The sequence below is a fragment of the Vigna angularis genome, chromosome 1, assembly GCF_016808095.1.
Source record: "Vigna angularis cultivar LongXiaoDou No.4 chromosome 1, ASM1680809v1, whole genome shotgun sequence".
NCBI classification, from domain to species: Eukaryota; Viridiplantae; Streptophyta; class Magnoliopsida; order Fabales; family Fabaceae; genus Vigna; species Vigna angularis.
Window position 1 is genome coordinate 13945771 of NC_068970.1, and position 140936 is coordinate 14086706.

At 32.0% G+C, this 140936-nt stretch overlaps 16 protein-coding genes and 1 non-coding gene across 21 annotated transcripts; 9 read left to right on the forward strand and 8 right to left on the reverse strand.

The window, feature by feature from the left end:
* The first annotated feature begins 905 nt into the window (after positions 1-905).
* LOC108332200 (argininosuccinate synthase, chloroplastic) lies at positions 906-3333 on the forward strand. The gene is made up of 8 exons (XM_017567388.2): positions 906-1016; positions 1095-1179; positions 1469-1517; positions 1695-1877; positions 2050-2124; positions 2203-2388; positions 2462-2550; positions 2643-3333. The coding sequence occupies exons 1-8, from the start codon at positions 974-976 to the stop codon at positions 3193-3195; spliced, it is 1263 nt and encodes a 420-aa protein (XP_017422877.1). The 5' UTR covers positions 906-973; the 3' UTR covers positions 3196-3333.
* A 316-nt stretch (positions 3334-3649) lies between these two features.
* LOC108342160 (FBD-associated F-box protein At5g60610) lies at positions 3650-5570 on the reverse strand. The gene is made up of 4 exons (XM_017579882.2): positions 5502-5570; positions 4271-5189; positions 4046-4186; positions 3650-3952 (listed from the first exon to the last, which is right to left on the reverse strand). The coding sequence occupies exons 2-4, from the start codon at positions 5174-5176 to the stop codon at positions 3650-3652; spliced, it is 1350 nt and encodes a 449-aa protein (XP_017435371.1). The 5' UTR covers positions 5177-5189; positions 5502-5570.
* Positions 5571-9615: 4045 nt separating this feature from the next.
* LOC108339527 (probable calcium-binding protein CML31) lies at positions 9616-10460 on the forward strand. The gene has a single exon (XM_017576662.2). The coding sequence runs from the start codon at positions 9788-9790 to the stop codon at positions 10211-10213; it is 426 nt and encodes a 141-aa protein (XP_017432151.1). The 5' UTR covers positions 9616-9787; the 3' UTR covers positions 10214-10460.
* Positions 10461-11870: 1410 nt separating this feature from the next.
* Positions 11871-17300, forward strand: LOC108332379 (uridine/cytidine kinase UKL1, chloroplastic). Of its 3 annotated transcripts, XM_017567618.2 has the most exons (14): positions 11871-12106; positions 12475-12566; positions 12771-12840; positions 12923-13041; positions 13423-13519; positions 14232-14311; positions 14966-15160; positions 15276-15359; positions 15440-15500; positions 15660-15720; positions 16115-16205; positions 16303-16375; positions 16716-16798; positions 16873-17300. In XM_017567618.2, exons 1-14 carry the CDS (start codon positions 11980-11982, stop codon positions 17020-17022), a joined length of 1383 nt encoding a protein of 460 aa, XP_017423107.1. In that variant the 5' UTR covers positions 11871-11979; the 3' UTR covers positions 17023-17300. The 3 variants fall into 3 exon arrangements, with proteins under 3 accessions (XP_017423107.1, XP_052726809.1, XP_017423117.1); XM_052870849.1 differs by lacking the exon at positions 16303-16375 and having other exon boundaries at positions 16873-17012; XM_017567628.2 differs by lacking the exon at positions 11871-12106 and having other exon boundaries at positions 12511-12566; positions 12771-12820.
* A 911-nt stretch (positions 17301-18211) lies between these two features.
* LOC108342863 (conserved oligomeric Golgi complex subunit 2) lies at positions 18212-24195 on the reverse strand. The gene is made up of 12 exons (XM_017580739.2): positions 23620-24195; positions 22774-22980; positions 21121-21457; positions 20675-20836; positions 20379-20478; positions 20078-20293; positions 19885-19993; positions 19374-19574; positions 19150-19254; positions 18880-19005; positions 18651-18785; positions 18212-18480 (listed from the first exon to the last, which is right to left on the reverse strand). Exons 1-12 carry the CDS (start codon positions 24073-24075, stop codon positions 18367-18369), a joined length of 2268 nt encoding a protein of 755 aa, XP_017436228.1. The 5' UTR covers positions 24076-24195; the 3' UTR covers positions 18212-18366.
* Positions 24196-28185: 3990 nt separating this feature from the next.
* On the reverse strand, positions 28186-39447 carry LOC108342849 (uncharacterized). 2 transcript variants are annotated; one of them, XM_017580726.2, is made up of 28 exons: positions 39249-39447; positions 38875-39085; positions 38659-38750; positions 38391-38507; positions 37968-38114; positions 37464-37826; positions 37210-37364; positions 36690-36811; positions 36515-36606; positions 36180-36423; positions 35645-35702; positions 35276-35424; positions 35099-35169; positions 34832-35002; positions 32561-32632; positions 32292-32393; positions 32124-32213; positions 31274-31349; positions 31104-31197; positions 30949-31018; positions 30651-30830; positions 30020-30142; positions 29835-29918; positions 29579-29763; positions 29343-29481; positions 29091-29150; positions 28690-28794; positions 28186-28599 (listed from the first exon to the last, which is right to left on the reverse strand). In XM_017580726.2, the coding sequence occupies exons 1-28, from the start codon at positions 39342-39344 to the stop codon at positions 28486-28488; spliced, it is 3582 nt and encodes a 1193-aa protein (XP_017436215.1). In that variant the 5' UTR covers positions 39345-39447; the 3' UTR covers positions 28186-28485. The 2 variants fall into 2 exon arrangements, with proteins under 2 accessions (XP_017436215.1, XP_017436198.1); XM_017580709.2 differs by having other exon boundaries at positions 37210-37826.
* Positions 39448-51057: 11610 nt separating this feature from the next.
* Positions 51058-55108, forward strand: LOC108329026 (uncharacterized). The gene is made up of 6 exons (XM_017563043.2): positions 51058-51293; positions 52223-52268; positions 52833-52944; positions 53145-53212; positions 54476-54579; positions 54780-55108. Exons 1-6 carry the CDS (start codon positions 51189-51191, stop codon positions 54816-54818), a joined length of 474 nt encoding a protein of 157 aa, XP_017418532.1. The 5' UTR covers positions 51058-51188; the 3' UTR covers positions 54819-55108.
* Positions 55109-57142: 2034 nt separating this feature from the next.
* On the reverse strand, positions 57143-62459 carry LOC108321318 (SWI/SNF complex component SNF12 homolog). Of its 2 annotated transcripts, XM_017553043.2 has the most exons (3): positions 62297-62459; positions 60729-62205; positions 57143-58092 (listed from the first exon to the last, which is right to left on the reverse strand). In XM_017553043.2, the coding sequence occupies exons 2-3, from the start codon at positions 62192-62194 to the stop codon at positions 58023-58025; spliced, it is 1536 nt and encodes a 511-aa protein (XP_017408532.1). In that variant the 5' UTR covers positions 62195-62205; positions 62297-62459; the 3' UTR covers positions 57143-58022. The 2 variants fall into 2 exon arrangements, with proteins under 2 accessions (XP_017408532.1, XP_017408528.1); XM_017553039.2 differs by having other exon boundaries at positions 60729-62459.
* A 7755-nt stretch (positions 62460-70214) lies between these two features.
* On the forward strand, positions 70215-73383 carry LOC108334422 (SNF1-related protein kinase regulatory subunit gamma-1). Its single transcript, XM_017570300.2, has 6 exons — positions 70215-70451; positions 70734-70906; positions 71538-71717; positions 71840-72115; positions 72553-72716; positions 72832-73383. Exons 1-6 carry the CDS (start codon positions 70280-70282, stop codon positions 73127-73129), a joined length of 1263 nt encoding a protein of 420 aa, XP_017425789.1. The 5' UTR covers positions 70215-70279; the 3' UTR covers positions 73130-73383.
* A 1478-nt stretch (positions 73384-74861) lies between these two features.
* On the reverse strand, positions 74862-77363 carry LOC108320200 (exocyst complex component EXO70B1). Its single transcript, XM_017551563.2, has one exon. The coding sequence runs from the start codon at positions 77155-77157 to the stop codon at positions 75169-75171; it is 1989 nt and encodes a 662-aa protein (XP_017407052.1). The 5' UTR covers positions 77158-77363; the 3' UTR covers positions 74862-75168.
* A 15102-nt stretch (positions 77364-92465) lies between these two features.
* On the reverse strand, positions 92466-98184 carry LOC108331802 (probable inactive purple acid phosphatase 27). The gene is made up of 12 exons (XM_017566742.2): positions 97765-98184; positions 97340-97431; positions 97083-97152; positions 96863-96985; positions 96661-96753; positions 96252-96381; positions 95366-95447; positions 95141-95273; positions 94154-94359; positions 93935-94060; positions 93206-93515; positions 92466-92992 (listed from the first exon to the last, which is right to left on the reverse strand). The coding sequence occupies exons 1-12, from the start codon at positions 97966-97968 to the stop codon at positions 92687-92689; spliced, it is 1875 nt and encodes a 624-aa protein (XP_017422231.1). The 5' UTR covers positions 97969-98184; the 3' UTR covers positions 92466-92686.
* A 5200-nt stretch (positions 98185-103384) lies between these two features.
* Positions 103385-107077, forward strand: LOC108338535 (subtilisin-like protease SBT5.4). Its single transcript, XM_017575466.1, has 11 exons — positions 103385-103465; positions 103623-103732; positions 103818-103915; positions 104012-104173; positions 104603-104705; positions 104776-105304; positions 105424-105524; positions 105611-105856; positions 105949-106063; positions 106151-106358; positions 106460-107077. Exons 1-11 carry the CDS (start codon positions 103385-103387, stop codon positions 107008-107010), a joined length of 2304 nt encoding a protein of 767 aa, XP_017430955.1. The 3' UTR covers positions 107011-107077.
* A 5335-nt stretch (positions 107078-112412) lies between these two features.
* On the forward strand, positions 112413-113416 carry LOC108334693 (ATP synthase delta chain, chloroplastic). Its single transcript, XM_017570610.2, has one exon. The coding sequence runs from the start codon at positions 112515-112517 to the stop codon at positions 113256-113258; it is 744 nt and encodes a 247-aa protein (XP_017426099.1). The 5' UTR covers positions 112413-112514; the 3' UTR covers positions 113259-113416.
* A 302-nt stretch (positions 113417-113718) lies between these two features.
* On the reverse strand, positions 113719-116034 carry LOC108329263 (subtilisin-like protease SBT5.4). The gene is made up of 6 exons (XM_052870886.1): positions 115614-116034; positions 115328-115425; positions 115009-115245; positions 114810-114924; positions 114525-114738; positions 113719-114424 (listed from the first exon to the last, which is right to left on the reverse strand). Exons 1-6 carry the CDS (start codon positions 115884-115886, stop codon positions 113868-113870), a joined length of 1494 nt encoding a protein of 497 aa, XP_052726846.1. The 5' UTR covers positions 115887-116034; the 3' UTR covers positions 113719-113867.
* Positions 116035-124052: 8018 nt separating this feature from the next.
* LOC108323847 (ubiquitin-like modifier-activating enzyme 5) lies at positions 124053-129989 on the forward strand. The gene is made up of 14 exons (XM_017556630.2): positions 124053-124417; positions 124559-124627; positions 124738-124851; positions 125676-125804; positions 126089-126157; positions 126305-126457; positions 126556-126592; positions 126993-127075; positions 127358-127432; positions 127647-127721; positions 127930-128016; positions 128138-128253; positions 128457-128503; positions 129729-129989. The coding sequence occupies exons 1-14, from the start codon at positions 124328-124330 to the stop codon at positions 129863-129865; spliced, it is 1281 nt and encodes a 426-aa protein (XP_017412119.1). The 5' UTR covers positions 124053-124327; the 3' UTR covers positions 129866-129989.
* A 653-nt stretch (positions 129990-130642) lies between these two features.
* LOC108337917 (uncharacterized) lies at positions 130643-134348 on the reverse strand. The gene is made up of 9 exons (XM_017574507.2): positions 134060-134348; positions 133908-133983; positions 133762-133801; positions 133624-133682; positions 133504-133541; positions 133297-133360; positions 132833-132886; positions 131228-131329; positions 130643-131030 (listed from the first exon to the last, which is right to left on the reverse strand). Exons 1-9 carry the CDS (start codon positions 134224-134226, stop codon positions 130974-130976), a joined length of 657 nt encoding a protein of 218 aa, XP_017429996.1. The 5' UTR covers positions 134227-134348; the 3' UTR covers positions 130643-130973.
* A 4450-nt stretch (positions 134349-138798) lies between these two features.
* TRNAL-AAG (transfer RNA leucine (anticodon AAG)) lies at positions 138799-138879 on the forward strand. Its single transcript has one exon. It is a non-coding gene; the product is annotated as a tRNA-Leu (tRNA).
* The last annotated feature ends 2057 nt before the right edge of the window (positions 138880-140936 follow it).

The window sequence follows — 140936 nt, forward strand, 5'->3', positions numbered from 1 at the left end:
ATTGGGTTTGATTACCTAAAATAATATATTGCACTAATGGTTAATCAATGGACGTGGCTATCACAAGCCTTATAAATACACACTACAATTATTTTTTACTATCCCAATAAAATATAAACCTATTTGTGAAACATATCTCACTTTAGCGTCGAAGTGTCTTATAAAAAAAGAGCTGAACAAGGAAGACAACCGACCTTCAGACCAATTTAACCGAAATATTACACATAATTATTTTTTTATTACTTATCTTTGATTCGTACATGTGTAAATTCTAAAACTAAAAATACTATTATTTATTACACTTAATATTCATATTTTTCTTTTTTTTGGCTTTTGAAAAGTTGATCATTCTGACAAAAAGTCAGTTGGTAATAAATGATATTTTTTGGTTCTTAGTGCACTCATATCTTGGCATATAATTATTAGTTTTGATTAGGAATTTATAGTACAATTATGAACTTACATCACCTACACTACAGGCCAAAGGGTTCAACCCTTCTTGGTAGGTTTATTTGTCCATGGTCCCACTGTTTTCTAACTTTTGTTCTTTCTTGTCTTTTGATGCATCAAGAAATTAATTTTTGCCATTTATTTTTTTGCTGTTCTCTCTTTTAGTTTATTTTGATGTTTAAGAAAAATAATTAATTTACGTAAATTAAAAAAGTTCGTTAATAAGCACGGAATTTTGTTTACAGTAATTTTTATCAAAACTATTATATGATAAAAAATATAAAAGAGAATTAATGAAAACAAAACTTTGATTAAAGAGATGTATTTCAAGAATAGTCTAATTAAATAAAATAAAGTAAATTTAAATTCATCGAAATTTAAAACTGTAAATGTTTTATTTATATTCAAAATCAAAGTATTGAGATATATAGGACAAAGGGCTCTGCTCTTTCTGTTACATACATTGTTTTACACTATCAGGAGTTGTCCTTGTGAAGTGCTGTGTTTTGTAACAAAGGCTGAGATGAATGCAACTTCTGTTACTGCTCCTTCCCTTCACACCAAAGGTCCTAATTTTCGTGAATTTCTTTCTTTTCCCAATTTCAAAATTGTTACTTGACATGCAGCATTTGAAGCAACTGCAGGTGGTGGCCTGCGTGGAAAATTGAATAAGGTGGTGCTGGCTTACAGTGGTGGATTAGATACATCAGTCATTGTTCCATGGCTCAGGTATATATAATTGTTTCTCTTTTTTCTTTCCCCATTTTTCTATTACAATCACTGATTTCAAATAAAAACAAAAAGTTGGTTTTTTTTATTAGAATGTCTAAATGGAGATCAAAGACCATTTGAGAATGTGCAGATGATCTTTTGGGTTTTTAACTAAGCTTCAGTTTTGTAGTAAAGCAGGGGACTGAAATTAATTATTCGTCTCCATGCCAATTTACCTTTTAGTTTGTATCTTATTATTATTATTATCATTATAATTACATCTTTTTTATTGATCTTGTTGTTGCAGAGAAAATTATGGTTGTGAAGTCGTTTGCTTCACTGCTGATGTTGGCCAAGTATGTTGTGACTTGTGAGATTTTGTATTCATATTTTGTAATCATGATTGTTGCTGTGTAAAACTGTTATTGTAAAGGGTGTTTTTTAAGATTTTACACTTTTGATTTGGGGAGTTTCTTTACCCAATTTGTTGTTTAATTGCTGCATGCATGTCTTACAAAAGCTAAGTTTCATAGGGTATAAAAGAATTGGAAGGTTTAGAAGAGAAAGCCAAAGCCAGTGGGGCTTGTCAATTAGTGGTAAAAGACTTGCAGGAGGAATTTGTAAAAGATTATGTATTTCCTTGCCTACGTGCTGGTGCAGTTTACGAGAGGAAGTATTTGCTAGGGACCTCAATGGCACGACCTGTAATTGCAAAGGTATTTCTGCTTGAATTATGTTCATATTCGTTGGGAAAGGCACGTCCTTCTGTTAGCTTTCTGTGCAGTGTTCATTTGTACTGAAGAAGAATCATAATGATGATAGTGGAATGAACTTATCTTTCTTTTGCTTTATATGAACATATATTGATTGATACCTTCTGACTGATAGGCCATGGTTGATGTTGCCAAAGAAGTTGGAGCTGATGCCGTTTCGCATGGGTGTACAGGAAAAGGAAATGATCAGGCAAGTCTTAATATTTGGCTCACAACACTGATTCATGTCAGTTGCTTTATTCTAATACATTTCTATATAAACTTTTAGGTTCGATTTGAGCTCACTTTCTTTGCTCTGAACCCCAAGCTAAATGTCGTGGCTCCATGGAGGGAGTGGGATATTACAGGGAGAGAAGATGCTATTGAGTATGCTAAAAAGCATAATATACCTGTTCCTGTGACAAAGAAATCCATATATAGCAGGGATAGGAATCTCTGGCACCTTAGCCACGAGGTATGCTAAAAAACTACTCGGAAATGAAATGTCATGTTGCTGTTTCTGATATATGATATATGTGACACTGAAGGGAGATATTTTGGAAGACCCAGCTAATGAACCCAAGAAGGACATGTACATGATGTCTGTAGACCCTGAAGATGCTCCTGATCAAGCACAGTAAGCTTGTTTCTAGTGTTTTCATTTTATATCTAGCCTCAAAGTTACTTTTATACTGTAGTTTTTGAAAGAGCACATTACTTGTTTTACAGATATGTTGAGATTGGTATAGAATCAGGGCTTCCTGTTTCAGTCAATGGGAAGAGGCTTTCACCAGCATCATTACTTGCTGAGCTCAATGAGATTGGTGGAAGGCATGGAATTGGCCGGATTGACATGGTTGAGAATCGGCTTGTGGGTATGAAGAGCTGTGGAGTTTATGAAACTCCTGGAGGTACCATTCTGTTTGCAGCTGCGCGAGAGTTGGAGTTTTTGACACTTGATCGAGAAACAATCCAAGTTAAAGATTCATTAGCCCTTAAATATGCAGAGTTAGTGTATGCTGGCAGATGGTTTGATCCTCTTAGGGAGTCCATGGATGCCTTTATGCAGAAGATCACAGAGACCACAACAGGTTCTGTGACTTTGAAATTGTACAAAGGTTCTGTTACTGCAACCAGTCGTACAAGTCCCTTTAGCCTCTATAGGCAAGACATCTCATCGTTTGAAAGTGGCCAGATATATGATCAAGCTGATGCTGCTGGCTTCATCCGGCTTTATGGTCTTCCAATGAGGGTTCGAGCAATGCTTGAGCAGGGCATCTAAGTGTTAATTTAATTTCAACATGTTCTTGATTTCATTGTCCAGTATGTTTTTCATTATCGAAGCTAGAATACTATGGATTGTTAGTAAGATCCAAACCATAATAAATTCGAAGTCAGATTTTTGTTTTCCAAAACTACAGTAAGAGTAATAGTACAGAAGATTCCAAAATAAATAAATAAATATTATTATATAAGAAAAAAAAATACTTCTATTTGTTTAGTCCAATCCTACAAACTTAAGATTGGATGGATCTCTTTTGCAATTTAGCACAGCAAATTATAGGAAGTCAATTAACACTTGAATAGTTCTTTTCTTTTGACATAAAATTTTCAGATCACTTTTTAGTGTTTTAAATGATGATAATCTACGTATCTATATATGATGGTTAGCCACCTTTACAAGTATATTTTTTTTCAATACCAATACTGATGATGTTTTAGCTTGTAATACCTCTTCAAATACAAACAAATTCAATCCAAGGTGGCACTTTTTCTTGCAGTGCCTTAGCACGGTTTCTGTTTTCCTCACGATCCCAAGCTTTGAAGTGCTCCCCCGGCTGTCTAAGTTTCGGTCTAGTTGGTAATCTTGTGTCAATGGTTATCTTCTGGAGTTCAACTGCATTCTTAAGTATGTAGATAGCTAATTCAACCTCACATGATGCTCCACAAAACCCAACCAATTCCAACTCCTTGAGATCGTGTTGACATTTCATTGTAATTTTTTGTTGTATTCTTAAAGGGGGTTTGGTATGTAGCATCTGGAGCATGAAAAAAAGTCAGATTAAAATATATAAGGATTCTAGCTTTTTAGCACTTGCTTGATGCACAACACAGAGTCAAAGGATATTCACCTTTAATGTGAACTTCCACAGTGAAGGTGATCCCCTTAATAACAAAGCACAAGCACCAAGTGTGATTCCATCATCACCACAGGCAACCAACTCCAAATGCTTGATATTTTTTAACTTGGGAATTTGACCTAGCGAGCAAATCTGAAAATAAGACAGCAAAATGATACAACTCTGTGAACAAGGAATGCAACCTGAAGAAAGGAATGATTAGTTAATAAAGGCTACCACTTCAGGTATGTTTTGTGTAATATCCAATGTAAGTACTTCCAACTGTGGTAAAAAGCTTTCTCTAGTGAACTCCACATAGGAGCCTCCAAATGTTGCTTCCAGAAGACTAGGAACACTCTTAAATTCTGTATCCAAATGGGGTCCGTAGTATTTGAATGACACCAAATTCTCAGCAAAAATTTCAAGTCTTAGCAGCTCCCAACATCTCATCAATTCTAGACTTTTCAGCTTGAGTGATGGACCCGAAACCCTCATAGTTTCTGGAACTACTGAGTCAACCAAGTTCAACGTTTCAAGTGATGGACAACAGCGCAGTAGATATTCTAGCATCTCCTCGGTCACAGTAATGCATTTCAGACGCAAAACATGCAAGGAATTAAAACTTTCCAGTTTAAACAAGTGCAACGGAAGAACATATTCAAATGTATTCCCAAAATAAATCTCAAGCTTTTGAACCTTCTTTTGAATGGCAAAGTGGACCCACTTATCAGTATCACACTCAGGACCCACATGAAACCAAAATTTTAATCCTTGTAGAACTGAACCATTAAGTGAACTCAACAATTTATTGATCCATCTGGTATATGTTTGGCTTTCAGCATCATACATGATCTCCATTGCCATCTGCAAATGCCTTTTTTCTTCAGCCTTCTTAATGTCTTTTTTCATGTCTTTCATGATAGGTGAACCATCAAATTCCAAGGGTCCAGAAAAATATGTCCATAGATATCTCCATTTTCTTGAGAGAATGCTGGTCCTAGCAGCATCTGTTATTGGCAATTTAGATAAAATGGATACAGGGATTCCATCTGGTAATTGGTTGATAAGATCTCCTTCGTAACTTTCCTCACTGTTATCTTTTGTTCTTCGCTGTTTATAATCTCTGCTAACTGCATCTTGCATGATAGCTCCTGAACTAAATTACAAATTCATGGATCATCAATATAAGGAATAAAGAAATTGAATAATCAACATTGCAAAAGACTATTCGTTAAAAAGTAAAAGCCAGGGAAGTAAAATCGGGGAGCAAATTCACAAATGTATCAATCTCCAAGGAAAGAAAATATAATGAATTTTGATAAACTATATAGGAACAAATCCTATGTAAAAACACAAATGATGTAAATTTAATATTGTAACAATTCTTTTGAACATTTGCTTTGAAAACTAAATGTATCCGATCATGGCTACCAACTTCACTGAAGAAACAAGAAATGAGAATAGATACCTCTTTACCACGTTCTCTTCTAATTTTTGAATGAGACATATATTATATCATATTATGATTGGTTTTTCATGTTAATTTTAACAAACTGATCTTAGTAAGTTGGAACCCGTTTCATGTTCTTGCTTTATGATCACATGATTCTATTATTGGCATAAGAAGGAAGAGGCTATACATCGCTCATTGTTCAACACTACTTTTTTCTTGGTGAAAAATCTGATGCCACATCTTTCTCTTATACATGTTGACGTTTTCTAATTTAATTAAAAAACGACACGTCTCCTTTTTACAAGAATAGTAGTTGTCGCTCCTAAATTCTACTTCTTATTCATCAAACTCAAATGCTCTTACATTTTAGTTTCTAGTCTCTACTTTCTTATATTCTAGCTTTAAAAAGAATCTTACAGTGTGCTATAGAATTAATTAATTACTAATATCAAGACTTCTTTTAGGACCTAAAACAATATACGATTGTATTTCAGCTATAAACACAAATTGTATTTCACTTATAGTTATTAATTTATTATATTGTTTTCAATTCGTTTATTGTTTCAACATATTTTGTACAGAAAAATATATACGGAAGACAAAATAGTTATCTTTTACTGTTTCTTAAGGTGATAACTATATATACAACCAGTGTCTTCATATATTAAGACAGGGATTGTTAAAAAATTTAAAGTTATTTATACAATGATCCTATCATATATTATTATATATACGGATGAAGCTCTGATTTTGAATTACAACATCCATCATATACAGTTGTTTATTGAGGTCTTTAAGTTCTTGTTCACTTGAATGAATTTGGGGAAGAGTGATTGAATGAATTTGAGAGGATTTGAAAGTAAATTTTTTGTTATTTATTTGAGTGGACTTTGGAGGTAAGTGAGAGTAGATTTGGAAGTAAAATTTTTTAATCTGTCACATCAATCAAATTCTACACTAATTCTGAGAAACTTTACTTCCAAACCCACCTTCACTTACCTCCAAAATCTATTCAAATAAACAACAAAAAATTTACCTTCAAATCCATTCAATCACTCTCCCTCAAATTCATTCAAGTGAAACATGGACTAAATGATTTTCGGCGAGTCTTATCTTCTACTTTCTACTTGAGAACTTCTATTAATTTTCTCTAATATAAAACATGAAATGAGTTGTTTAAATGGGTCTGAAAATATATATTTTATCATTTAAAATATGTAAAACATTGTTAATATAAGCAACACCATGTATAAAAACATATCCTATATTTCAATAATAATAACCAATGTTTCTTAAAGTTAAACAACTATGTTTGAAGAAAAAAAAGGTGAATTAGTAAAACAAAACTAGTTACATAACATATGCACAAGAATATTATTGAAACTAATTAAGGATTCAGAGTTAAAATATTACGTTAAAAGTTATAAAATATAATAAATATATTATATAGTGTGAGTGTAAAAATCATTGTGTTAAATAATATTTATTACCGCATTTATATTTTATTAAATAATTGTGCGTTGATTTAAACCTATTTAATTAACCAAAAGAAACTATTTAATTAATAAATATTTAATTAACTTTTATGATATAAGTTAAATTTTCGCTTGTTGCCTTCTATTTGGTACTTGTAGTTGAAATTGACGGTTAAGTCAACAATGCAAAATTTTCGAGTTCAAAGTAACCGCAGATAAAGTAAAGTCCGCGTTATAAGATGTTTTGATTAGGATAATGATACTTTGATAACATTTTTTTACAATATTTTAACATTATTTATGTGTCATTATGTGATTGGTCCAAAATTACTTCACAATTAATAATAATAATCATAAACACCAACATGAACCAATCACAAAATGACACGATGTTAAAAGATTGTCAAAGTGTTATCAAAGTATCATTAATAATTTTAAAATTAATATATTATTTAATAGATACTATCGTATTAAAATTTCAAATTTGTATTATTATAAAAAGGTTTAGGTTAAAGGTTCAATTTATTGAATACTATAAATAATGTATTAAAATCAAGTTCTTGTTGAAAATAGGTTACTTGATTAAAAAAAATCTAGAAATTTATAGGCTCTCTTATATATTTCTTCATAAAATCTTCATTGATAATGTTTTCAATCCATCCATGTTCCTGTGAGAAAATGAATTTAAAGAAGAGTAAATAAATAAATTTGAAAGTAAAATTTATGTTGTTTCTTTAAAAAAAAATTAGAAAAAAGTTTATAAAAAAATTGTAAGTAATTTAATTAATTTAATAAATTAAAATATAAAATTATTATTCTACCTTTGTAATAAAAATTAATATATTATTACTACTATAATTATTTATTATTATTATTATTATTATATATATATATATATATATATATATATATATATATATATATATATATCATTGCTAACACACTCACACATTATGGTTCTATAATTAATTCTCTCACACTAACATGGATAATATTGTAAAAAATCAATTATCACCCACAATTTCTCTTATTTTAATGAGATGGGATGAAAAAGTTATTCGCAAATTCACTCTCATGAAAATCAGTAAAATCGATTACATTTGATACTCACAAATCTACACCTACAAATTCCTCAACATAGTCTATCATTTTAAAGAAACACACCCTAAACCATTTTTAAAAAAACACACCCAAAACCACTTATATTATTTTCAATCAATAAAATAATCTTTAATTATATAGAGATTCATGTAATACTTTTCAATATTTTATTGTATAACGTCCACATATACAATTTATTTAAGTATAATGATACTTTGACAACATTTTAACATCAATGTCATTCTGTGATTAGTCCAAAATTACTCCATAATCAATAATAATAATCATAAACATCAACATACACCTATAACAGAATGATACATCGATAATATTAAAATATTGTTAAAAAATATTAAAATATTATCAAAAAATGTTATCACAAATATCATTATCCTTCATTTAACACAAAAATTCATATTTGATTTTCACTTTGTTCAAAACCTCGTCAGACTAAATGACAGTCCTCCTAATAAAGAAAAGATACCACACTTTAATAGTATTTAAAATTATTAAATTTTAAATATTAAAATTATTATCATGAACTAATATAATTTTAATTTTAGTATAACAACTTATTTTATTAAAGTTATTTAAATTAATCATAAAAATAAATTAACCTCTAGAACTTTTCATTCAAACACAATTGAACTCTAATTTAATATTAGTATTTGGTGAAAGAAAGCACTATTGATAAAAATGTTTTCTGTTATTAAAAAACCGTTCAAATTAAAAAAAAAATAATTGTACCAATAACTTCATAAAATAATATTACATAATTAAACAATAACATCTTTTACTAACTCTATTATGATAAATTAAGTTCCAATTATAATCTATTTCTACTTGCATAATAGTGTCCTGTATAATCCTGAAAACGTTTTCTATCTGCTGACTTCAGAATGATTCCATCCACACGTTTAAATGCCTCATCTTTAATTCCTTATGTCTATTCTTACATGTGCCAAAAAATAAACGTGACAAATTTTGGCAGCCAAATTTTGTTTGTCCTATGTATTTCTTTTTATGACGTTGACCCAATTTAAACATAAATCATACGTACAACATACTAATATAACATTTCAGAAATCACAAATACTATCATTAATACAATATGTACACGATCCAATTGAAATATGAACACAATTTAAACTTGGGAATTGAAAACGAACAATTGAGATATAAAAAAATACATTTTATAAAAATAGCCGAAATGAATATTTTGAAAAGGGCTAGAAGGTTTGAAGATGTAATAGACATTTTTATATTGGGTAAGTTGGGTGTATAAAATAAAAATACAAAGAGGGAAAGGATAAGGTTGAAAAAAGGCAGCGTAGCCATCGTGTTATTAGGTTAGCACCAAGCCACCCACACGCGTCTTGCTCATTCGTGATCTCACAACCCAATTGGCAACATGCAATTCCAATTTTAAAACACGAAAAACATTTTCCAAACATAAAATAAAAATTCACTATTCCTTTGACCGTAACATTAATATTGTTCTCGAACTGTTTGACCTTTGAAGTCTCCTCTTATCTCTCTTTGGCTCCGCGTAAATCAGTAACTGCATATGTAACTGCTGTGTTTTTCTTTTTCTTTTTCTTATTCTTCTTCCGACAGTATAGACAGAGAATAAACGCGCCATTTACACAACGCGAAGCTTATATATAAATCTCCCAGCAGAACAAACATTTCAAGACAACAACTTTGATAATTGTTTGTTGAGGAATGATGATTAAGGGTGGTGAATACGAGCGGGTGCTGAGGTACTTGGACGAGGACGGTGATGGAAAGATTTCAGCTTGTGAGTTGAGGAACAGAATAGGGATGCTGGGTGGGGAGGTTGGGTTGAGAGAGGCGGAGATGGTGATTGCGGCGATGGATTCTGACGGTGATGGGTTTCTTTGTTTGGAGGATTTGGTGAAGATGATGGAGGGAGTGGAAGAGGAAGAGAAGGTGAAGGATTTGAGGGAAGCTTTTGATTTGTACGACAGGGAACGGTGTGGCTTCATCACCCCCAAAGCCTTGAAGAGGATGCTCAAGAAGTTGGGTGAATCCAAGTCCATGGATCAGTGCAGAGCCATGATTGCTCGCTTTGATTTGAATGGAGATGGCATGCTTAGCTTTGAAGAGTTCAGAGTTATGATGAAGTAATCAATGATGATCGGTCTACATTCATCGGAATACCTCATTGATTTCTTTGTACATTGTGTCTAATCCTAATTCATTCCATTTTGTTTCTTCATTCATTGATACACACACTGGATTTGTAAATCGCTTTATGTGGATTAAGATATTGGTTGAGAGAAAAGTACAGGCTACAAAATGTAATTCAATGAATTTTCTTCTTTGTTGTGTTAAATTTGATTCTTGTAATTCAATTATAAGTTACATTGGTATAGGTCGTTCTCTCTCTTTTTTATCTAAGTCATGTGAAAGATTCTCTAATGGTAACTTTGTTAAATAAATATTTATAACGAGCTTACCATAAACTATTAGTTACCAATTACTTTCACTAATTTTATTAATTTTCAATTAATAACTATTATTCTTCTATAAATAACTATTATTGTTTAGATTAATAATATTAATAACTGATCTAGATCGGTGACCAATCTTTAACGGATCGGACGATCATATTGTACACGAATATATGTTATTTTTTGTTTGTAATTTGATAAAAGTATATTTAGTCCTTATGTTTTAATACATGATCACCTATTAAAAAGAACTTATGAAGAATATTATTACTTTGCAAACTTATTGGCATGAAGGGACGAACGAGTTCACAACCAGAAATTACTTTGCTTGGAATTTTGAATGTCAACGAGTTGAAATTTGTGAAGAATGGTTATGGCCGATGTTGGGTCAAATGTAAAGGAAAATTAAAAGTTTAGGATTCTTGTGAGATAAGATGGAAAAAGTCATAGCTGTATATGATCAAAATCATAAGTGTGGTTTTCCAACAAATGGAAGATGTAAATGGGTGGCAAAGGAGACAAACTGATATAAGGGAATTATGTTAAACCAAAGTTGAGGTATAAAAAATAAATATAGTTCAAAGTGACCCATTAAGAAATTTGATGATGACTTTTCTAAGGCCACATACATTGAAGGCTGGAGTAAGAAAACAGACTAATTCAATTTTTTTTAATTAATTTATCAACTTTTTCGATTGATTTAGTTGAAAGTCGGTTTTGTAATTTAAATTATTCACTAGATTTCCGATACAACTCACCTATCTGATAAGATTTTCAAAAATATTTTGTAAGGGTGAAAGATCTCAAGCATATGTTTCAATTTAGGCAATAGAAAAGGAAATAATAGATCAAAATGGTGACAACTGAAAGAGAAGTATAGCCAAATGAATAAAAAGGGTAGAAAATTTAAATAATTTACACATTTGTTATAATTTAAAAAGTTAACCTTTATACGTCTAAAATAATCTTTACTTAAAAAAAACGATCTCACATTTCCATTATCTTAAAATTTACCTTTGTAATTATTTTGTAAGAATTTTTTCCTAAAGTTCAAATTTATAAAAGAAAAGATAGAGGAATTTGGATTGTTTTTCAGTGCTGTTCTTCGGTTTCGGTTGTGTTTTCAAAATGTACTGATGGATACTGTGACGTTTTAACAAATAAGTTTAAATTTTAGATTTAAAACTTTATAGATTCAATAATTTAAGTACGACCAATCAATAAAAAAAAAGAAAATCATCCTTTCAATTTTAAGGTAATTAATTATTATGAAATATATGAGTTGTGCTTTGATGAGAATATGAAAAGAAGAAATATCACCTATAAAAGAGGGACAGAGAGAAAAGCAATAATGGGGTGAAGTTGTTGCGAGCGGTGATAGATGGCGCAAACGCATACGTATATAATAGCGTTAGAAGAGAAAGACGCAGTGGACTCATCATGGAAACCAAACGCATTCCAATGGATATGGTCATAGATGTTGTCTCCGGTGCGCACTTCTCCGGTTGGCAGCCTTCAACGACGTCGTCTTCTTCTCCAACTTCCTCTCATCAGCCCTTCATCATTGGTAACTTTAATATATCTTATTACGTTACACACACACAACACAACCATTCATCTTTTTTCTTCTTACATTCACCGTTTTCTATTTCAATCCGTTTGGTTCACCGGAAAATAAATAAATAGCGTTCACTTTCTTGGAAACCAAACACCATTGCTTTTTTTCTTTTCTTTTTCAATTTTCTTCTATACTCTGATTGAATTAACATCTTGCTTTATCATATAATTGCTTCTCTTTACCGATGGATTAGATCTTACAGTTGAAAACGAAATTCTGAACGTATAATTTTTCTGCATTTTCACGTCGGGGAGGATCTAATGGCACGTGTTGTTTGTGTGTGCTCTGATTCGATTTGCGTTCTCAACGTGGATCAGGTGTCGCTGGAGGCACTGCATCGGGGAAAACCACTGTGTGCGACATTATCATTCAGCAACTGCAAGATCACAGAGTTGTGCTCGTCTGTCAGGTCTCTGCGATTCTCTGTCTGTAATATTGTGTTGCGACGGTCTTATATTTTGATCGTTGTGGAAGCATGAACTGAATCGTTGGGTTTCTTCTTTGTAATGACAACCGTGTCATTCGCATTATGCTAAATCTGAAACAGAGTAAAAAAGGATTCATGGTAATTGCTACAAGTAATAACTTGATCGATGATCTGTTATTGTTGTAGGATTCATTCTATCGCGGTTTGACGAATGACGAGTTGAAACGCGTTCATGAGTATAACTTCGATCATCCTAGTATGGTTGCTTGAATCTTAATTGAGATTGTTGAATAAATCTTTTAGAATTCTAATTCTATAGGTTTGTTATGTTTTGGTAGATGCATTTGACACAGAGCAACTAGTAGAAACCCTCGGTCAGCTCAAATCTGGACAGTCGGTTCAGATTCCAATATATGATTTCAAGCTTCATCAGAGATCTACCGACAAATCTCGACAGGTTCCCTTCTTTCTGTCACGTTAAGATAAAGTGAGGTGTTACATGTTAATTATTGAATCTTTTCTTTTATGCCAATATCGAGATTATCTGCAGTTACTGTGCTCCTTGAGAGCCAACGGTCGAAATCATTCCTTCTTAGGCTTGCCTGTGTATCTGTCTAAGCTAAGCATACCTGAAATTGTATTTGTTTTATTCAGGATAAGAAAGGGTGTAATTTTTTAATTCGTACAATTGCTGAATGATTTTAAAGTTTAATACCCTTTCTTCATGATTGGACCTAAGTTAATAGATGATTTCTGATAATTATGATTGGAGGTGTTGCATTCCAGTAGAATGAAAATTTGGCAGGCTGTTATTATTAATTTTATTATTGGTTGGCAGGTCAATGGATCTGATGTAATCATTATGGAGGGTATATTGGTTTTTCATGAACAACGTGTCCGCAACATGATGAATATGAAGATATTTGTTGATGCAGGTCTATTGCTCTTACATTTTATTTATCATTTTAAGTTCTTTTTCCCATCGATTGCTCTTACATGATGAGTTAAGTTTAAAATATACAAAATTTTGTTTGTCATAAGGAAAAAAAAAAGAGGATGTTTAGAGACAAGGAGAAATTGGTACACACTGTATTTAGTACTTACCTCGATCTAGCATGTATCCATATACTAAGCTTTGTTCAGTCTGAGATACTATGGAATAACTTCGATTTTACAAAATTTCACTATTGCTCGAATTGATCAAACCTGGTCATAAACCACGAACTATAGGTATAGTGGTCCAGCCTTTCAAGTTCTACCATCGCTTACTCAACAAAAAGTATTCTAGACTAGCTTTTGGATAAATTGAGGTAATATAAATTTCTGTATTATAATTTCTTCAACACCATGAATCTCTCTCTGGATCTATGCATCCTGTCGGGGTTATCTGTTTTCATGTGTATAATAAGGGAGTTGTATTAGACAAACCAATAAGCTTGTTTCATTTGTTTTGGAAGAGCACGATAAATAATTATGATTAAGCATTGGAAATCAGAAGATTATCACTGTGAGGAGAGTTTGCTCTATGTTCTGCTTGTCCATCCATAGTTCTTGATCCTCTCTGGTAGTTTTTTTTTTTCTGTTGAAAATGTGGGTGGTTTTATATGGTCTTCTCGTCATACTGATATTGCATTGCATGTCATGCAGATCCAGACGTGAGGCTTGCCCGCAGAATAAAACGTGATACAGTTGAAAGGGGTAGAGATATACAATCGGTACTGGAACAGGCAAGACTTATTATCTTTATTCTTTACAATATATTAACTTCACCCGATTGACAGACGAAGGAACTCGGGAATTAGGATTACCATTTAACAAATGTCAATAGTTTATTTAACCGATATCTTAAAATTGCTGAGGTGATAAAAAAAAGTTATTTTGATTTCAATCGATGATGAATAAATAAGGCTATTAATGCCTATTCTGAAAACTAAATTATGTGGGAATAAATCGTTGTCTTATACAATGATTCAGTCCCATTAATTGTAAAGGACAGGCTTTTGAGTCAAAATCGGAATGATGTAGTAAGTGACCAACGAATGCTACTTGACGTTGTATTTCTTTTTAAAATGATTTTTCTTTTTTATCCAAAAGGCAAAATAATGTTTTGATAGTCTTGTTCTGGGGTCCTATATCTGTACTAAAGCATGAAAAGGGGCTCGAAACAATGTGCCAATGGTAATAACGTGGTTGGAGGGAAGTAACTTTGAAGTTTGAACTTAACAGATTGAATCTCATTGGTGCTTGCTACCGTTGTATCCTGCATGAAAGACTGTTTGATCTTGTACTCTGAATTTGGTTCTGTTTGGTTTTAACTCTAATTTCTGGACCAATATGTGGAATTTGGTGGCTGATGTTGGAAATATTTGTTGCATTTTCAGTATGCAAAATGTGTTAAGCCTGCCTATGAAGATTTTATTCTTCCATCCAAAAAATATGCTGACATCATAATACCTCGAGGGGGAGAGAATCGTGTAGCAATTGATTTGATTGTTCAACATATCCGCACTAAGCTTGGCCAGCATAACCTCTGCAAAATATATCCGAATTTGAATGTTATACAGTCTACTTTCCAGGTGATTTTCATCTTGCTTCTTCGTCCTCTCTAAACTTTAAAGTTGTCTTTTTGCTTCTTTACCCCAAGGAAATGTCTTATGCTAATTTATTTCTAATTTTGAAGTTTTCTTACAGACTAGAGGCATGCACACTCTTATTCGTGACAGGGACATATCAAAGCATGATTTCATTTTTTATTCAGATCGGCTAATTCGATTGGTAGGCAATGACAATGAGCTTTATTATACAGGATTTACAGCCGCTCTTAACAACTAATCTTAATATCACCGACTTCACAGGTAGTGGAACATGGTCTTGGTTACTTGCCGTTTACAGAGAAACAAGTAATCACACCTACAGGTCTGTCTAAAGAAGTAATATCATTATTCATGATAGGATGTGTTATTAAATAACAACTTTGTTTGAATAATGCGGTAAACTGCTTAGCATTGCTACCGTCCTCACCTCAACATTTTCATGCTGATTGTAAATACAAATTGTTATTGTTATTTCTTTCAGGCTCAATTTATACTGGAGTTGATTTTTGTAAGAAATTGTGCGGAGTATCCATTATTCGAAGGTATCTTTCCCTGTTAAAGAGATTTTGTCACTAGTAATTCTTCGTATACTGGTTGTCCATATTGTTCATTTCTAAAACTGGTTGTATTAAAATGTTCTTAATCTTATAGTAAAGTTGGAAAGCAAATTCGTTAAAATTTTCTTTTCTAAGATACCATTGTCCTGTGCTAAATTTTAATTTCAAGTTCAACATAATTTGATCTGATAAAAAGTTTACTCAGTCTGGAAGCCCATCCTGATCTGTGATGATGTAGAGTGCATATCTATGTGATTTCATGCGAATTTGACGCTGGATTGTTTCTATATTTTGTTAATAGTACAGTCATTTATTTAAAAAATAAAAATTTCAGTAATTGTGTAACTCTATAACGTAGATTTCCTTTAAAATGTTTCAGTGGCGAGAGTATGGAAAATGCCTTTCGTGCTTGCTGTAAAGGAATAAAGATTGGAAAAATTCTCATTCATCGCGATGGTGATGAAACCCAGGTATTAACTTTCCTATCTGACTCCAATATGTTAGATTTCTTTTTAAGATGATAGAATCTGCACATCCTAATTGTTGCAATGTTTTCCACTCCATTAGCTTATTTATGAGAAGCTTCCTAAAGATATTTCGGAGAGACATGTTCTTCTCATGGACCCAGTACTCGGTACTGGTGAGTCGTTATCATTTTGCATGCATCCTCTTCGTTCTTCGTTTGTACATAAAACTTTTTAATGCTGAAAATTATTCATTTATTTAAATTTTTCCCTATAAGATTTGTTATCTCTTATTGTGTTGTACAAACAATTGGTCCGGTACATACGGCAAAGATCGTGGAAGATTAGCATCTTCTACCAGATGGCAGAACACAACTTCAGTTTCACAATAGACACCATTAATTTACGAAGCTTCGGCCAACCGAATTCTTCATTCACATATTTTATTTTTCTGTTGATTTATGAATGACACCGCGACTCAGTATGTTGGCAATAAGCACTTGAATGATAATCTAGGTAACACTGCCAGCGAAGCAGTCGAGCTTCTCATAAAGAAGGGAGTTCCAGAGTCCCAGATAATATTCCTTAACCTCATTTCTGTAAGTTAGTCAATTCAGTAGCACTAAGACCCTTCGATGAATACTAGTACAGTGAATTTCAAAAATCATTTCAGGCTCCTGAGGGCATACAATGTATTTGTAAACGTTTTCCGCATCTCAAAATTGTCACATCGGAGATCGAAGAAGGATTAAATGACCAGCTCCAGGTCATACCAGTGCTGGGTGAATTTGGAGACCGTTACTTTGGTACGGACGACTCATAGTATGAAAGCAGATAAAAATTATCACGACAGGAAAAATACAGGACAGATGTCGTAGTTCAGTGACACCCTAAGAGAGAAGAAGTTTGACTTAATTGACCATCTCGAACCAGATTAGGGTCGGGGCAAAGCTTCATGTTTGCGACTGAGCTTCGCTTCGCTTTCATTATCCTTTGTTCACACCAGCTAAAAAGGATCTAGACATAACTGGTTTTGGGTTCTCGTGTCTCATGTATTTTTTGTAATTTCTTTTCAAATTAATCAGCTTGGATCAACTCAGAGTTGATGGTTTTTTTTATATATTTGTACAAATAATTGTGTATAATGTTGATTTGATAATATAATCATGAATAATCACCAACGTATAATGATATTGAAATTACTTAAAATAAAAATAAAAATTAAACCTTTTGTACCTGCGTTCTAAACTACCACAGAGGATGAAAAAAGAAGATACAATAAAATCTACAACGGCCTGAAAAAGAACTTCACTCAAACTTAAAATACCACTTGTCGTCACATGGTTCTATGTTACCCGAAAACTGGCCATTTTTTAATTATTACTGCAGCTTTCTATCTAAATTGATTCCGATGTCCTCACAATTTGTTTGATCTAACATAAAAAATGGATATAAGATGAACCTATTAAAATTATGGTGACACTCAATTTATTCATTCTGGCTTTTTGTATGTTACCTCTCCAACTACATAGAAATGCAAAATTTAACTACATTTTATTAGAAAGGAAATGAACAGATGAAAATATGAAAACAAATGAAAAATATAATAAACAAAGACTGATCACTTTAATAAAAAAAGAAGACAGAAATAGAAAAAAGAAATGCAATGATACATCAATTACTTTCTATATCTTTTTAAACAGTGGATTATTATAATGGAAATCGATTTATGAACAAAACAACAAACTGTTTTTTTGTGAGAAACATTATTACTCTTTGTTTCTGCGAAAATTGTACCCCTACAATTTTCCCTCTTTCAAATATAACCCATTTTCTATTTATCAACCTATTTCTTCTCCTTAATCTCTATGTTAACACAACTTCGCCACAAACAAATGAAGCATATTCAATCAGCCAGACCATCAAAAACCGTTGCCATAAGTTTTGCACAAAAAGCTATTAAAAAGAATGATGATAAGTAAACATGCAACAAAGAAACATCTGAGATGACATTTACGGACAATATACTTTTTTCTTCCATATTAAGAATCGTGATAACCTGTGATTAATGTGTATCTGGATTTCACAAGTAAAATTACAAAAAATAAACTCTTGACCCAAAAAGAAAACAATCTACAAGCCGCATTAACTCCACTGGAGCAAACTCTTATAGATTAATTGTGTTTTGCCTATCTGCAGGAGCCACACATTGCCACAATGACCGGTAGGATGCAATATTGACTGCTTCAACCCCAAGCGCAGAGAGGTTACGGGCATACTCCTGGTGATAATTTGCAAGAGGACACTCAAAAGTTACTAAATGAAATCAGTCAAGAATTAGCTGGACACTCAAAAACTCATTAACAAGCCATGAGAGTTATGAGTTGTATATCTAAGAATGAGAAGATCACACTGGTAAAGATAATAAATAACAAGTATCATGCCACCAACCTGGATATCAAGGAACAACTGCATACAGATTTTATCAGTGTCAGACACATTATTATCTGAGATATCTGAACTTGCTCCAGCTCGTCTTTGTGCACTCTGCCTAATTTTCTGAAGCGAAGACTCTGTCTTTCTTGCCTACTCATGATAACAGTTTTTTAAAAAACAATTTTTAACACAGAATCCAACAGATCCAAAATTTCCAACAGTGAAATTTGGATTGGGCACTTACCACACTAACAAGGTCGGCAGCTAATTCATAATAACGGTCCGTAATCTCCGTTGCAGCATAATGGAGTATTTCACTCCTAGTGTCACTAGCCAAATATCTTGTAGCTCTTTCCCCATCCAAAAAAGCCTGGGATGTATAGGGGCATGCCATCAATATATATTAATGCTTTCAGGTGTAATTCATGCACTCCCATCGAAAATTAAAAAACATTTCTTAAAAATTACTCTCATGAGAAGAAGGAAAGCATGTGAAAATAATACTTAACCATACCTTAAGGGGACGCAATACCCCTGAAACATATGGTGAATGCCTCACAGGTAGAGGTTTATTAGTCATCCTATACGTTGCTGTTATACCCTTCATTTGTCTCAAGTCCTTAATAAATATTTGAACAAGACAAAGAAATGAATAAATTAAATATTATATAGTAATATACACCCTCATATCTGGATAATGCAACCACTTCAAAGAATAAACATCGATTATAAACCTACCTCAACTGACTTTTCCACTAGTGACTCCACCACTGCTTTGATGACTAAAGGTTCTATAGATTTTAATGATTGACCACCCAGTAAAATGCTCTGCTTTATTGATTCCAGAACATCAGGGGAGCATGAAGACAAAAGCTGAAGCACGTGCTGTAGGTAATCACCACGAACCTGCTCCTCCAAATATCTTATATCATGAATAACCTACAAATGATTTAGCATCTGTTACATTTCAGGCAAAGTACAACCAATATCTTCACATAGCATATTGCATATATGGAAACAATCCATGTATCCATAATGTTACTTAATCATAGCCATTGTCAATTTTTTTACCAATTCCTTGTATGGAACTTCAGAAAAAGTCTGGTAGAGGACTTGTGCAAAATTTTGCGGATGTATGGGTATAGAATATTTGAAGCAATGAACCCAGTTTTTACAGTGCATACAGAATGCAGGTTAAATTATTGAACAACGGCTTGACACAAAAATAAAGTGAAGGCACGATACATACAAAAAAGAAGTCATCTATGACAGCTGAAACAGCCCATTCACACCCAGGACTAGTGCTTATGTTGTGGTTTTTCCGTGCAGTCAGTCCAGATGAGAGCCAACTTGAGTACCTGTATGCTCAAAGAGAAGTTGGTTTTAGTTCTTTCAGCACCCAAAAAACAACACAAATTCCTAACATCCCAGATTTAACTGACCTAGAAAGAAGCTGCAAGGATAGCCGAAGGAATCTGTCAGAACAAGAAAGGACAAGAACATCTTCTCTCCAGCATGATCTCAAACTCTCTAACAGAGTAACACTTTGCTTTAATGTTAAACCTTGGTAATTTTTTTCACCAGCATCTGAATTTTGAACAGGGACAAGACTAGATGTTGTAAGCATAGAATCTAGAGACCCTGCTATTTCCTGAAACCTGTGGCAATTGCAGATATGATTTCCATGTTACAGAGAAAAACATGCATTCTTAAGTTATGAACATCTTAAAACAGCATAGGCACCTCAAAGAGAAATATACTCCAATATTCCATTGCTTCATGAATTCAATATATATTGCTTCAGATCGAAATTTGGCAACAGCAGATCTTGATGGACAGTAGCCTTGCATAAAATTAAATGTTATAATCTTAGTGAATGTATACTTCTAAAGCCATGTATGAATAATACAATTTAGCAAATGTACACTATAGATAAAATATTAAATCAACGAGGTTCTTTAAAACTTGAAGTGCATGTTTTCTTTGTTCATTTTTTTTTTCTCAAGGCATAAAAGATATGAGGAAGATATGACAACTACCTTCTAGATAAGCCAAGAAATCTAAGCTTGATTTGTAATTTTTCAAGAACTCTGTCGGTCTTCCAGGAGAAAATGCACCTGGTTTTCCCTTCTGAATCGCAGAGAGAACCTCCTTAAGGATTGAATTAGCTAAGAAATCGAAGACATGCAAACCTGAATTTTCTGCACCAGAGACCAAGCTTCAGATATGTAAAACATAAGCAAAACCACAGCATGATCACACACAGATGATCTACCTAACAATACATATAGATGATTAAAAAGTTCAAGTTTTCAGGATGAAGAAGGACAAATGAATGCCTCAGCAAGGATTGACAAGGTCCAAGAAATTATTCCAGTTATGACGGCGCAAGGCTCATAAGGATAACTGAAGAAATGTAATGACCAAAGAGGTCCAACTTGTTCTTGGAAAGTAAAGTAGCAAGAAAAAAAGTCAAACAACATACCAGCTGAAGAAATGTCCAATAAAAATTTACAGTCTTTATCAATGCATTCCTTAATTAGTTGATAATCATTTTCAAGACCATCCCCAGATGACCCAGCCACCACAGCTGATGATCCATGTGGAATTATCTTTTGTATCAATGGAGCCACAACAGTAATTCGAAAGATTTCTTCTGCATTCTTGGTGTTATCTATAGCAGCATATGCACGTAAGCAATTGTAAATTGCAGTTGCATCCCTGTGCTCCAAACCATTTACAAAGCAATGTCCCAAGCTTGCATCTACTGTTAGGCTTGCATTTTGAATCCTCTTCTCCATATTCTCAATAAAAGGAAGGTTCTGTACTGGCATAATAGAGAAAAAGAGATGAGCACAGAATGTATCAAGGCCTCGAACAAAAGGTTTATTTTACAATGAATCACAAAATTCAGAACACTAGTAAAAGACAGAAAATTAAAATGATTAAATACATAATCATCCATAAACCCTCCACAAAACTTCAAGGGCACAAGTCCATCTATTGTTATAAAATGAACAAAAACATCAATTTTTCTTTCTATCTACCACACATTTGACAAAACTCAAGGCTATTAACTAATGCAAGACCCACTAATGTGATTTTTAAACCAAATTTTATTTTAAAAATATCACTTTACTATTTATCAGACAATTCACGCTTCAAATCTTATGATTCAATACATTTTGGCCATCTACCGATTTATATCTAAAGATAAATTGTAATTGACTTTGTATCTTACTATACATGAATGAATCTATGTAACTCATATCACCGATACAATTTAGTCATTTGTAGGCTTTTACTTTTTCTCCAATTCTTACTTAAAACAAAAATCATGTGAGTTTAAATTTTTAAAATGAAAAGGAATTTGAAAGAACACTTGTGATCTTGTCCTATTTGATTATTCTACCTTTATTTGTCTCTCACACTCAACGTATGTACTCCATTAAACTATTTAATTATTTCATTTTAATTTTCCTAAAATAAAGAACTCAAGCTTAGATGCAACTAATACTTTTGTTTTGTATGACTTCAGCTAAAGTTGTCATGTGTGTGTGTGTCTCTCTCTCTATCTCTCTCTCTCTCTCTCTCTCTCTACACACACACACACTTTAAGCTCTTTAAATTCAACACTATATATCATGTGAAGTAATTTTCATTGTACCTAAATCTTATCTATTTGATACAAGTTTACGATTCATGATTCAAAAAGTCGCTAGGTGATTCAAAATTTGAATCTTGATTCAATAACCTTGCTTTACAAACTTAAACTACCTTGTCTACACAAAATTTAAGCACAAACTATCTCGCAAACCCCGAGACAAATGCTCAAAAACGGATTTTGCATTATTTTCAGTGATGCATCAAATTCTAGAATACTTTATGTTGACAAGAAACAGATTCCCTTTTTGCTCTTTCAGAATGGCAATAGGTAATATGTATAAGTTAACAATGAGAAATAACAACCAGCACACACAAAAATGGTATATTGCAGGCTTCTTACCAAGCCTCTGCATCAAATTCCAATTCCATTCCCAACTAAATTTTACTACAAATGATTCCAATTGCCATTAAAAGTATCAACCCACAAACACACATAACAATCAATAAAAGTGGAAAAAAATTTAAAACAAACCTTTGCATGTGTGACATAGAACTTTAGTCTGTTCATCTCACTGGCAATTCTTTCCAACAGCATGCTTTGAGTCTCTCTGATACTTGTCTCATTCTCAACCTGTTGCACAGAAACTCCATTGCTCAAGTAAGTCCTCTCTGACAAATTTACATCTCCATTTGACCAATCCGTGGGTACACTAGGCAGCTCTTTTATTAGCTTCTCAACCTGCAATCAACAAATTTACCACATACAAATTATACAATATCAAATAATTTTTGTCTCAATCCCAACATTCCAAAAACCAGTATAGAACACAATCAAAACAAACACCACTTATCAAATGCAACGTACGTATGATTAGTGTACCCTTCTCTAGAAACCTCCATAGTGGTGATTAACAACCAATCCAAACCTAACAATGAAATTGACACTAGAGACCCTTGCTCACACTAAAGGGTTAACAAAGAATGGCATAATGATCATCCTACTCAATCAAATATTTACAGTTAGGATTTTTATCTTAAGATAATCCTACAAAATCAACTTGTAAGATGGAATTTGAAGCTCACTCAATATCATATGTTATTGAAGAACCTGCAACACACATCTCTCTCGTCAAACACAAGACATCTCAGGCGTAAACATTTTAGAACTAAACATCTACATATGATCAGATAATACTCAGATAACTAGTGATCCAATAGGTCAATCAAACACCACCTCACCGACATACTCCCTTTTATATCTAATAAATACATCGCAAGAAAACTAAGAGTGAGATCACACTAGGTTCATCCTGAAAAACTTCCATCAAGAGCAGAATAAATGCCTTCAGGAGATCTTGCACCAAAATTACGATGCTACCTTAGAGACGACGTGAAACGTGTCGAGGAGAAGCTCCAACGTCTCTCTAGCGGAGGCCGTCTCCAATCTTTGGTTCAAGCGGTTCTTAATGGAAAGCAGCGAAACCTCAACGGATCCTCTGAACTGCTCGATCTTCTCCCGGAGCTCGACCAGCGGGGCCCGCATTCGCACCACAACTGCGTCAACGTCCACTAACTTGGTGCTGAGATTGACGAAATCAGCGTAGTCACGGTTAATAAGGTCAATTAGTTCGTGGTTGAGGGAAGAGAGGTAGTTGTTGAGCTCGGAGCGGAGCGTGTCGAAGGGGACGAAAGTGCGAAGCTCCGAAATGTAGGATTCGGAATCGAAGTCTGGGGAGAGGAATGACGCCGGTTTGAACCACAGCGGATGGGTGTCCAGGGGATCGGAAAAGAGGTCCGTGGCGGATCTTGGTGGTGCCAGGATCGGATCCGCCATTATGATTCCCTTCCGTTTGATTGTTGTTGTGTGGTTGGCTGAAATTTGGTATCAGCAAACCGCAACTGTGCCTACCAGAGTGTCCCTCTTCTCTTTCTAATCAAGAACTCCTTCGCAATTTTTCCATTTATACATTTTTATATTATTATTACCATCTATTATCTGATATATTTTTTATTACTACTTTTTATTTATTTTGTAATTATAATTTATTGTTTTAAAATAATATACTTTTACTATAAGTATTTATTTATATATATATATATATATATATATATATATATATATATATATATATATATATATATATATATATATATATATATATATATACACACATGGGGTTTGCTAATTTGCCTATGCTTTTTTTTAGTTGTTACATTTTAGTAATGTGTACTGAATTTTAGTAGACAAAAATATCTTTCCTCCTCAACAAAAAAATTAGAAACTCTCAAATTCTTAGTCACCTCCCTCATTCTTCTCCATCTTTTCTCTTTTATCTCTCTCACTTCAATATTTTCTTTGTCATCCCTACTGTAGTCTCAATTGAAAAAATCAGAAATGTTCGTCTAACCCTAATCCACCTTCTTCACTTATCCTATTTGTTTTTCTCTTAACTCACTTCATACTCTCTCCCACACAGCAACCTGCGACACTGCAATTTGTTGCTCTTACTTGGTTCATTTGTTTTTCAATTTAATAACAAAATAATTGATGAGGTTGATGTTAATTTTTAATTGGAGGGTTATTTTTTTTAGCCTTGAGAATAAAAATTATTCAAATACACCTTAAAACTTATAACCCACATAATATATAAGAGTGTTTTTATCTACGAAAACACGATATACATTATTAAAATGTAAGACTGAAGAAGAATATACACAAATTAGCAAACACACACATATATATATATATATATATATATATATATATATTACGTGGACATAAAAAGAAAACGTAAGACACATTTCACACTCTCAACAAGTCAAAAAATAAACCAAAATATAATTTTCCTTTTTACCAATTTGAATAAACATCAAATAATTTGTTCTCATATTTGATTTGTTCGGTGTTTTTTTAAATTTTTTTATGTATTTTATATCTTTTTTTCTCTGGTTTTGCTTTTAGGTTGGTTTCACTCCTCTATTTTGAACTATAGGAGCTTCAATTAATATTTTGATTTATTTTAATAATTTTCAAGATATTCATAGAGTTTACAATAAATCAATTTACAATAAACTATCTAAATTTATGTTTATTAGGATAATATCCACTTACTATTATAGATATTATTTAGGATATGATATTATTATGTTATTATTAATTACATTCTTATTATATGTTAGGTAAATATTATTCTAATACTTTTGAAGCAAGGTTCATCAACCAAAATCTAAAATAATGATTTTGTCATCTCTTGTCTATGTTTCATAAAACATCGCAATTGTTGAAGAAGGACTTTCTTTTTACTTTTCTTAGCTTTGTTCTTACTTTTCCTTTTTTATTAAAAAAAATTCAAATCATCTGTAGAATACAACATTCACATTACAAAAAATATGTTCTCACATTTAAATTAAATATCATTAAATGATAAATGTAATGCAAAAAGAATTAACCAAATTAAATAACCCGTGTCAAAAGTCATGCGTCAAACAATCAACAAACATCAAAATTATTTTCTACAATTTTTTATTTATTTTTCAAATTAAACTGCATCTTTCACTTAATTCCAAATAATATGATTTTACAAAGATTATCTCGAAGGAAGAATGTAATAAAAAAATAATTAGCTCATAGCATATGTCAAAGTTACCACATTTCAATTAAAAAGCATAATTTTCTTGTCAAAATAGAAAATACACAAACATACTAAACAAGAATGCAAAAATATATTTTTTAAATTTATCTCTCGTTTGAGATTTATTTAAGAATTATATATATTTAACAGAAAACAAAATAGAAAAATGAAAATTGAATCTATACGTGCAAAAAATGAAACTTTACAACTATGTCGACGCATTATTTACAAGATATCTACATATATTAGAACTACCAAATGTTACCAAAACTTATTTATCACATTGTTATTTAATTAGGCTATTATTTGAATTAAGTGATAAAAGTAAGGAAATGAGAAAGAGAAAAAAAAATGTGAAAACTAAAATTCTTTATATTAGACGAGAGAGAGTAAAAAGGTAATATTTTATTTTAATAATAATAATAATAATAATAATTTATTCAATTATAATAGTGTCCTTTGTTAAAATTAAAAAGAAAATCTTAATATTATAAGGATTTAGTAAATTTTGTGAAATAGTTAGCCACGCTCAATCAATTAGGAACTATATATGATAATTGGCATAAGTTAAAAGAAAAAAGATAATTATCATGTGCATAATTTATTACATATTCTGTGTATAATTATGCATGTTACAAAAGATAATCCATTATGTAGCTATAAAAAATCAACATATACATATTTTTTGTTAACGAAGAGTCACGGTTAATGAATTGTAATAACTAATATTAATCATCAAATCAAAAGCAAATAAAAATAGTTAAATTAATCCATTTAGTATGAGTATCAACCATCTATATACTAATTATTTAATAAACTAATTATAGGAATTAATAATATACATAAAATATTAATCTTATATTGGTAAGAAAAAAAGTAAAGACAAAACTTCATGCTCAAACAAAATATATTAATAAATATATTTAATTAATAATTTAGTTTTTATATTTAAATATTTGATTAATTTTAATTCTTATATTCATTTAAATTATATTTTGATAGTCTTTGAAAGTATTGCATATTAAAATTTAGATATGTTATATATCAAAGTTTACGTTATTTTTCATCTTGAAATCTTTTTATGTTGACACATGACATCTTTAAAGTAAAAGATGTTCTAAAGATTTTAACTTATCATTTCTCATAGAATTAATGCTAATTCAATAGAAATGCTAATTTAGTTTTGTTTGAAAAATAGAAACAATAAAAAAATATAAAAATAAAAATAAATCAAATATCTCAATATAAGTAATAAATTATTAATTAAGCCTAAAAATTATTATGTTTACTTCAAATATATATTCATAATTAGTAAATATTTAATTAATCCTTTTAAAATTCTCCTGCCGGTCTATAAATATTACTTCATATTTGATTATATTAAGCACAACAACTTTAGTGAAATGAGGGGTGTGTTTCCTTAACCCTCTACAGGTTCAAAATCACTTGCAACGTTTTTGTTTTTCACAAGGACATGTTAATATTTATGGTTTTCCTTGTCATGTTATCACACACCATTAAAATTAACCACATACAATTTTTGAAAGATGCGTGTTTCTTTGAGCATGTTAAAGTGAAGTGTTCCAAAATGCAAGTAATGTGAATACTACAAGGGAGGGGCATGCCATTGCACCTTTTTATTAATTTGAATATTTTGTTTCATGGAACAAAACATGAAAATGCCTTTCTACATAAGTTGTGCATAACTGTTGTCTCAAAGACTCAATATATGAATATAGACATAATGCAATATATATATATATATATATATATATATATGGATTAAATGTTTGTAGTTGCTGAAATTCAACATAACATTGAAATTCATTATCATATTATGATATATTTTTATTTTTAAATTTTAAAAATAAATAAATATAATTTTCTTAATTTAATAAATATTACATATATTTTACGTGTTAAACAGTATTCTAAAATATTAAAACATGCGTAAACAATTTAACTGTCAACTTGAAACGCCACTTCCATTAAAAAATATATATAATATAGTTGGAAGTAAAATAAATGGTTTGATTCAACTCGAAAGTAAAATAAATAAACAAAAAAAATAAAAATTAATGTAATTAGCCTGAAATGACTGATTTTGGTGAGGATTGTATTAAAAAGTCGTATGCCGAACACTGTAAACATTTGATGATTGCAGAATCCAAATAAAATTGTTGAATAGCTAGGATCCCGCAGGAATCAATTAAAGAGGGCTCTAACACGTCCGTTATGTACATAAAAGTAATAAAACAGATAGATAGAGAGACCGGATCTAAATACTTATTATGCACATGACACCCTGGCTATTTCATCTAGTAGAACTTTTATAACTTGAAAAAATAAAAATAAAAACATGTTCCCTTGGGATGAGGAACAAAACAAAAGTAGCGGAACAGACCAAAATTCTGGAAGGCTTCCCTACTTCCAAAACTCATCATCCCAAATGTACTAAAATTACTTCTTTAATAAAATTCTATATTTCATTTTACAAACGAAATGGCTCAACAGCAAACCTCTGGGAAGCCACAAAAATCGGTAAACTATAAATGTAGGCTTCATGAGATGGAGGCAGCACTGGGGGGAAACTATGCCAGCTAAAGAAAAACTCACATGAAATAGCTGAGTGCTTTCTTTACTCTTGAACCCCCTTCTCCATATAGTTCATTCCATTGTAAAAGCTCAGTCATGTTTACTGATTCAGAAGAAACACTCGCACAAACCTGCGTACAAAGTAACGTATTACTAAAAGTGAAAGGTGGGACAACTCAGTTCGGGAGAGGGCTTTGCATAAATGGAATTTCATTTCATACCTGTTGATGAGCATATTTGAAGTCCTCCATGTTTAATGATCTGATGTCCCCACTGCTACATAACGCTGGAGCTGGTTGACCTTCTGCTAGTGCAGCAACGCGGTCCTGTCATTCATCAAACAAAATAAGCACGACTTCCTTTTTAAACATAAACACATTTTCTAAGGATACTATAACTCCCTTTCATTGAAAGCACTGACAGAGTAACAACTTAATCAGGAATGTATTCAAAATCCAAGATCATCAAGAAATAAAAAATTATCCTGGTCTACTATTGCATTGTCTCAACTAAGGTCATAAATTTATATACCATATATAAATAGCGTGCAGACTTTACGGAATGATTCGTGCATTCAATCCATAGATACCAAGCATAACACCAGCATATAGAAGAGTCGTACCTTTTTTTCTTTTTCTAATATCTCTTTAATAGGCCGGTGTGCTGCCGTAACACATAAATTCTGCAGTACAAGAGCAAGAATTAAATATCGACTAAAAATTGAAACATTAGTGATAGGAATTTGGGTATGGTTGAGTGTCTAAGTCCAACATCAAGTAGGTAGTATGGGATGATGATAGATGTATATTTATGTTTAGGTACTTATCGATTAATTTCTAAAGAATAAGGTAACAAGAAAAATAACACTAGCTACCTTAAGATCACTTCCAGAGTATCCATCGGTCATAGTAGCAACTGCATCCAAATCAACATCAGGAGACAACTCCTCTTTGGCCAGTATGACTTTCAATATTTTTGCTCTATTAGGAGCATCTGGCAAATTTACCATCAATCTGCATTTAAAAGAAAAAACATAATATGCTAGGTCTCGTCTCAAGTTAACAAAACAATGGAAAGGGGAGACGAAGCACAACTAAATAAGGTATTCACCTTCTTGGCATTCTCCTTATAACAGCTTCATCTAGGTCAAAAGGCCTGTTAGTGGCTGCCAGCACAAGAACTCTCTCTGTTTCCTTCGTACGTAAGCCATCCCAATTTACCATGAATTCATTTTTCATCTTTCGCATGGCCTCATGCTCCCCTGGGTTTTCCCTCCGACCCAGCATGCTGTCAACCTGAAACAAGGCTAGAAAAGTTATATTCGATTAATCAATACAAAGTAAGACACTTTAGTTAAAAGACTAACCTCATCAACAAATATAACACTTGGAGAAATTTTACTCGCCAAAGAGAAAACAGCTTTCACATATTTCTCACCCTCACCAAACCACTAAAACAAAAAGAAAGAAAAAAAGCAAGAATGTGAGATGATATGCCCAAAAACTGATAAAGGTGAGATCAAAATACACAAAAGGTGGGTACAAATTTAACCTTAGATGTAATACTTGACATAGAAATGTTAATGAAGTTTGCACCAGCTTCAGTAGCAATTGCTTTTGCGAGCATTGTTTTACCCGTTCCAGGAGGACCAAATAATAGGATACCTTTGCATGGCTGCACAAAAGGTAATTCAAAGCTGAGATAGCAGAATGGATAATATTTTGATAGTCAGTTAGATGATCATCAAAATTATATGTTTTATTTAATTGTTGTAATACCAAAAAGAAATATTTATTGATTATGGAAAAGAAAACTCCAATTTTTTCTCAAAAAAACCTATCACAGTTGCTTTTAGCTTTTCACAATTAATTGAATTTTTCAATGAAGAAATAAGTTGCATATCCTGCAGAATGCAGCGGTCAATATAAGATATTAATGTGACAACCTAGATGTAAAATATGCCAATCAAACATAATTAATACATGGCAACTGATTCCACTTCCCTCGTTTTCCTCACTTTTAGAGTGGGAACAGAGGAAGGACACTAAAAGATTAATGAAAAATAAAACATCACAAAATCAATCAACTAATCAAATCAACATAGATATCAACCAAAGTAAAGAGAAGAAGCACAAAAATCTTTAAACAATAAAATAAATTTCAATCTACAAAGGAAGTGAACCTTGGTTAATTGCCCCTTGCAAAAAAGCTCAGGTCGCTGTAAAGGAAGCATCACCAACTCTTTCAATGTATCCTTGACCTTTTCAAGAGCTCCAATATCATCAAAGGTAACATCAATGTCACTAGGAGGAATAACGTCAGCCAAAAGCCTCTTTTCAAATTCATTTTCTGTTACAACATCCTGTACAATCAACTTGATTTTAGAATACAGTGTTTATGAACCCTACACTTGTAAGTTGTAAACACTAAAAGGCAAAGCTGGAATGACATCTACATCACAAGCAAGCGCAAACAATCACCTTAAGAGATTTCTTCAGGCTCTTGGACTCATTCTGGACGGACTGCAAGATCCCAATTCCATACTGAATGCTGGAGGAATACCATATCAAAATTGTAAAATACAATTAACCAAATATAATATATCAAATCACAATCAGTGTAAACTAGCAATTACCTCTCACATGACAATACAAGCTTCGAATCAGGCTTAGCTTCTGAATTCTGCATGAGGTGGTGACTTAAAGCCCAACCAATTATCTTCTCTGCATCTGCAATGTGACAAACAATGATATAGGAGAGACCCTATAGACAAATCCAAAAAAGCACCGAATGCTTAGAACATACTTTCATTTGTAAGTGTCTGATCCTTAATGCATAACGTCTCAAGTCCTTCACATTCCATTCCACAACGTCCCAAAACCTATAATTAAAATGAGTTAGCCTATGATTACTGAAAATTTAAAACATCAGAACAGCAACTCGGAATTAACATTGAAAGTATGAATTTATGACACCGTTCAACATCTGTGTCATGTAACCCTATTATGCACAAAATAATTTAATGAAGGTACTAGACTTTCAACTAAATCTTAATTCATAAAAAATTAACCTCAAAATTATAGCAGTTATTGGAAAACTTCCACTAAAACAGACTAAATAAATCAGATGTCTAAATTTTCCTATATACATATACAAGTAAGAAATTACAGAATCAAATAAAGGCCATAGAAAATTCCAACTAACTTCTCAGTTTATAAGATTTATACAAAAATGAAAACTCAAAGTGAAATACCAACCACGAATTAAAACTTTAAATGGCCAAACTAGGCCAAGCTAGAGAGTTGACAGAGACAAGGTAAAACCCATAGAAAAAATAAAATTTCAGACCCATCAAGCATCCTTCCACAACTTATACAAGGACTCGTATTCCAAACCTTAAGAAGTGGTGATTGTCATACATGCAAGGGAGACAAACTTCCATGGGCAAATTACTCTTATTGGATGTTCAACTGGTATCCCATCCATTCATATATAAATCATACTTTGAATTGTTTAGTACCACAATGAAATAATAGGATGAAGAATCATTGCCTCCAACTCTATTTTGTAAACAAAAAATGCAGATGTGATGATATGAAAGACTTTCAATTATGCTGAATAAATTAAATTCACAAGCAACACACAAGGCACTCACTGCACGCAAGTGATGTAAATTCCCTTTGATTTTGAGAGTTTCAACGTCTCGATCCAGTTGCTGCTTCCAAGATGCTAGAAGAGCCTCATCCTATATCAGGGAATATATTATGAATATTGTATTGTATAAGGAGAACAAAATCCATGACAAACATTCCACTGTACATACCTGAGGCATGTGAATTATAATTTTATTTGGGAAGAGCTTAGTCAAAGTTCTATTTGGTTTTGGAACCTCCTTCCCTCTGTCATGCAATCGTCCAAAACTATCCTAAAAAAATTGAAGAGGCATAACAATTATTTCCTCAGAAAGCTCAAAGATAGTATTATTAGGTTGCAGGTACGAAGTAATACACAAAAGTACAAACATAGGTCAGCAATTCCTGCTCCCCTCTTTCAAACATAAGTAATAGAAGTGAAAAGGATATTAGTCATTACAGGGAAAGCCAGGTCAAGAAGGGCAGTCTGATTGCTACCAAATTTTGTAAAAAGCAAACCACCAGGATGTGACTGCAGGAGAAAAAAGTTATACATCAATTAAATAATCACTTACGAAGAGATCTAAAGCGGTGAAGTAAGTAAATTCAATAAATCAAATACGTAAACAATCCAGATTGCATCTTATTTCACTTGAGATATTCGCAATTAATACAAAGCAAAGAGAAATAGAAAGCCAACAACTAGGACAAAATGGTTTTTTAGAGACTGATTAATTTATTCTTTCAACAATGCCATAAACCAAATCACATCACAAAAGGATTCCAGGGTACATTGTACTAAACTATTGACCTTCAACACTTCTAATGCTTCATGACTGGAGCCAAAAAACACCTCGCTGGGTACCACCCCCCACCCTTTTTTAGAATCCTTCAAGATTCTTCAATTATTTTCAAATATGTGACGACAGTTTTCTACCTACTGCTGACTTCTGCAGTCTTGTTCTGTTCCTTAGTTTCAAGTCATCTTTTGTGCCCGTAGCCACTTTCCACTGCGTCAAATACTATTTCAAGCCAACAAGTACAGCCTTGATCTGTTCTGTCCCTATATAGTTATTTCCTTTCATCTCTAGGGCTTGCTCAACAGTCATTTTCCATCATGCCCATCACCTTTGTTGATATGATGTGCTTATTAAGCTCAAAATTCCAACTTTAGATCACTAATTACACGTCTCTAATTTTGACCATTTTATTTTAGTTTTCAGTAAGCAAGTACAGATTATGAAATGTGCATCTCAAAACTTCATAATAGTGGTCTTCTAGCCTACCTGCTCTACCATTTTTCAGGTCAGCTGCTCTACATCACTACTTAGAATTGACTACTGTAGACTTTTCATGTTAAAAAAAGGTTACATCATGCAAGTCCCTACATTTTTAAACTTTTACACAGATACCTAGAGCCTCGATGACTTGCACTTATTCCTATAGGAGATCCCATGCATCTTAAAAGTATGACCAATTTATAATATATAAATAGGTATAAATTTCACTTTACAAGTCTATTTTATAAAGTTGAGTTAACTTAAAATTCATTTTATGAGAGTGTCAAAGTCTATCCTAACAATGTTACATTGGGTCTATCATGTCACTCATTATCAAACCATCCACACATATTTAGTCTTATACTTGAGATGTTCAGTCCTCAGCATGAGGAAAGGAATGTTGGGGATCCTACATTATCTAAAAATATGGCTAAATTATATTATATAAATGTAAAAATTCAGTTATTCAACTGGATGTTAGCTAGTTATCTGTTATCAGTTCTCTTTCTGTGAATCTTTTCTCTATTTTCTCTCATCAAAATTCTGATATGGTATCGTGAGCTAGAAATTGTCCCGCTGATGACCATGTTTCTGGAATAATAAATCCATCCTATAAAGAACGGGAAGTGAAAAATCAAATCTAGCGACTTTGCTTCAATTGAAGCTTTAAAAGTCAATATGAATGCTACTTAATGATATTATAAATAAAATCTAACAATATTTTAAACTTTTTGGGTCCCTAATATCCAAAAAGAAAATCGGGATAGGATTCTATTTGGATAAACATCTACAAAGACACTTGTAGAAGAAAATATGAAGGTATAAATTGAACTTCTCACATAAGCTAAAATCAACTTATACACTAATTCACATAAAGCTATTTTCAACTTACTCCAAAGGATAAGGTGAATCTTAGACAAGTTTATCCAAAAAAAGGCAAGGACTCAATTGAAAAGTTGGTGTTAAGAAGTGGACTTTAAGCCTAACTCAACCCCACAAAATCAGTTTGTAAGATAAGGTTTGCACCCACTTATATATTATAACTTGGCCTTATCTCTGGTCGGTGTGGGACTTCCAACACCCCCCCTCCACCGAGGTATAGACATCATCTCGAGCGTGACACTAGACATTAATGCGTGGTCCGATAATGGCTCAATAGCGGGTGGAACAACATGTCCAACAAACAACAAATATCGCTAGGATAGGCTCTAACCATAGCTCTGATTCCATGTTAAGAAATGAACTTTAAGCCTAACTCAACTTCCCAAAATCAGCTTGTAAGGTGAAGTTTGCACTCACTTATATGTTATAAATTAACCTTATCTTAGTCGATGTGAGACTTCCAACAATTGGTACAAAAATATTTACAAATATTAAAAGAAGAGACCTAAATGTAAATTGCGATACAGGTTCCTATTGTGTACAGATTAGTTTAACCAAAAATATAATACCTTTTCCTTACGACTGTCATTTTGAGTGTGAGAACCTATTACGACCACATTGTTTGGAAGACTTTCAAGCTTACTTTTAAATGCATATGAGTCTCCATTTCCTACAATAGACTTCTCAGCATCTTTCATGAACAAAATGAATGGTGCATTTCTACTTTCACTAAAAACAACCTGAAAAGAAAATTGAATAAATATCAATATTTGCAAGATTGAAGCCAAAAATTATTAAAGAAAGTTCTTATACTACAAGGCAGGGTAAATGGCAACCTCAAACAGCGAATGAATAAGTAATTTGTCCAGTTCTTCTACAGCGCTACTTTCCAAGCGAAGGTCAGTGACTGGAAACATAAAGTTAGTAAGATACCACTTTATTTAATATATGGATCAAAATACAATAATATACAATTTCTAAAGATATAAAAGTTGTATGGAGTAGCGCATTACCATTGCAGAAAAAACCTTGACCTCCCTCACAGGCACCACCAAGATCAACTCCATCAGGTATGGGTTTATCAAATCTCACACCAATTTTAGACAAGGGATTATCATCAAATAGTAAGACAACCTTCCCCCGACCTCCATTAGATGGCCCCCTATATATGAAATCATCAATAAAAATTATAATGATGATATATAAAAATGAGCACATCAGTTACACTTTGATTGGACATATAACGGTCCTTTCGTTACACTACTTTGGGCAGTATAAGTATCCATGGTAGCTTGGGCTCAATAGTTCAACTGACATGCAAAATAAAGTCCTAAACACCAATGAAGCAAATAAGTTCAGTTAAGTTTTCTACAAATCCATACCTTGAAGATGTTTGATATACTCCACAAGAAGATGAACAGCTAAATTTCACCCTATCACCTGTGTTGATAATATATAGAAAATACAAATAGTTTAAGATGACAGTACAAAGCGCATGCACTGATATATGACAGTGCATTTATAATTTAAATTCATAACATCATAAATACATATAAGTTTCAATATTGATAATATCTTGATAAATGTCATATGTAAGTATGTACTAAAATGAAATGAAATGAAAAGGTCAGTGCAAATGGATTAATGTATATGACAAAAGCGCACATCTTATTTCCCTTTTATTATTAAAATTTGCTTAAGAGTTAAAAAAACTGACTAAACCACTGTGCGGTATTCATTTATTTACTAAATTCTAAATGGCCACGTCCCAACCACGATGAAGGTGAAAACGAAAAAAAAAATACTAACTTTTTGATTGAGTATACATGTTGTGTGTGTCCAACATATGAATGTCACCAAAAGCTATGCTCCATGTAAAACCAAAGCATAGTAGAAGAAATGTAGAAGAGTACACACCTAATTTGAACAAGCAACTTTTGGCTGTCCCAGAGGTGGATGGCATGTTATCAGTTTCCAACTTAGGTTGAGAGTCAAAGGCCAGTGAAGGTGCATTTGAAGAGCTAGGTGTCTCTGTTTCAGTAGCAGGTGGATCCACGCTCCCAGCCATTTTTGTTGCTGTAGGACTTTGCTTAGTGCTGCTGAGAGTTTTTTCAGCATTTAATCCATCTTTGAGTAGCTCAGCTTCCTTGGAAGATAAACCCTATGATAACACAGCCAATGAAGTTTCTTGTCAGAGTTTTCAGCAAAAAAAATATTCAAAAACCCGGCCCAAAAAGGAAGGCTTATCTTACACCCAAAAGCAAATGACTATCAAATATTAGCAGCTTAGCTCCAAAGTATTTTGCAAGTGCCTTTGCCAACATCTCTTGATATATTTCTGACCCTGTGACCAGCAAAATTTGGCTATTAAGGGAAGAAATACTTACAGAAAAAGATGGAGAAAAGTAATATATAATATTCACACACCTGCAGGTCCTGAGAGGAGAATACGAGGGTTTATGGTTGTAAGATCTGTAGTAAACTTTTCATGTTCTTTATGCCTTAGGTGCATATAGCAAGCAGCCACCAAGACATTTTTTGTGCTCTCACTACAAAAAGGCATGAATGCAAACATAAATACAGTACAAATTAACAATCCATCAAATAAAAGAGTAACAAAAATCATTTCAAGCACCAACACTTGAAAGACTCAATCAAGTTATACAAATTAACCATAGTCTCAATAATAACATCTAAAATTCTATACAAATATCAAATGTACCTCAGCAAATAAATTTAAAATACATGCCAAAAGTTACGTCATTGGCATACTAAATATATAGGTATTATAAGAAAACATAAACATGAAAAATGAAAGCAAATAATAAATATGCCTGAACACATGGGATAAATTCAAATATTTAGAGAAAAGGTTGGCACAAGAAACCTATCTTTAGGAATTCTTATGCAACATAACTATAGCTACCAAACAGAAGAAAAAGTATACCTTAAATAGTAAGGGAAGTTGTCAAAAGAAACATCTATTTCTTTCCCATCCAATATAGCAGCATGAACATCTTCTTTAAACACAGCTGAGCGTACAGATGTACCCAAAGTTGATGCAGCCTGCATGTCCAGCGTCCCATTTTTTTCTTCCAATACCTGTTTACAGATACTTTTGCTCAATTTCAGTTTACAACTAGGTCGAGCTAAGATCCTGAAGAAAGGCCTTAGGAAATCATTAACCCCAGAGAGTTTTACATTGCCTGCCTCTGCACCAGCATCCGGATTGCAATCCATTGTTGAATTCTTCTCATTTGTTTGAGCATCTTCTGCTTTATCAGTATGCACATTTGGAGTTGACTCTGAGGCATCAAGCTCAATTTCTGTACTATCATGAATAGGATGACTAGAGACATCAGTACCCGGGTGAGGTTTACTAGAGGTATGAGTTGGAGATTTCCATCTTGTAAGGTCCTGTTTGATGGAAAGAGAAGCCAAAATAGAGGCCCCGGCCACAGCTGAAGGGTCTCCACTTTTCCTTTCAAGCTGCAGATATTTCCCAACACCACTTGGAACTTCCGCACCCCTTATTGCAACCTCGGTATTAAGTTGCTGGAAAATCTATGTTGAAGATTAATTAAGAAAAATCACCCTTATAAATGTAAGTTAAAAAACTAATGCATCTACAGAAAAAAGAAACAATTAATGATCGATAATTCTATAACTGATACTTCTCATTTACTCAGCAAATGAAGAGGATACATAAGAATGATTTCCAAGAACACCAAAAACAACTTCATCACCCGAGTTAAGCACACAGCTGCTATTCTTCTTGACATGCGTTCCATTTACTAGCACAGATCCTTTGCTACCCGTACTTTCTAACACAGCTACAACACTTCCATCGCGCTGATCATATTCAGAAACAACAGCAATCAATTGCGCTTACATATCCTACCATATTCACTTTAAATAAATAAAAATAATAAAAGAACAGAAAAAAATCAAAGTTCAATAAGTAATTATAGAGATTACTGTATAAGAAAAATTTGCGTAGTAGAAACGGGCACAATGATCCACTAACATGTGCATACTTTTGAGCATAAAAGAGAGCCTAATCATACACACGGTCCAATCAATGATCCAAAGCTTCATGGATTAAACTTATATAGTCTTCAAACGTACCTGCGTGAGCTTGATCTTGCATAAATTTCCACTTATAGTCTGATCCTTTAGTGCAAAGTTGCAACTTCTATTAGAACCAATCGTGAAATTGGGTATGCAAACAGCAACATTAGGATTCTGCAGCAGTAGCACAAATTTCCAGTTAAAAAGTTAAGAACTAAACAAAAACGCCACGTGCTTCACGTGGAGTCAACACCCAAAAGCATGAACAGTGACTACTACATTCGAAACTTTTCTGATTCACTTCACTCGTTTGAACACGAATTACCTGTGCAGACTGAGACAAAAACCTGCACCACGGTCCTCCCTCGATATTCGGAATCTGTTTCTGATACACACTCCACGAAGAGAAGGACGGACCTTAACAGTAAAACGACGGAAAAAATGTAAGAAAATTATTTACTCAATTCACAACACGAGCAGCAATTAAGAAAGTCACAAAAAGTAAAACAAAAAAAAAACTAAAACAACTCAGTACACTAACATGCGGCATCAGCAATCGGTGCCGTGACAGGCACAGCCGGCGTAGCGTCGACCTTGCCGGAGCTCACTCCATCGGCGGAACCGGCTCCGGCGATCTGAACGTCGGCAGAGCCACATTCCCCAGGATCAGGCACGGGCTCCGAAGTACGTAAATCCTTCGAATTCTCCGCCGGTGTCGGCACCGGTTTCTCCGACGAACCACCATTGTCGACCTAAAAAAAATTGGAGCAAATCGCAAAGGCTCAATCGCAGATAGCGACGCTAAGTAACGGCTTCGATGCCGGAAATCTCCGAAACCGAAGCGTCCGGAATAAAGTGAATCGAATATAAGAAGGGAAAGAGAAAAAGAACAAGAACAAGAAGAGGAAGAAGAACCTTCTGACGCTTCGGCGAAGGAGGTTTGCTTTCCGATGAGGAAGATCGTTTGGAGTTGTTGGCAGAGAGAGATCCACTCCGTCTCGTCGAAACCATGCTTCCTTTCTTCTTCTCTCTTCTGCTCCCTTCTTTCTCCTCTTTTTTCAAGAAGAGGGGATATCGATGATTTTAGTGATTTTACGTTTTCTTCTTTTTCATGGGAGTTAAATCTTTTTCTTTCCTTTTTTTATTATTCGCCTTTTTAAATTGCTCCTACCATGCCATACCATGTGCGTAAGTTAGTATTTTGCCTTTGGTGGTTGCGCAATTTAGCCACGTACGTATAGGTGTCCATCATTACAATACGCCTTTTATAAAAATAAAAAGACTACAATAATTTGTACATTCATCAAACTAATATTTTTTGTTTTGTTCTTCAAAATGTCTTAATATTTTGACTAGTTGTGTGTAAGAAGTGGCTGTAACCATATTTTTAAGAAACATTTATTAAATAAAATAAATTACAAGACAATGATTTCAATTAAAAAAATATATATTAAAATATGTTGCTTCTGTCCATTTTCTTAATACAATACTTGTTTGGTAGCTGAGTTATCTTTTCTGAAGTGTATTTTGAGTCCCTGACTCTGACTCTGATTCTGCCTTGTATTCATTGCGTGGAATTTTGGCACGCGTCCCACAGGTGAAGCAAATCAATGCTCAGTTGTATACAGATGCACTGTTTACTTTTTCTTCCTTCCTTTGAGAAGGTGCGTAATCATTTTTATTAACAAATAATTAATTATCTCATTTTATGACACAAAACAATTCACACCAACCAAAATTTTGCGGTGCTACGTCTTCCAACCCTTTCTTATAATTATCAAATATTGTTCAAATAATAATATGATAAAGAGATATTTCATGCGTTTTGAATTAATATTCTAAAATATGTTTAAATAATAATTTATCTAAAAATGTGACTAAAAGTAGTTCATAGGAAAAAAAAATTATATTAAATAAAACATAGATTGTTGTTTTGAATTTAATAATCATAAAATTAAATTATAGCATTCATATTTATAATTTGCTATCTGAAAATCGAAAACTAAATACAATTTTAATTCTACATGTTAATCTAATATTTTAAGGATGAAAATAACAAATTAACTCTTTGTGTAGTTTTCTGTAGTCCCTGACTAATATTGATAATGAATAACAAAATGTTGTTAGTAGTTACTCCTTCTTCCAATAAATACTAATTACTCTCTAGTCAAACTTGTTAATATATGTATAAATAAATACATAAATACAGATACGGTACAATTTTGTATATTCTAATTCTATTTACGGCTACAACAAATGATTAAAGTATTTAACAATTATCATACTATGTACAATACTCTATGGTTATTGTGGAGAAAATATTTTATATATAGAAATGGTTGAAACGTTGACTGCACTGCATCTGTTGACTTTTAGAAATGATTAATAAAAAGAAAACACTTTAATCTCTATCCCTTATAGTATATGGAATCCATTTGATGATTGTAAAAGTGTATTGATAGCGTGGATACAGAATCATGTTTAGTTGACAAATTTGGTTGTCTTTGAAAACTATCTCTGTCATTTATCCAGCACTGGAAAAGATACAGTAACATTGAAATGGTTACTATATCATTATCCCAAATGGTGGCTAAAGTTTGTGATACTTTAGGCAGACATTGCATGTTTTCTGGTTTCACACCGTCATACAATTGCGGATTTCTGTAACCAATCATTCATAACAGTGACGGTGAGAGTTTATCATATAATTAATTAAAGTTAAATTATAATTTTGCTCTGTTTAATTTATCGTTTCTAATTTTTAATTTTGGTTTGTTTTATCTAATTCTTGTTTGTATATATTTTTTACTTATCAAATATTTTTTTTATTTTTGATAGAAAATAAAATGTGTTTTTTCTCCAAACTATAATATATTTTAATGTTTAAACTTTAAAAATAAATTAATATATTTCTTTTAATTTAATTATGTTATTTTTTTTAAAAATTAAACATGCTAACAACATCTAAATATATAATAATCACAATCATATAACTTAGGCATCCACATGAGAACAGTAAAAGTAGAATAGTAGCATCCACACAAAAGGACAGAACTTAAAACTTAAACAGTTTATAGTACTTCAAAATAACACCAACTTAAATTTAGAAATCCTAAAAATACTATACTGCATCATCAGCATCCTCCAACTCTTCCTCCAAGGAACCTCCTCAACAAAATCTGCTTCCATCCAAGTGGATGATCATCGCAAAGGAAACATATACAAGTAAGCTAGATAATCAATCAATATCATCGTGCTTAGCTACATATAAAGAACAATACCACTTTAAACCATGACTCAAACACTCATACGACTCATCCTGGTATAATTGTCGAACTATTGGTCGTCTTTGCAATTACGTAGCTCAGCTGGCACTCCCCAACACTATGCAAGGTAAATGCCCCATCTGTCTATGTCTAAACTCTAAGACTATAGACGAGAACCTCCCTCTACTCTCACCAATTACACTGCTTTCCTCTATTTGAGCATGAACAGTGCTTCGAGTGTAGGGATAGACATACCAGTTCAAAGCTTATACAGAACAACCACAACACCCCACACATCACTTTCAATCATCTCACCCTGAGATGTCTACTTCATACTCAATTACATCATTGTAGTTCACATTCATATACTTTACAACCACTCAAGAACACCATACATACATCCTGGCAATCCAAACAGAAGAAGAAAAATGAGTGAGATTCCCTCCATGCACCAGTTTACGTTCATATAAAATTGTTCTCATAACAATTTATATTAACATATGAAACGTATGATATAAATTGTTCTCATAATATATATATATATATATATATATATATATATATATATATATATATATATATATATATATATACATATCATGGTTCTTATTTGATAAACTACTTGTCTAATTTTTATCATAGTAGAGATCTTACTTTCCTCCAATTGGTCATCAGAGAGGGTTCAGATGTCTGAACGCATCAGACTCACCTTCGGTACTAGCACATATGACTAGTCACAACGTACTGGACTAGGCCAGGGCTGCTCTATGATCAGGGATGTGCCAACTCAGGTTTTTAAGTCCCCTCTATCCTACCAACAAAGAAAGACTTTTAACAAGTTATGATTTAATTATCTAAGTTATTAAAATTGTCCTACACTGTTTTAGACATCAAATACCCAATTATATATATCACCCTTCCCCTCACAGTAACCTTAAACAGTACCTGCCCATATACATGCTATCACAGAGCCCTTACTCCAAACCCTCCAAGCATAACAATTTCAACCAAAACAGATTAATTTCAACAGAGACACTTACAAACATAATTGCCACATGTACCAGTTCAACACCAAAGCATAAATTATTTAAGCACAATTCCACAGTCTCAGTCATAGTTATCCAATAAAAATTAACATAGTAGAACAGCTTCACAAGAACACACCAGTTCAACATTTAACCTGCATATATTTGTAAAATAAATTCATACAAAAATAATTAGCTCCCCTGGAAAACTTCACAGTTTACTTGACAGGATGATCTAAATAGTGTTCCTCACGGCAAAATTCAAAGACACCCTATAAATCACCCAATGGTGATAAAATTAGCTTTTTAGGCTAGAAATTACCACAAATTTGAAGTAGAACACTTCTAGTGGCATGCATTCTGTAAGACCCGTGATTTTAATGGTGGGGGACATAGTGGGGCATGGTGGTCACCCACCTCTTTGACTCTCAGGATGCAATTATTGGAAGGGGAAAGAGGGGAGGCTCTCATTTTTGGGCGTCAGGGGAGATGCATCTCACCCGTGAGCACCTCTTGGACATGAGAGAAGGAATAATGTTGGGAGCCCTCCATTTTTCTGCTGTGTTTGGAAGTTTGCTCCTGGACCGTGAAGGTGGCTTCTCCTTTTGCTGGACCAGCTACGTCTTTAAGCTCTCAAGTTTGCTAGCATAGAAGAGAGCCATGTGAGAGAGCAGCTAGAGGAAGGGAACCCTTTCTCCCGTTTTCCAGCCGTTCAAGGAGCACCCATGGGAAGCTGTTCCAACCTTGGAAGGGGCTTAGAGGAGGATCTGAGTTGGGCATCTGGTGATGATGGAGTTCTTGCACCAAGAGCTGGAAGAGGAAGTGAAGAGCTGCTGAAGTTCCTGGAAGATCTTGATCTGCACGTCTAGGAGGAGATTGATCGCAAAACTTACATGGAAGTCTTCAAGAGGTAAGGGGAGCTTGATTTATTTCATTGATTGTTGAGATATTTTGGCTTAGCTGCAAATATGTGAAAAATCTGGATGAAAAGGGGAGGGTTTTCTGGGTTTCTGGACTCTGGTGCGATTCTGCAGAATTTCTGCAGAATGCGCGTTCGTCCAATTTTGGGGAATCAAAATTGGACGTTTGTCCCAACAGTGCTCGACCAAATAGTGGTCGGCCAATTTCTTAACGTTCGTCCCAACAGTGCTCGACCAAATAGTGGTCGGCCAATTTCTTAACGTTCGTCCAATTCTGGTGAAATTGGACGTTCGTCCAAATTACTGTGCGTTCGGTTTTGAACGAACGTCCGTGTTCGTCCGTCAAGTCTGTATATATGAGACGCTCGTCCAAACAGTGAATTGTGAGCGTTCGTCCGTAACTTAGTATTTTGGTGGAGTATCTTGAACGTTCGGCCTTAGTCTCAAGACGAACGTCCATAGGTTATAAAGAGCGTTCGTTCTTTGAAGATGTCTGATATTATGCGCTCGTCCAAATTGTCCAATGGTTTAGCGTTCGGCCTAAGTGATGGATCTTAGCGTTCGGCTCAGTAATTGAGCGTTCGGCCTTGTGGTAATTATGAGCGTTCGGCTTTTGGGTTTAACGACCGTTCGGTTTTGGAGTATAAGTGAGCGCTCGGTTTTTGGGTATAATTGAACGTTCGGTTTTTGGTATAAGTGAGCGTTCGGGTTTAAGTGTTCGGAGTGGATCTTGGATGTTCGTCCTTGGTTTTGGGAGCGTTCGTCCTTGGCTTGGTGAGCGTTCGTCCTTGGTTTTATGAGCGTTCGTCCTTGGAGCTCGGCAGCGTTCGGTTTTGATGAGGATTGATTTCAGGACGTTCGTTCAGACAGCATCAGAGTTGGAAATAGCGTTCGGTAATAATGCATGAATCCGTGGGAGTATTTTGAAGAAATTATTGAGAATTGTTGGTTATTTTTCTTGATCTAATATTGGTTTAGTTATACATATTATTGAGAATATGTATGACTTCGTGATTGAGCACGTTTATTCTAGTTATACATATTATTGAGAATATGTATGACTTCGTGATTGAGCACGTTTATTCTAGTTTTACATATTATTGAGAATATGTATGACTTCGTGATTGAGCACGTTTATTCGGTTGGAGGTGGTACATACACTATGTTATTTACTTGTAACTTCGTCGGTCTTTTTAGCATTTTTGCTAGTCTCACGCGTGAGACGGAGATTCGAGTGTCACCTTCTTCTGCGCGAGGAGGTGAATGTCTCGCCCACTGACTTCGGCTCGTGTTGAGTATAGTGCATCGTTACGCGTAGTATCGATGTTTTTACTCGTTAGTCCTTGAGGAGTCGGGGAGATAGGTCTGAAGTCGTGATGGATGACGGCTCGGGTCGCCTGTTATTGAGAGCAGGTTATGACGACGAATTACAAGTAAACGACATCAGTTTATGAAAGACTAGTCTGCAGAGTCATGTGAGTCGATTTATCATGGGGATTGTTATAGTATATGTAGTGGGTTTATAATGTGATAATTCTGGTTATTCATCTGCATGTTGTGGCTGTGGTTTCTAACTGTGATAGTCGTACGGATACGGGAGAGATGGTAGTGCAGATAAAGTTGGATTTGGAATACTTCGAGAGAGAGACGGGAAGTAAAACTTGTTGGATCTATAGGTAGTAACGAGCGTTCTTACTAGTGACGTTCGGTCTTGGTGTTATTTATTTTTAGGTAGCGAACGTTATTAGGTAACAGTTGATCTTGATGTTAGTGGATCTGAGGTAGCTAGCGTCCGATTTTAATTTGGTAACCTGAGGTTTAGTTTGATTACGTTCGGTCAGTACTGAGGTGTTCAGCAGAGTACTCTAGGCGTTTAACCCAGACTCAAGCGTTCTTTATTATAGTGTTCTGTCTCGTAGCGATGGTTCTTAGGGAATGATCTTTATTTGTGATGTTGCTCTGAGGTTGTAATCATTTATAGGGAGTGACCAGCCTCGATAGTCGTTGAGGTAACGATCGATTAATAAATAGTGATTAGTTGTGATGATGCATGATTCAGGAAGTGATCATTCATAGGTAATGCTCGGGTCGGATGATGCTTGTCTCAGGTAAGGATCATTAATAGTTAGTGGTTGTATGTAGGGAACATCCGGTATCGATGAGGTTACCCTCAGACAGAATTAAATCCAGTAAAGTGATCAATTAAATGTTCGTCCGATTGGTACTTAATCTGTGGTGTGTGAGATTTGATCTTTGAGCAATCGTTCGAATAGTATTCGAAATAATAGTAATTGTTCTAGTAGAGTACACTGTCTTAACGTGAAGTCTAAGTACTTGATTTTAATTAGCGTTTGATCTTTTGGTATTCGACCTAATGGTATTCGGTATAATAGCGTTTGATGTTCAGATTCGAGCTTAAGTGATCAATCTTAATGTTCGTATAAACAGTATCCGATGTAATATAAGTTCGTTGTTTTATCGTTTGATTCAGTAATGATATGATATCTGGGTATGTATTGAGGTTGAGGGCACTGTAGTAGGATGTCTTGATCTGTGGTTGATTGTGGACATATTGAGGGGACTAAGAATGAAATTACAAGTGGGGCACCTTCCGTTGATTTGCTCATCAACGTATGATCCGGATGAGAGTTTATTGTGTACTGGATTGATTATTAGGTACTATGGAATGAGTGTCCAACAGGAATTGTGGTACGTTGGCTTGAGGATGTCTGACTTAATTATTATATGATATTTGTATTGAAATAGCTATGCAAGTTTTATAAATGATGTGTTTCAGGTTAGCTCACCCTTACTTTGCTTGTTTGTGCATGTGAATGCGATGATCGTATAATGTGTGATGTTATACGGGAGCAGTTGAAGGATTGTCACGTGATCCTGTGCAAGTGGAGGAAGAGATGGAAGATCGAATTAGAAGGATTCAAGGTTATCTTTGCAGTTGCGTCTGAGCTTAAAACTGATGTATATATTTTAGTTTATGTTCGGGATGTTATGTATTATTACAACATTTAAGTTTTGAAATATTTAATATTTTTTTTTTTTGGGTGAATTTTTTTGGGATGTTACAGTAAAATAGCAATGCCATAGGTGCTAGAAACGGTAGAGAAAAGGAGAAAGTGACTTACCGGTTGGAACAAGAACCCGTTCGGTCCCGTTACGGAGCCCTTGACGCGGTGAACGTTTGAGCACCACCTATTCAAAAATTGAACGGTTCAATAGGGTGGTATTTTAGAGAGAAGGCAGAGCAATATTTAGAAGATGGATTTTTAGAGAGAAAAGGAAAAAATTGACGGAGTGGAAAGCTGACTTAGGAGAAAGACCCCTGCTAAGGTCATATGTAGGGATGGCAAAAAAATCTGCGCCCGCGGATATCCGCGGATAAAATCCACGACGGATAGTTGATACCCACGGATATTTACTACCCGCAACCCGCGGGTAGCGGATATTTTAATACCCGCTTATAAACGGGTCGGGTGCAGGTATTATACTATTTGTACGGATACCCGCTACCCGCAAAAAATAAAAATAAAAATTTAATTTATATTTTATTAAGTTAAATTTAATTAAAATTAACATTAATTTATATTTTACAAGATTAAATTTAATTAAAATTGAATTTAAATTTAAATTTAATTTAATTTATATTATATTTTATATATTTTTTGTAATTCTATTTAAATTTTATTTTAATAATTTATTAAAATATTTTTTTTTAATATTTACGGGTATCCGCGGGTTTTAAAATATCCGTGGATATTTTTTAAGCGGATATCCGTGCGGGTAGCAGGTGGATTTTTTTTGTCAGGTCGGGTTGCGGGTAGGCACTATCCGTATCCGACCCGACCCGTTGCCATCCCTGCCTTTGATCTGATGGGTCTAACTACCCCACATAAGGCCCAAAGACCCTTTATTAAATTTACAGACCCTTAGAACATTTTAATTGGTTACATCACTTTATATGTTTCTATTTTAATATTAGTTGAAAAATATATTTCATACAAAAAAAATTAATATAATTAAAATAAAATAATTATATTCATTTATTTTACAAATTGAAATTTAAAATGTATTAAAAACTTTTATATAAATAAATTTTAATTTCGTTTTTATTAACTAAACACATATTTAATCTTTTTATATTATAGTATGGTTAAATCTTAATTTAATAAATTCCATAAAACACTCCCATATCTTGTTTTCACAAAGACTTATCATATATCTTCTATTTTCTCTTTATCGTCTTATAAAATCATATATTTTTATAAATATATCACTTTTTTTTATTTTATTTCTCTCTTATAACTGTATATAAAACATTTTTCTTAAATATAAATGTATGTTCAAGAACAATACTATAAGAAATATAATTATAAATTTAAATTATGACAAATAAAATTAAAAGGTATCTGTGACTTTCTTCTTTTTTTATTTCTCTCTTCTTTTTTCATCTCTCTTACTAAAAAAAGTTGTTTTTTCTCTAACTTATTTCTTTCCATTTTATGATCATACCTAGGAGTAGATGACGATTTAGGAATTACTGCTAACCCATTAATTTTGTAAAATGAAATAGGTTTTTATTTATTCTAAATATTTTTTTTATGAATTTATATTTTGGTGGAATTTGTTAAGGAAATTTTTTTTTTTTTTACTTAATCAAATATTTTGTTTTGGATCTCTGATATTTGAAAGTTTTATGATGTGAATGTGGATACATATCTTAAAATTTATGGACCAGTGATATTTTACTTGAAAACAGTTTAATATTTTATTTGGAATATTTGAGTTTTGAATTTATAAATAAGCATGTGCATCTCAACTGAGTTATCTCGTCGAATTATGTCATTCACACACGCACGTATAGATAAAGAGATATAATCCATTAAACAAGTTACTTTACTATAATTTTTTTAAAATTTAATTTAATTAAAGTAGTCTAATCTCTTGTTATTAAAAACCTTGTAAGCCTAATATATTGTTTTTCTTCTATACTTTTATTTAAATTCTTTTGTTATTAATTCAAAATATTAACTAGAATAATAGCTAACATTTATTAAGAAATCTATTTAGCTCATTTCCTCACTATATATTAATAATAACTTATTTATTTTAGCAAATAATAGTAATATTAAAGTATAAGTGCACTAAATAATTATTGCATTAAATCCAATTAGTAATACTTTTGTTATCCATATACATATGAATACTTAAGAGAATAATCTCGAATTATAAATTAATTATCAATCAAAACCAGTTTGTAATTTTACAAGTTGCTTTCGGAGTTCAAGTTGATAATCTCGATTTTGCTTAGAGGGACGTATTTAGAATAATAAAGTGAGAAAAAGGAATATATATATATATATATATATATATATATATATATATATATATATATATATATATATATATATATATAATGCAATTAAGTTTTGAATAAAAAAAATTTGAATTAATTTTTTAAGTCTATAAATGTTTAAATGTAATGTAATGTGGTTATAAAGAGGAGGTATACATGGATGTCCTAAGTCAAGTGTGTATCCCCAACCAACTTATATATGACAATAGTGTGGTATGTCTTCTTCTTCTTCTTCTTTGTCTTTTACTTCTTTATCTTCTTTTTTGTCTTATTCTTTTTTAGGGTTTGGAGTTTACTCTTGTGTGTTGGGAGTAAAGTAGTGGGTCTTAGTTGACAAATTGTTCTTCTTCTTTGGTAGTTGGTTGAGGAAATGCTCTTCTTCTTTTCTTGGGACTTCACTGAATTAGTGTTGTTCGTCTTGCAATGACAATAGCTCAAAAAAAAAAAATTTGAAACGAAAGCCTTGCATCCCAATTCACAAAACTTAGATAACAAAACAAAACGCCCAAAACTAGATAACAATTAAAACCCTAACTCGCAAAATCAAGAACCTTAAATTCTCAATTTTAGAAAGCTACATCTGAAACGCGAACTAAAATGCAGAAACCCCAAAAACAAGAACTCAATCTGAATCCATAAAGAAGAGGAAGAAATCCCAAGACCGAATCAAAATGCAGCAAAGAGACCCCAATTACGCGTGAGCACCAATATATTAAGACAATGTGACTTTACGACTTTACCATACTCTTTTGACATATAATGAAACAATTAATTTAACTATTGCATATTTAACATATGAGACTTAGGTGTGAACAAAATTAAAACTTTTTTAAAAAGGAGAACCAACTTGACACACTACAACGAAACTATGGACAAAGTAGACAATTAAACCTAAATATAAATTTTAATATATTAAATTTAACTTCCATCTAAATATGTAAATCGAAGTTAATAATTAGAAGAACTTAGAGAATATGGTAGTCCGGTCATGGTTGGGTGAGAAAAATGAGAAGGATATAAAAAAATTGAGTTAATTAAGTAAAAATAAAATAAAAAAGTTTTGAAAGATATGAGTTTTTAATTAAGTAAAAAAGATAAAAGAAATTAAGACTTTTGACTTGTTATATCAATTGAATAATTTTTTTTTTCGTTTTTATATTGGGATGGCGAGGAGATTTATTTATGAATATCAATCAACTCAATTGGATTCACATATGTTGACTCATTATAAATTAAACTAAAAATAGATTAGTTTAATTCGACTTATTTTTTATGAATTGAAAACTTTGTAATTTGATTTGACCCATAACAGGTTGATAGGTATTTTGAATAATTTAATTGTGAGTTTAAAACTCATATTAAATGACAAAGTTAAATATAATACAAGAGAAAAAATTTAATAAACTCAATGCCTCAAGATTTTTTGTTAAAAGTTATCACAAATAGTTTACATAGTTATACATTTAGAATAAACAATTATGCTAACTCTTCAATTTAAATTTATTCTCTCTTAGAAGAAACTATCATTTTCTTTTATTGATTAGTTAGCTTTATATAATTAAGTCCTTATACTTTTCAATAAATTCCACTAATGACATTAAAGTCACTTATTTATTTTGGTGACTAGCTTAGTCTCATGTGACAATAACAACAATACATCACAACATAACAACACAATAGCTATAACTACAACACCAATAATATAAATAAAGGTCATACACTTAAATATATATATATATATATATATATATATATATATATATATATATATATATATATATATAAATATGAAATGGACTCACCATAACATTTATTTCTTTTCAATTGTCATGAAAAAAAGCAAAATGATTCTTTTATTTTTTTTTCAACAATTTCTAAATCCAGTAAAGCTATTAATATGAATAAAAAGATATTGATATGAATACAATGAATAAAAATATATTAAAATTAAAATGAATCGAAGTTTTATATAATTGTTGTTAACAAAGAACGAATTATATTATCAAAAATAAAATATGAAAAAGTAAAAATATACAATAAGGAGAAGTGTCCAGTATAGGAATAAATTATAGCATATTATAGCTAAGAGTTAAGATTATAAGGCCTCGGCTTTGTTGGTCCACATGTATATAAAGCGCATAGGGAGAGAAAGTTACGGTATGTTTGGTGTCGTGGCTTAAGTTTTATAGTGTGTTAGTGTGACACTGCGAAGAGCACACGAGAGGCCAAGTCCTCTCCTTTTCACTGCGGTTGCGAAACCTCACTTCCATTCCATGGTAATGGATGCACCCAATCCTTCTTCCTCCGCCGCCTCCTCCTTCCTCGCCAATCTCCCCTCTCGAGGCCACTTCTCTTCCACCGTCGTTTCGTCCAATCCGGTACTTCAATTCCCCTTTTTCTCTTCTCATTCTTTATTTTTTTCGATTTCGGATTTCGGACCTACCTACATTCACTGCGATGATTTCGATCCGTGTGCTTTCAGAACGTTCTCTCTGCTTTTCGTAGAAGCGCTGGTGAAACTAAGCGATTTGTTATTTAGGTTTTTGTGTGAAATCATGTTTATTGTATTGCATAAACTTTTTTTCCCTGTCTCTAGTTTATGGAATTTCAAGGTTTTTAGCGGGGAAAAAGTTCTAGGAGATATTTATTCAACTTAGGTTTGTTTGAAGGGGTTGTTATGGAGTTTTAATCCAAGCTTGCTGATGTTAAAATTTGTGGTGTTAAAACTTGGATGATTTAATATGGACTGGATATCAACTAGTTCACCGCTAATAGAATAGAAGTTTCATATTGTATGGTTTAAGGGATTTTGTTTTCGTGGATGATCATGCATTTGTACTATGCTGGCTTCTTTGTTGTGTAAGTAGGCAATGTATTGAATAAACTTCTTCATAGAGGCTTGTAGGAGAAGACAATGAGAAGGAGAAAATGGATATAGTTTTTTGCATAGAGCAACTTATGCACGTTAGTTTTTTGAGAAGTTAGAGAAGAGAGTTCATAAGTTGATTTTGGCCCGTGAGAGAAACTCAATTCACTTTCTCTTCACTCACGGGTGCTTTTAGAGAAATTTATCTAAACAGGGTCATAGGACATTATAGTTATTAGCTAGTGATTCTGTAACCCTACCTTCGTTGATGCACATGTTTCTTTATGTTGAGTTGTAAATGTCATGGTGAATTTTTTTTGTTCATTTTCTCATGGAAAATTACATCCCTCCAATTGGTGGAACTTAGGAGACCTCCTGCTTTTAATTGTTATTTGTTATACGAGAGACATTATGTTTTAATTTGATATTCTGATCGTGCAGGGGGGGATGCGGGCCTATATATGCGATCATGATACATCGCCACCAGGTCTTGTTCTTTACCTTGTTTCAACTTGTAACACATATTGTTACGGCTTCAAATTTTTTTATGTTGGCCTGCTGCCAAGCAGTAACCTCAGAGAAGAAACAAACAGAAATGTTTCATCGGTGTATAAACTTTCTCTTCCTTATAAACACCTCTAAGCCACAAGTTTCCTTGTCATTACCAGTTGTAAGATCAGTTATTTTTCATCCGCATGGGAAATTTTACTCTGCCAGATTCAAATACTGTTTGTTTACACATAATTTAATGTTAGAGGCATGTCCATTGATCGAAACTTTATCATGAAATAGTATATATGTGAACATGTGAGTTCATTATGTAGTTTGGCTTCTTAGCGCTAACTGTTTTTATCGTCACTTATCTTTGTTTCGGTAGTCTTAATTTAGAGAATTCTTACTCGTAAAATTTACCTCTAAAAAATTTCTGACCATCCTGTTGGTCATAATGCTATGATATATACTCTTCCTATCGATATTAGCTTTGTCCTTTTAACTTTCTAAATAGATAATAATTGTAAAATAGGCATTTTTTATTCCCTTGGTTATGCAGAAGGTCAACATATTAAGACAAACCAACAAAACATACTGATTAGATCACTCACCCTCAAGAAACAAAGGGGCGATTCCAGCTCAAAGGATGGATCTGATGGTTCCAGAAAGAGGTATTATTCCCACCTTTTGTGGAAGAGTGATATTTCAAGTGTACATTATGGTCAATGTACAAATTCCCAATCAATTTTTTCTCTCTTACAGCTTGGTAACTTGTGAAAAAGTTATGGCATCTATCCCTCATTATCTGGTGCCTATCTTTTTATCTTGGTCTTTATTTATTGAATACTATCTAATCAAACCTTTTTGTCAGGAATGCTGAAAAGGTTTTGGAAAGATCTTCAGCCAAGAAAACAAATAATCAAATAAATTCCCGACAAGGTGGGTTCATGTGGTTGTTATCATAAGTTAGCATTGGGTGAAATCTGAAATATATTTGAAGATTTTTGTCATAAATTAATTACCTCCATATAATGAGTTTGCTCCGGACAAAAATGTTATCCTTTTCTTGATATTACTAGTTCAAAATCAAAATTCTCATTTAGGTCCAACATTACTCATGTCTTAATTATACTTTTTGAAGACATGTCTCTGATACATGTTCAGACGTGCATGTCAACCTCTTTTTAAATAACTCGATAAACATTTTCTCTAATTTTTTAGTAAATATGGACTGGATAGACATAACCTTCATGTTTGGTAATTTATACTGAGTTCTATAAGGTAGGTATTTCTTAGTGTTATTTAAGAAAGTGCTGTAGAACACAGGAAGGTGAGTGTGTTTCGAAATGTATATGATATGAGAACTTTTAAGTTCCATGTCCTCAAAGTGCACATTGCGTCCCAACTCTAGGAGTATTTTGACTGATATGAACCAAATTATGGCTGGTATGGTGTATTAAGCTGGGTTCCTAAAAGGAATTTTAACCGGCAGTAGTTTAGGACAAACCTAAAACAGAACCGTGGTTGGTCGTTGGTGCTGTATATGTCCTTGTAAATTCAATTTTTTTCTTTGAAAAGACGTCAGTTCCTTAACCTTGTTTTTGAAGAGTATAGAAGTCAGATATCTGCTTGCTGATTTATGCTTTGATCTTAACCTTTCAGATATACATATATGTTAGTTTTTCTATGTAGTGATTTCCTTTAATACATGTTTTGCATGTAATGATGCTTGTTTTTGCTGTAGAATTTCAAAGTGGGGTTTTAATGTTTTATTAATTCGTATAATCGAAAGTCACTAGTGTGGTCTCCTGAGAAGCAAGAGAATTTGCTTTGCATTCTAAACCTTTAAGAGGTCGATGGAACTTATAGCTTGCTTTTGAATGACATGATTTTTCACGACTTTGATTTGGTGAGAGTGTTGGAGGTTCAATGCTCTAGCAGGACTACCTATCCTCTTCCCTTTCACCATGAATATATCCACCAGTGACAGAGAGACTAATAAAGAATAATGGTAAACAAGATAGGTTGAGTTGCCTCCTGAGCTGTTCTCTGATTATTTTGAACTTATGAGGAAAGGATTTCAGCTGAGGTCATATGTTCAATCCATAGCAATGGTTCCTAATTGAAAGAGACTTACTTAGCAGGCTTGATCTTTTGTCCTCTATATTTCAATTTGTCTTATTATGGGTTTTAATCATACAGAGGGATCAAACAGTCAAACAGCCACTAGGGACTTGCACAACCTGACGGTAGAGAGACTTCGTGCTCTTTTGAAAGCTAAAGGTCTTTCAACCAAGGGAAAGAAGGCAAGTTTCCAGTCTTCCTACAGTTTTAACATACATGCATTTGGAAGATATCGCTCATTAATTTGCTTGATAGTATTTTGTTTACTCCATACGTCACAGTGTAGTGGTTGTCAACTGGTATATTATTGTCCATGATTGATTGTTGTCAAGGTGCTCGCTTACCTTCTCTCCTTACCTAATAAACGAAATAAAATCTACAGGAGGAGCTTATTACTCGTCTAAAAGACGCAACTGGTTAAAGCATAGCGTGGTGGTAGGAATACCCTGTTCATTAAGCATCCAATGTAAGAGTAGTTAGTGTTTAATGTAACTTAGGATCTGGAACTAATATATATATATATATATATATACATACCCAGTGCAAATTACAGTTACAGATGAATATTATCGTTTTGGAGCTATTACCGTTTCGCGACTATCAAGTATGTTTCTTGGGGCATGATTTGTAGGGGTCAACTACAGAATTGGACAGTCAATGGTGGTTTTCAAGTTTTAATTACGATCTGCGGTTGCATCCTTGTCTTTTGCATATCAACTCTTGTTAAGTTAGACATGTAACGGTTACCAATAACATGTGGAATATCTTGTATTGTTAACCATTGCATTGAGATTTTTTAAATAATCAAGTAGTCAATTCCAACATCTATTTGGCTTTTACCTTTTCAACGCATTCACCCTTTCAAACCGTTGAGCTGCGGCCGACAGTGCTGGAAATAGACTCATGCAGGGCTTTCACGGTTCCGTTCGATGGACACAAGCATAATATCACCACCATATGAGATGACCACTATCCTTTTCATTTTATACTCTTACGTTTAGATAATATTATTATCACATTTATCATATTTTGTCTATTTTGTCTATTTCTTATCTCTTATTTCAAAGGAGAATTAGATTATATTTAGCGAGTTAAAATAAATCTTTTCTCTCTCCTATTTCTGTATAAATATTCAAACAATAATTTAATTATAATGGTAATTAAAATATATAAAATTTTATTATTAAATCTTTTGTATAATTGTGTTATTATTAATCTACGTGATAATATGCATTATAATTTTTTTATGTAACATACCATGGTATATGTAATTATTGTGACATTTAAATTATATTATTTATTTCAATGTAAAATGAAATATTAAATATTTAAATATTCTTTAAAAAATTGTTTTTAAATGTTATAATTTGTGTAATATAAAAAAATAATATGAATAAATTATATTTTTGTATAATTATTTAAAATTGATTTTTAATAATTTTCTTAGTTTGTAAAGAAATATAAATTAAAGGCTAATTTTTGATAAATTATATGAATCAATACAATTTGGTTTGTTATATCATTTTCTATAGTTGAGTTACTTGCACATGCTATCTAAAGTTAATTTTTTGATGTTTTGTCTTTTCAAATTCTACGTTTTCTCTTTTGCAAGTTTTTCTTCGTACATCTTCCGTTTGCATAGCTTATTTATCGCAATCTTTTCCAACTTCAATTGTTGAAAAATTTGATGTCTCGAATTATCAACATGTTGAATAGTGATAAAATCGCAAAAGCTACAACAATTTGTTGTCAATTTATTACTTACGTTGCACTATCTCACTAAGGATGATTATACGTTTGATTGTGTTAATTGAAAGTAGAAGCATGGGATTACTTGTTTGGTTTCAATCTACTCTCTAATTTAGTTCTACCTCAAGTCATTGGGTTGGATAATTCCAACGAGGTTTGGAAGAATATTCAAGAATATTTTGGTCTTCAAGCAAGATCTTATGCGCATCAGTTACTGACTACAATGCACGTAGTTGGGCTCAATTCCAAATCTAGGAATTTATCTTCCCAAGATTAAGTGTTTTGTTGATGGACTGGTTGGTATTAAATCGAAACTCTTCTTATAGTCATGAAACGCAATAAGTTAAGGAGACACAAGGTTTGATATCTTTCATTAAATTTTACTCAAAGCTACTCTCACTTGTATGGTCGTGGTGATGGTAATCGTGGCAGTTCTAGTAAGGGAATCACTCGTCACGATGACATTTCAAGTAGAGTTCGTGGAAGTAAATTTGCTTAAGTTAGATCATATATCACATGACTATGATTTTTATTATCAGCCTCATTATCTCAAAAATATTTTTTTAAATCTAAGTTTAGAGAAAAATATTATTAAAATAGAGTCTTGAAAAGCTCTCACATTAAAGAAAAACTTACATTAATTAACATCTTAAAAATCACGTGAGCTGAAATTCATAAAAAATAAATTAAGATCTCACATTCTCACAAAAATGACCTAACCGTTATAAAAAATTTTAGGAGAACAGTCCCACTTCCGATTCTCTCGCTTATCCAGTTCTCGTCACACCCACGTAAACAAGAATGTATTCACACAAATTTAGGAAGAAAATTAATAAATTATGGACCAAAATATAAGCAACTGTTAACAACTACTTTCACCTTACTCAATGACATCATCTTCAAAAGAGATTCTACGTTTCAAGATCCTTTTATTCTTGATATCAATTTTAATAAAGGGCACTTTAGGAACATTTTATATTAATTTAACTACTATTAAAATAACACATTATATAAACTATTATTTTTGTCCTATATATGTTGGGTTAAATAATATCCAAATACAAAGATAGTCTCCTCTCTTGAACAATTCCTTTAACCATACATACACAACATTACAGCAGACAAAATAGTTGCCCCGTAGTAGCACAAATAATGACTAAACCAATTCTCAACTCCTCTGTTTATTCTCAGTTGGCACGACGATACAGGCACAAAGAGCATTCAGATTTTACATTCAAACTGTTATTGGAAATGCACTGAGAGAACAAAAGCATTCGTTTATACTTTCTTCCTGTTGATCCACAGATTGATAATTCTACAGAAGCATTTTTCCCAGCAGACATCTCAACAATCATGGCAATATGAAACATTCAAATAATTGTTAACTCGTCCATCTCCAAGCCATGAATTACTTCAAACTATCAGATAGAGCCATGAACTTATGTGCTTCAAACAACGAATTGATAAATCTATAATTAGGCAAATACAGTAAAATGTAGCCTTGCATTCCGAACTGCATGCCTGGAAAAAAAGTACAAGGTAGATATCTAGTCCATAACACTTAAACATATATACCATTTTGAAGATATTGGAGCTACATACATTAGTTGTTAGCTCATTGATCTTGGCTCAATTTACCAAACTAGAATGGGCGAGAGGAGCATATGAGAACCAATAGATACAGAAACTGCTCTGGGACTCCCAAAATGAGCTAGGGATCACAATTCTTGAGTCAATATACTCTCTGCTAGTACTCTACTCCAAAACATAAATGAAGCATGGAATAGAAAGTTTAGCAGTGTTGGGTCAAGACCTCGAGGTGGTGTCAGAAAACTAAACTACTCCACCCCCAAAAAATAAGCTATTTCACAATTTCTCAGATGTTTCCAGGAGCATCACTTCGAGCATTTTTCCTGGTCAGGTAGCGAACGACAGCATCCTCAACCCTGGAAATTTAAAAATAAAAGAATCCAAACCATTTAGAAACATTCCATAAATTCTTGTAATATATTTGAAGGCCGACATGACTTAAAAAATGAATAAAAGATACAATCGTCATATCTTCCAATTTTACTCTTCATGTTACTTGGTCATTATCAACACTCAAAGGAGTATAAACTTCGAAAAAATATGATTGTATAATTTTTTTTCCTGGAGGTTCCGTTTTCCAACTTTTGAGAATAAACAGAGTTAACATTTTTTTTATCAAAAAACTTGTCTAATTATCATTAAAAAATTTAGGATTCTTATAATTGAATGAAAATCATTGAAAAATACAAACAAATGAATCCTAGGTCATAATTGGATTGAAGGTAGAAGATGAAGTCGATGAGAAAGTTGTTTTATTGGTTTAATCATCTCGGACATCCCTATTTGTGCAGGGTTATCTCAATTAGGTCCTCGTATTGTAAATATTCTCAATTAAGTCCCTATTTATGTAAAATTGAGTCAATTAGAGTCTTGCCGTTAATTTTGTTATAACGGCGTTAAGATTACAGTGATGTAGGATGCTGACTTTGCAAAGTGAGATATGTGGCAGAGTTACGTGGAATTTAATTATTTTAAATTTTAAAAAACTATCTTCCTTCTTTCTTGCATTCATTCTCTTCCTCTTTATCCTCTCCCTGCCGTCTCCCTCCGCCTCCCCTCCAATTCAAAGATAGTCTTATAAGGACAAAATAACAGTGAAAAGGACAAAACCCTCAGCAAAACCCTTTCTTGAACTGTGACAGGTGAAAGCCCTAACTCTGGAATTTGGTGGGTGGCTGCAATGGCTTCTCGTTATAGATCTGTTTCGCAACCAGCATTGTCCTTTATCAAATCCACCATCACAAAACCAGCTTCCAAGCCCACACCCTCAGCTTTTCTCCTCAAAACTCGTGCTCCGGTTACGGCCAGGCAAGACTGTTTCCCCTATGAAGTGATCCCTTTTCTTCGACCCAATTGGATTTTATGTTTATTCTGCGCTTCTTTTTTCTGTTCAGGTGGGTGGGTGGGGAGCTTGTTTGCCTGTAGTCGCTGCTTCCGCTGCACTCGGCGGTGTCGTCGGCATCGTCAGCGCGCCTCACTTCTTGTCTAGGCATCGATTCGAGTAGGTCGTTGTCCCAGGGTATGCTCTGCAGTGCCAACCCCGGAGTTTGATTTCTCCAATTCTTTTTTACCCCTTTCTTCTCTGTAAGCTTCATTGCTACTTCCCCTCTTTTCTTAATGCCATCTACCCAATCAAACTAAGGCATACTGAGTTTTTCTCAAACTAACCGCATTATCATTTCTTCGAGTTCCAAATCCCTATTTATTATGCATCGTAGAGTCTCAGAGCTTGTTTCATTTTGTTCATGATTATGCAACTTGCTGTGTCTATATTTTAGCAAAAGAAGAGGATGTTGCTATCAGGTTATATTTGATGGAGAATATCATCACTTTATATTGTGATAGTTCTTTTTATGTCTATTGTTTGTAATATTTTTGTGATTTTCTTTTATTATTTTCTCACTGATTCACACTGTGTAGCAGTTGGATTGCAGTGTAGTTGTACCACTAAGACTGTCTTTGAATTGGAGGGGAGGCGGAGGGAGACAGCAGGGAGAGGATAAAGACGAAGAGGATGAATGCGAGAAAAAAGGAAGATAGTTTTTTAAATTTTAAAGTAATTAAATTCCAAGTAACTCTGCCACATATCTCACTTTGTAAAGTCAACATCCTACATCACTGCAATCTTAACGCTGTTATAACAAAATTAACGGCAAAACTCTAATTGACTAAATTTTACATAAACAGGGACTTAATTGAGAATATTTACAATACGAGGACCTAATTGAGATAACCCTGCATAAATAGGGATGTCCGAGATGATTAAACCTTGTTTATTTTGTAAAAATAAAAATAGATCAGTATGGAAGGGGATGAGACCTCATCTATCCCATTCTATTATCCATTCTTGTTTTTATTCCCTCTCAATTTGGCGTGCAGTGGATGGAGCTAAAATTAAGAAAATAAAATCCCTATTTTGGCCAGCTAAGAATGTGATTTTATAGTGGGGTTAATATATGAACTATAAGGTTATAGCTTATTTCATTGCTTCCTTTTTGTAGACAATAAAAGGTAATCTCTATCCCACTATAAAATCTCCAAACAATAAAGTGACATATTTAAATCATTTTCATTACAAGCTCCAGTCATATATACCATTACATCAAGATTAAATCCCTTACTGGTTCTGCCTTTATTCTACCAAATCAGACATAAAACATTTAGTATCTTTGCAGCGCATAATGTATGCCTCATTTGATAGCACAAACAAAACTCTGTAGAACAAATAAAATAGTACTATAAAATGGAAAATGCACCTCTGAAATAAGTTTGTACTTAAAAAAGTATCTACTTTTGAAAGTACTTCAAATCAAATCAAGGTCCTATCTGTACACCCTTATTAGCTCATTTAGAGGAGCTTTGCATTAGTAATGGTTACTGTCTAAAATTAGGGTCAGCCAGACACTTTCTTTCTTAACCTGCCTGTTTTAAAAGGTTGTTTCACCATCTTCAACTCTCAACAAATGAAATAGGAGAATAGAATAATGCTTACCATGGTTGATTGTAGAATTCAGAACGCCGTTCATTCTCAACACTATGGCTCACATCTCCAGCAATAAGCTTCAGATCCTTGCTTTGAGAAGCTATCAAAGCATTAATAAACTCCGCTGGGGACTGACTAAAGCCGAGAAAGAATGCCCGTCTCCTATGATGTTCATGGATCTTCTTTATGGAATCAGATATCAGTTTATCAAAAGCATCAATCTCTTTGTGCTTCTCAGTGCTTTCCAAGAATGAAGACATATCCTTCTCTAGTGGAAGAGGCACATCAACCTGCACATCGTAACACGTAGCTCCGGCTGGACAATTTCCCGAAAGCTTGATTTTATGCTCCAGGTGTATAGGCTGCGGAGGTGACAAATGCTGTGATATCTTCTGCGAAGCCACCGAAAATTTCATCTTCTCCTCCCCAAACACCCTTTGGAGAGAAGCATCACACATGAAGAACGAAGGGTCATTGGGACTCTGCAACTTCTTAGCCTTCACATAGTGCCAAAGAGCAGCAATGATCCTAGAGCGGGAGTCAAACTCAACCCCTAACACTCTAGCCAGCTGAGCCGATACCATAAATTTGTCAGGCGAATAATTCATTGACATTCTAACAACCGCCGTGAATTCCTTATCTCCTTTCCTCTTCACCTCAAAACCATCGCGCTGCGCAGTCGAACGGGCACTATCCCACACAACAACATGGTTATCCGGATAGAAACCCTGATCCAAGTAAATGGTAATCTTCTTGAAGAAAGCCGAGAATCTTGGATTTTCTTTAGGCAAAACTCCATCTGCCACAGGATCCTTACCATCTTCCAACACCCTTCCGGTTATCCTGAGAACCCAAGAAAGCTCCTCCACATCTATCTTCCCAGGTTCCACTTTCACCTGTTTCGAAAATGTATTATACACATAAATCCTAAGCGTTCTCCTAACACAGCGAGGGTTTCTCAAATTCTCCTGCACATCAATTTTCTTCCTAACCAAAACAGAATCTACGTGGGTCTCAAGTTCAAGCAACTTGGCATAAATAGCAGACTCGGGCACAAGCTTGGCCACCTTGTCGGGAATGAGCTTATCGGGAAAGCTTCTCTTTTTCCGAGGAGGCGCCACGGTAAGTTCCATGGTCTTGAAGGCAGAGGATTGGGTGGCGTTGGAGGAACCTGGAGGGCGTGAAGGGGGTTTGTGATTTGCACGCTTGGGAGGCGCAGGTGTTGCGACGTTGGCATTGGTATTGGAATTGTTATGCACCTGTGGGGGAGGAACAGGGTGTGGCTGTGCGAGGACGTGGATTTGCGGTTGCGAGAGCTGAAAATGGCCATGGAAGTGAGAGGCACCAGCTTGCGGTTGAGGCTGCGTCTGTGAGAGAAGGTGGGGTGATGGGTGGTTCATGGGGATTGAGGGTGCAGCCGGGTTGGTGAAAAACGACGGCGTTGCAGCATTTTTTGGCGGATTATTGTTGTTCATTGTTCTAAATTCTAAATAGGTTGTAAGAAGTATTAGATCTAGAAGAAGGAAGAGCGTGAAAACCCTAATTAGATGGAAAATAGGACAGAAAAATGTTCTTACTGTTTATCCTTAGAGATAGGAGATTCAGTGTTTGCTGGCGATTGCTTCTTTCTCCATTACTGTGTCATAAACGTAAGCACTGGTCATTGCGCCATTCCATTTCTCAAATTTGTATCCTGTACTCTTCTCTAAACGCATAACGTTCAGTTCCTCTCACTTTTCCAACTTCCTACCAAATGGGCCTGCCTCATCCCGACACTCCATTCCGGTGGGTTGGGCTGGGTCCATTACAAAGCCCACATTTTCTTTTACTCCAGTGCTATAATGCATTTAATAAAATATCTCTATCTATCATTTAAAGAAAAAGTTTCTCTCTTCGTACAATATATCCAACACCTTTTGGGTTTATTTGTTATAATAAGTTTTCAAATAGGCCATTTCTTTTCTGTACCTCCTCTTTTTTTCTTTGCACCTCGTAAAATTTACTTCATGTTTCATTCTGTGTTTTCAATGTTATCTTAGTTTTTCTTGGTTTTGAGTTAAGTTATAATTTTTATCAATTTTATTCAATTAATTCCTCTTAGTAATGTCCTCTAAATAGTGAATAGTATATGTCACGTAATTTATTTATTACTTTAATATTTTAATTTTTTATTAAGAAAATTGTTTATGTCTTAATTTATGTAATATGATATATGTTATGTTTTATATAAAATTTAATCTTTCTATTTATTATTATTTTTAATTTAGTTTCAAATTTTTAAAATTAAATATTTTTTTTTAAGAATTAAGACTAAATTTAATTTTTATATAAATTAAAATTTATATTCTTATTAGTTAGTATTTTTATAGTTATTTTTAAATCAAGTATAATAATTATATTTTAATAATATAATTAGACCTAGTATAAAATTAATTTATGAAATATTAACTTCGTGATAATATTAAATTTATTTTTTATTTTTAAATAGCCAACCAACTTAACTATGAAGTTTTGAAAAAAAAAAGTCTCGTTTTACTGATTAGATTTTTTTTGTTTTAGATTAAATTTGTTTTATATTCTTAAATTTGAATGCGTACTTTACGAAGAGTTTAACTGTGATTTATTAATTTAAATATAGTTATATCATCACTTCATTATTTTTGTCATTTTAAACTTTTTATTATTTTAGTTTATTTTTATCATATTAAAAAAATTAATTATATTATTAGAATATAATTATTAAAATTATTTTAAAAATAATTTCAAAAATACTAACTAATAAAAATGTCAATTTTAATAAAAATATTTATATAACATTTATATAAAAATTAAATTTGATTTTAATTTGAAAAAAAACAAAATTATTCTATTTAAAAAAATAAAACTAAATTGAATAAAAATAATAAATATAAATATTAAATTGAATATAAAACATGATTATAAAACACTCCTACGTCTACATGTAAACAAAATTTTAAAAAAATTAAAAAATATAGTAAAATAATCACAAACTTAGTAACATATATAATTAACTATTTAAACAACGTTATCAAACAAATTTAATGAAATAAAATTGACTAAATTTAGAACTTAACAAAACTGACTAAAACCACGTTGGAAAAATTGAACGAAAAAAATATATATTTAAGTCTAAAATTTAATTACCAAATTTTAGGCCTCATTAAAATTGTATACTTAAACGTAATTATTTTTCTTCCTTCCCTTTCCTCCTACGCGCAGCAGTTCCTCCCTTCATTTTTTTCCATTCACCTCTCACTTCATTTTTCCTTCACCCACCTCCAATCCATCTTCCATCTTCAATTTCAAAATCCTCTTCACTACCAAACTCCCACGTTGGTCCACCCTTCCACCATCCCATGCTTCTGCATAACACAAACTTAATTTTTTTTATTAATTAAAAATTACTTTAATTTAAATATATATTATAATTTATTTTTATTTTTATTTCATTTTTCAATAAGCAAAATTCAATTTAGTGTAAACTAATTTTGTTTAAAAGTTTCTCATCTAAAAATCTAACCGTTAATTTTAAAATATAAAAAACACAACTTATCATTATAAAAATTAAGTCTTCAATAATTAAAAGTATAAATCGATAAATATATTCAAAATTTATTTAATGTAAAACTTCACTCAAAAAAATTGAAGTCATACAAGTTTTGCTTAAGAAAAAAAATTTAAAGACTCTTCATAAAATATGAATAAAAATGGCTTACTTATTCCCTTAATTTTGTTTCTTCAATGTCCTAATCAGTAAATTTTCTTTTAAAAAAAATAATAATTTCGATGGTAAAAACAGTCACTCAGGCATACCTATCCTAACTACCAATAAAATCTAAAGAGATCATCTTAAGGAATTAAAAAAATATGGGTAAGGGAAAAAGCAGTCAAAGGAAAGGAATGAGGTGGTTTTTTTCATTATAGAAATTTAAAACTATGCTGTCGTGATGTCAGTGTCGCGCATTCATTCAATTCAATATATCTTTTCCTACTGCATATTATAATATGACACATCATATCCACCATGCCTTCTCACATCACTAATCTGTTGGATATCATAGGTCAACTCATTCTTTCACAAAAAAATCCTATTAATTTAAAGCTTGTAAAATGTAAAACCCACTTCTACTGATTATAATATGTGGTGACTTCCCATTTTTTTTTTCTCTTTTGCAAGCTGAAACAGTATTTCAATATTTCTTTCAATTAAAGTAGTCAAACTTTTGTATTTAATGGACAGATTTCTTTAAATTTAATATAAATAAATTAACTAAATTCAATTTATATGACCTTCGTTTGCTCCCTGACGTTGCAAAAGGGAAAAATATAAGAGGGGTTTGTACAATTATTTTCTAGATTACTTTATTTCAATTAAAAGTAATGAATAAAAATGTTTATGTGGATATTGACGTGAAAATAAATTAGAAAGTTAATAGAGTAATTGAGTTAATGAAACCAGAAATCTTTTATTTAAAAGTTTATTTTCAGACATCCTGATTCATTAATCAAACCCCATTATCTCTCTAGAACTAAGTTCTTCTTCTTTTTCTTTGCTTTCTCTCTACCACATCTCTGTCTTCTCTCTTCCATTCCTCACCATTAAGTCAGTGGATTTCCGATCAGGTGGCGCCCAAACGTCCGCAACGTAAAGGGCTTCGAAACGGATCGATTCATTTCGGGTCCTAGGCTGGTAAGTCCCTGCATGCAGCCTCTTCTTTGTTCTTGAACCTAGCACATGCAATCTCCGCTGGTTGCATGTGACTAGAAACATACTTCTTCCTGTTTTTGTCAAACTCTAGCTCTAAGAGCTCTTTTTAATCACTAAGTGGTGGTGTGTAGGGTGTTGTCTAGGTTTCTCACAACTCGAGGTACTGTTAGGGCATTCTTGTGAATTGTGTTGTTCAACTCCAAGGTAAGGGGAGCTAGGATACGTTTTAAATTACTTGCATGTGATGTATGTATGCCGAGTTTTGTACTGTTGTGCTGTTGGTATTGCGTTTTGATTTGGGAAGATTTAGTTGCATGTGTTGGACTGTGCGATTTGTGAATCTGGAATGTGATGATTGTAAATTGTTTTGGATTCTTTAATTTATGTAATTAATCATGTTGGGAGTTCTTGGGGTGAGAATCTATTGTAGTGCTGATAAAATAGAAAACTTAGTGTTCTAGTAGAGTTTTGGGTCACTTTGAGAGGAAGTGATGTAGTGATTTTGGGCATTGGAGGTCTTGAGTGCAATTAGGCTGTTTGGGTAGCTCAGATAGGTCAATTTTGACTTGTTAGGAACCTCAAACTAGTCTAAAACGAGTTACAAGTATTAGAATTGGATTTGGGTCCCTAAGTTGTTGATTTTGGTGTTTTAGAGTAGAAATTGAGTCTAAATCACTTTAGAATTGTAGTAGGAACCTTTATAATCATCTAGACAAGTCTAATTAGGTGTAAAACAAGAATTAGAGGTGTTAGAAATTGGGGAAAAGGCCTAGAAATGGTAAGGGCTGGTGTGAGTGCATGATTCTGTAGAATTTGCATTCTACAGATGATGAGAGTCGTTATGCGAGTTGTCTCGCATGCGAGTCCCTGTAGAGAGTGCTCACTGTCTGGGTCATTCGCTGTGCGAGCTGGTGCGATGTGCGAATGACTGGAGAGTGCTGCTCTCTGTGTAGTGATTCACATAGCGAATCTAGTCGTTGTGCGACTGGTGGTGGCCTGTAGTCACTGCCATTTTAATTTGAAAGGCGAGAGGGGCGCAAAGCGAAAAGGTTTGGGGTGTACTCTCTATTTAAGCCCTCGCATAGTGACCTGGGTGCACTATGCTAGAAGACCTGAGGCCTGTAGCCTCAGCGAGTTAATTCGCATAGCGAATGAAAGGGGTGCGCTATGCGAGAGACATGAGGTTTGGCACCTCAGCGAGTTAATTCGCCTTGCGAGTGAGGGTGCGTTGTGCGAGAAGATCTTGTCTCACCTTGCGAATGGTGTGTGTTGAGCGAATCCTTTGAGTCCAGATTTCTCTTTTACTCTTGCTTTGGTTGAATTAAGTGTGTGGAATGATTGGAAGGCATAGTATGATGGTGGTAATGTGATTATATTGAAAGTATGTGAGTGTATGAGACATGTTTGGTGATTGAAAATATGTGGTTTTAAAAGTATGGTTGATGGACGTAATTCCATGGATCTCAAAGGAGGTTAAATGGTGGTGTCATATGTTATTGGACATAATTCCATGGATCTCAAAGGGAGGTTACATGGTGGTGCCCTATGTTATTGGACGTAATTCCATGATCTTCAAGGAGAAGATTCATGGTGGTGCTCAGTCTTGGGGATTTTCCTGACGCTCCAATGATCTTTCATTCTCAAGTAGAGAGGATTGATCCATGTGGTGAGGAGTAGCAGGAGGTCCTAGTCTTGGGTGCTTCTAGTATGGCCCAAGGTGAGTGATAACGAACTAACCTCGTGAGTGTGGTAGGGTGAAACCCATTGACAATGGCTTTGCAAAGCAGTAGAGGCCACCATGAGTGCATAACCCGCCATAGTTCGACAATCATTCTAAGTCCGGACAAGTCAAGTGTAAAGTGTAACAAGTGGTGTTGTATGGTTCATTGACTTTGAATTAAACTTGCACGTTGTATGTGATTGTTATAACATGATTTTTGAATGTCTAGCTCACCCTTGCTTCTGTGTTTGTGTTGCTGGAGTGTACTTTTCTTTTGCAATGATCATCCACTTGGATGTGAGCAGAGGTGGATGAGGTGTCTCTGGAGTAGGCTTTGGAAGGAGATGACGATGCCGCTTAGTCTAGTTAGAATTCCTAGTTGTTCCTGTTTATTTTGAAATACTTTAATGCGTTTAAAGTTTTAAATTATGACTTTTTTTGGGATGACTGTAACCTTAATACTTTATTTACTGTCTTTTTCTAACTATTTTATTATATTAAAATGTAGACTTACTATATTATATATTTCTATATAATCTGGGATGTTAGATACGTTTGTCTTTTTAATTATTTTCTAACAATATTTAATTGTATATAATATTGTTCGTATAACTTCAATCGTCTAAGAACAAAAATATTATTATGATTTCTTGTTATCGTAAAAAATTAGGTATTTAATTAGTTTTTTATATTAGAATTGCCTTTGAATAAACCATGAATATCATTCACTTTATTTGTTTACAATCAAGATGTGTTTTTCCTCTATCAAATTAATTATTTTTAATTCTTTTCTTATGGGGTCACAACGAAGAAAGAGTAAGAAGAAACACAGTACTGATATTTTTTTTATAATTAATAAAACATTTGTGGAATTACCTTGTCTTAGATGTGAGGTAAGCCAATGATACTTGTATTTAGGTTTTCTTGTGATGTTGTTAATGATTGTATACTTCATCCTGGTTCTTTAGTTAGATAAGACATTTTTTTTAACCTATGATAACAAATTACGTGGTTGTTTAATCATAATGGACTATGTGAGCTACATAATCGATCAAATACTCCATGTTCACCAGTACTCATTAATCATGGTTGACTGGTTTTTATGACATGTAATAATACCAAATGTGTGAAAGTAGGCCTAGTGTTTATTTATTAATAATATTCCATAAGTGTTAATTATGTCCATGCATGTTTACAAAATGGAATCATAAAAATAATCCATATATTGTTTAGAGAGAATTCTTGATCATAAATGTGATTGTAGGTAATAGTGAAAATTAAATTTAAAGGTGTTTTTTTTCATATTTGTGAAATATGATTATTATTTAATTTTAAAAAATTACTATGATTATGATTCATGAAATTATGTTTAAAAATATTTATTTAATATTATACATGTGTATTCTTATTAAGACAACTAATATGTTTATTACACAAAAATTTGAAATTTTATTGATAGATTTATCGATGAATTTTAAAATTTTAATTATTAATAAATTTTGTCAACAAAATTATTATCAGTGGACTTTTTTTATTGATAAATCTATTGATAATATATATTTTATTTATCGGCGATTTTTTTGTCAATAATTACAAATCTTAAAATCTATCAATGAAATTCATTGATAATTCAAAATATTTATTACCGATGAATAAATTTGTTTGTAAAAAAAAGTGACAAATTTCTCACTGAAATAGTATAGTGAGTGTTTGACAGATAGAAATTAGGGTGTAGAAATGTAGACCACTACAAACCACCATAACACGTGTAAAAATGCAAACCATCTTCTTCGATCTCCTTCTTTCTAACAAACGAGTTTCTTCTTCCTCAACATTTATAACCACAACAGGCCATCACAATGCCCATCGTGTCCGACGGTCGCATTGACTCGTTAGAGCCGTTGATATCATTAGTATTAGTAGGGATATGTTTCTCTTTTCTCGCGTGAGAGTTTCGTCTATCTCCTTCTTCTTAGTAATTATCACATCGAGATAGTCACTACCACACTTCTTCACTCCAATCGTGACTCACTATTACACTTTTTAGTTTGTTATAATCATTGCAAACTTTTTCTTTTTTTAATGATTTATTTTATATGAATATTAAGTATATTGTAATTAAAAGAAATAAATTAATTTATCAAATAAGTCAATCAATTCAATAAAGGCAATACACCAATTACACATTCAATTCGTATATAAACAAACAATTAATTTATATCATAAAATAACGTACTTCAATCTTCGACTAAATGAATTATAAAGTAAAAAAATATAAAAAAATGGTTTAGAAAAAGATATTAATTCTTATAAAATAAAAGTCAATTAAATAAAAAATTTATTATAAACTGACTTTTAATAATAAAATAATTGTATCACATTACAAAAACACTATCATTCTTAATTATTTTCTGAGTTATTACAATAAAATAAGTATAAATAATTTTTTAATAAAATTATATTTTTAACAATAATAATAATAACAATATTTTAATAAAATTAATAAATATTTTAAGATAAGAATTAATTTTAAATTAACTGCAACTTTTACTCCTTAAGTGGAAACTGACTGACACATTAAGGTTTATCCGTTAATGCAGAGAGGCAAAAGAAGTAAAACACAGAAAGCAATCAATCATTAATGTTATTGTGGTAGGTTCTGATCTCAAATAATTAATCAGCAGCACGCATTTTCAACAACACTCAATTCTGTGGGCGCGCAAAACCCTCCCAGCGCACATTAGCGCGGCAAACTCTTTCGTGGCCCACAGTAAAAACCGGACAAGGAAGTGTTTCATTAAATAATGCAAATTTGGATAAGCATAGCGAACAGTGAGGGCAAGATAACCATCACGTTGACCACTACAATGCATCGCGCACAATGTGTATCACAATCGTGTCCGTACGATCTTACCAGAGTCCACGCTCAACGTTAAGTAGTAGAATCAAACGGTGAAGATATCAGGTGTAGGGAAGTAGTCTGTGACTCCGTGGTAGATTTTATGATCCTATTTTTCAGTTAATTATTATGGGAATGTGTTGGAGAATAGAGATGTTATAAGCTTCTCAGTGCAGTTACATAGAAAGAAAGAGAGAGAAAGAAAAAGAGTAATGGCAATGGCAACAATGGGAGAGAGTCCTCGGAGCCCAGAAGCGAAATTGGGTATGCGAGTTGAGGATCTTTGGGACGTTCAAGAGGCACAGCTAAGTCCTACCGAGAAACTCAACGCTTGTTTTGAAAGCATCCCTGTCTCTGCGTTTCCTTTGGCTCCTTCAAACCAAGGTACCTATCTATTTATCACTTTTATGAACATATTCGTCTTTGATCATCAAAAGAATTTGAAGGGTGATTGAAGAACGAAGAAAGAAGTGATTTTGATTCGACCCAGATGAAAATTGACTTGGCACCCAAGATAAATATATTTTAGGCTGAGAAGTGTAAACTATCTGGTCATTTGAGTGAGGCTTATTTTTTCATCTAGTTCATGTTATGCTATCTGCTCTTTTTTGTTTTTTGTGTCTTTTGGTTTAGTTCTCAACGTGTAAATTTTTATTTTGTGTTCAGAAATTGAGATCAAATCAGACGCCACCTTGGCCGAAGCTGTTATGAAACTGGCACGACACAATGTTTTCAGTGCACCTGTGGTGGATGTTGATGCTCCTGAAGATGCTAGTTGGATTGACAGATACATCGGAATCGTCGAGTTTGCTGGAATTGTTGTATGGATCTTGCATCAGGTTTGTTGGACATATTACATACCAATTCAATTAATTGTTGCACACATATGAATCTGGAAGTTACTGTCATTTTTCTATTTTATGCTTTATTCGATTCAAAGTATGACAAATTGAATCTAGTATGACTATTGGGTCTGGTACAAATGGACAGTTCAGTGTATCAGTGGTGTTTTTTCTTTTTGTTGAATGATGATTTGATTGTTACTATGCCTAATAGTGTTTTCAAAAAGAATAAAGAACATTCGAAAGGTGAAATAAGTAAAAAAGGGCAATTAGACTGATCTCCTTTGAGATCATGGATGATTACATTTATGCCTTTCTTCTATTGAAAAACCACCTTCCTTATACCTCTATATATTGTATTTTCAAGGTTACCATGTCTATGGTTTGTGCATAAAAATAGGGAAGATGTGTGTAAATTTTTAAATATCACGTTGTCAAAAAATAATATACAAACTAAGAAAAGTAGATGTAATTTTTCAATCAAGGAGAAAATAACTGTAGTAATGCCAAACTTAAAGTAGTGCAATTTTTAAATAACAGAGTAATTACCCGGTGCTGGTAGTTGAAGTCATTTTTTTCTTTGATGTCTCATTTTCACACTAAGCCAATGTCACAATACTCTTGACAGTCTGAACCTGCATCACCTAGGAGTCCATCTACTCCAACCAGTGCAAAGGCAATTGCAGCTGCAGCTAATGGACTGAGTTTTGCTCTGGAACTTGAAGCCTTAGGCCTTGGATCTGCTGCAACAACTGCAGGAAACTTTTTTGTAGATCTTACTTCATCTGAACTTTATAAGAATACCACGGTAATATATCTGCTTTTACAATGTCAAACAAAAATAATTTCTTTTAAGTGCTTCTTATTCTAGCTACTTACTCAGTTTGATTAATCTTTGTTTATTTCACTAGCTAACATTTTAGCAAACAGGTTCGTGACATTGCAGGGACATTCCGCTGGGCCCCATTTCTTGCTTTAGAGAGATCAAACTCATTTCTAACCATGCTCTTGTTGCTTTCGAAGTACAAGATGAAGAGTGTCCCTGTGTTGGATTTAGGCTCTGGTACAATAGATAAGATTATTACACAATCTGCCGTGATTCATATGCTGGCAGAATGCGCTGGACTTCAGTGGTTTGAAAGTTGGGGAACCAAGAAAATATCTGAAGTTGGTCTTCCCCTGGTTACACCAGATCAGATCATAAAGGTGAGGTCCTATCTTAAGTTGAAGGTCATCATCAATTGATTGAACTGGATTACGTTAGCACATCAAACCTTAAGTAAAAATTTCAGCCCCACGCTATCGCAATAACACTGCCACTCTAAAATAAGATTAGTATAATGCTATGCTAAACTCTAAAAATTTGATACCAACATAAACATTCTCACAATCCCTTTCATGAACTACAGTCAAGATGGATCAATTCAAGCTCACTGCATTTAACCGAGCAATGTATCAATTCAGCATAATTTTAGTGCATATGGAGGAGTAAAATCTATCCTACAAATCTTAAATTTGTAGACATATATGTAAAATGCTCTCATCTTGGATAAGTAATTTCTTTCTTTCTTTCTTTCTTTCCTCCTCACGCAGCAAGCGTGTTGATTTTTATGGACTTCATAATGGGCTATTTCTTTTTTCAGGTTTATGAGGATGAACCAGTCCTTCAAGCATTTAAAGTAATGAGAAAAAAAAGGGTTGGAGCAGTGCCTGTAATTGAGAGAGATAGCGGAAAGGCAGTTGGTAATATAAGCTTGCGAGATGTTCAATTCTTGTTAAATGCTCCGGACATATACCATGATTATAGGTATGTGTGTTATGAATTGAATCTGACAGAATGAGTTTATTAAACCGAATTGGCTGTATCTTCTAAGTTTTTGTACCATTACTTACACACTCATGGGTTATTCACACTGCAACAGAGCTATTACAGTAAAGGACTTCCTGACAGCGGTTAGAAGTTACTTGGAGAAGAACAAAAACGCATTCCCAATGGTAAGTGAATATGTTACATGCAGAGAGGACTGTACAGTGAAAGAGTTGATTCAACTGCTGGATGAAGAGAAGATTCACAGGGTGTATGTGGTGGACAATGATGGGGATCTGCAAGGACTAATCACACTAAGAGACATAATATCAAGACTAGTACATGAACCCCGTGGCTATTTTGGTGATTTCTTTGATGGTGTTCTTCCTCTGCCTGCAAATACGAGAGTTTAATAGCCAAGAATAACCTGGTGCACCAAGGTTTTTCTTTTATTTTTTTGGAATAAATTATTTTAGTAAAAGTGAAAAAGACCTATGTGGTTCTTTTAAGGGCTGAAGACGTGTACTTGGGGTCTTTGTATAAGGTGTAGGCAGTTTTTGCAAGTTACTTGTATCCGTTTTATTAAGTGGGTATTAGAGTGAGATTGTGTGTATTGTAAATTCTGGCGTGAGTGTAAGTAACCATAATTTTTTCTTTTTGCTTTAAAGTTGCATTTTCTTTTTCTCTTCACCTCTGGGCTTAAAAAGGTGGCATTGTGCTTATACAGATAACCAAAACGAGGTCATTGCGTTGGAGCATACAGAACCGTAATAACTGGTGACTAAGTAAACGGATAGTTTGTAACCAATCACAGTGAAACAAACTCATTCGTCTTGAGGTTGATTTGGGGGTTCTGTGGCTTGTGACTCTCTTACCAACAAATCCAATTGTTGGGACTTCTTGTTTTACACCGTCGTGTTTGACGTAATAAGTTGACAAAATCAGAGAAAAGTTTGACGCACGAGAAGATAACTAACTATATTGTGGAAAAGTTGCATTGAAACTATCCCTCCCCTTCCAATCCTTTTCAATCCAGACTCTTGAGTGAATGGTACCACAACAAAAAAGAAAATAAAACTATACTGTTAGAATCATACGCGTTTAGTTGTTTTTATTTTTTAAACGCACCTTATAATCTAAAGCAAAATGCTACATACTAAATAAGAACAAAAAAATTAAGTATGATACTTCATATTACTAGTATATTTTACAGAAGCTTATAATATATAGATTTAATGATTCTTTATCCATAAATAAATGATGACAAAATCGTATATGAAGTTAGTCAAATCTTACTCCTTTCATCACTTACCAATATAGACTTGGTCCGAATGATACTGCATCAATGACGCGCGGAAAATGATGAAAAAACTAAATAACGTAGCGTTAACGTTTCCCCGTGATACGTTGAACAAATTAAGACACAACTCTGTTGCTGCTAAATGTGACTAGTGGCTTAGCTAAGATGTGGACAGGTAGATACACCGTCACCATATCATGCCTCCTCAGTTCTCCCAGTGTAGAGTTTCTTACCCAGATCATGAGTCCAACAAAACAGAAACAGAACCATTTCTTTCCACACAGAAAACATGTTACATCAATTTAATGCATAATTCATACATCAAAGAATATGGTAGGCACCGAAGCCTTTCCTTTTTATTTTCCTAAATGAAAATGCAGATGCAATGAGCATACAACAATCTCTAGCTGGAAAAACCGCAGGCAAACATGACAAGACTTCCAAGTAAATATGATATACCTTTCTACACAAGGTAAAAGCAAAGTAGCATATCGGCATGGCCGGAGCTACGAATTATGATTTGAATGAAGGCCGTCCCAAGTATTGCTTAAAAAGGGGTAAATCTTAAAGTGCTCTCAGGTGTTGGAAGACAGTGAGATAAAAACGAACAGATCCAGGTATTGAAATAATTGCTAATGCATAAATTCCAACTATCAATCCTCTTGGATCATTGACAACATTATGCAAGCTTCCCATGAGCCACTTTTAATCCTGAGTAGATCCAGTTACTACAACTACCTTATTATATTTCCTCAAATCGATCTAAACACATCATACAAAACTACCTGGTAAAATATCAATGTCCTTTGATTATTAAAAAAGCCGACAATTATGCAAACTGCAGATACGTAAATACACATGGTCTGAATTTATGATAGCTAATGAATGTACTGTTTGAACAAGTATAAACAACATAGATAACCTGTATGAGACACTATATACAAAAGATATTACAGAATTCGCATAAAAAAAAATCTTTTTTGGTTGTTGAGGGAGGGGCCCAGGAGAAGACTTGAATTTCACAAAATCCCATTCTAACATTAAGACCTGTAAAATAAAGACCTATCCAAGTAGAAATACACATGACACAGGAAACCGTTTTCAAGTAATGCTCATAAAATGAGTTCACCTGCTAAAAGATCTTATAATGTACTATGTACTTTTCCTCCTTATGTGATGCAATACAGCAGGGGATCCTTCAAATAGATCTAATAGATAGGTCTCTAGATCCTCTGGTGTATACTTGATGTATTTCCCCGCATGCCTTCCCTCTAGCTGACTCCTAAATCTACCCACAAAAGAGCGATATGCAGGAATCACCTTCTCCGATATAGATATCCGCAGCTCCTCTCGAAGTTGATCGTCCGGTACCTTCCAAGCAGTCTGAACCCTATAAATTTCTTCAAAGCAGGCATTGAAGCTTTTGAATCTCTCCTTCAAAGCCATCTTCGACGCATTATTAGAGCTCCCTCCAATCCCTTCATCCTTCAAACAAGACAAGGCCCTGCTCCAAGAGGCTCTGAGATACCCTGTAGCATACTGCCGTATCTGACCACGTCGTTTCCGAATCCAATTATCCCCCAAGACCTTCCCAAGATCCGAGTCCTTCACTTTCCGCACTAGGTAATACAGATTGTTCATCAAAAACACCTGCTGCATAGCACTATCTTCATACAGCCTCGACTTCTCCTCAAGATTATACTCAAGCTCAGACATGAGCAACAGAATCCGCTGCCCCAAGGGTGACATGGCCTCCAACTGCGAACCATCACCACCAAGATCATTTTTAAACCGATGGAGATCCTCCTCGCTAATCTCCAGAAGCGAATCCATAGGGTCACCATAATCCACAAGCAACTTGAGGTAATTCATGACATAACGAGGCAAAGGGTGAACATCCCCAGTTATGACTGGTTTTTTGGAAGTTTCAGTCCTAATACAATTCTCAAACTCAGCAAAAGTCCCTTTGGCAGCCTCACCAAGTCCACTCAGCACTCCATTGGCCTCACCAATCACAAACTCATCCGAAACCATAGCCTGCAAATCAGGCATGGCATCCCTCAGAGCCTCATACATGTCCAAAATCCGAAACAGCTTCTCTGGCGAGCGCTTACAAATCGAAATAGCCTCGCCGAAATTCAGTAACTGCATAATACACCCCTTAGCAGTCTCATTGAAACAAATCTCCTTCAAGTCATCCAAATCCCCAAACAAACCATCACACAGCCTCTTCTCACCACTCAACAAAACCCCAACAACAACCTTCACAGCCTGAACCCAATTCTTCATCTTCTCATCCAAACTTCTCCACTCAACCCTCTGAACCTCTTCAATACTCAACCGCTCAACACCCAGAATGACTAAACACTCATCCAGAGCGTCGCGACGGACACTGCTATAAACCTGAAGACACTCTCTCTCATAACCAGACCTAACCATGCGATCGATAATTTGCCTGAGATCCTGAACCGCTTCGGGACGCACCAAATCGACGAACAAATCGTCGCCGAGGCTCGCGCCTCGCTCGTGGAAACGACTCGAGCCGACCTCACCGAAGCTCTCTAGGGTATCGTCGATGGCGCCGTCGTGCGAGCCGAACGAGAGCGAAACCCTCCTGATCGAACCGTAGCGGCTCACGGCGTCGAGCGGGATCGTGTTGCAAATCAGCACGTGCCGCATCTCGTCCTCCAGTCGCGACATCGCGAGTTGAATCGCGTTCTCCGCCCGGTCCACGATGGCGGGCCCTGTGCGTCCCACGGCGGAGGAGGGTGGCGCGATCGAAAACTGCTCCATCCAGTGGATGATCTCATCAACCGCGGAAAAGTACTCCACGGGATTGTTAGGAGGGTTGAAGAGAGAAGTGGATTGGCGCGAAGGCTCGTCGGAGAGGGAAGCGTCGGCGAGAATCACTTTCTCCGCGGCTTCGAAGCGGTCGAGTTCTTCCTCTTCGGAGGATTTGGAATCGTCGCCGTTTATCAGGTCGGAGATGCCGGATAGTCGGTTATCGAAGGTGGAGAAGATCAGAAGCATGTCTTCGCGATCCTCTTTGGCGGCTCTGAGGCTCTTCACGATCTGCTGAGCCGTGGCTAGGACGCGGTCATCTCCGCCAGCGCCGCCGCCAAGACTGGTGGTGGTGGCCATGTTTTCCTCCACCAAAACGGTTTTAGGGTTTTTCTATATTTATTTGTTCTGAGTTTTTTTTTTCGTGTGTGTGAGCGGAGAAGGGTTGGAGTGAAGAGTTTGGAGTCAGATAATTGTTGGAGTGAGAAGGGAAAGGGAAAAGGAAAAGGAAAAGGAAAAGGAAAAGGAAAAGGGAAAGGGAAAGGAAGATATGCTGGTGAGCATTATTCTCGGATATGTCAGAATTTTATTTATTTATATTTTTTATTTTTCATTTTTCATTTTTTATTTTTGGTGTTGTTGCGGAGTGTTTGGGGAGACAGAAAATAAGGGAAGAAAAAACCAGTTTTAGCCGGCTTAGTTGGAGTTAGAGGGTGAAGACCTTGCTAATCACGCTGTGGACTTTGTGGAGTTTTTACGATCTGGGTTCATATTTGGTTAAACAAATCACCATGCCTCTCTTTTCAACCCTTCTCCAAATTGCTGCATAATTTCAATAATTAATTATATCTATATCACTATTATAATTATAAACTGCGTTTCAGTTTATACATTTCTCAAAACTTATTTTTAACACAATACTGATTTCTGTACAGTGTGAAAGCACATGTATGAATCTAAAACAACTATATTAATCTAAGGATGACTGTTAGAGAGGAAAATTTTGTTAAAAAATATAACAAGGAAAATAATATATTAATTTAGTTAAAAACAACTCAAATATGAACTTTGAACACTAGTCCTTTTTCCTTTTTTTTTTAATTTACATATATTTTTTTATCTTATTTTCTGTCCTTTAAATAAATAGGAGTTTAAAAATATTTGTCTGAACCAGGGTATTTCTCCTAATATGATTGATTTGATGCAGATAATTTTTCGTCAAAGTTCCAATAATTTGTCATTAATTTAAATCGTTTTCATTCAAATGGTATTTTTTGCGACTTGAACAAAAGAGATTTGGAAAATCATTCGGCATAAGTGGTATTAATGGGTTTAATTCGTTCGAGCTTAAATCAAGACTAAACGTTATTTATTAAAGTCCGTTCATTCGTATTAATTTGATTTAAATTTTAAATTTAATTGGTCTAGCAAAACTAAATTAATATTATTAAAACCCGTCCTTTTCCAGTTAACGAAAAATAAAGACTTAAATTATATATATATATATATATATATGTATATATATATATATATATATATATATATATATATATATATATATATATATATATATAATATTTGTGCTTGAATTAAGTTTATTGACGTAGTCTTATGGAATTTTAGTAAATAGGGTGGTTTGACATATAGTTTATTTAATTTTACTCTTTTGTAATTGTCAAATAATGGATAGAAAAATACAAATAGATTAATTTTTGTATTTTGTAAGAGCAACATGGAAACAACAACATATTATTATAACATCGCGAACAAGAAAAATTATTAATTCAATTAGTTGTTGTAATTTGGATTGTCACTTTTGTTGATTTATTTTATAAATTTCTTTATTTTTCTTTATAATTTAGTTTGTGTAATTTATTTTGCGTTATTTATGTTTCATTGTCTCTCATTTGTTGTCACTTAGATGTACATCATTTCTTAATTCGTCATCTTAATTCATACTTCATCCATTATTTCATCATTTTCCTTTCATTGTCATTAAAAATGAAAATAAAAAATGGTTGTATTAGTAGGAAATGCACAAGATCCTAATTGAAATTCAAGTAAAAAACTTTGAATTCTTTGAGTGTTTGGGTTAAACTAATTTACAACATAATGTTCACATCAAATTAATATTGTTTGTAAAATATTAGAAGAAAATACTTTAGTTAAATTGAAAAAAAGTGTTTGCAAATAAGAAAGAATTTATATCTAATTAATATAGTGTAATTCATATCTAATTGATCTAGCGTAAATTAAATTGTTTACAAACAATTATTAACATTAAAAATATTTAAGATAATAAGTAATATTTTTAATTAATTTATTGAATTGTTTTGAAGTGTATAATTCAATTATATTATGTATTAATTACTTCAATTAGAAAAAAAAAACATCAACAAATTGCATATAAGTATTTTTTTTTCTTATTTTACCTACATCATTATATACTTTACCAAAATATGATATATTACGCTGTAAGAGTATCAAAATCAATGAAAGAGATAAATAAAAGAAGAAAGTAGAAGGAAAAAAAGGTTTTAAAATCTACATATAGATCTAAATGTTAAGTAAGAATAAGTTAATAATGTCGATGTTGATTTTTTAATTAAATGAATTAATTAAAATTGTTTGGCTTCGAATTTAAATCTAAAAAATTAACTAAACCCCTAAATCGATTGATAAACATCCGGACTTCGCATTAATATATCCATTAAATACTTACTTTTCATATATATTACCAATATAAATAAATTCTATTTTTTAATTTATTAAAAATACTTTATATGTGACATTTAAAATAATTGTTACCTAAATCATTAATTTTATTGCATTAACATTTTATAATCGAACAAGTTTATATTTATGAAAGTTTTTCGTTCTCTAGTTAATAGTAACAATATAATTAAAGAGATAATTCTGTTTATAATGTGGCTTATTGTTGGTATCAAATAAATAAAAAAAATATGAAACGACGTTTTATGAATACATACATATATACAACATAATGATATAATTATCAAAATCTTCAAGTTTATAAATCTAAATAAATATACCTACACGTAGTTCAAAAGATGAAAGTCATCCGGTATAAAATATATTAAAATCTAAGTTTGTCTATAGAATTGTCTTCAATAGGTACATTTATTTATGTACAAGTATATAATCACTACAATTATAAAATAAAATATAAGTAAACAAATAAAAGAAACCAATCAATATTTTGAATATTACTAATAAAATTTAAGGTGTAGAGCTTATTTGTTTTACCTAACACAAAATTTGAAATTTAACAACTCTAAATAAAGTTGAGATTAATACCTAAATTAAGGTGAAGGTTCAGACTAAGATTATAATTTTTATCTTAATTGGTAACTCATGTTAATTATGATAGAATTTTACATTAATATAAGATTTTTTATTCATTTTTCACCACATTTTTATCTACTTGATTTAGGTTATCGATAGTATTTTAAATATTTAATTTCATTAACGATTTCATGACACAGAACTCACCTCATACACATATACATGCATAAGACTACCAAATCTCAATTTATTTTGCAACATTCATTAAAAATATAGTCAGTTTTACTAAAATAAAAACAATAGTTTTACTGAACAAAACAATGTGTTGAATATTACATTTGTGATATAGTCATATTTGTGAATATAATGAATGTCAATATGCTATCTGTTTCGTTTTTTTTTTCATTATTCATCAGGTTATCTATTGGATCTTTGTCAAAAATATTCGTCAATACATAACTATCCATAAATATCTATAAATATTTTTATATTTTATTTAAAAAATTAAAATAAACTTATTTGATAACAGCGTTTTGAAATATAAATGTAGATAAAAAATAATATTTTTTAAGTACAAATTAAATTAAATTAATCAATAAAATATTAATACAAATAAATTTGATTTTTCTAAAAAACAAATTTAAATAAGTTGTATCATTATATACATTTTAAAAAATGAATCTTTTCTAAAACAACTTCAATTTCAATTTTCAATTTCATAAGCTTAAATAAAAAATAGAAATATATAAAGTCAAATTTTAAAAATTCATCCATTATTAATATTTCTTTCAATAGAAATTTTATTTTGATTATTTAAATTTAAATTATTAAAATAAAATTCAATAATTAATAAATAACAGTGGATAACCAATATTCATGGATTACCGTTCTTATTAGAAATCGAATATTTAAATACTTTTAATCACTATCACATATATCCATAAAAATATCCATTTAATATTGATCACAAATTTTATATGGATTTTTATAATCATATTATTATAAATTTAAAATAAACTTATACAACACAATTTGTCATAATAAGACTAATATTAAAAGAATATTTAATGATCAGCTAATTACAAATATTTTCGTTCAACAAAATATCACTTTCTTGAATAGATTTTCATTGACTTATTTGATAAGTGAATTATAAATATATCAATATTTATAAAATTTGTTGTTGAGCTTGAAGTATCAAACAACTCTTTGATGTTGAGTATAACTTGAAATTTGCTTTCACATAAATTAATAGATCAATGATAAATATTTTCATGACAAGAAGAAGGACACAACTTGTTACATCTATTTCTCCTTTGATAAAATCTTAAAGAGTTTCAATATAATAAAAAAATGTATAACACCACTCTCAACAAGAAGAAAGTACATAAAATAATTCTTAGTTATGTTTTATTTTTTCATTAATATTAAAAACTCAAACATTATTTATTATAATTTTTTACTAAAATGAAAACAAGCAGTGAGTGTAAAAAACACTCCATGTGACATCCCAATTATATAAAAAAACATATATAATAAAGACGTCATCATGCATAATATAGGAAAGCAGTTAAGAGTAATTAGAATTACAGTCATCTTCAAAATAGCTTTAGAATTTAAACTTTAATAAAAGAGATCTAAACTGTAAACTTAAAGAGGAAACATATTTCAAAATATCATCAAATGACTAAGAAACCCCTAGGAAGCCTAAACTGCAGCATCGCCGTCTTCTTCCAAAGTTGTCTCCAAAGAAACCTCCTCACCATCTGCTCCCATCCAAGTGGATGATCATCGCAAAAGGAATCATACACAAACAACACAAACAAGCAAGGGTGAGCTAATTATATATGACAATATGCATGCAAGAGTTAACTTCAATCAGGCAAGGTAAACACGCATCTTAACATGTTGAATATTATACTTGACTCGTCCGGACTTTAGAATGATAAGAGCTATGGTGGGCTTTGCACTCGTGGTGGCTTATGAAACTTGGGTTCCCCCACCCTACCACACTCACGAGGTTAGCCTATTCTGGGCCTTGAGGCATACTGGAAGCCCCCAAGACTGAGACCTCCTGCTACTCCTCACCACATGGTTCAATCCTCTCTACGTGAGAAGAAAGACCATTGGAGTTTCAGGATGACCTCCAAGACTGAGCTCTTACTTTCATTATAAACAACTAAGGGCACCACCATGGATCTTCTCCTTGAAGATCATGGAATTACATCCATCAACAATACTTGTTACACTCCACCACCAAACATGTGTCATACCATCACATACCATCAGTTCAATAACATTACTACCATCATATTATGTATTTCAATCATTTCACATACTTGGTTCACCCAAAGCAAGAACAAAAGAGAAGACTGGACCGAAAAGGTTCGCACAACGCACCCTATGCGCAAGGCGAGACAAAAGGATCTCGCACAGCGCACCCCCTAATTCGCATAGCGAATTAACTCGCATGACGAATTAACTCGCAGCATGCATCAGACTTCAAACCTCTCGCATAGCGCACCCAAGTCGCTATGCGAGAGCCCAGACAGAGACCAACCCCCTTAAAGCTCTCGCTATGCGCCCCACTCGCCTCTCGAATTAAAAGAGCAGTGGTTCCAGACCCTCACCAGTCGCATAGCGACAAGATTCGCCAGACGAATCCACAAACAGAGAGCAACACCCTCTAGTTATTCGCATAGAGCACTAGCTCACACAACGAATGACTCAGACAATGAGCGCCCTCTACAGGGTCTCGCTATGCTAGACAGCTCGCATGGCAAGTCTGCATAATCTGCGGAACGCGAATTCTGCAAATTCATGCAACTCACACCCCAGAACTTGTTCTATACCTCTTCCTTAACTTCTAATGATCCTAGGTCATAGTAGAAGCCTAATTAAACTTGTCTATTTGATTATAAACATTATTAATATGATTCTAAAGTGATCAATACCCAACTTTTAACTTAAAACTCCGATTTCATTAACCCAAGAACCCAATTTCAATTCTACCATTTTGAACATGACTTTACTCAGTTTTATGACCCTAACCAGTTCTAATTGACTCATCCAAGCTAGCCAAACTGTCCAATTGCACTCAAGACCACCTATGCTCAAATTTACTACCTCCCCCTCACAGTAACCTAAAACAGTACCTGTGCACCTACTTACTATCCATATTAACAATATTACAGAATTCTTACTCCAAACCTCTCCAATAAAATTAAGTACAGCCAACAAACTCATCCAAGTCAAATAATAATCAGCACACCATGGTTACACAAATTTCACATTTTCAACAAATGCAACTCAACATGCTCACCACCAAAAGTATAGTATAACAGTAAGACAATTCACAATTTATCAAACATGCACATCATACAGCTCCTAAAAAAAATATAACTAGCTCCCCTTACTTGGGTTTCTCCAAGCACAACTAATTGAAACTGCCCTAACAGTATCCTTCACTGCACGAGAACTCAACCTGACCCTACAAACCACCAAAGTGGTGATAGCAACAGCTCTTAGAGCTTGATTTGACAGAAAATATGAAGACAAAACCCCACTAGCAACATGCAACCGGTAACGTTGCATGCCCTAGGCTCCAGAAACAGCGAAGGAAAGGAGAAATCACTTACCGGTCCAAACCAAAATATGATCGGGTCAAAAGGAAACTTTCGGTGTGGTGAACGCCTGAGCACCTTCAAATCCAAGATTGAATGGTTTAGTGAATAGAAACTTTTAGAGAGAAGGCAAAGATAATTTAGGGCAAAAGAGTTTTAGAGAGAGAGCTCAAGCAACTAAATCAGACTTTTGAGAAGTCTTTCCTAAAGCTAAGTTGTCCCTAGTTTGATGAGCCTGGCTGCCTCACATAAGGTCCAATTACTCCTTTATTTTTCAGGCTCTTACAATCTCTAAAAAACTACATGCATGGAAGAATTTGTATTAGAATTTTCTATTCATAATGTTAAAAACAAATACAAAATTAAGAATATATATGAAAATAACATAAAAATTGTTGAAACTTCGAATATAAACGTGAATCTTACATTAAATATTACATTGAAATGAGAAATTTGAATATAAATATGAATCTTACATTAAATATTACATTAAATAGAAATGAGAATAAAATATTAAGAATATGTTTATTAATTAATTTGTAATAAAATAATTAATGAGTGTAATAAAATAAAATTATTTTAATAAATTAAAATATAAAATTATAATTTTATTATTATAATTAAAATTAATATATTATTGTTATTACTTTTTATTTTTATTTTTATTTTTGTTATTCTTCACAAACCACAGTCAAGATAGAAAAATCTGCACATAAAACTATAGATAAAAGTTTATGACAATTCAATAAAAATATTGACAATTTACAGTATTTTTCCTCAAATCTCCTCCCACTCCAAAAATAATCTCTCTCAGCCATCCCTCAAACCAGATTCAAATACATGCAAACCCACAGAAAGAGACGTGAGAAACTCTCATTATTTCCTCTATAAATAAATAAATAGGGGTAAATTGTTAATCTGCGAAAAAATACTAGTCAAATTAAAAAGTCGTTGAAAATATTCTAAAAATATATTAACCACAATTTTTAAATCTTTCCACTATAATTTTTATAAAGATTTATTACCATTTCCTTAATCAGTAGTTTTTGCCATAGTTTAAAATAAAAATTGAGTATAATTTAAAACAGAAGTAAACAGTGTAATTGGTTTTGGAATGAATTCAAATTTAAAAACATTGAAATCCTGAAAATTGAAGTGTGAAAGCAGAATTGAGAAAGTGCGTGATATTTTGAAGACCGAGTTGATCCAGTCAAACAGATTAATCACTAAATTCATTGAAAAACATGCAAAGCGAAATGGATCTGAAGTTTTTAATTTTAAGTATATTATAATTAATATTTTAACAAGGAGTTGACCTTTGATTGATTGATTGAATGTTATTTGATATCATTTTATTAATCAACCAACTTGCTGGTCAAGGGTCTATTTCAATCTTAGTTCACATTTTATTTTATTTTTCAATTTCTGGTACAATAATTTTGTTTAATTTTTTTATATTATTTTTTCTAATCAATCCAAATAGTTTTGGCTAATTTTTCTTTCATTTTATAAATTATATCTCTTTTATTTATTCTTATTTAATATACTAACTTTTTTTCATTATTAATAGTAAAAATTTTGCTTTTCTGTTCATTTCATTTTTATTTAAATTAAAATCAAAAAATAACCTTAAGCGTGGAGACCTTTTTAATTAATATATATTTCATAATGTTAAATAATTCATTCATGTTGATTATAACATATTTATTATGCTTTTAAAAATAATGAAAAATGAATCAACCATTTGAAATCTTATCCGCATAACACATACATTTCATTACTTTATTATTTTAAATTTTAATTCTTATTATTGTATTCATTCACTTTTTACTTGGGTGCACTTAGATGAATATTGTTTGTTGTGATATTTTTTAATATATCTACTTAAATAGAAATATTAGTATGAGAATAAAAAAGGAGAATAGAAAGAGATATTAATGGAAATAAATTTCACTTAGTTATGTCGTGATCGCTTTAAGGTATTTACTGATGTTGATAATTTACAATGATGGATTTTTAATAAATTTTATGTTCGTTTCTATAAAGTTGCGAGGGATGAAAAGAAGAGATTTGTGGGATGAAGTAAATTTTCAATCTTCCTTGCAAGAAATTATCATAAATTCCAATTTTACCCTAATGGATTTGATTGAAATAGATTCTTAGCCTCAGCATGAATATTAATATTAATAATAATAATAATGATAATAATAATATATTATTATTATTATTAATTTAATTTTTTATTTCTTATAAATATTTTTACAATTAAATATACTATTAACAATTATCATTTTATATTATTTTAATAACTAGAGGTATTTTGGTAATTTTTAATTTTTATTAATTAAACAAATTTTTTATTTGCCACATCAATCAAATCCTACACTAATTCTCACAAACTTTAGTTGTAAATCTATTTTCAATTACCCATAAATCCACTCAAAAAAGTAAAAAATAAAAATTACCTTTAAATCCACTCAAATCTATTCACATCATCTCCCACAAATCTCTACAATAAATCTACTCAATTTATTGTACATCGTAACATGTTTACGACAAAGTTATTGATTAGAGTAAAAAAGCGTTACTGAATTTATTATGGATTTGAAAGTTTTATATTAACTTTTTTTCTTGGAAATGATAAGATTGAATTCAAAAATTTTAGAGAAAATAAAAAAGGTTTTGGGTTTAATTATTTAATAAAATATTAAAATTAACCTTTATCGATAAAAGCACATATAATTTGACTAACTATTTTTATTGTTTTTTATTTGAATCATAAGGATTAATGTTTGAAAAAAAAAGTTACTATTATTGTGAATTATTTATAAATACTGTAAAATACAGATTACTTTGAAAAAGTTTGACCTAAAATAATTTTTTCGTCGAGATCAAATTATTTTTAGAACGATTTATCTACCTTTATATAAATAGAAAATGACCAAACGTGAATAATACAATAAAATCAACAAAAACTTTAGTAGAATAAATGCATATGATAATGTCAAAATTTAACATACTCTCAGAAAAGTAATTCAGTATATACCTCACTTAATTTAGGTTGATGTATAATTTCTAATACATAAAATAAAAAAACGTAATTATTTAAATTTTTTTTAAAAATTTCTTATTTATTATCTTAAATAATATATTCAAATGAAATATTATATATCTTGTGAATTTTTAAATAAATAAATATATATATATATATATATATATATATATATATATATATATATATATATATATATATATATATATATATATATATATACCTTATATATGACAAACTTATAATTGGCTTTCTTGGTTTTACTTTTATTTTTTATTTTCTTACATCTATGTATCTTCCTCTTTCTCTTCTTCTTTTATTCTATTGTTGAATTTTATTAAAAAATAAAATATCTACTTCATCCTATTATTTCTCAGTTCTAAGTTTAGGATAATTCATTTTAATATGCATATTGATGTTGTATTATATTTATATATTTCTATAAATACAATGATATATAAAAATTATTGTTTTTTATTAATTAATGAAATGGATAAAAAGATAAATTCAGATAAACCAAAATGAAGAAGACAATACTAACGAATAACTCTATACCTTTTCTATAACTTCTCTCCTCCATTTTTTATATCTTTCAAAATTTGATCACATCTTAGAAGAGTCGGAGAGTTAGAGTCATTTTTAGATTCATCGTATTTTTAAATGAGTAAGTTCTTATTCACTTTGGAGATTGTTTACTCCTTTTATTTTTCTTTTGGATTTGTCATCAATCTTAGAGGAGTTAATTAAAAAAAGTGATAATCTCAACTTGATTAAATATATTGCTAAAATCTTGTTATAATTAAATATTTTTTTGTAGGTCTCTATATTTTGAGGAGTTTTTTTTTTGTTTGGATTGAAGTTAATTTAGAGAAATGAATTGCACATAAGAGAAACTATTTTAATATAAATATAGAATTCGTTTTTGGGTACCTAAGCTTGCAATTTAGATTTTTTGTGAAAATTAATTTTAAGTCCAAACACTAGTTCAAAACACTTAAGTATACTTTTGATGCCTAAGCTATTTCGCGGTTTGTCATTATAGATAAATAGCGTGTCATTAGCGATTATATGAGTCTCACCTCAACCTCATTTTCTCATACTTTCATCCCTTTTAGCATATTTTCACGAGTTACCTTTCTAACTAACCTTGATAAGCCTTTGTTATCTCATTAGCAAATACATTAAGTAATATAAATTATAAGTCAAGATATCGTCTTCAAAGGGATTTGTGTTTGTTTAGGTAATTATGAATACTTGTTTAAACAATGAATATAAACGATGATTGGTTCAAATATACTGCAAACATGTAAAGTTACTGAATATAAAGATTATAAAACAATATGGGTAAAGACTCATTGGGGTCAGACTTCATGACCAGAACTCTAAGCATTCATCTATGCAATATATCTTTAATATATTCAAACATTCACATAACAAGTATACAAGTTATAATTTCTTAGAGAAAAGTTCTAAACCTTTATATAAAAGTACTAATCCCTTAGATATTCAAATATAAGATTTGCATTAAGAAAAAATGTTTAGAATGATCAAGAGCCTTGGTCTATGTCTAGAGCCAAACCTCTTGGCTGTTTGATGTCTAGGTTCCAAAATATTTTTCAATGATAAGATACCACCAAAATAACAAAGATATTTCATTATTCAAGTGAATAAAAAGAATCAAACACATAAAATATGAAATATATTTTATTGCATAAAAAGAACTACAAAGAATTTAGATACATTACATGCAATTCCAATGAAATGGAGTTTAGCTACTCCTCTATATTCTAAAACACAAAAATGAATTTGATGATAAAAAAGATGAAAGAAAATGGAATTCTTGAGTCCTATAAGTGCTTCAACCCGCATCTTGAGCTTCAATCGCGTTTCCATGTCCAAAAAACTTTTTTTCTTTAACTCTCCACACTCCAATATATCCATTATATAAGGAAGATAATCTCACCTAATCGAGTCATGAACCTTTTCATAATCCACCTTAACCAGAACACACTTTTTCTTCTTGCTTCTTGCCTCTTCTACTACTTCATTTCCCATTAAACACTATCCAGCAGTCCTCTTCTACTACTCTGTCAAGCACATACGATTTGCTCCCATGCCATTGTTCAAATCACTCTCTAGAGACCAAAATTCTAACTAACCTGCTTTTAGCAGTTCCATTTGATCTATATAATGTGTATTTTCGTCCGACTAGATCGACAACATTCTCAATTAACTCAAAAAAACCCTGTCATTTCTCTCCTACTGCTTCCGACCTTATTCACATAACAAAATTTATTATTATATGATATCTAATTGCCTAAAAACTGCTTTTAATGTAAACAAATATTTGTTGCTTTTGAGATCAAATATTTTATTTAAAATTTAAAATTTATTGTTATCTGAGCATATTTTATTACAGGAATTATGAATTTGGATGTCTTAATGAAGAAATAGAAGAAAACGTATAAAATTTTGATATTAAGGAATTGATAAAAGAAGTAAATAATTCAAAAGAAAAATTATACCAGAAAATCTTTTAAGTAAAATGCCTTTCAAAAATTAACATAATAAGACCAACATTGAAAATAAGCTTGAAAGTTTGGTTTAATGAAATAAAAGTATTTGGTAAATATCTTTTCTAATTTAAAATGTTGACTTTAACCGTGTCAAATGAGATAATGAAGTGATGATATGAGTAGCCGACTCCGACTCAATTTAGAGTGATTCTCCCTGCACCTCACGGTCTTCCTCCTGCACCTCCAAAACATATTTTAATTTCAATGATACCCTTCACAGAGAAACCGCATTTCGAACTGCGGCAATTTCCTTCCGCACACCGCATTTCGAACTGCGGCAACTTCCTGCTGCACCCCTAAAAGCGGAAAGCACAAACCCACCGCTTTTCGATCTGCGGCAAAAAAAAACCGCACTTCGAAGTGCCTTAGATTTTTAGGGTTTAGTTTTTTTAATTTTTTTATTAGGTTAGTATATATTTATTTTATTAGGTTTTATTTTTATTAGGTTAGTATAATAAATTTAATTTTTTATGTTAGTTGTTAAATAAAATGTTTTGTTTTAATATATTTTGAATTATTTTATTTGTTTGTTAAATTTTGTTGAATTTGTTATTTTTCAACATATTATTATTTTCTTAATATATTATTTATTATGTATTTAATTTTATTTAAGTTTTTTAATTTTTTATGAAATTGAAATAATTATTAAATTGTTTATTGAATTAAATAATAATAATTATATGTAATGTTAAATATTATTTTGGATTTAAAGTGCAACAATTAATTAAAACGCACTTCGAAGTGCGGTTAGGAAACAATTAATTAAAATAGAAAACGCACTTCGAAGTGCGGTTAAGAAACAATTAAATAGATAAGAAACGCACTTCGAAGTGCGGTTAGGAAAGAAACAATTAATTAAAATATGAAACGCACTTCGAAGTGCGGTTAGGAAACAATTAAATAGATATGAAACGCACTTCGAAGTGCGGTTAGGAAAGAAACAATTAATTATAGGAAACGCATTTCAAAGTGCGGTTAGGAAAAAATTAATTAAAACGCATTTCGAAGTACGGTAATAATTTTTGATTGTTAATGAAGGGTAAAGAAGTAAAATTGGAGGTGCAGGATGAAGGCAGTGAGGTGTAGGAAGAATTACTCCTCAATTTATTGCGATAAAGTTTTGTTGTTATGGATAACATTATCATGACTTGAAATAATACCAAATCTTGTAACTAATTATTATTTTTCTATTTACTTTCAGTGTTTTAGTAGAAGTTCTCATCCACCGTCGTTTATTTATTATATATTTCTTTTATGAAATTCTTCCTTTAATATTACTTTATTTGTAATCTTATAAATACATCTTCACACTAAAATGATAAAAGTTTAACTAAGTGAACCTAAAAATTATAATTGCATAAACTATATTCTTTTCCATATAATTAAATTATATTTTATATAGAAATCATATAAATATGCATATAATGCACTTAATCGGTGATTTTAATCGTTTATAACTAACTAGTTTATAGCTTAGCTTATAAAAAATAAACTTGCTTAATAAACAAGCTCATTTTATATTTACCAGTTTCTTTATAGGAATTTTATGTTTACTAATTATTTGAATAATTAATCATATCTATTATTTCTAATTAAATAAGTTAATTTAGCTTCCAATAAAAATATTAATTTCGAGGTTTCAACCGTTTTACTAAACATTTTTAATGTAGATAAAAACAAGGTTTAATCATCTCGGACATCCTTATTTTTATAGGATTTTCTCAAATAGATCATCGTATTGTAAATGCTCTCAATTAGGTCTCTTATTGTGAAAAATTGAATCAATTTAGACCTTGTCGTTAGTTTCGTACTAACACTGTTAAATGAGGTGACACGTGTTAGTTCGTGGTTTTTTTTGAATTTTTTAATTTTTTTTAATTTTTTTTTAAAATGCCACGTGTCAAACTGATATTGTGCCACATGACAATGACACTGTGACATGACACTGACAGTGCCATGTGTCATTGTCAGACCACATGTCATTGCATTAGTCTCAATTTGTATTGTGTCTCAATTTGATTTCTGTATTTTGATTTTGTCTTAATTTTAAAATTTAAACAATTTTGTCCCTCCTCAAATTCAAACAAAATTTAAATTGTATATAAATTTTAACAAAAATTAAAATTGATATTTTTATTAAATATTTTTAACAAGATTAAATTTAATTATATTTATATTTACTTAATCATATAAATGTTAATTATGTTATTTAAATATACCTATAAGGTTTAAAAAAACAGTGACATAACATGGTGGTGTGAATTTTCCAAATGAATTAGTTCATTGAACAAATTATTAATGTGAAATTTCACTTTTTTTTAAATAAAAAATTGGAGAAAGTTTTGGTGAAAACCGTAATTAAAGGTGGTTTCTTCTTTCATGATTTTCTATGGAAACTTTCACTAAGAAAATTCACACCAACATGTTATGTCGCTCTTTTTTTAAACCCTTATAGGTATATTTAAATAATATAATTAACATTTATATGATTAAGTAAATATAAATATAATTAAACTTAATCTTGTTAAAAATATTTAACAAAAATATCAATTTTAATAAAAATATTTGTTAAGATTTATATACAATTTAAATTTTGTTTGAATTTGAGGAGGGACAAAATTGTTTAATTTTTAAAATTAAGACTAAATTGAGACAAAATAAAAATACAGGGATCAAATTGAGACACAATAAAAATACAGGGACCAAATTGAGACTAATATAATGACACGTGGCCTGACAATGACAAGTGGCACTATCAGTGCCATGTCACACGGTCATTTCTACGTGTCACAATATCAGTTTGACACGTGGCATTTTTAAAAAATTTTATTTTTAAAAAATTAAAAATAATTAAAAAATTCAAAAAAATCACGAACTAACACGTGTCACCTCTTTTAACGGTGTTAGTACGGAACTAACGACGAGGTCTAAATTGATTCAATTTTTCACAATAAGAGACCTAATCGAGAACATTTACAATCCGAGGATCTATTTGAGAAAATCCTACAAAAATATGGATCTCCGAGATGATTAAACCTAAAAACAAAGATCTATAGACCTCTTAAAACTTCTAACAATAATAAAAATATAAATACAAAAACACTAATTCTCTTTTACTTTTTAGAAACTTTCTTCAACACTATTTTTCACTCAGAATTTCGATGTTCTTCTCACCAAGATTGCTTGTACTTCCACTGTACTTCATTTCATATATTTATAGAGGAGTTTCCCCTTGACAGTTCATAAAGTTGAAAGCAAAAACATAAGAAAATGTTATGACTTAATTTTTACTGAAAGAAAAAGCATTAGAACTTGCATGTGTGTAAAGCAGTTCAAGTTACTGAAGTGGTTGCTTCGCAGCCATCATGCACACAGGCTAAGACATCTTTGTAATCCCTTGAAACTGTGAAAGAATCGTAGACCTTTCCATCACTGCTTTTCTTGTATTCAAAGAGGAGAGATGAATGATTGAATGCTGTCAACTTTACAAACCCAAAGTCATAGTCTCTGTAAAGACTCCACTTTGGGGTTACTTCACTGAAATCTGACAAGTGGCTTCCTGCACCTCCAGCAACAACATGAATCGTTCCATTCACAACACCAGAATACTGAGTCCTTTCATCATTCACACATTGATTCTGCATACGGGTTTTGTTCATGACAGTAGTAACAGCAGTTAAATTATACAAAATCAATGAATCAACCATCCATTACCATTTCAATAATTTGATGAGGCTATAAAAGCAAACCATGAAAAGCATACAATGAAAGTAGCAAATCATTAACTTTTCAACTGTGCAAGTTAGTTTGGATTTAAATAAAGTCATGACATATTAGGCTATTATCTTTACCTGATATATGGGGCATGTCCTTTCGTAGTTATGGACATGACCATAAAATGCAATATCTACTTTATATTTCTGCCAGAGTTTCTGCAAACTTTCCCTTCCCATGGGTTCTTCAAATGAGCCCTCCATGGCATACCAAGTATTAGAAGAATATCCAAGCACACGATGAGCCACAAAAATCAACCAGGGTTGTTTTTGTCTGTCTACTGTTGCAAGGCAATGCTCAATGAATTTGTATTGTTCTGTTCCTTCTCTCCAATCATGTTCACTGTCAGCTATGCAAAAGTGAAACATGCCATAATCCGTCGCGTACCTAGATATTCAGAATCTCATTTTTTATATATATCAAACACGAAAAATAATTACAATTCATCCTTAGAATCACAGACTACACTCTTTTGTATATAACTCAGTTGTTCACTTTAGAATATCAGAAGTAAAACATTCCTAGTCATGAGTCATTTTATGAAAACCTCTCTCACCGACTTTAAATTAATTCAACTCGACCTCCTCGGTAACATAAAACTTATTCATCTAAAACATAATTAAATTTAGTAGTGATATGTGCAACATCATTCTTATAATATCCATAAAAGTTCACATTGATGCGTTTCAATTAGCTTATAATGCAATTAAAATAGCTTTGCAATCAGTATAGTTCTAACAGAGCTTTTGATAAAAGAAGAAGATTTTCCCTAAAATTTGATTTGTTTTTCATGGAACTGAGTGTACCAAAAGTTTGCTCTGTTGTCTGCTGGAACAAAAAACATGTTCTGGGCCAAAACTCCACATTCGCCACCTGAATCTGTAGTGTCATAAAAGGATCCTGTGTTGGGCCAATCACGTTCGTGATTACCACTGCAGGATTATCAGACAATTCTAGTTCAATATATGAGTAACACATGAATCTAATTTACTTGCAAATACAAGTTGTGGACAACAAGACAAAACCTGGCAATCATGTAAGGTACTGTTGATGCAATTGGCTCCACTTGAGCAGTGAATTGGTCCCACTGCGAGATGTATCCGTTTGCATAAGTTATATCTCCTATGTGGAAAACAATGTCAATATTTTCTAAATCCTTGATGAGCTGGTCAGTGGTGTTAAGCGAACCAGGTTGATAGGCATTATACTCATTTGAACCATCACGCTCGGCCTGAAACAAAATGAAAGAAAATCCAATGCTTTTATCGGTAATTATTCTCAACACTCACCTTGCAACTTTATCATTTTAACATGATCATTTAGCCATTCATTAGCCAGAAATTTACATGAATTCCAAATTTCAATTCCATGGTTACATTACTTAGCATAACATAATTGACTTGTGTTGAGTCCTCCAAGGAAAGAAGGCCCACTCCTCTACCCCACAAAACAAAAAAAGAAGGAAATTTAGCATAGAAGGCAACATGGGAAATCAAGCCACTGAAGTTACTTGGGCAAAAGTCAATAAATGATGGCAGCATTGAAAGAAGCGCTGGAATAGATCAATCAATTGCAGAGGAAATTGAAAAATAGTGCTTCAACAGAAAACAAGGGTCAGTAAAAGAAACAATTGGGACCAAATGGAGACATCTCAGATCGACAAGAAAGCAACTAATGACTTTATTTACTAAAAAGGCTTATTACTATTTAACCTATGTAATTCTAAACTGACACCGTCTTGAACTTTAAAAGTGACTCAATCCTATAAAATCAGTTTGTAAGATGATATAGGTATCCATTTATATTCAATGTATGACTTCTAACAATGATCAAATAAGAAAAGATGGTTGGGTTATTTTTCTTGATAAATCCATCAAAGGTAAATATGCTTACCTTGTTCATAATGCGCCTAAAGATTGCACTTGGTTAGAGCAGACTTAGTTCTTCCTCTTAAAAGACAGTTTTTAGAGTATTCTTTTTTATATACATTTTATTTTGAAAATTAACATTACCTTTCCCATGTCACCAAATATGATAACACGTTGCAGTGAGTCCTGTCCAGGATAAGGTGATGACTTAAATGAATATTTCTTGCTCCAAATATAAGAACCGTTAGACAGTAGATGCCCTAATCGATAGGTATACCTGAAGCGATATATAAATTTTTAAAAATTTCAGAACAAATCTTTCTAGTTCCTCATTGTGTTATTAAAAGAAATGGATATCTGAATGCATACACTAAGTTTGGCCAAAGGTTTTTTAGAAAACTTGTATGTATGAAACCAGGGTCACGCCAGCCAACAGTTCGTGCAGGTGAACCTGCAAGTGAGAATAACCAAAGAACCACATTATGATGCTATACGAAAAGCCTAAGAAGATCCATTTTCAAAAGAATAAAATGCAGCAATCTGGATATGAGTTTCCAACATATAACTAAGACAAAATTAACATTTAATTGCTTCCAGTTGCAGAAGAATTACAACTCTTTTGGTAGTAAGCTTTTGGTGATGTGATGAAATGTAGCAAATTGTACAGAAATCATGAAAAGTGAGATTTGATGGCTATTGAAACAGGAAAATCATTACTGGTTACGGACTTAAGCTTACCGAAAAATACTTCTATTTAAACTTAGATTTTTCAGTTCTTTGTTTCTTACCCTCCCACCCTCCATTTGACATGATGCTACTCTAGTATAATTTTCAGAAATAGAAGCTTGTTCTCCTTAGTATGTTTTCAAGATACCTTATGATGAGCATTATAGAAGGGGCAGTAGAGAATAAACCATCAGATTTCAGTTTATTCAGTTTCAAAACCCATGTTTTGCATGGTCAAGGTTCAAAGTGAAAAAACAAGCTAATTTTAATAAAAATGCAGATAAAGAAAGAATAACAAAACAGGGTGTTTGACACGATGCTGCATAAGTCCAACTCTGGACAGTTTTTGTATAACTAGATTATAGATTAATGCTCATGATGGCTCCTAGTAAGGGTTTAGACAATATACATAATGCTAAGCAAAAAATCATTTTGCATCTACGTTTCTGAAAAATATTAACTAAATCAGACCAGCATGCAGTAGTACAAAAAGGGTTGTGCGATGGCATTACGACCAAATAAACCATACCACACATGCTGTTACGACCAAATGTCAATGTTCCGGCAGGAGATTGCACTTGTGTTTTACCCTCAGAACCCCACTCAACAAACGGTATAGCTTCATTTATGTGATATCCACTAGTCCAGGTAACTGTCATCTGCATAAGACAGGCGAATAATTCTGAAATCATTTCGTAGTCGTAATAGTGTTTCCAGAGTGCGAAAGAAGAAAATAATCAATTCCTATTTCCATAATGTCATGTCAAATTATCAATTTTAATGAGATCATTCATCATTCGAGGGTTATGCTCAAAATCTATTAAATCTATACATGTTTCGTTAGGATACTTGCTAGTTTTGTGCTTCATTTCGTATATAGGAATTGTAACACTGACGCAAAGCCAAAATAGGAGAAATCATATGAAGGATAAACTTACTTCATCCCAAGACTTCCCCTGAGCAAGTCGTGGATATAGAGGCACCTTAGGATTGACAAATGATATGAAATTGGAAACTGCCACAAGCTTAGGCTGCATTGTTCAATCAGATGACTCCAAGTCAGCCAAAAAATCATATACATTTAGTAAGAATGGGAGGGAGATAACAGATATAAGAACAGCTGAAAGGGTCTGTAAGCACATTTAATAATCCTCCTGAAAATAGAGCAAAGGAGAAATCTGCACGTTGATTGATCAACTGGAACTTCAAAGAACCTTTTCCTGTCTTTGTATAGTGTGAGTTGGAGTAATTCAGAAACTTGAACTGGTACAAAGTTTCAAACAAACAACATGAGAAATGCATCACTTACAAAATAAATCCAACCTGCATTTTAATTCAATCATAGATCTATGACACATACCTTAATTGGGGCTGAGCATATGTACGGAATCTCTTCTTTTGGATCACTCACAGGTGGACATGTTGATGAACTGTCATAAGAAAATAAGACTCTCTTTTAGTTCTTCTAACAACAATTATAAGCACAGGCTTTTGACATAATTAGATTTGAAATTTTCAGTTATTGAGGAACAGTGCTTGGTAAAGTTCAGAGTTGAGTTCCAACTTCTATGCAATATTCAATATAAAGTTCATCAAGAGAAGATGTGTAGTTATTACTTGAGCTTTGCAGGAGAGAAAACTCCAACCCAATCATCTGCAGATGGTTCTGGGTAATCAATATCTACTGTCACCCATTGGGTATCCTCACCCTGAAATCATACACATCAAATTACAAATGAGTAAACTTAAAGACCGCAGAAATTAAATGGTTGGAAATTTCACATTCAACCAAACTAAATGGACTTTTTATCTGTCATGTTATGATAATGAGATTTTTATAAAAACAAAAATGTATTCACAACCTATGCTACACTTGTTGACCTTCCTCTTTCTTGCATTCACTTTCAAATGTTCAGTGAAATTTAATACAAATTGTATTTATCGTGATTTTATAACTTCTAACAAAATTGAATCAATAAAAAAAGTTGTATTCTTGACGGTTCTCTTGCTAAATTAGATACGTTTAAGGAAAATGTTGGTACCTTCGTACCGAGAAGCGACGGTGTGGCAGTGATGGAAGCGGCAGAATGGAGAGACACAACAGCTTTATGAATGGCAATCTTGGAGAGTGGTTGGTCCCCGAAGCCATGAATATGAGCAAAACAAAAAACGATGTTGAAGTTCAACAACCACGCCACCACCGCTACCATATTCATGTTAAGGAACCCTTCTGCCCTCATCTTCATGTGCTATAATCTGTTATGGCAAATTCAGGAAGAGATCGAATAAATAAGTTATATTCTGTTTGGATAACAGAATCTTCCACTTTGACTTTCTTCTATTTTTGTGTTTGGTTTACTAAATCTAACATGCTTTGGCAGTAGAAAGAGTAAGAACTTGATGGTGTCATTATTGCAGCATAAAGTCTACGAGGACGGAAGACCCGAAGAGATGATGTGAATTGAACGTTAATTTCTTCCAACACCGTTTTCAGTCAACAAATTATCACCAGTAACATGTTTGTTTTTTTCTTAATCCAATTATTCTGCTGAATCTCCGTCACGGACATTGTTATGCTCAAAATATTCCATGAATTGTAAATATTTGATGGATTTTATGAAACATGACTTCAAACTAAATAAAAAATTGAACATTTTACAATAAATTTATGAGTTTTTATTTTCTTATTTTATTTGACGTAGATTTTAAACTTATTCTTAAATTTCTCGACGATATTTATCTCTATTTAGCTTCGCTATTTTTTTGTTAAAACTATAGTTTGTAACATCATGTAATGGAGATTCCTAAGTTCACGTAAAAAAATGAGATTAAACTTATATATATATATATATGAAAAGTATATTTATACATGATAGAGTCTGCAATATTCAACATTTAAAAGTCTACTGTTTATTTTATAATTATTAAAAGTTAATATATATTTTCAGATATAAAATTTCAAAATTCAATTAGTAATACTTGAAAGGCTTATTCTGATTGACTAATATACATAATCAAAACGAGTATTAGAGATTTTGAATTTTGAGTTACACATGAAATATGAATAGAATTGTGATTATATGGTTTGAATTTATAAATATTATCAATATCAAGAAAAAAATAGTGGCATTTTCTTAATGAATTTGGAAATTTTAATATTAGGCTTCTCAAATGAATTAGGTGTATGAACTACAGCTTTGACTATTAGTATAATGTGTGCCTATACTTGGACTAGCAACACTACAGACATTTACATTTAGTTTGATGTGTTGAATGCGTAGAAACTTGATTTATTCGAATAAAAAAATAATGTTTTTTTGACATTTGAGGAAGATGTGGGCACAGAATAAGAAATTTGGAAATCTTACAAGGTAACGTTTATTTTTTCCACCACGTGTTAGTCAACGTACACGATACTTAGCCTGAAAGAGAACAAATAGTTGTACTATGTTTCAATCTTTTCGAATAACTGTACCATGTTTCAGTCTTTTCCACCAAATGAGATCATTACTAAAATGAGATGAATAATAATATAAATTCTTGTTACCTAGAGCGTGAAATTGTGGATAGATGACAAAGAATAATATAAGTTGTTGCTATCTGGATTTTGAACGTGACACTAGTGCAGAAAGGACTTTAGACGTATGTTACTTTGAGCTTTTAAAGTCTGATTTTTGTCCGACGTCTATATGGATGACGTTAATGAGACGTAAGACCCTTTAAGTTAGACGTCTCTATAGACGTCAGACCTATATAGGTCAGACGTGGGGCCTATATAGGTCAAAAGTCTATATAGACGTCGATCCTATATTGGTCGGAGGTCTATATAGACGTTCGATCCATACAGGTTAGACGTCTCTAAGGTTGCTCCTGACTCATGGTGATTCAAGTTTACAACTTTATATTTTAGTTGAAGAGAATGTATTGTACATTTTTTTATTGGATGGTTTTAAAAACGTAGGGAGGGAATTTGAGGAGTACAAAACGTAAGAAATCGCCGCCAAAGAACGCCGTCCAAGGACACGAGAATAATTGCACCAAAACCCAACGAAAATGCATTTTAATCGGTTCAAACGAAAGATAATGCATCAAAGAGTGATATAATCGGAGTAAAATTAATTTAAAACGGTGCAAAAGTGAAAAAACGAACCTGAAAAGCATAACCCGTAGAGAGAAAAAGCGACGAAGATGATGAAGAATGAGTGCGCGTAACGGTTGTCTCGCGTTCACGGTGTTTTAATGCCGAAATTTAGACGTCGGTTTCCCCAATTAAAAGACGTCTAAAGGGCTTTAGAAGTCGGAGTGGCGTGATCGAACGTCTAAATGGAGTCAAAAAGTGACTTTTTAAATTTCTGGGTTTAGGGTTTAGACATCAGTTCCCCCAATAACACACGTTTAAATAGAATAAAAAATTATTTTTTATTAACTTTTTCGTTTAGTTTTGGTGTATTTGAGGGAGCCGACATATATGAGTATTTAGACGTCGGGCCCCTTTATAGCCAATGTCTAAATAGTTGTTTTATTTACGAAAAATGTCATCAATCATTGGATATTCGAGAGTCAAACAGATATTCAAGAGTCAAACGTGTGAAAGGTGACGTTAAAGGTCTTTTCTGCACTAGTATCAAACTATGAATATGGATAAGATTTTAATCATTGAGAGAAAGAGAAATTCATCTTTCATGAGTTAAGATCTTAGAATAAGTATGAAATGAGAAATTCTTGAAGAGTATTAATATTTATAGGATCAATATAGATTATCTATCTATATCTCTATTAAAATCATATTTATTTAAAAAATATAATAACTGTATAATAAATAGTAACAAAATAATAAATAATAACTAATATAACAAACTATCAATATTAATTGTAATATAAAAAATATTCAAATAGATATAGATTTGAAATGTTTAATAACGAAAAACTTTAAAAACTTTATTAATCCATCAATAAAAGAAATATGGTAAACATTTACCAAAACCCATCAAAAACATTTTTTAAAAAGTAATTTTCTTAAATTTTAACCATATCAATTGAAAAATAATTTATTAAAGTTGAATGTAAAACAATGAGTTATATACATTATTGGACTGTCTCAATGTCATCAATCAAAAATGTTGACTAACACATCTATTGAAATATAGTTTTGGCCAATGTTCATGGAGAGAATATTAACAAATGTTAAATAATGTTTGAAAAAATAACCATGGTTGACATTGACCTAAAACCAACCTATATTGACATCAACATTAATAGAAAAGTACCAATAATATTTACAAAAAAATTATTAATAATGTTGGTTGAGAAATAACATTAACCTATTCTAATATTGGAATACTTTGAAATTATTTCTCCTCTTTTGCAGAAAAAATCACGAACTCACATAAAGTTTATTGTTTCAAAGTCATCTATGCAATTTCATCCTCCCACTCCTTTCTTTGAAGCTATTTGATAATTTATTTTTACACTTTTATTGTAACTATAATTTCTCCTCATAAAATTCGTAACAGCTTGACTTTTTATTCTCAAAGTAATCTACCAAGAGAGGAAATACCACAATTTTATTAAACTAATTTATTTTATTTGAATTTTCATATTAATTCAAAATCAATAAAAATGAACATTTTCTTTAAGAGACAAGTATACAAAATAAATTAAATTATAATATACATTTATATTTTAAAATATATAATTTAATTAAAATTTTGAAAAAAAAAATAATATTACTCGTGTTTCAAGTCATTTTGTCATTTAAATTTTACGTACTTAGAATATAACATGTATAATCAATTCAAAAACCAAATTGAACTACTACTGAACCAGATCCCAAATAAAATAAGATTTAAATTTAAGCATATAACAAAAATATCATCAAGAACAATAAATTCTTTAATTGCTAAACAATTTACAAAACACATTGATCTAACATTAAATATCTCAACAACCAAAATTTCACACAATCTTAAAGATTTTTCAAAATAAAAAACTTTCTCAAATCATACAATTTTTTTTTGTCAGATACAAAACCATTCCTCAAATAGAAATCACTTTGCAACCCAAAATAGGAATCAAAACTAGCTTTTATGCAGCATTGAAAAATAACTTCCCAATTAATAAGTGACACATCAATTTTGGCTAAGCTCACACCCCACTTAGAGTTTTATGTTCAACTCACATGAACGTCCTAGCACAAAAAAAACCATTCTAATAAAATTCAATAATACTTAATTATTCACACTAAACATGCATCACAGATATCATAATAAATGGAAAGTTACAAAAATTATATAAGAGTCATTAATTTATAAATGGAATCCGAACTTTATAATTTTCTTAGATTTATTAAAATGATATCATTCGTTTAATATAATAAAATATATAATTTTTAATGTAATAAATATTTTTTCACCCGAGTTCATAAAATCTGATAAGTGATTCTAACATGATAGTAATTTTTTTTGTTATAATTATTTGAAATATTGTATTTTAATTTTTAAGTATTTTATATTATACACTAATTAATTATTATTAATATTGGATTCTCATTTTATATATTTTACATCCTATTCTCATTTTATATATTTACTGAGAAAGTATTTTGTGTATTGAATGGATATTATTTATAAATACATGAAATTTATTGGGCGTAAATAAAAAAAAAATATTTGGAATGATTAGTTTTGTAATTCCTAAAAGTTAAAACAGTTTATATGATAAACGGTTTTTGTAACAGTAATATGTTAATATCCCATTATATCCGGTTTGACTATTTAAGAAACTAAACAAAATAAATATTTCATTTCATTTAATGACTAGTTAACAGTAATATGTTAATATCCCATTATATCCGGTTTGACTATTTAAGAAACTAAACAAAATAAATATTTCATTTCATTTAATGACTAGTTAACGTATAATAATAATATCAATTTATTTTAATCAATGTATAATAAAGTCAATTTATTTCAATATAAAACGTATCAAACATATCTCACAAAACACACTCTCTCTCTTTTTATATATATATATATATATATATATATATATATATATATATATATTAAGTAAGGTAAAAAAATAAACTCCTCTCTGGATTAAAGCTGTTTATCATAATCATGGTCTCATATACAAATAGGTATTATTTTATCTACAAAAAATCAAATATATAAATATAATGATTAAAAAAGGATATGAAACATAAAGAAATGATAATTATTTATTTAAAACATTCCATGAAATAAAAACTAATGTCGGTGCATTGTGGAGTACTTTACCTATATCATTGTATTTTACTACTATTATTATTAACCGGATATAGAATAATGAAAGTTAAATACTTTACTGATGTATTTTATTGTTGGTATTATTATCAGATATGCCATATTGATATAATTTGTTACCAAAAGCATAATTTCTCATATTAATTTTATTTTAAAGAATTTGATTATTCATTAAGTTTATTATTAAACACAATCCTTGTATTAAGAAACATTAAATGATTTATGGGCATAGTTTGGCTCAATTTGGAATGCTCAATAAGGAAAGAAGGTTGACTTGATTTGATAAGTTTTAAATAATAATAATAGTGATATAAGCAAGGGTAAGTATAAAAACCTTGCATATCTCTTAGATTATTGTGCAAAACAAAACTACTCACCAATGGCACGATCCATTTCTCATGTCTTATTTTCACTTGTTCTTTGCATTCTTCTGCAAGATCATATCCAAGCACTCAGACAGGTAAGCTCTGTTGTTCAACAATTTTCTAGTTTTTAGCATTGAAAATGATTCTAAGCTTCTTGTGATGGTAAAACAAAGTGTTACCTAATTAACACATTTTTTATTTTACCATAACATTCTCGTAATTTTATGTTATTCATGTTTTTTTTTTTTTCAGTCGTATATTGTATACTTAGGATCACATTCTTTTGGTCCAAATCCTTCTTTGGTTGATCTTGAATCTGTCACAGACTCTCACCATGATTTCCTTGGATCTTACCTGGGAAGGTAGAGATTTTATCCCAACTCTATGAAATACTTGTCAACAAAACCAATATAGATTGATTACATGTTTCTTTTTTTTTTTTGAAAGCATCGAAAAGGCCAAGGAAGCAATCTTTTATTCTTATAATAGATATATCAATGGGTTTGCTGCAGTACTTGAGGAAGATGAAGCAGCAAATATTGCAAGTATATACATTTATTCTGCAAAATGTGTACTGTGTATTATTTAAGAAACTGTTATTTTGATGTTGTCTAACTGTTGTTTGTGATTGATGCATATAGAGCATCCCAGTGTCATATCAGTTTTCTTAAACAAAAGGCATAAATTGCACACAACACACTCCTGGAACTTCCTTGGGTTAGAAAGAAATGGTGCGTTTCCACCTCAGTCACTATGGGGGAAGACTAAGGGTGAAGATGTCATTATTGGAAATATCGATACAGGTAAATGACAATTAATCAAACACTTTATTTTTTTTTTGTTACATTTATAAATTATTAAAATCAAAGAAAACATATTATTGCATAAAAAAAGATTATATATTTATAATATATAATCTGTACTGATTTTAATTTAAATTTAACTGTCATGATAAATATACAATATTACAAAAAATATGCCTGAAACAAGTACACTACAGTTTTCAGGAGTTTAAATGTTTTGTAAAAGCTTTACCCTATTAGGGAATTATCAGTCAGAGCAATTATGAATTTCAAGTTACAGTTAATTTTTATTTTAATTATTTTAAATAGTAACTCTTTAACAGTTAAATTAAGGAAAAACAAAGATCGAGATAAGTTACTAAATGCTTTGACATTTTTAATGAATCATAATCAATCTTCAATTTTCTGTTGCTGTGTGACGTGTGTTAGGTGTTTGGCCTGAATCCAAGAGTTTTAGTGATGAAGGGTTTGGACCCATCCCAGAAAGATGGCGTGGAATCTGTCAAACGGACGATAATTTTAAATGCAACAGGTTCATTCATTTTGTACCCTAACATCTTTAGTTTTAATCGTGTTTAATATTTGAACTGATTTACATGTAGGAAGCTTATTGGAGCAAGATACTTCTCCAAAGGCTACGAGGCAGATATTGGTAAAAAACTGAATACGTCGATAGTTAGTGCACGCGACAACGATGGTCATGGTTCACATACTTTATCAACAGCTGGTGGTAACGCTGTTCCTGGAGCTAATGTTTTTGGGTTTGGCAATGGAACTGCAAGTGGTGGATCACCAAAAGCTCGAGTTGCAGCCTACAAGTCGTGCTGGCCTCCGGGATGTTCTGATGCAGATATTCTTGCTGCTTTTGAGGCTGCCATAAGTGACGGTGTGGATGTGATTACCATGTCTGTGGGTTCAGATAGTCCACCTGAGTTTTTTGAAAGTGGTATATCTATAGGGTCCTTCCATGCAGTTTCCCACGGCATAACATTGGTGGCTTCTGGAGGAAATTCAGGACCTATTCTTGGATCTGTGTCGAACATTGAACCGTGGACTCTCACTGTTGGAGCAAGCACAATCGACAGAGACTTCGTTAGTAATGTTATACTTGGTAACGGGAAAATCTTCAAGGTATATTGTTTACACATACAACCTTGTTTTTGTCTTGTTCTTTTTCGTTTTCAAGGCAGCATTGAAAACCCAAATCATGAGCCACTGACCTACCCTCCTTTTTGTTTTGTTATTGCTAGGGAGCTAGCCTTTCAAGGTCTGGCTTACCATCTAACAAGAAGTACCCATTGATCACCTCTGCTGAAGCACTAACTAAATCGGCATCAGATTCTGTTAACGCGTAAAAATACTCATGATGCCAACTTCATCTTGTAGAAATATTCATGTTTGTGTTGTTCTCTCTTGTGACACAGTCCATTCTTGCAGCTTTTTTTGCACGAATGACACTCTTGATGCTAGGAAGGTGAAGGGAAAGATATTGGTGTGTCTTCGCGGCGTAAATAGTAGAGTAGAGAAGGGTGTTGTAGCTGCTAGTTTAGGAGCTGTTGGAATGATTCTGGCTAATAATGCGGGCCAAGGTGATGAAATTATATCCGATCCCCATGTACTTCCTGCTACACATGTTGGCTTTGAGACTGGCAAATACATTTATACTTACATCAACCATACCAAGTAATTCTCTTTCTCGTACTTCAACTTTTTTTGCTAGTTTTGGTTTCATGGTTAGGACCTTTTATATAGATACCATTTTATGTCATCGTCAGGTTTCCCGTAGCTTCTATTTCTAGAGTGAGAACAAAACTGGGTACGAAGCCAGCTCCAATTATGGCTGCATTTTCATCAAGGGGTCCCAATCTCCTCGACCCAGCAATCCTCAAGGTTCAATTTTTCCTTGATGATCAACTCGACCTTTAGTATTTAAATATGAAATAATTGTATGACTGAAATTTTTGCTGTGTGTTTCAGCCTGATATCACTGCACCAGGAGTCAATATCATTGCTGCTTATACTGAAGGCTCAGATCCCACAAAACCTGACCAAATAATAACTCCTTACATTGCATTGTCTGGCACCTCAATGTCGTGTCCTCATGTTGCTGGTGTTGTTGGGTTGCTCAAAGCCCTCCATCCTAATTGGAGCCCAGCTGCTATTAAGTCAGCAATCATTACCTCAGGTAAATTATATATATATATATATATATATATATGCATGCATAACATTTTTTTCGCTTAATTTTTCGCACACGCTAATTATAAAATTTCATGCATTTTACAGCAACTACAAAAGATAACTCTAGAAGGGTTATCCGAACTTCATCATTGGAGGAGTCAACACCATATGACTTGGGTGCAGGCCACATTCGACCTAATCGTGCTGCATACCCCGGACTTATATATGACCTAAATACTACTGATTATTTAAACTATTTGTGTGGTCGTGGCTACGACAGTTCCCAGATTATGTTGTTCTACGGCAAGCCTTTCACTTGTCCGAAGTCCTTCAGTTTAGCAGATTTCAATTACCCAACAATCACGATTCCTCGGATTGAGTATGGACAATCTGTGAAAGTTTCTCGAACAGTTACAAATGTTGGGTCCCCAAGCGTGTATAGAGTTCGAATTGAGGCGCCACCAAACGTTGCAGTTTCTGTTGATCCTGCGGAACTAAAGTTCAAGGAAAAGGGTGAGAAAAAAGAGTTTCGAGTTTCATTGACCTTGAAGTCCAAAACTGAGAACACCACTGATTTCGTATATGGGTCGTTGACATGGACTAATCACAAGAACCGCGTTAGGAGTCCAATTGTAGTTGTCTTGAATAGTTTCTGAGTTTGTGTTTGTATTTTATCTTTGCAATAATGGTTCTGTTGAACAATCGAAGATCTCCGGAATCTTAGAAGAGAATGTATCAACCATTGCTAATATTCATCAGTTGTTTAAGGTTACACGCTTCAGGAAGATCTAGTGAATTATTTCAATCAATGTTAGATTTAAAACGAGGCGTAAACATCCTTTGCCGTGTTCGTCAGTCCTTCCTGCAAATTGTGTTGGACGTTTTATTTATGATTTTGTTTTACAAATAAGACCTATAAGAACAGTAGTTCCGTGATTTTAGCCATGATACATGCATGGGTTAGTTAGTTGCTTTGTTTCTCTGTAACGGCTAATGCCATTTATTTCATCGGATAAATCAAGCTTAATAGTTATTCTTCACACATACATATATCAGAACTAAACACTGGTACCACAGCCCATACACGGGCCTGATATTCAGAAAACAAAACATCATGCTTGACAACAACTTTCTTAGCATTCCTAGGTTTGATGTTGATTATGATTACTGGTCCATGCTAATGGAAAACTTGGTGGAGCAAGGCTATGAAGAGCCTAAACTATTGGAGGCACTCACTGGAGGAGCAAAAGCTAAAGGACCTGAAAGCAAAGAATTACAAAAATATTCTAAAGACAATCACCGACAAAGCAACATCGAAAGTACTTTGGGATTCAATGAAGCAGAAATATGAGGGCTATGCATGAGTTCAACGAGTTCAACTTCAAAGGCTTAAGAGGGAGTTTGAACTTCTTGAAATGCAAAAAGTGGTGAATGCGTGAATGATTATATTTCTAGGGTGATGATAATTGCCAATAATACGATAAGAGAAGGCGAGGTCATGGAAGATGGACAAATCGTTGAAAAGATTGTACGCGCATTCTTTCACAAGTACAACTATATTGTGTGCTCAATTGAGGAATCTAAAGATATCAATGAGATGATAATAGACGAGTTACAAAGTTCGTTGCTTATTCATGAATAAAAGATAAAACGACACGACGTAACTAAACAAACATTAAAGGTTACATAGGATTTTCTTCTTTACGTACTGAGGAACAATTGAACACCAGAGGTAGAGGACGTGATAAAGGCAGGGGCAGAGGAAGAGCGTTTAATAATTCCATTGTTGAATGCTGATCTCATATGCAAACTATATAGAACATTCCAACCTTGACGAGGGAGAAGAAATGTTACTTATGGCATATGAAGATCTACAAAGGAGATGAATGCAATGATATTTGGTTCTTCTCAGGATGTAGTAATATGTTTTGTGATTTTCTTTCTTTTTAGAAGTGTAATGTCATCAATTTAGCCTAGTTTACAATGTTTGAACTTGACCTACATGAATCAAACCAAAAAGGCCTATGGGAGCAAAACGGCCACATAGAAAAGGTAAGGGCATATTTGCAACTAAAGCGCGATGGGCCAGGACCAACATGGTTAGTGTGTGCGAATCGTTGGTCTTCTATGTTAAGATAGATAGGATTGGGTTGAGACTAAGTCAACTAGGTCGTTCAAGTTAGGTTCAAGACGGGTTGCGTCTAAGTCAAGTCAAAATTGATAGAGTTTAAGTTTTCCAGACCAAAAAATTGAGACAAGTTGGTTTAGTTGAAAGGTTGTCATGAGTTTGAAGGTTGAGCCAAGTTAGCCTTAGGAGATAGCTTGGGCTGAAAGATCAACCTAAGCTGACCCGAGTCGAAGAATTGAGCACAACAAGCCTAAGTCGAAAGTTGAACAAAGTCGGTCTGGATTGAAGGTGGAGTGGAGTCGACCAAGCCAAATTTCAAGCCAAGCTAGCCTAGGCTAAAGGAACAAAAGGTCTAGAGGATGATCATAAAACACATTGCGTGTATGATATAATATTTAAACACTTGTTTCATACAATTGGCTATGCTACTGTACATCGTTTAGCAAAGTTAATGTTTAGATGTTTTATCATTTGTTCATGCACTATATCTTTTGTTCAGACACTAAATGTTTAGACACTCTATTAAGAGTTCTATAGCGTTTAGTGTTTTTTGTGTCAATGCATTAGACGCATTTGAGATATCAGATATTTATATATCATTTGATAGCGTTTAGCATTTTACAAATGATTTGTTATGTCAAACGCTTAGTGGCTTAACACGTTTGGATATTAAATCTTAAGCATAAACTTTTAGCTCAAGATTCACTTGGATGTTTTCATTATGTTAGATGTTGTTTGCTAATTGGACACAATTTACTTAAAACACTACATTCATTTTAAATGTTTATCTCGTTCAATACTTTGGATAAACATTTATATTTGATAAACACTTATTTCATTCAGTATTATTCTTTAACACATACAATCGTTAGACACTACATTCTATAAACAATATTTTGTTAAGTATTATTTGTTAAACTTCAAAACATGATTTACTAGACCGTCTTGTATCTCTAGACGATCTTATCTTAACATTTAGCATTTAAATATGATTAAATAATATCATGATTCTACAATTCCAGCTTGGTTGGAAGCATACCGTAACCTCACTAAAAAATACTATGATTCCACAATTCCAATTTGGTTGAGAGTCACTCGTAACCTAACTAAAAAAACACTATGTTTCTACAATTCCAATTTGGTTAGAAGCATGTCGTAAAAAATACTACAATTCTACAATTTTAGCTCAGCTAGTCATAACTTGACTACAAAATACTACAATCCTATAATTCGAACTCAACTAGGAGCAGGCCATAACCTGACTAAAAAATAACACCATTCTACAATTTTAACTCGATTAGGAGCAAGTTGGAACCTTATTAAAAATACTATGATTCTACAATTGTATCTCAATTGGGAACAGGTTGTAACATGACTAAAAAAGTACTATGATTTTACAATTCCAGTCTGGTTAGGAGCATGTCGTAACTTGATTAAAAAGTATTATGATTCTACAATTTCAGCTCGGTTGGGAGTATGTTATAACCTGACTAAAAGAATACTACGATTCTACAATTCTTGCTTAGTTAGGAGTAGACTGTAACCTAACTAAAAAATACTACAATTCTAGCTTCGTTGGAAACAAATTATAACTTGACAAAAAAATATTACGATTCTACAATTGTGGCTTAGCTTGGAGTAGGCCGTAACCTGAGTAAAATAATACTACGATTCTAGGATTTCAACTCGGTTGAGAGTACACAATAACCTAACTCAAAAAGACTACAAAATAATACAAGTCTCCCTAATTTCGATGTTAGTTTGGTTAAGCAAAGAGTCTCTCAAATACCTATATTTTTCTAACAAAGTATTATTCTCCCAAGGATAAAAGTGGAACATTTAAGTTTAATAAAAAAAGATTTTGGTCTCCAAAAACACTACTAGTCTCACCTTTCATGAAACTAAGGCTAAGGGAGTTGTGTGATGTTAAGCTCAGCATCGATTGAGTCAATAATTGGTTTTGGATTAAGAACTTTTAGCCTTAAATTATGAGACGCTAAGGCTAAGTGGGTTGTATGGTGTTATACTTATTACTGATTGAGTTAAATAAGGACATGATATATAAAATGCCGACTTGATTGATAATCATAAAGACAATTATACATAAGATTAAGATGTTGACAATAAAAAAGAGACATTAAAATAGTGTAATAAGTGAAAGTTTTTTCGAAAACTAAAGAAATAGAAATTTAGGAGTATGAAAGCAAACGATAAAATAGGCCATCAGAAATTAAAAAAAATCACAATTTTGAATTTTCTAATTGTTTGAAATTTTACCTCAGGCAGAACAAATACATAAATGTTAGTGTTTATATTTTCTCCTAATCAATTATTTATCAAATTTTTATTTATGAAAATTTAAAAATGTTCATTTTTATAAGTATAGTTATACCAGTACAAAAATTATAAGTAACATCAATCTTACTTTTTGATATATTTTTTTTGGAAAAGAGTGTTACTGATAAATGAAACATTAACATCCTAACGTTGTTGAAATGTTAAATTGAGAAAATGATGAACAAAGTCATTATATAGTCCAGATAAATTTAATTCAATTAACATCGGTTAATAAGTCACAACCTAAAAGATAACATTACCATATGGAAATCTAATCAAGAAAAAAAAAGTTTGCAAATCCTATTGTTAATAGCATATTTGAATTACAAACAAGTGTTTTTTTTGAAAAATAACTAAATATTAACTTAGATAAACTAATTAAAGTTGTGAATCTTCTTATGATTGAAAAAAATATTGTGAATGAATGGAATAAAATGATTTTTTGTATACTAGTTTTAGTTGGGTTGACCGTGAGTGTTTTTATTGCAAACGTTACAAGTACAGAAGGAAAAATATTTGTATATTTGCTTATAAAATTCGTTTCTTTGCGAATAATTATTACCATCTAAGTAATAGGTACATGTAGATAATAGGTATCCGGGGTACTAGGTAATTTAGTAGCCGATTGAGTTTGAATATCATATTATCCATATTGTGAATATTTATTACTAGTTAAGAAAATGAAATTATATTTTTAAAATTTAAATTGTTGTTTAAGTTTTATACTTCTTTTGTTAATAATATTTAAGAAAACACTCCAATCAATTAAAGATATTTCAGAAAATATAAATAAAAAATTATATTATTGTAAATGTTTTTTATGTCTTAATTTTAAGTGAAAATTGGAATTAGTTTATTTTCGAAACTTTGATTCAATTTAACCTATCAATATAAGTGAATTTAGTCTTTTTAATTATTTGAGTTTTTTATTTTTTTTAATATATATTTTTTTTAATATTAATTGAGAAACATATTTGAAACTCTAAATAAACTTAACAAAATTTGATTAAAATGATTAAATTTATGATTTTAAAAATGATGGACTAAATTTGTCTAAAGCTTGTAAATTTTTTTTATAGATATCCAACAACTAGCTAAACGGTTAATGAATATGATTTTTTTTTACGTGGATCAAGTAACAAATAAGCATTATGCATGCTCGATCTCATCCATTGTGACTGGCTAATATTATTGTCAATGACTTAAAGGATCATATGTTGTTGCAATTTGTTAAATATTAAAATTTATTTATTTATTGTTCTGTGAATAAATGATGTTAGTAATCCTTGAATAGAACTCATTTAATACCTGAAGAAAAAAAAAAACTGAGATGCTGCAAATCTGAAATGGAGATTAGCTAAAACGACACTTAATCAAAACAAGATACGGTGATAAACTTCATCCAGTGGTGGCCTTTGTGTTTATATTTCTGGTTCGAATATTATTTTGTCAAAAAATTAAAAATTAAAAATTAAAAATCCAAATCAGAGACGAAAAAGGTCCTTCTTCCACACAGAGGCGTCCACGTGTCAAAAGTTGATTATCTTATCCCGGAGATAAGAGGCCACAGTGATCCTCTCAATCCTCCAAGAGGCCCTCCTCTTGCTCCACACCATCACAAAAACAAAAAACAAAAACGAAAGAAAAAGAGAGATATCACAACACAATCACACTCATTCCTCACTCACCGCAAAAATGGCGTCCTTGCATCATCCCACCGCTTCCCTCCAATCCAAACACGTCCTAATACCCGGAAAGTCCCTTGCCCAGAAACCCACGCTCACCGTCTCCTTCCCCCGCTCCACCTTCTCCGCTCTCAAGCTCAAGCTCGCCGCCGCTACCCGCCGCTCCAACGGCGCCGCGGGCGCCAGAATGTCGGCCACGGTGTCCTCCAGCTACGCCTCGGCCCTGGCTGACGTGGCGAGCGCCAACAACACGCTGGACGTCACCGCCGCCGACATCGAGAAAGTCAGCGAGCTGTTCTCGGACCCGACGGTGTCGGACTTCTTCGCGGACCCCACGCTGGACGTGAAGAAGAAGCGGCAGCTGGTGGACGAAATCGCCGAGTCCTCGGGGTTCCAACCGCACACCAGAAACTTCCTCTACATCCTGGTGGACGCGCAGAGGATCGATCTAATTAACGAGATAGCGAGGGAGTTCGAATTGGTGTATAACAAGTTGACCGAGACGGAGCTGGCGGTGGTGACTTCGGTGGTGAAGTTGGAGTCCCAGCACCTGGCGCAAATCGCGAAGCAGGTTCAGAAGCTTACTGGGGCCAAAAACGTCAGGATCAAGACCCTCCTTGACCCTGGTTTGGTGGCCGGTTTCACTGTGAGGTACGGTAATTCTGGCTCCAAGTTGATTGACATGAGCGTCAGGAAGCAGCTTGAGGACATTGCTGCTCAGCTTGAGTTGAGTGATATCACACTCGCCGTATAACCCTCTCTTCCTTCTCTATCGTCATATCTTTTTCTATTCCATTTCGTTTCCTATTATTTTTGGGCTAAGTATAATGTGTATGTATCAATGAGATATGATGAACGATTTCTCACACTCTCTGCAATCTTATAATACTTTCCTCGCCTTTTTTTTCTTAAGTTATTTTCACCTTCATTTATCTGGGAACTGACAATCCAATCACATCGTTAGACCTTATCCAACAAACCCCGTGAATAGACTGTTTCAGCGGAAGGAACCATAATTCATATGCTAAAATACATTCTTAATGTATTTGAGGATTTGTTTCATCGCAAATATGTACAATTATATTTAGTAATGGTGGGATTAGTTTATTTTATGAAAATGGTTTTTATAATCTTTAAGGGTTTATTAAAAATATTTTTTTTATACTTCGAGTTATTATCTTATTTTAGTTACAACATAATAAAAATGCCTTTAAAATTAAATGGGATTAACACATAAAACAACAACTTTTCTGCTTGAATAAGTGTTACAATTGAACAGAACCTTTATTTCAGAGATAAGAAAACAATGGATGAAAACATCCCTCCAAATACTTGGAGGGTAAATGCAGCAGCAACATAAATCTCATCTCACTTGTGTCATGTTAACTGCAATGGGACTCCTAACATGGTGCTTCTTATCAGTCCACGTCAACCATCCGAATACGAAATCAGTGGTGCTTTCAGTTTTCTTCTTCAAGGTTAATGCCACTCTGAACTCCTTCTTTTCACCCCTTTTCTTGAACCTCAGTTTCCTAGGCTCCACCGAAACTTCAACATGTGGTGGCGCTTTTATGCGTACCATATAAGTGCTTCTTCCGGACCCAACATTGGTGACAGTTCGAGAGACATTCACAGAATTTCCAGGGCCAAACTCAGAAATTGTGATTGCTGGATAATTGAAATCTGCTAAACTGAACGACTCTGGACAAGTGTAAGGCTTGTGGTTGAACATCTTAAGCTGGGAACTGTTGTAGCCACGACCACACAAATAGTTCAAAAAATCAGTAATATTCAGGTCATACACAAGTCCAGGGTCCACAGCACTGTTAGGTTTAATATGCCCTGCACCATAGTCAAATGGAGTTGCCTCGTTCAATGACGAGTCCTGGATAGGCTTTCTAGAGTTATCTGTTGAAGTGGCTGCAAAATGCATGAAATGTTATAATTAGAGTGTGCAACAATATGAATGTAAAATTCTCCACGCGTGTAAAATGTAAGGCCTTTGTATAAATAGTTTTACCTGAGGTCATGATTGCTGACTTTATAGCAGCTGGGCTCCAATTAGGATGAAGGGCTTTGAGCAGCCCAGCTAGGCCAGCAACATGAGGACATGACATTGAAGTGCCAGTCATGGAAAAGAAAGGAGTTATTCGTGTGTCAGATTCTAGACCTGTAGCAGATACGGCTTCAGTATAAGCAGCTATGATGTTGAATCCTGGTGCAGTGATATCAGGCTGAAACAGAAAGCAAAAATTACAGTTATACGATCACTTTATATTTAAGTCATCAAATCAAACAACTGAACCTTGAGGATTGCCGGATCAATATGATTGGGGCCCCTAGATGAAAATAAAGCCACATTTGGAGCTGGCTTCACACCCAATTCTGTTATCACTCTGGAAATATAAGCTGTAGGAGACCTGATAATATAAAATGTTAATTAAGAAAAGGTCCAAGCTGGAAATCAAAGCTCACAAAAACTGAGGCGTGAGGAAGGAAGTTACTTGGTGCTGCGGATGTAATTGTAAATGTAATTGCCATCCTCAAAGCCAACATTAGCAGCAGGAAGCAAGTAGGGTTGGGGTAAAACTTCATTCCCTGCATTCCTTTCATTAAGCAAAAGCAATCCAACGGCGCCTTCCCTAATAGCTTCCCCATTACTCTCTAATCTATCACCAAAACAGACCAATATTTTCCCCTTCACCTTCTCAGGATCAAGACATCCATCCTGGCAATTGAGTCTGCAACAATGGACTGAATTACAAGAGAACATCCCCAATGATAAGGTAATTCAGAAGGTCAAGTTGGTATGAGGATTCTTACGCTTCCGAAATAGAACCATTGAAATATTTGGCATCAGCAGAACTAATCAATGGGTACGCCTTATCAGACGATAATCCATACTCTGAAAGGCTACCTCCCTAAAAACAACAGAAAGACAAGAGGGTAGGTTAGATGCCCCATGCCACATGACCCTCTTCAGGGTTGTAACATAGATTTCTGATTGTACTTGATATTGGAGATGTTGGCTTGAAAAAGAAAAAAAGGCAAAAACTAAAGTGACATGTTTTCCTATAAGAAGAAAGTCAAGGTTCTTGAAAAAATATACCTTGATGATTTTCTTGTCACCAAGTGTAACATAACTAGCGAAGTCTCTATCAATTGTGCTTGCAGCGACTGTGAGCATCCATGGTCCAACGTTGGATACAGATTCAGGAAAAGGTCCTGAATTTCCTGCAGAAGCCACTACTACTATGCCATTGGCAACTGCATGGAAGGATCCTATGGCAATACCGTCTTCGAAATAATCATGGGCCTCCGATCCCAAAGACATTGAAAGCACATCAACCCCGTCACTTATGGCTGCCTCAAAAGCAGCCATAACGTCTGCATCAAAACATCCACCACCGAACGGGATAAGATTTGGCCAGCACACCTTATATGCTGCAATGTTCCATTTCCAATGCCAAAAACACTAGCTCCAGGAACAAAGCTACCACCAGCTGTTGACAAAGTATGTGAACCATGGCCTTCATTGTCACGTGCACTAAGCAATGACTCATTCAGTTTTATATGAAAATTTGCCTCATAGCCTTTGTAAAAATATCTTGCTCCAATAAGCTTCCTATAGTGAAAAAAGTGACATTGATGAAAATACCAAACATAGTTAAACAAATGAATCTCCTCACGATGTATTGCAAATGATGTCTTGCCACCAAACACGTGTTTATGATTCATCACCCCAAGGGATGTTGATGTATTATTTGTTTGGAGAAAGTAGGTAGAGTAAAAAGAATGAACCTGTTGCATTGAAATTTATCTTTAGCTTTTTTATGCGTTTGACATATTCCACGCCACCGTTTTGGGATGGGTCCTAACCCTTCATCACTAAAGCTCTTGGATTCGGGCCAAACACCTGTATCACAAAAGTTTTGACATTGGTACGAAAATTGATTAAAATAAGCTAGTATTAGAAGCAAGAACGTTAAGAGCTTATCGTATTGCATGAGTACCAAGAGCAAAACAAATTATTTTAGTTTTAACAGTTAACTTGTCATAAAAAAAGGTATTGAATAAATGCAATGAGCAGAGGGAAAATAAACACCGCCCAAACGAAATTTAAAAAAATAAATTTAGGATAAGTGTGTGAATAACATCAAAATTTTCATATTCAATACATAATTATCTAAATTCATATTATTTTAAGTTAGTTTTAATGAATTTAATCCATTTAATTGGATGTAGATTGGATTGAATAATTTTTTGATTTTGAATATTAAGGAAAATCTAAGTCAATTCATATTATGAAATGTCATATTAAAATTCAAATAACACAAGTCAGGCCTGGCTCATGCAAAGTTCAATTAAGTTGGATCAAAGTCATATAAAATTGGATTGAATTGGAACCAATTGCACCAAAGTCAAGCTAAGCTAGACTAACTCACATTAAACTAGGCTTAGCTAGACCAAAGATTGGCTAAGTTGAAATGGACCCATTTCAAGTTAGGTAAAGTCTAATCCAAGTTGGACTATGTTACACCTAGTTCAGTCTTAGCTTAATCAAACACAAGTTAAGTTGATTTGGGATAAAAATCATATAAAATTGGCTAGGATGGATCTATATTAAGTAGGGTCAAGCTTGGGTCATGTAAAATTGTTTAGAGTTTAGGTCAATTTAAGTTGGATTGGAACCACATTAGGATGAATTAGGGTTTACCCATGTTAGATCAACTTGAGGCCAGTCTATACCAAGCTAAGTTGAGCCAAGTCAATAAGGAATAAGAGAAGTTAAAGTACATTGGATTAAGTTGAGTTAGGTCAAATAGAGGCAACCCATCTTAGGTCCCAGTTTTTGGACCTAAGCCAAGTTGAATAATCTCAAGTTCATTCAAAATCAAATTGGCATATACTCACTTTAGGTCGAATCAACATAGGCCTAATTTAAGCTAACTCAAATCTGGTTCATGTAAAGTTGAGTTAAGACATATTCATATCAAGTTTAATTAAGGTGAGACTAAGTTGGGTTAAGTTGGTAAGGCCTAGGTTGAGTTAAAATAGGTTAAGGTTGAGTTAGTCCGAATTCATATAAGTTTAAGTGAATCCTAATCCACTCGATCCATGTCAAACTGATTTAGCTCGAATCCATTTTAAGCTTCTTCAGTCCGAACTAGATATTACGTTAAGAGCTTATTATACTACATGAGTATCAAGAGAAAAATAAATTATTTTAATTTTAACCGTTAACTTATCATAAAAAAAAGTATTACATATAAAAAAAATGTAACGAGCACAGCCAAACAAAATTTTAAAAAATAAATATTAGGATAATTAAAATACAAATAAATATTAGAGGCAGTTAAAGATTTTAATACAATCACAACGTTACACTAAATAAGTATTAAATAGGTTTAAATACTACATTATTATAATTAAATTTTAAAATAATTATATTCAATTAAAACGTGTAAATGCCATACATTCATTTCTGAAATCATTAGCCTGTATTAATTAAACAAAATAATTTATATGGAAAGGCTAAAAAGAAAATTGTATAAGGCAATTGAAAGCAATGTAAAGGAAATTCATGGTTCATTTCAGCTACCTGTGTCAAGGTTTCCAATGATCACATCTTCACCCAATGTCTTTCGCCATGCTGAGGCCTCAGGATATCCACCATTTCTCTCTAACCCAAGAAAATTCCATGAATGTGTTGTGTGTAACTTTCGTTTTTTGTTTAAGAAAACTGATACGACACTGGGATGCTCTACATGCATCAATCACAAACAACAGTTAGACAACATCAAAATAACAGTTTCTCAAATAATACACAGTACACATTTTGCAGAATAAATGCATATACCTGCAATATTTGCTGCTTCATCTTCCTCAAGTACTGCAGCAAACCCATTGATATATCTATTATAAGAATAAAAGATTGCTTCCTTGGCCTTTTCGATGCTTTCAAAAATAAAAGAAACATGTAATCAATCTATTGGTTTTTTCTACAAGTATTTCATAGAGTAGAGATAAAATCTATACCTTCCCACGTAAGGTCCAAGAAAATCATGGTGAGAGTCTGTGACAGAATCAAGATCAACCAAAGAAGGATTTGGACCAAAATAATGTGATCCTAAGTATACAATATACGACTGAAAAAACAAGATATATTATATTAATTACTTCAAATTTATGAGAAATGGTTGGTGACATTGTTTGTGTTATGAATCTGTTTGTTGAAATGTGTTTATGATTTCTCTTTCTTATACAGCTCTTGTTATTATGTGACAAATATCTGAAATCAAATCATGTGGATTCAAAATCGACCTTCTAAGGCAAATATTCTATTAAATAAAGAAACTGAATTGATAATAACACTTTTTAGATGAAACATAAAGTAAAATGTTGTGAACATTATTCTGTATCTGCATAATAGTAGATTAAAAAAAAGTAATTACTTAAATAAAAAATTAAAATACGGTATATTTGAATTATTAGTAGTTTTTTTTTTTCGAAGTTGTAAATGTTTTGTTGATATGAAGTAATTCAAATTGCATGTTTCAAATTGCATGTTTCAAATTGCATATGGTATTTTTACTCCAATCTTAGGCCATGTCCTTGAATCTTTTTGTACCATTCAGTCCATTCGGATATTGCGAAAAAGAGGCTGACGAATCTTAGGCCATAACATGTCCTTGAATCTTTTTGTACCATTCAGTCCATTCGGATATTGCGAAAAAGACTCTGACGTTCAAGTTAGTGTTTGTCTAAATATTTCAGTAATAAATGTGTAATAAAAGTACCAAACTATCTGAATGTCAAACTTGTATTTATAAACTTTTGTGATGAAATTCTAATTAGAACTAGCACAATTACAGCCCATATACTAGTAATTTGGTCTAAGTTTAACTTAATTACTCTTAATAGTTTGTCTTGTTTATGGTTTAACTGATTAGTTGTCGAATGATTGACCGTGCAACATATATTTAGTTTGTAGAGTAATTTAATTTCACCTATTGCAACTTTTTTGAGATATATTTATTTATGAAGTTAAATTTTGATATTATAAATTACCAAAAATAAACATTAGTTAACTTTTAAATATTAAACAATTAAAATAGATTTATAATATTAGACCGTAATTAATAATTAAAAATAATTTTAATATTACATGTTATTTAATGATTTCAAAAGAATATTAAACGCCTTTCTTTTTGTTATTTTTCTATGTAAATTTAGAAATGTTTTAATATTACTTTATATATGAACACTATATTATATTTAAGTTCAAATATAAAAACTAGTGGTGTCAAAACAGGTTGGAATCGGCGAGCTAACTCCACTCACCACAGGTTTGGATAGGATTGGGTTGGAAAAAAATTTTGAAATTTAGATACGGGTCAATTTTAAATTTGGTTTACTAAGAACCCGACTCACTTAGGTTAAACTCGTGGTGAGTTAGGTTGGCTCACCAATTCACATAATTTTTCTAATAAATATTTTTTGTTGGGTTAGTCATTTTACAAAATATTAAAACGAAAACTCTCGTGAAATTATTTTTGTATAGAATAATTAGGCAATTTGAAAAATCCACAAATTTATACTTAATAACTCAATTTTTATGCAAAAAGAAATTTAAATCGTTATGAAACTACAAAAATTTTTGTTGAGAAGATTTTATGTCAATAAAACTTTATGTTTGATTGATCATAAATATAACTAGACCATTTTTCTTTATTTAGATTTAAAATAGAAAATTTTTGTTATTTTTCTTAATTGAAAAAAATAAACTTATAATTAAGTGATATAATAATGAACCAACATGTTTAACCTATTAATCCTAAGACCAAGTTCAAATTTTTTTGACTTGCTAATAAGTAAGTCAATTTAGGTTAGCTCATTAAGTAGTGAATCCTTGATAAATCGAGTTAGATCGAAAACTCATTTTCACAATACTAATAACTTAAATTTCAGGGAAGGGGAAGCACAACAACATTTTTATGAAATGTAATAAATATAATAAAAATTTTATATGATTATTTTAATAATAGAAAAGGGTACTGAAACATAATTAGGACAATTGTAATAAAAATTTGTACATAAAATAGTTACAAAAATTATTTATTTTTACTAGTTGCTATAATTATATAATGAAACCATTTTCCATTTCTATCACGGCTTATAATTGTTTATGGTAGGTTATAATTAATTTTCTTGATGGACGAAAAGAGTTAAAAAAAAATGTACACACCAGAAAACTAATTATAAAAGTTAAACTCATTAATAAAAAAACAAAAAAATTGAATCATGAATCATTCCATCAACATATCTACATAAACTGAATAAAGTTTCAGAATGCTATAAAATGCATGGATCACTAAAAAAACTGTAAACTTTTGACAGTTAAGATATGTTTCGTTATGATAATAATTTTCTATTAAAAGTAATAAATAAAATTAATTGTTTAAAAACACTATTAATTACAATAATATTTGGCGTCTGAAAGTTGTTTAAATTTAACATTTATATACAGTTAGCAAGTCAAAATGAATACTTACATTCTTATACATAATAAAACCTATTAATGTATGACAAACCCACAAACAAACAACTCAACCATTGACCTAAACTAGAAACAATTATACATTTTTTTAAAGAAAAGTATGTACAAATTAATAGTATCGAATAGATATATGTTTATAACCCTCAACAAAAATATTTAATTCTGAGAAATAATCCACATTTTAATGTGTAAATAAAAACTATCATTTTTAATGTTTAGAAGCAAATTATATAATTTATTTAATATTAAAAATACAAATATTAATCACTCATAGAATGTAAACTAGCTCCATCACTAACACAGTCAATTTATATTATCCCCTTTGAAGAAAACACATTTGTGTAGTATTCCAATATAATTTTACGTTAAAATAATGATTGAACCAAACATGTAAAGATAGTATGTGAGCAATTCAAAAGTTAAATATACAATGATAAGAACACAAAATTAGTTCATCTACACAACTATAATGAGCTAGTAAAACAGTGAATAATTAAACCATTTTCATTTAAAATTGTGTGCTTAATAATGGAGAAACCTAACAAATAATATTAGGCATATATTAATTAGTTAAAAAACCATTAATGAATTTAAAATATGAATAATCTTAGAAAAATGCATTTTTTAAAGCAACTTTCTCTAACTAAAAATGAAGTAAACTACATTTTAGTTTGTACATTAAAAGTAATATTATTAGTGAAATATTAATTTAATGGAACACTGTTTCAAAATCTTTTGAAATAAGTTAGTTAACGTCAGTGGCGGACCTTTTACGGATCCCCAAATGTTTCTGAACTTTTTTAAATTTATATATTATAATTTTTTTTAATTTTATAATTATATGTAGTGTAGGAATGGATGAAAATTAAATTAAGTATATTTTTTATTTTTTTATAAAACACAATATATAATGTTAATAAATAGTAAAATATCAAATCAAATATAATAAAGAATAAAAATATTTATTAAGATTTTTCTTTTCTTTTTTATTGCTTTTTTGAGTTTTTTTTTCATATTGTACTGGTTTTTTTATTTTCACATATTTTCTTTTTGTTAAATTAGACATAAATTCACTATTTTTTTCCTTATTTTTAGACGTTCTTTTTTATTTTATTTTTTAAAAAATATAACTTCTTTTTATCTTGTGAAATATTAACTTAATAGTTAGTATTATTTTTTTATCTCATAAATATTTATATATTTATTTTTAATGAATATAGAAGAAAAAAATAATATATTATGTATTTTATCATGATCAATTTTAATCGTGGCTTGTTATTATAGAGTTTTTTTTTAATAATTACGTCTCTGAAATTTTAATTAGATTATGATAAAAAAATTATTTTTTAATTTTAAACTTAAAAAATTCTGTCATATTAATTAAATACAGTTCAAACAATTTTTTTTTTTCATTCTTTTAGTTTAAGCCAGACAACTTTGATTATTCTCTTAAATCAAATTTGAACAATTTGTTTTAGGAGTTTCACTTAAAATTTTATTATAGTCAAAGTGAAACTATTTATAAGTCTTATTTAAATAATATAATTATGTTTTCTACATAAGAATAATTAATTAAAGTAATTTGACCCATAAATTAGTTTTGGAATTATCTTAATGATCCCAAGTGAATGGATTACTATACGTTAAAAGAATGTCTTAAAAAAATCAAAATAAATTTGGATATTTTTTATTGTGTCTCTACTAAATATTTTTTATTTATTAAGTATTAAAAATTTTCATAAATTTTAATTGAGTCAATATTATTTAATTTTTTTAATTGGTTGATTGGAATGTTATCTCGCCTTGTTAGTAATATTAAACGTCTTAGTTTTGTGGTTAATAACAATATGGTTTTTATTTATTATGGATGAAGGCAAATAAAATGAAGACTGTTTAGAGAGTCGTTTATCATCACAAGAGCTTATTTTCAACTGATATTTATCCAAAGTGAACATATAATAACTTTTATTATTTATATAAAAAAAATGACAATTTAAAGAGAGAAATGTCATAATTAAAAAATTTATATTACGTCAACGTATGTTCCTTAATTGATCAAAATTTTCTTTTAATTTAAATTTAAGTATAAACTCATCATTTATACGTTTGTGAGAATTAATATATGATTTGATTGATGTGACAGATTAAAAAAATTTATTTTCAAATTCACTCTTACCTACTTCTAAACTCACTCAAATAAACAACAACAAAATTTATTTTCAAATCTTTCTCAAATTCATTCAATCACTTTTTCCCAAATTCATTTAAGTGAACAAAACTTTAGGTATTTAAAATACCAATGAAATATTCATACTCCAATAGGATGTTTATTATTTTTTTCTATTTTAAAATGATAGTTTTTATAATTTTAAAAAAAAATCTTACAATATTAATGCAGATAATTAAGAGCAATTAATATGTAATATTCATATTGAAATGATATATAAAAAACACTCTACTTTTTTCAAATATTTTTATCCTTCATAAAATATATGAAAAATTAAGAATAATATTATTTAAATTTGCATTAATTCTTTTAGATAATTTATATTAGCCTTAAATCCATTTTTAGTCCGCATTAAATTTTAATCACAAATTTGGTTCTCTAATATTTCATCTTATTGCTTAAAAGAATACTACATATTTAATAATAATAATAATAATAATAATAATAATAATGTTAATTACTTATTTATATAAAATATTAATAAAAAAATTGAAAATTAATTATAATAGAAATTAATAGTGGATTAAAATTGCTTAATTGCATCAATTAAAAACCTACATATGTGGCTAAATTTTTAAACTATAAAATTGGCACATTTGCAAACACCGAAAATTGCATTTAAATATTAACGAGTGAGACATAAAATAAATAAATAAATTATTATTTTTTAGATAATTGTTTTTACACTGTTTGATTTAGATTCTGTGTTGGAAAAAAAAAAAACTATGTTTGAATTGACATTCTTAATCAGGACAAAAAAATTGTTAATACACTAACCAAAGCAAGTAGCGGCAGCACCAGGGAGAGTTGAAGTTAGAGCCTATGCTGGTGATCCTAGTGGACTGATAGGCTTAGATACAATAACAGGGAGCCAGGCCACCTCTCTCTGACTACAGCGCCAACCATCAATACATTGCTCTAAAACTTCAAACTCAGGGTTTCTGGATATTCCAAATTTCCAACTATCCACAGAAACCCGCGATCCGCACAAAACAGAATACAGGCGTTTGAAAAACGCTGTTGATTCCAGAGCGAGATGGAGGTCGAACTCAAACAGTTGAACGCCGATCTTCAATTTCTGAGTCAATCGCTTCCCGATCCATCTCACCATGCTTTGCTCGACAAGGTTTTTCTTCTTTTCAATTCCGAATTTATATCCCGATTCCATCAATTAAGCTGAAGACTCCTCACGAGTGTTAATGTACGTTATTAGATCCGATTATAAAATAACGAAAATGTGTGTATTTTTGCTTTTATTTTTTTGAAGATTCAATTGCGTGTTGAGGAACTTGGCAAGCTTGCAGCGGCTGCACCTGTTCGACGCTCCAAAGTCGAGGTAATTGAATTGCCTATTGGTCTGGTACATCACTGTATTTTTTTTTATTTGATGAATTTACAGTGTTAAGTTTAATTGAATGGTTTTTCTTCTTATTACATTGTTGCCAGGATATGAGTGCTGAGGTTGTAGATAGCAATCCTTATAGTCGGCTTATGGCACTTCAGAGAATGGGTATTGTGGAGAACTATGAAAGAATACGCGATTTCTCCGTTGCCATAGTTGTCTGTATTAATCTCCTTTATCACTCTTATTTGCTGTAGCATAAAATTTGTGACTTGCGTGTTTTTTATTTTTTTAGTTATTTGAATATCTAATGGCATAAATTAATAAGTTCCAAAGACCGAAGTGCGTTGAATCACAAGAGCATGAAACATTATTCTTCCCCCTTGGGATTTAATTAAGGAGTTCTTGTCGTTAATTCCTCTTAGAATCACCTTTATTTTGGGAACTGCTTAGAATGACATTCTTATTGTTTATTTATGGTCATTTCTTTTGATAAGAAATTAGGAATATATACCGTCTAAGTTCTGAGCATAGATAATAAGCTTGTTGGAGTATTTTTTTATCCATTGCTAAAATATTTTCCAATATGACATAATTTATGGTGAATATACTGTTCATATGGAGCATAACTTAATCTGCATTTTTTTATTGAAATATGTGATTAGAGTTATCTACCTTTGGCAATCTTGTTTTAGTATGTTTAGAAGTTATTCCATGTTCTATTTGTACATAAAGGATTGTTATGCGTGACATTTAATTAGACTAACTATCTAGCTATAATTGGACATAAACTCCTTTAATTCAGATCATACTCACTGAGAAAATACTTGATTTATGCAAGTGTTTCTACGGCCTTGCTGAATTTTTATATTAGAGGATAAGCCTTTTGGTCATGAACATAAACAATGGATGAATAATTTTGTAGAGGATAAACCAATAGGTGATCCTGACTATTTTTAACTCTATCGAAAAGATCCTCTCAATTGCTTTCTTCTGTTTTCATTGAAAAAATTAATTTTGGGTTATTCTTGCACAAACACAGGGGATAGGTGGTGTAGGAAGTGTTGCAGCTGAGATGCTGACTAGATGCGGCATAGGTCGACTTTTGTTGTATGATTATGACAAAGTGGAGCTTGCAAACATGAATAGGTTGTTCTTTCGTCCAGATCAGGTGAGTACCCAATTCTTCATTTTCTTGTTTTGCAATTATTTATTTTTGTATGTTTATCATTTTTACACATTATGTCATGAAATTGAAAGGGCTAATAACATGAGTGATTTTTAACATTAATTCTCTTGGCTGACAAAGTGAAAATGTGAAGTTTGATGCTAATAGCTAACTGAAGAATTTTGTACAACAAAGCTATATATTAAATTATATTTGCCATCATGAAGTTTCTAGAAGTGCCCTGTGTCCTTACCATAAATTGTGATATAATATTTTTAGCTTTCCAGGTTGGTTTGACTAAGACAGATGCAGCTGTACAGACTCTTTCAGACATAAACCCTGATGTTGTACTAGAGGTAAATATTATGCAGTGTTTATAGGCATGGGATCTTTTCACGTATCGATGTAACTGTTAAAATGAATCTTTATAAACATTTTAATGATTGGTAATATGTTAATACACTTTATCTGCTGACATATTTCCCTTTTCCTTTTTGATTTAGAGCTATACACTGAATATCACAACCGTCACAGGTTTTGAAACCTTTATGTCAAGTTTGAAAAAAAAATCATTTTGCCCAAATAAAGAAGGGAGTGGCGTGGATCTGGTTTTAAGTTGTGTGGATAATTACGAAGCAAGAATGGCTGTTAACCAGGTATATAAAAAATCATTTCAATTAAAAACAATTACTTTTCTTCTGTTTGGTTTTCCCTAGGGATTCTCATGTCTGACTGATTTCTGGAAGCACTGCAGGCCTGTAATGAATTGAGTCAAACATGGATGGAGTCAGGTAAGCATAAGGATCTGCAGATCTCTTCTCTTGTTAGGGATAAAATTCGTGGACTTGTTTATGGAAGGAAACTAAATTTCTCTAGATTGACTCCACCTTTGTCGATATTATGGAGTAGCAATGTGAAAAGAATCGTTGATACTCAAAGATAGAAATAAACATGGTTTTGATAAATATTGCAAAACATAATTTTCCTTTGCCAATATTTCATGGTGCTAAAAGAGTATGCATTCCTTCGTATCTATACGTGGCTACTGACTATTTACTGGCATATGTTATACAGGCCAGCATCTAATGCATCTATATGCAATATTTTTTATTTTTTATTTTTGCAGTCTGTATGTATGAAGTATGGATCTTCTTTTGTGTGGAAACTCATGAAATATACAAATTTGAACAGGTGTTTCTGAGGATGCTGTTTCTGGCCATATTCAATTACTTATTCCTGGTGAAACTGCCTGTTTTGCTTGTGCCCCTCCTCTGGTATGGCTCATTCTTATATGAGTTTGTGTATGAATCATAATTGACGATGAGTGGCCTTAAGGGATTAAACTTACTTATATCTGGTACTATACATGATTTCTGAAGCTCATCCATAGGAGATAGATGCTTGAGCTATTTAATAACTAGATATAAAAAAACTTTGGATGAATTACTTTATAGCTAGTCTATTGATGTGTGTAATTTCATCCACCTTACAGTAAATGTGAGTCTTTTATGCAGTATGTACAACATGTGAAGCATGCATTAACGTTTTCCTTTTAGGTTGTTGCATCTGGGGTAGATGAACGCACACTCAAGCGTGAAGGGGTCTGTGCTGCCTCTTTACCCACCACTATGGTAAACTATGATTCTCTATATCTTACATTGGCTGCTTCTCTTCATAGTTTTAAATTCAAATACTTTGTGATGTTATATCTTTTTAAATTTTCAATAGATATGACATTTTCAACTAATTTTAGGGGCTTATTTATTTATGTTAGTTGTTTAGAGTGTGCAGCACACTTTTAGTTTATTGTTATCTAACATTACCAAATCTTATTTGATTTCCTAGGGGGTTGTTGCTGGCCTTCTAGTCCAAAACACACTAAAATTATTGTTAGGCTTTGGACAAGTCTCTCCATATTTGGTAAGGGATGGATTGGTGTTTTCTTTATTCTTCTTCCTGAGTTGTTACAAATGGTTCCTTTATTCTAAAAAACAAATTAACAAAGTAACAAACTGAGTTCATTCTTCAGAGGAATCTGGTGAGACTACTTCAATGAAAGACAGTCTCTGTTTTTGTTAAATACATTAACTGTATGCTAATATGCTCACACTGGTTTGTTTATCTTTAGGGATATAATTCTCTAAAGGATTTTTTTCCAACTATGCAAATGAAGCCAAACCCTCAATGTTCAAATGTTGCTTGCTTGAAAAGACAGGTCAGTTGTTTATGTTTTGAAATTTTGAAAGTAATGAAAGTGTTTACAATCGTGTCCTATCGATCTCGTCAATAAATTCATCGCTCCTTCCAAATACGAAACTGCTATACATGTCATGCAGGAAGAATACATGCTTGCAAAACCAGCAAGAGATGCTGCAGCCAAAGCAAAAATGGAAGCTGAAGTACTATCAACTGAGGAAGTGCCACTTCACGACGATAATGAATGGAATATAAGGTGTTTAATGACTCTGTTCTTGTTCATTTGTATGTGTGTAAGAGAAGATACGAAACACACTTATCAGTTAGCATAGATTTATCCTTGATTTACTACTAATCGCTATCATTTATGCAAAGTACCCAATAGTATCAAACGTTATTCCTTCTGTTGAAATTTTATAGCCTTTACATGTAATGATGTTCTTTTGCATTAATTTCCAGTGTTGTTGATGATGTTGAGCTGGATGGTCCGGATACCAGAAGTTCAGGTATTATATTATTTACATTTTTTGACAGTGTAAATTCATAATCATAAGCTCAGAATTTATCCTTCCTTACAAGTGAATTAAAGTGCTGCATGCTTTTCTATGTGGTTGTTATCACTGCTAGATAATTCAGGAAGTAAAAAATGTTGGTACTAAAATTTGCATGGCCCCACTTCTTGTGGATGTGGTCAGCTTATATAATTTTATAAGTGCTTTTATAGTAACAATGAAATAAAATAAAAAGTTAGAATGAATAAAAATTCTCTAAATTTTATATTATGCATCTTAACCTATGAAGCTCGGACATGCCTCATAAATGGCGTGTCCCCGAGTTTGACAAGTATCAGACCCCGCATACGACACTCGTACGACACGTATCAGATAAATGTCCAATTGAAAAGACATATTTTTGTCTTTGACATAACCTTGACATGGTTTCAACAGCATGTTAATAAGGAAAAATGCTATTATTTTCTAAAAACTCAAACTTGTAAACTTATTGTTTAAGTTTCTATTATCATTATAGAAATAAAGAACAAATATTATATGATCACTACTTTTAACTTTTTGATACTAGATAGATGGATTAGATTCAGTTTTATATTAAATGACAATATTTATATTATTATATTTGACTATTGTTGTTTATAAATGATTTTAAATATATAAATATTGATTGTTAAATGAAATAATTCATAATGATCTAATATTAGATATGTGTCCTCGTGTCCTACGTTTTGGAGACTACAAGTATTGAAGTGTTCGTGTCCCCTGTCCCTGTCAGTATCCATGCTACATAGATCTTAACTTTTTCAGAAGTTAAATGAAGAAACTTTTAAAACAATGTTGAAGTACATAGATTGATTTTATCTTGTGAAAGGATGATTCACTTAACTTGTGCAACTCATTTTTATTTTTAAGAGCTCACTGAAACTGGCCCAAAGATGCATTGATTGGTTCCCTAGTTTGTCGGAACACGGGTGAAATTCAGCTCCTTACTGTAAATGTTTTCACATAAAATGTTGCTTTCTCTGGTGCACCATTACTGCAAAAGCGCAAAGTTTTATCCCTTATGACATTTTGGTCCGTCCAAAGGTTAAATTGCTATTGAAAATATTAGTAGGGAATGCGTTTACATTTCGATCTGAAGGGTTCAAGATCTGTTTTTGTTTTCGGTGTTCATTTTCAATTAATATTTATATTAACCTTTTCTCAATATGTATTTCAGATGTTCTGCCGGAAGGTCTCACACATGAACTTCCTAGTGCAGACGAGTTTCATGAGGCAACTCCTGACGCTCCAGTAGCTGACAATGACGACCTTGAAGATCTTCGTAGGCAACTTGAAGCCATTAATTCTGCATAGTATAGTGTCAAAATATTTTTGCCTTTTTTAAAGGAAAAAATTTCTGAATTTAATTGTTCAATTGAGCCAGATTAACTTTGAAAATTGAGAAAAACTAATGTTAAATTATTGACTATTTTGACAATCCATCCTGCACTTTTAATTAAACATGTTTATTAAAAACATGAAAATGTTTTTTAATAAAAACTAACGGCATAAAAAATTGATTGTTTCAGAAAGTGATTCTTAAACATATCGAAGCGTATGAGTTGCTTAGTTCATTACGCTTTCCATACCTAGTCAGCTTACTGAGTGAAAAATCATTTGATTTTCTAACCGTGAATAAAAATAAGGACTTGCTGAAGCTTTGTTAACATTCAAAGATATTATTCTTTATAAAAATACTGACTTCCTTACGAACTTCACCGGTATAACACTACGGCGAATGTGCTATTCGGAATTCAATTTTATCCCAAGCGTGAATAGCTCTTTGCACCTTTCATCTTGTATTGTCCTGGATTGCCGCAATATCTGCATTGGAATGATATTTAACAGAGCCAAATTTGAATATCATCATGGGGGAAATATAAATATTGGGTGGGTCCTCAATGGCCTTATTCCCCTATTATGGCAAGACCCTTGGGCATATGGGTTGGTTAATTTGTACTTTACTTGCACAAGTCCAATGTGACTACTATAGACTACTTGCATATGGCTTAATTAATTCTACAAGGTTTTCTAATTGTCCTCGTTGCTTATTTTGGATTATACGACTGATAAGCACCTTTCTCAGGAATAGAATTTCAAAGGCACTAATATCAACGATTATTATTTCCAACGACTTCCCCGCACAAGGTACATAAACATACTAAAAAACAACCTTCACATCCTTCGAGTATATTTTAAGACAAGACCTAAATAACAACTGTTTCTACAACTAAGAAACTTTTATGGATGTTAAACATGCTCACGTTCCAGTTCTACAGTCCACAGTAAATTAGAGGAGTGGTTTCTGCTGATTTGGTCAGAACCTTCCAACTATCTCTTCTTTCCGTTCCTTTCTCTTGAAATGTGTAAGAGAGGTGTTGTATCATATTACAAAGTAAAAATTTAAGTCAAACTTCAAAATCTAGTTCTCCTCAAACTTCAGATGAATTCCATTCATCAGTGGTTGATGTTTCCTCACCTGCATGATAAGAAAATTCTTCACACCAATATTATAATCCATATCTTCTTCAGAATGGCTAGAAATATTAAAAACAAAATATATGGAACTAACAGCTACAGAAGCTAATTATATTGAATCAGTATCAGTGGGTACCCTCAAGCCTATTGAACTGCAACGATAATTTATTTACAAACAAAAGTTTACGAAAATGTTACCTTTACACCAGCTAATGAAAGTAGTTTGTGAGAGGCTATATATGCCATAGCTGAATTTTCTAATTTCTTCTCCACAAAATAAATTACTTCCGAAACTCCTGACTGCAAGAAAGAATTTAATCGATAATGCCCCTCTTTTAAAGATTGGGTAGTAAGATAAAGATATGTCCAACAAGTGTACATTGAATATGGTTATCAGACGCGCATTGAATATGATTATCAGCTAATACAGAGATCATAAATTATTGTAATTTTCATCAACTTAACGCCAAAAAGTAGTTGTTACTCATAATATACAAACTAAGTTTTACCCCTCAGGGAAGCCTACTGTAACATAATGACAGAATGTAGCAGTTGTAAATGACACCTGATTCAACACACATAAGGGACCTCTCAGCCAAAAGAACATAAATGATGCGATTTATTTTAGAATTTTGACTTGTCATTAACTTATATCACAAACTGACTTGTAACATCAGAGTTATCTCTCACTTATTAGATCATCTTCAATACACATTCTCACACCAAGGCTAATAATGAAATGATAGTAAGTGATCGAACAAGCTTTTATAATCATTAGGATAAACTTTAATATTATAATTATTTGGCAAAACTAATTTAAAGCTTTGAAGGTAAAAGAAAAACTGACTAGTTGTTGAGAGTTGGTAATGTTTTAAAACGTAAGTGTTTGATATAATGATATGCTTATAAAATGACAAAAATAAGCATCCCAGAACAATGTTGTATATAACTTTTAACTTCATTGATAAAAATATATTTCGGAGTTTTTATAATTTTAGTCTTTAATTAACTTTAAAAATTTTGTAATTTTATTTATAATCAAATTCAAAATAAAAGAATATCATACCTTTTAGTAGATATCATGTTTTCATTATTTCAATTAATGTAATAGTTAAAAATAGAGGAATATATAAGAATCATCATTTATCAATAATATTAATATTTTGAAGTCTAGTCTCAATATAATAAAATAAATAGTGTAAATAGTATAATAGTCAAAATAAATAGTATAAAATAAAAAAATTACAAAATTAATTATTATCAATATCTTATGTAATAAAGAGGGGGGGAAATCTTAAGTAAAAATAATAAATAAACCCTGCTTTATGAGTGGAAGAGAAAAAGTTAAATGTAAAAAATCTTACCTCATGAAAAGAAAATGAAAGGAAGATTGAATGATAATTTTAAAAAGGTAATAATTATAAAAAACTAGAAGCTAGGGTTTTAAAATAACACTACAAACTAGTAAAAATATTGTGTTTACCCAACACTGTTAATAAAGTTTAAAAAAAAAATCAGCTAGCAAGCAAATTTAGAAGTTAGCTCAAACATCTTACAGATATCCTATCCTAGAATTTTAGTTTGCATTAAACTCAACTCCGCAAAACCATGAAAATGTCTCTCACTTCTATATTTTAATTTAATTATATTTTTAATCAATATAATATAAGATCTCCAACATATTTTCTTATCAGAGCAAGAAGGGGTAGTGCACTACTCTCGTAAATACTTAATGCTTTGACAACAAAAATGAAGACAGTTCATCGGAACATATTATTCGTCAAGCAGGACAACGTTACCAACCTGGATTATGATCTTTGCACATTCATTGCAGGGAAACATGGTCACGTATAGCCGCTGCAACGATTAGACAAGAGAAGAAGAGATAATTGGAACCTTTTTGTATCAGGTGATTAAATAAACAGTTTGTTTACAAAGCATGTGTTCTGTAAGCAATCCTGAGTATATATATTAGTTAAGAAATTTAACATAGAAAGTTTTCACTGAAATTTACATTCTTAATGAATTGGAAACCACAATTAATGAAATACATTAATGAAAACTTTCTACTTTGTTAGCATTTGTCATAACAAGGAATCTCTAAGAAATTTATTTTCTACGATAACTGGTAAGGGTAGTGGCATACTCAGTGACTGAGCCAGATACATAATCAAGTTTCCAAAAAAACATTATAAATAAAGCATAACTAAATATTCCGATTAAGACATTTAAATGATATGTTAACCAGATAGTGTAGCGAAACTCACTTGTCCAGCAGCAGAGGCGTGATTTGTGTTAAGAATAGCATTTATTTCTGCATGACAAACATAACTAAAGTAGACAGAAAAGGCATAATTAGCACGATCACGTTTAATAATAATTAAAAAAAAAAACAATGACTTCAGCAAGAACATTGTCAAGCCACAAAGAAGATTCAGTGCATAACAGAATCCATCTCCTCGAAACACACTTACGGGTACTTTGTCTCCAAAGGATTCCCAGTCCTGGATTTCTGAAACACGGAGATTTCTGAATGAGAATGTTTAAACAATACTAAAATAAAAGCACAAAAATAGTTCTCTTAAAATGCCAACCTTTGCCCAGGGTAGCTTGTCATCAGAACAACCCCTTGGAAACCCATTATAACCAATTCCTGACAGAAGAACAATCAAAGTAAAGATCCATGTTTCACATATGAAAGAGAAATGGATATAAGAACCTAATGAACTTACCAAGAATTATACCATCTTGACTCACCAAACAAGCGCCAACCTGCAACATCAACAACCCCAAATGCACAAATTTATAATTTAAACCAACCCAAGCAAACCCAAAATCCAAATTTAATTGTATTCACAAAAATTGAAATAAACATGACCTGCCTGTTAGGATCTTTGGACCTCTCAGCTGACAAAAATGCAATTGCCATAAAATAGTCATCCCACGATAAATATCTGTATAATTATAAAAATTAAGTAAAAAAAAAAGTTCAATCCATCTATTTTTCGCCACAGGATAACTCAAACTTACCCTTTTCTCTTCGAAGGGTCGAAAGGGTCCGGAGGAAAGGAAACCGTGCCGTTTTGGGATGATTTGACACGGGCTTGAGAGCGGCAGAAGAAGCGGAGAGCAACTGCAGAGGCCATGGCGCCAATCACAGTTGCCGTGGCAACCAAAGTAGCTTCGCGATAGTTCATAGATTCAGAAATATGAAAACCAAAGCGAATTGGCTTTAGGAGAAGATGGGGTTTTGGGGTTCAAAATGTGAAAAATAAATTGTATGAACTACAAAATAAATAAATAAATCAACACAAGACTTGGAATTTGGAAGCGGGAAAGAGAGCGGGAAACTTTCCAAGGGAATACTGTTTTAATTGGTTTATGTAATATCTTCCCATAGATGTGTTTTACACTAATTTAGTTAAACTTTATAGGATAGAAAAAAATATTTAAATTCACTTAGTATTATTGTATCTTTGTTTTTTGGAGTGGGAACAGGGAGTATAAGAACAACAAAAAGGAAAAAAAAATATAAATATATATATATTATATAATTGTAATTTTTGTAAAATAATTTGATATGCTAATACACTTTTTAGACATATAAATTATACATAAAATACATTTCAAATTAAAATGAAGGCAAATCATTATAAAATTTTAATAAAAAAATTATATTTTATAACATTTATCATTTCAATTTTTTATTTTAATTGTTTATTTATTATTATATAATATTAATGGAAGTGTTAACAATCATTAAAAAGTATAAATTATGCTTGATTAATATATAACACAATCAATATGATATTTTTTCCAAGTAAAAGTAATGCACTGAGTTGATGGTACTCACAAAATAAAATAAAATTACATGGTTTTCATGATGATGAGAAAAGAGAGAGTTACAGTAAGAAAAAAAAGAATTAGAAGCAGGAATAAGATACTCGAATATCCTTAAGTATTATTTGTTCTAAAAAAACATTTTATATTTCTTTATAAAATACAGAGACAAAATTAATATATACTTTAAAATAAAATAATTTTAGTTAATAATTTAAAGACGAAATTTCTCATTATTATCAGTAATGCTTACTATAAAATTGTTTGGATGACACATGTATTAAAGTGGACCATTTTAGTTATTTGTATAAGTTTAGTAATGCCTCTTTCAAATTGTTTCAATTTTTTTTTTCTAAAATTAAACAATGACATTTGAATCATGTTAAAATGTAATGGATTATCTTGTTATGATTTATTAAGAGAACTAACTTATAAATGATTAATTATCTATAAGTTATAATACATTGCTACATGTATATAACCAATTAAATTAAAATATAGTTAATTATTATTTAAATAATTGATTAATTCGCTTACTATATTCTCTTTTTCACATAAACAACTAAATAATCAAATATTATTTATAATACTTTATTAACTTCATTTTTTAAAAACGAAAATTTTGTTTTTTAGTTTAAAACATATACAAAATTAATTGAACTTTTTTCTTTGTGTTTTAAAAAACATGCAATTTGAGTTTTTTTTTTTATAAATATGCTTGTAGAATTTTCAATATGACTTATGGATCAGTTGACTTCTAACCCATTTTTAAATATGCTTCTTCCTAAACAAGGGAGAAAAAAGTCTTAATTTTTAAAAATATTTTTCAAGTAGGTTAAGGTGAAAATTAAGATAAATTTAATCCTTATTACAAATTTTTTTTAATAAATTTTTAAAAATATATCTTTATCATGCATCAAAGTTTGAAACGGATTATCTAATAGATCAATGTAACTTTTGAAAGTCTTGAAGGATATGATATCTGATATATGAAGGATATGATATATGATATATGATTTTTTTATATCGTAATTGTTCAATTTTATATATTTATTTGAAAATATATATTTTAATTTTGTGGTTATCTTGTCATTAATCTGTAATAATTTTAATCATAAGAAATATATCATTAGTTATTTATTTTTTTGGTTGGACGGTGACTTTTTATAATTTTGTTTTACTTTTATTTATTTTATATTAAAATAGTTAACTTGTGAAATATAAATGATTAATGTCACGCTAATGTTTCTTTGAACTTATCGGACCATGTTATAGGTTAAAATTTGGATAGTTAATAGTAAGACTAAAATTATCAATTTTTGAACATCTGAGCCAAAATCAAATTGTTTAAACAGTGGAGATTACTGAAAATTATATTTTTAAACGTCGTTATTCAACTGGACCATTCTTTTTGGTGCTTGTTCATAATTATCTTTTTTTTAACATGTTTTATTATTTTTTTTAAAAAAACAGCCTACTTTTTAAATATATTTAGTAAAAAATAAATTATCCTTTTTAGAATTATGACTTGTTCCACCAAAATTGGTGATTCTTTTATTATTGCACTTCTTTTGACCACACTTTTGAAGTGACCTTCCATTTTTCATGAACTTTCCTTGTCAGGGTAGATATAATTAGGAATAGGTTTTTCAATAAAATTTGGATTCTTTTATAATCAGTATTATAACTTTTTCTTATCAACTGCATCATCAATCAATAAAAGTACATATAGAGATTTTTCTACATGATTAATCGTTCACCCTTATTATTTAGGATTTTATTTTTACGAATAATTCAATAACTCCTTCTATTAGAGCATTTCCAACATATCAATTTTAAGAAGTTTTTTTAAATTTAATCACAATATATCATCATAAGACATTTTCATTCAAGTAAATTAATATATGAAGTTATTCTTAAAAACTTATTTACGACTTTGAGTGTCAAAAATAAAACTTAATATTTATAGTTAAATATCTTTTTTATCTTTTAATTTTAAGTAAGAATTGAAATTAGTTTTTATTTCAAATTTTGATTTAATTTAGTCATTTAATTTTAAAAATGTATAAATTTAATCTTTTAATGATATTTTGTTAAATTTATTTGACAAATATTATTTAAGTTGTTTATATTATTTAATATATTTTTTCTTTAATATTAATTTATAAACGTATTTAAATTTTTTAATAAACTTAATAAAATTTTATTAAAAGATTAAATTAGTTAAAAATTCACATACGAAAGACTAAAAAGATGGGAAAAATTAAAAACATAAAAAAAATAACAACACGAAATTTAATTTCACCGACCAAGACGTTAGAATAGAAACATGGCCACTTATTTTATTGCGTCTCACTACTCCATCCTTCTGAAAGATTCATGTATAGTTACAATAAATAGAATTCATTCACCTATCAACAAAAACAATGATGAGAGGTATCCCACAACGTGTGCCAATGTCCTTTTATAAATCTATAAAAATAAAATCACAAATTTGAAAAAGAAAACACATAACATCACACTAATCTTTTAAAACTATAACCAGAGAAATGGATGATTTATTGTACCTGCTTATCTACTTTTAAATATTTACAACCTTTACTAGTTGTGTTTTAACATAACACAGTCAGATCTATTATTTACAATACCAATTTCATGAAGAACGGAGTAGTCTCAATCTTCTAATATTATCATCAAATTCACTATTTGTTAAGATTTTTTAATCTAAATGTAAAATTAAAGATTGATGTGTTTGATGATCAAGGAGAATTCAATGTTATTTCATATAATTGTTTTATGTACAAGATAAATAAATATGGTATAAAAAAGTCCTTTGCGGGGAAAGATAAGGAATTATAATAACTTATATTATTTTGATGCCCTAAAATTGTTGATGAATCTATTAAAGGAGAATGAAAAGTTAAATAGAAAAAAGGGAAAGTTTTTGTAGTGAAAATGCATTGATCAAGAGAGATGGAAAAGCAAAGGAACATGTGAGGATATAGAGTATAGAGTATGGAGAATGATGGGAAAATATGATTGAAAGAGGTTAGATAGGGTTGAAGGAAATATTAATTTGGGAAAGTAATATAGAAGAATGATGAAGCATGTGAAAGTTAGAGAGGTTGTTATTGGATTGGTCTAAGTCCATTATAAGCAGCATTTGAGGGAGTGATGGAGGTCACTTTAGCACAATCATTCATTTATCATGGTCTCCAACTAAGCCTTCTCTAACATATTCTTATTTGGGACCCCTTTGCCAGTTGTACCATAACTCTTATTTATGCTTTTACCTTTTCACAACTTCTCTAACATATTCTTCTTTTTGTTTCTTTCTATCACTCTTTCCTATTCCTTTCTCTGCTTCCTAACTCATAACACTTCTTCATCATTTACTGTCCATGTAAATATATTACTCTTTCAACTTCACACATTCTTATGTTCTTCAAAAATTAATTTCATCTCAAAATATTATTTTACATCAAAGGTTTTTCTTTTCTTTTTTCTCTCGTGTAGATGATGTTAAATTTAAGATTGAAATAATGATGCATATATAAATAACTATTATTGTTATTTAATTATCTTTTTTACTTTTTATGTGTAATATAGCTATACACGTATGTAACAACACTTTGATCCTATACGTGTAGATTAATTTGACAGAAATTCTACACAAAAAGTAAGGTTGTATATACTCCAAAGTTTATGATTTTAATCTATAAAAATCAAGTTCTGTGTAACATTAACGATGTGATTTGAGTTTTTATATTTAGAATGTGAATTGTTAATATACTGTCTTTTAAATTTAGTATCCAATAAAATTTAATTATTTAGACACGGCAAATTAATCATTAAGCTATGTTTTAAGTTATTTTCAGGATGAATAATGTTAGTATATCTACCAAATATCCAAATGATGATACTATCACGTTGAGATGGCCGAGTTGGTCTAAGGCGCCAGATTAAGGTTCTGGTCCGAAAGGGCGTGGGTTCAAATCCCACTCTCAACAAATTGTGTTTTATTTTTCTGATAGCGTCCTCCTCAAGCTAGGTTGGGCCAAAGCACGAAGATGAAGCTATGGAGGTGGAATTTGTGCGGAAGCGATGGATATGGTGGTGGGCTCACAATTTTGGTGAGTATTTGTGGTAGGATGGAGGTGTTTGATGGATCTCCGGAGAGGTTTGGTGAGTATTTGTGGTAGGATGGAGGTGTTTGATGGATCTCCGGAGAGGTTGGGCCAACTCTAGAGAAGGGTGGTTAGAGGGACCTCATGGGATGCTCTAGCCTTGACTTGAGACAAGATATGTTTGCACACATTTTGGCATAATAACATTCAAATTCATCAAGTGATTTTACAAGGAAGGATACCCTTCTATTTATAGAGAAAGGTGTCTCCTAAGTAGACAAGAAACCCTAAAAACTATCCACTCTTAAAGAGACATGTGGCAATCCTCTTTTACAAAGTTTCTCCACTCTTAGAGTGCCATGTGGCAATCCACTTTTGTAAAGTCTTCTCCACTCATGTGGTAATCCACTTTTGCAAAGTTCCTCCACTCTTAAAGTGCCATGTGACAATCCACTTTTGCAAAAGCTTTCCACTCTTAGAGTGACATGTGGCAATCCACTTTAGGAAGAGTTTCTCCACTTGGAAAGTGACACATGGCCACTTCCTTTTTAAGAAGTGTCTTCACTAAGAGCTTGCCATGTGGCCATCATGTCCCATGGTGGGACACACTCTTTTAAGCTAATATTACAAACCATACAATACTTGGCCCATTATACAAGGCCTAAAAATATACCCTATACTACTTGACCCTTAATACAAGGTCTAAAATACACACAATTTTACCATGGCTAGGGCATATGCCATCATACCCTCCCTCTTAAAAAGGATTTGTCCTCAAATCTTTAAGTTTCTTCAAAAACCCTCTTCTTCATATTGATCAACTTATGTATCAACAAAACCCTCCGGGGTCAAATAACTTTCTGCAAAAAACAAGAGATAAAGTAAGTATTATTAGAATAATCAACCCAATTATGTATTTTCCCTTTAAGTCCCGGCTTATCTTGTGTTGAATGCATATGCATTTGGAGTGACTTCCTTTTTTACCACCAAGTCTCATTTGGTCTTGTCTTTCCAATCTACTAAAGGAAGATGAAAAGAATACCCCTTTTGAATCTTCACACAAGCTTGTGGCCCTTAACATGAAGGCTCTTTTGTTGGGACACTCATTGGACATGTGTGTATTGCTTTGACACTCTGAACATTTGATTTTGTATATGTTAATGTCATCTCTTTCCTTTTCTCTCTTATTTTTCATTTGTACTTGGTCTATTTCAACTTGAGATGGTGTGAGAGGATGAAGTACAGACTTTCTATCTTTATGGTTGAAGGTTATCTCATTGGTACGACCATGATGTATGGTTTCCTTTTCAAAAAGCCAAGGCCTTCCTAACAAGATGTGACAAACTTCCATAGGTACTATGTCACATAGCACACTATCTTCATAATTCCCTATGGACAACTTAACCTTCACTTGTTGATTAACTATCATGTCTTCACCATCATTAAGCCATTGAAGTTTGTAAGGTTGGGGGTGAGGCAATATAGTTAAGGCTAACTTTTCAACCAACCTAGTGCTACAACAATTGCAACATGAGCCACTATCCACAATAAGAGAACACGTGTTTTCTAAAACTTGACATCTTGTATGAAAGATGTTCTCTCTTTGGGTTTGGACTTGGGGACTAGGTTGATTCTTCAAAACTCTTCTCATCATGAGGAGATCTCCCTCGCATGGGTAGGAATCTTCTCCTTCACTCTCATCCTTACTTGTGTCTTTCTCCTCCTCCTCTTCACTACTATATGAGTCAACATCCCTCAAGATTATGGTCCTTTTAGTGGGGCATTGTGATGCCATATGACCTCTACCTTGACATTTAAAACATTTAATTTCACTAGTACGAGTGTGTAATGATGTTCCCTCCCTTGATCTATCTTTTTCTTTCTCCTTCCACAGATTCCTAGAGGTTTCCTCTTCCATCACTTGCTTACCTTCCCTCCTA

What these genes read in the sequence shown, in the direction of transcription:
- LOC108320200 (XM_017551563.2), bottom strand. Translation starts at nt 77,157, where the DNA reads ATGGCCACCACCACCAGTCTTGGCGGCGGCGCTGGCGGAGATGACCGC.
- LOC108337917 (XM_017574507.2), bottom strand. Translation starts at nt 134,226, where the DNA reads ATGAACTATCGCGAAGCTACTTTGGTTGCCACGGCAACTGTGATTGGC. An exon ending in CCTTTGGAGACAAAGTACCC is followed by an intron (nt 133,361 to 133,503) that starts GTAAGTGTGTTT and finishes TGTCTACTTTAG; the next exon opens with TTATGTTTGTCATGCAGAAA. An exon ending in GTGCAAAGATCATAATCCAG is followed by an intron (nt 131,330 to 132,832) that starts GTTGGTAACGTT and finishes TCTTTCTTGCAG; the next exon opens with TCAGGAGTTTCGGAAGTAAT.
- LOC108329026 (XM_017563043.2), top strand. Translation starts at nt 51,189, where the DNA reads ATGGTAATGGATGCACCCAATCCTTCTTCCTCCGCCGCCTCCTCCTTC. An exon ending in CCGTCGTTTCGTCCAATCCG is followed by an intron (nt 51,294 to 52,222) that starts GTACTTCAATTC and finishes CTGATCGTGCAG; the next exon opens with GGGGGGATGCGGGCCTATAT. An exon ending in TTTCAACCAAGGGAAAGAAG is followed by an intron (nt 54,580 to 54,779) that starts GCAAGTTTCCAG and finishes TAAAATCTACAG; the next exon opens with GAGGAGCTTATTACTCGTCT.
- LOC108334422 (XM_017570300.2), top strand. Translation starts at nt 70,280, where the DNA reads ATGGCAATGGCAACAATGGGAGAGAGTCCTCGGAGCCCAGAAGCGAAA. An exon ending in TTTGGCTCCTTCAAACCAAG is followed by an intron (nt 70,452 to 70,733) that starts GTACCTATCTAT and finishes TTTTGTGTTCAG; the next exon opens with AAATTGAGATCAAATCAGAC. An exon ending in GACATATACCATGATTATAG is followed by an intron (nt 72,717 to 72,831) that starts GTATGTGTGTTA and finishes ACACTGCAACAG; the next exon opens with AGCTATTACAGTAAAGGACT.
- LOC108342160 (XM_017579882.2), bottom strand. Translation starts at nt 5,176, where the DNA reads ATGCAAGATGCAGTTAGCAGAGATTATAAACAGCGAAGAACAAAAGAT. An exon ending in CACAAAACATACCTGAAGTG is followed by an intron (nt 4,187 to 4,270) that starts GTAGCCTTTATT and finishes TCTTATTTTCAG; the next exon opens with ATTTGCTCGCTAGGTCAAAT. An exon ending in TGTGGAAGTTCACATTAAAG is followed by an intron (nt 3,953 to 4,045) that starts GTGAATATCCTT and finishes TTCATGCTCCAG; the next exon opens with ATGCTACATACCAAACCCCC.
- LOC108323847 (XM_017556630.2), top strand. Translation starts at nt 124,328, where the DNA reads ATGGAGGTCGAACTCAAACAGTTGAACGCCGATCTTCAATTTCTGAGT. An exon ending in CAAGAATGGCTGTTAACCAG is followed by an intron (nt 126,458 to 126,555) that starts GTATATAAAAAA and finishes GAAGCACTGCAG; the next exon opens with GCCTGTAATGAATTGAGTCA. An exon ending in GATAATGAATGGAATATAAG is followed by an intron (nt 128,254 to 128,456) that starts GTGTTTAATGAC and finishes ATTAATTTCCAG; the next exon opens with TGTTGTTGATGATGTTGAGC.
- LOC108329263 (XM_052870886.1), bottom strand. Translation starts at nt 115,886, where the DNA reads ATGGCTGCTTTTGAGGCAGCCATAAGTGACGGGGTTGATGTGCTTTCA. An exon ending in GTGACAAGAAAATCATCAAG is followed by an intron (nt 115,426 to 115,613) that starts GTATATTTTTTC and finishes TGTTGTTTTTAG; the next exon opens with GGAGGTAGCCTTTCAGAGTA. An exon ending in GTCAGCAATCATGACCTCAG is followed by an intron (nt 114,425 to 114,524) that starts GTAAAACTATTT and finishes TGCATTTTGCAG; the next exon opens with CCACTTCAACAGATAACTCT.
- LOC108321318 (XM_017553043.2), bottom strand. Translation starts at nt 62,194, where the DNA reads ATGAACAACAATAATCCGCCAAAAAATGCTGCAACGCCGTCGTTTTTC. An exon ending in GAATTCTACAATCAACCATG is followed by an intron (nt 58,093 to 60,728) that starts GTAAGCATTATT and finishes TTAAATTTCCAG; the next exon opens with GGTTGAGGATGCTGTCGTTC.
- LOC108342849 (XM_017580709.2), bottom strand. Translation starts at nt 39,344, where the DNA reads ATGGTTTCGACGAGACGGAGTGGATCTCTCTCTGCCAACAACTCCAAA. An exon ending in GTATATCAAACATCTTCAAG is followed by an intron (nt 35,425 to 35,644) that starts GTATGGATTTGT and finishes TTTCATATATAG; the next exon opens with GGGGCCATCTAATGGAGGTC. An exon ending in TGTCAAGTATTACATCTAAG is followed by an intron (nt 29,919 to 30,019) that starts GTTAAATTTGTA and finishes TTTTTGTTTTAG; the next exon opens with TGGTTTGGTGAGGGTGAGAA.
- LOC108332200 (XM_017567388.2), top strand. Translation starts at nt 974, where the DNA reads ATGAATGCAACTTCTGTTACTGCTCCTTCCCTTCACACCAAAG. An exon ending in TCACTGCTGATGTTGGCCAA is followed by an intron (nt 1,518 to 1,694) that starts GTATGTTGTGAC and finishes TAAGTTTCATAG; the next exon opens with GGTATAAAAGAATTGGAAGG. An exon ending in GATGCTCCTGATCAAGCACA is followed by an intron (nt 2,551 to 2,642) that starts GTAAGCTTGTTT and finishes CTTGTTTTACAG; the next exon opens with ATATGTTGAGATTGGTATAG.
- LOC108331802 (XM_017566742.2), bottom strand. Translation starts at nt 97,968, where the DNA reads ATGAAGATGAGGGCAGAAGGGTTCCTTAACATGAATATGGTAGCGGTG. An exon ending in TTCTCTCCTGCAAAGCTCAA is followed by an intron (nt 97,153 to 97,339) that starts GTAATAACTACA and finishes TTCTTATGACAG; the next exon opens with TTCATCAACATGTCCACCTG. An exon ending in GACAACAGAGCAAACTTTTG is followed by an intron (nt 93,516 to 93,934) that starts GTACACTCAGTT and finishes CTGAATATCTAG; the next exon opens with GTACGCGACGGATTATGGCA.
- LOC108332379 (XM_017567618.2), top strand. Translation starts at nt 11,980, where the DNA reads ATGGAAACCAAACGCATTCCAATGGATATGGTCATAGATGTTGTCTCC. An exon ending in TCATCAGCCCTTCATCATTG is followed by an intron (nt 12,107 to 12,474) that starts GTAACTTTAATA and finishes AACGTGGATCAG; the next exon opens with GTGTCGCTGGAGGCACTGCA. An exon ending in GGAGTATCCATTATTCGAAG is followed by an intron (nt 15,721 to 16,114) that starts GTATCTTTCCCT and finishes AAAATGTTTCAG; the next exon opens with TGGCGAGAGTATGGAAAATG.
- LOC108339527 (XM_017576662.2), top strand. Translation starts at nt 9,788, where the DNA reads ATGATGATTAAGGGTGGTGAATACGAGCGGGTGCTGAGGTACTTGGAC.
- LOC108342863 (XM_017580739.2), bottom strand. Translation starts at nt 24,075, where the DNA reads ATGGCGGATCCGATCCTGGCACCACCAAGATCCGCCACGGACCTCTTT. An exon ending in CGTTTCACGTCGTCTCTAAG is followed by an intron (nt 22,981 to 23,619) that starts GTAGCATCGTAA and finishes TGTTGATTGCAG; the next exon opens with GTTGAGAAGCTAATAAAAGA. An exon ending in GGAGTATATTTCTCTTTGAG is followed by an intron (nt 20,294 to 20,378) that starts GTGCCTATGCTG and finishes CAATTGCCACAG; the next exon opens with GTTTCAGGAAATAGCAGGGT.
- LOC108338535 (XM_017575466.1), top strand. Translation starts at nt 103,385, where the DNA reads ATGGCACGATCCATTTCTCATGTCTTATTTTCACTTGTTCTTTGCATT. An exon ending in TGAAGCAGCAAATATTGCAA is followed by an intron (nt 103,916 to 104,011) that starts GTATATACATTT and finishes TGATGCATATAG; the next exon opens with AGCATCCCAGTGTCATATCA. An exon ending in ACTTACATCAACCATACCAA is followed by an intron (nt 105,857 to 105,948) that starts GTAATTCTCTTT and finishes TGTCATCGTCAG; the next exon opens with GTTTCCCGTAGCTTCTATTT.
- LOC108334693 (XM_017570610.2), top strand. Translation starts at nt 112,515, where the DNA reads ATGGCGTCCTTGCATCATCCCACCGCTTCCCTCCAATCCAAACACGTC.